Below are 132,771 nucleotides of genomic sequence, written 5' to 3' on the forward strand. Positions count from 1 at the left end.
TTACAAAATCACATACAGCTACTGTAGACCTGGGTAAAGAACTGGAAAATCCAAATCAACATCGACAAAACAGTGCCTGTCTTATTCAAAGGAAAAAAAAAAAAAGAAAATGAATAATAATAATAATAGTGAATAATAATAAATAATGAACAAGAATCATATTCGTTTCCTATTATTTCTTGTTAAGAAATTACGGAACTACTCTCTTATCTGGGATGATCCTCACAAACTCTATCTCATAGACCCCTCCACACATTATATTTATTATCTAGAAGTTTCGAGCGCGTAAAGCTGGAGCGCCTAGTTGCTCAAAGTAGCGTCCTATCTATTGATAATAAGTTACTCATTTATAAATTCATTCAACATCCCATGCTGTGTTATACCAGTCCACTATGAGTTTATACTTTCAAATCTAACAGCAATGACAGATTTCCTTTGGTATATTTATAATAAAAGGATACATGAAGAACTAAAAGTTGTCCAGCTAAGGACATATGTACTATCATCATCTATCTAAATGTTTTCATGTCACCGGTGAAGTCAACGGTGAATCTCAAATTCTTTAATAAAAGACTGTCATTACGATTTTAGTAATTCTAAATATAAAGCTCTAAATTATTCTTTTTTAATTTGGGTACTTCCCCTCTCTATTCTAAAACTAATAATAACTTTTTTTCTAAACTGCTTCACTGAAAATCTCCCCCCGCATTATGTCATCTGCATTGCCGCAAGATGTTGTCCAGTTGCCGTTCAAAATTTTAACAAAGCTTTGTTATCTCACATATAAACCCTTCTGAAGCGCGCATTCACTTTCTAATCGGTCCTTGCTGAACCAGCTTCGTTACATTGTTCATTGTTTCAAAATATACTAAGGGTACATACGAGTAGAATTGTGGAGTGCTTGTCGCCCCCATATGATATTAAAAGGACAATATGCGTCATAAGAAATTATTAATCAAGAAAATAAATTATGTGGTGAATATCCAGCTAATTGCGGTTTCCATTCATCTATTACGCATCCTATATGTGTGTGAGTTTTATGGCAACCCTACATTTCGCATCTCTCTACAACATCTCAGTGATTGACGACAACACTTGATGAAGTATCAAAACACAATTTATTTGCCAGTATTACTCAGCACAGTTCGCAAAACACGTTTACAATCATCAAAAAACTACGACAAACACTCTGAAACAATCAGGCTATAACGGTAAAGACATCTTCACGGCAAAGCACTAGAGTACAGCTCCCGACTCGGTTCAATTGTTCTCGGAACTCAACGTACTCTCGAAACTTTCCACGCTACAACTCGCGATGCACACTACGACACAATTAATAGCCTCAACGCCATACCAACTCTGATACAATTCTCACCAATTGATACACTGACGAGACACTTCGACACTAGACTACTACTTCGCGTACAAGCAGGGTTTATATAGCTTTTGGCCTGCCTTTGAGAATATTCTGGGCCAAACCAGTAATTCGTTTCAGAGTGTTCTCCATCCGGCTATGGCATATCGCCAGTTTTGTTCCCAAATGTCGCCAAATGGATGATTTCGAGCCAAATATGGCAACCCTGCCTTCCCTCGCCGTTTTCTGGTAACCTTAAACATGTAAATATATTTATATTCTTTTGGTGCGACCGATTGTAACCAAAAAGACAAGTGCAAAATTGCATGCTATAGAAGTCCTATATACAAAATTTCAACGTTCTGAGGCTACTCGTTTTTGAGTTATGCGAGATCGTATAGGCGCCACGAAAAAAATCTCTTCTGAATGCATTATCAGTTTTATAATTTGTTTGGGGAGAAAGAGTCCTTTATTCTGTCCTTACGTACACATGTTACGCAGAAACCTCGTTAAATTGTATTCGATAGAGGTCAAAGTGGATATTTTCGTTGAAAAAAAGACACGCGGAATTTTTCTTGATTCCGCGTGTACAAGGAGGTGATAAAATTGATTGCTAAAAAGCACGATCTCAATTTCAAATTATACTAATATTTGGACAGTAAAATTACTATTCGTTATAATAGGAGTCGCACTTAAGAGGAAAAATACTCGCATGTGTGTCTTCAACCTCAGTTTGATCATATCTGTTACAAAGAATGAATATCTTGCAATGTATTCGAAAATTTTAGAACAAATATAGTTACACAGCATAATAAAACTATGGCAGCATATTGAATCTTAAAAAACTCGCTGTCGAATATATTAAAAGAAATTTCGTATTTCTCTCATTTTTTGCATTTTTTTTTTTTTTTTTTTTTAATCAAAGGCTGTTAGTTAAAATTTTTATCATTTTTGTTTCGTGTTTCATTCTTTTTGTTATCAAAGGATGTCATTTAAGTTAACAATGCCTTCTTCATACGCAATTACCTTGACAGTAAAGAAAAAATGACGTGAAACTAAAATCATGTTTCTAATACCGTTAAAAATATCTAGATTTTCGGGGAATTATTTTTTTTTTAATGCGCAATAGTGGCCAAGTCAGTAAGATCACTGCCGTGAGCACTGAGAGCTCATTGGCTGGAAAACAAAGCATATAAATTAATATTATGATTCCTTTGGCACGCCACGAAGGCTAATGAAACAGGACCCTCAATCTGGCGCTGATAGAGTGGTCTATGTAATAAAGTTTTGCGGCTTAATTAACAACCTGAAATAAAAATTTATTACTATACTTTTCCCTGAAACGACACCTTTTCCGAGCAGACGCCCTAAAATTCTGGTAAACCGTGGGCTGCATGGGTGTTTTCTTATTCTTTTCTAACATAAATAAGAGCCAATTTTTCTTAGAAAGAGCTCCACGAAGATCCTCCTTTTAAACAGATCTTCCCTGATCTATTTTGATTTAATCAATTAACCAAACAAAACCGAAAACTTATTTAATTAAGTTAAATTTATTTAATAAATAAACTGTGACAGAAAATTCAACCTCTCATATTTTAGATGTTTTTCAGTTAGTTTATAAGGTATTTGTCCCACTTTCCTAGCGTGCCTTGATGGTGTAGGGTTCTGCACCCTGATCCGGTATCCCAGAGATCCGTGGTTCGATTCCCGGAGAAGGCGTTTGCTAATTTTTCATGTTGCCTGCTTCCAAAAAATCCTAATGTGTCTACAGTGGCGCCCGAATTAAAAGGGTGTTGGATGAAGTTTCTCCACATCCAGAATTTGGCGATTGGGTCCCCTAAAAACCCCAGTCGCCCTTTAAAAAGGGACGTATATAAGGTATTTCTCCCACTTTCCTAGCGTGCCTTCGTGGTGTAGTGGTTCTGCTCGCTGGGCTGATATTCCAGAGGTCCGTGGTTTGATTCCCGGCGAAAGCGGTTGCCGATTTTTCATTTTTCCTGCTTCCGAAAAATCCTAATTTCTCTACAAGTTATTATTACTGAACAGTTGTATTATTGCATCGAGTTTATATAAGACATTTATATATGAATTTATATAAAGACATTGAAATGATTAGTCTTTGTGATGGCAGAAAATGATAGTAATTTGAAGCAAATCAAATTTGTGCATATTATCTGCACTAAATATAATATTGAAAGCAAGAGAAAGCAAAGAAATTTCGCAGTCAAAAATTATAATTACATTGGTTTGGCAACTAAGTTCCCGCCGTATTTTTAAATTGGAAAAATCTGTATGACATTAAATACTTTCGGCACGAAGTTGTACATCATACGAAGGAGAATATATTGTTCTACCTAAATATACCCGACTAGTCTATGTAAGCCGTCCAGGTGTCCGAACCTGCTCTTACCTAAATATATGTTTCGTTGTTACTAAGATACATCTTCTTGTTATTTACCGATCATTAATATGAAATGTCAAGTTGAGAAGAAGGAGCATTTTAGAAACCTCCTTTTTTTTTTTTTGCATTTAATAAAGGTTCTAAGGCCGCAAAAGCTGCTCGCAACATTTGTGCTCTGTATGGAGTGGGTGCTAGAATGCCCGTGATCGGTATGCAAAGTTCAAAAAGGGAAATTTTAACTTCAAAGATGTACCTCGTTCTGGCCGTCCAGTTGAGTTCGATGAATTGCGATTGAACCACCTTTTGCACGAAAATCCGCGTCAAACAACAAAGGAACTCGCAGAGACAATGGATTGCTCCCACACTACTGTGAAGAAGCATCTTCACTCGATGAGCAGAGTTCAGAAATGTGGAGCATGGATGCCTCACACTTTAAGTGTCACCAACAAAATAATGTATAATCACTTTCGTTAATCATTTTCGTATGTATAATCACTTTCGTTTTACTTTTTATAAATGATAACATTTCACTGCTGTTAATGGGAATAAAAACTTCAACAAACTAAAATAAGAAAAAAATTATGTAAAATTTTCATTTAGTCAAGAAAAAGTTTCAAATATGGCTATGGAATATAAACTAAGAAATTAGGAAGTTTTTGAAAAAAATATTGATGATTTGATTTTGTGAAAAGAAAGAAGAATTAAATTTAAAAATATGATGTGGACACCACATGACTTCCTTTTATGGCCTATTAAATTATACACATTTTAATGCATTTCATTTAAACTTATTTCCTCAAATTTAATTGGAGATAAATTTCTCATTGAATTAATTCAGTTCTCACTTCGAGGTAAGACAAAAATACATAAAAAGTCAAAATAACTAAAAATTCAAAAATATAGAAAAAACATAAAACACCAAATACACTTAAAACAATTTTAAAAAAAAAATTACAATCAAAAATTTAAAAAATTGTTCAATTAAAATTAGAGTTTATAAGCCAAATCAAGCAATACGGCCATATTTATTAACAACCTAATTTTAATGCAAAAACTGAAAGTTTTCTTTTGGTCCCACTCGGCAAAAAGACACTGAAGGTGCAGAAACTGACTTAATTCAATATTCTGTAAGTTTCAAATGTAAACAAATATGACTGCTCCTTCCGGCCTTCTCTTCAAAATACAAAAAGCACTTCTCCGTATCAATCTCATCAAATTAATGTAGTTCTAATTAAAAAAAATCGTGTATTTCAAGTTCGAATTGGAAAGTCTCTCTCCAATAGAAAAGATCATCAAAAGTGGCGTCCCTCAAGAAAGCATTTTAGCGCCGATCCTATTTAACATCTTTATAAATGACATCCCGCAGCCATTAAATGCAAAAATCGCTAAATATGCTGATGATACTGTCATTCTTACGAAGTCTTTAAAACCGCAACTCGCTATTGACAAACTAAAGTTCGCAGTTAACATCACTGATCATTGGTTCAAGATGATAGAATTAAATTAAACCCAAATAAGTGTAACGTCACTATTTTTACAAGATACACTCATGTCCATAAATTAAGGATAATTCGGAGTCACGCGGAACTCGAACTCTAAAATAAATATATCACCTGTAAAATCACTATACACGTCTTCAAGAATCATATGTAAATTTCAGGAAGTAACCAGATGACACCGATGGTACGTCACAATGACGAGAGTGTAAGAGAGTGATATACAAGGAATACAGGCAAAGAAGTAAAATTGTTCGCAAGCGCTTTATAAGCATTTCAATGCAATAACTGGATAGTTATGACACAAAGGACGCATTTGGATGATTTTTTACGTGGTAGAATTATCGGCCGTCTGGAATGTGGGCGTACCCAACTGGAAGTATCAGACGAACTTGGAATTGCCCAGAGTGTCATCTCCAGGCTTTGGCAACGATTCCAAGATGATGGTAATGTGAGTAGACGTTACAGCACAGGTCGCCCCAGAGTTACAACGCCGAATGAGGACCGGTATTTGGCAGTTACTGCCAAAAGAAACAGGCGGAGCACAGTCTCAGACCTGTCTCGTCAGCTCTCTTCAGCCACCTGGTACGACAATTTCAAGGCAGACCGTGTACAGACGCTTAGAGCAGATTGGTCTATATGCTAGTAGACCTGTCAGATGCGTTCCACTTACTGCAACTCACTGTCACCTGCGGTTAGCCTGGAGTAGAGAGCATGTATTGTGGACACCGCAACAGTGGGCTTTTGTGATGTATTCTGACGAGTCCAGGTTTAGCTTGCAGTCTGATTCTCGCGGGACGTTCATATGGAGAGCTCCAGGTACCCGTTACCACCAAGTAAACATCATTGAATGACACCGTTACGGTGGTGCAGGAGTGCTCGTTTGGAGTGGAATTATTCTGGGTTCCAGAACTGACCTGCGTGTTCAAATTGGAACCATGACAAGACAAATCTATCGGGACGTCATTCTGGAACAACATGTACGTTTGTTTCGGGGCGCCATGGGCGCACAATTTGTGTTTATGGATGACAACGCCCGTCCTCACCGTGCAAACATCGTAAGCGAATGCCTTCAATGGGAGGATATCACCCGTATGGACTGGCCAGCATTCTCACCGGACTTGAATCCAGTAGAGCACGTGCGGGACATGCTTGGCCGACGAGTTGCAGCCCGTCAACCTCCTCTTACATGTCTACCGGAACTTCGGAGAGCATTGCTTTTAGAGTGGTGTAATATCCCCCAAGATCAGATCGATAATATGATACTCAGCATGCCTAGGCGTTGTACGGACTGTATTGCATCGTCTGGGAGACATACAATGTATTAACAATCATACCAACCATGTAATATTTTTTTTTTTTTGTAAATAGGTGTTTTTTGTAATTTGCTCCAGGGAGAAAAAATCGCTAATTTTTTTAATAATATCAAACATATAACATCTTTTTTTTGCTCTTTACCTTTTGTTTAGTAAATAAGCTTTAGAAATAAGTCAAGTTTGTTTTGCTTCTAACTCTTCTTTTGCCTGATTTTGCATTATGCTTAATTTATGGACATGAGTGTATAAAAAGAATACTTTTGTTAAGATTGATACTCAAATTAATAAGGTGAAAATACCAGTTAACAGCTCCATTAAATACCTAGGTGTGCTTTTGACGAACAACTATTGTTTAAAAACAAATTATAAATGCATTATGAAAAGCTAACGCAGGGGTTATTGTCCTTTATCCTTCCCTACGAAGAAACTCGAAACTTCACATAGCAACAAAACGTATACTATATCTCACTATGATTCGACCCATTTTATTATACGGTATGCCAGCCTGGAGCACAGTTGCTAAAATCCTATCGTAAAAAATGAGAACTTTTCCAAAATAAGTTATTAAGGATGATTTTGAACGCCCAGTGGTATGCTCGATACAAGCAAATACTTAAAGAAGTAAAGATCGATTCCATACATGATGTCACACTTTCTACTTGCCATAACCTTTTCCAGAAAACGCAAAATTCAGAATACCACCATTTAAGAGAATGTGTCAATTATGCCTCAACTATTGAACATATTTTCCAAAGGCGAATCACAATACAAAATGGTAAATTTTTAATTGTTTCTCAAGCTTAAATTTCAAGTTCCCCCTACAACTGTTAAAAAGAATCTTCTAGTGGCGGCACTCGCCCATGGAATTTGCCTTTTCGGCGTGAGCACTCCTGTACTCTTAAACATTTAAATAATGCCAGCGCTCTCGGGCAAAATCTTCAAATATAGGTAAAAGCATATTTTAAGTGCTAAATGTCTATTGTATCCTGATGACCAATGACCAATATTACTGCTCCATATTGGTCATTGGTCATCAGGCTCCAGCCGCACTTAAATAACTTTTAAATCACTGATAATTCTACAACTATTGCATGCAGATAAAGTGAAGACATAAAATTCTTAACCCGAACATAAGAACAACATATTTCAGTCAGTCTTAAAGCAAAAATGCACAATAACTTATGCAACACATAAGAATAAAAAACTGAGTTCACCGAGCCGAGCCGAGTGGGTGTATATATATATATATATATATATCTGTATATATATATATATATATATACACCCACCAAAGTCGCTGATTATAACCAAAAAGGCTGTGCACAACTATATGTTATAGCAGTCCTATGTACAGTTAGCAGCTTCGCAACTTGGCACCACTAACGAAGAAATTTTGGGCGACATACTTGAAGCTATCTTTCGCAATGACACACAGGAGACAGACTCAGCACGACAGGCGGACATCAGAGAACACTATGATAACTGTAATTGGACTACGACCGAAACTGACTCGAAGCTGCCAACGCCAAAAGAATTGCACAGAATAGTCAAGGCCCTAGTCAATAACAAGGTACCGGGCCCAGACGGCCTTGACAACATCTTAATCAAGGTTGTGCATCAAGCATGCCCAAAGCTGTTGATTAAATTATGCGGCACATGTTGGAGACTGGATCATTTCCCCAAAACTACGAAAATAGCCGAGATAGTTCTCTTTCTAAAGATCAGGAGAGGCCCCGATGATCCAAGATCCTACAGACCTGTCAGTCTGCTACCAGCCATTAGTAAAATAGTTGAACGAGTAATACTGAGCAGACTCAAAATATCTTAAAAGAAATATAATACACGAAGCTCAGTTTGGTTTTAAACAGGGTACTTCAATAGAGCATGCTCTGACCACTCTGTTGGACACAATTAATTAAGGAAAACCGAAATAACGATTTGTATCTGTACACAGCAGTCGTGTCGGTCGACATCAAAGGGGCATTCGATTCACTCTTGGTGACCAGATGTGATCGAATGTCTAGACTAAATTCAGTGCCCGATTGAAATCCTCAGGATTCTTCGCAGCAGTTTGTCTGATCGGCAAATACAGACAACAATGTCAAATGGTCAACTTCAACGACGATTGGTGTTTGGCTGTCCCCAGGGCTCATGCCTGGGCCCAGTCTTATGGGACCTGGTTGCCAACACGATATTTGATCTTTACAATGATGATGAGACTGTCAAAATCCAGGCATTTGCCGACGACTTTCTGCTTTTGGTCACTGGAAGACACAGACTGCAGGAAAATGTACAGCGGGCACTGAACCTCTTTGTACAATGGGCAGCCGATCACAAATTGAAAATTTCAGCGTCCAAAACTAACATATTACTCATAGGGAGTAAAGGTCCACTGAGACGGAATCCAACTATCAGATTATTAGGTCATCCAGTCAGGACTGTTTCCCAGTTGAAATATCTAGGTGTCATCATACACAACCGCGTCAACTGGATTCCACATTTGCATAATATACACCAAAAAGTAGTATCTCTCACCAATAACATGAGACTAACTACTGGCATGTATTGGGGCATTAAACCAGACATGTTGAAGACCTGGAATCGCACAATAACAGAGAAGGTGATTTTGTACGGATATTCAGTATAGGGTATTCATCTCAATGGATACCTGAGGAGGAAACTCAATTCTATTCAGCGTCTTCAACTCCTCATGATTACTAAAGCTTATAGGACCACCTCGACAGATTCATTGCAGGTGCTCGCTGGGTTGCCACCATTGGATCATGTCGTGGAGAGGGAGACTGGACAAGCACGGATCATACGCATAAAGGAAGATTTTATCTTGTGGGGCACCCATTACCGCGCTCGTGATTACGAGGATCATTCCCCTCGTTCCCTAGGACATCCGGCGGACATAAATTATGATGGCAAAGTCACCACATAGCCCTTAATTCCGGCTAGGCACGAAATTTGTCTTTATACGATGGTTCCAAAACGGAGCTTGGCACAGGTAGCGGCTTCTGCGTCATTCGAGGCAATACTATCAGCTACACCTGGTCACAGATGCTGTCAGATTACAATAGTGTATTTCAGGCGGAACTTGTAGCAATTAAGGCAGCGTTAGATTATATTAAGGAAAAGCTAACAGGACCAGTCAGAATACTGAATGATTCAGCAGCGAGCATACTGGCCATTAAAGAACTCAGCAGCAAAGCGGTTTCTGTCCACATTATTAGGGATACTCTACTTCAGATCCCCGAGTCCCAACGACCGTACCTGAGCTGGGTTCCAGCGCATGTAGGCATTGCTGGAAACGAGGAGGCCGATAGGCTTGCTGAGCTAGCAGCTAACAACTTGAATATGCCTGAAACACCTCTAAAAGCACCAGTTTCCTATTTAAAAAAGATTAATGAACTCAAAATGTTAAAATTTTGGCAACAGAGATGGAACAACTCCACCACAGGCCACAGAACCTTTCGTTTCTTCCTCAAAGTTGGTCTGAATCTGGTCACTAGTAGTGCTTATCTTGCACACATCTTTACTGGACACGACCATTTCCAACCTACTTACGGCGCTTCAGATTTGCTACTTCAGACAGTTATAGATGTGGAACACTAGGTGATCCGGATCACTTTGCTTTCGAATGCCCTCTTACGACACCATTTCATTTAAAAAACCCACTAAAGCATACTGATCCGGGTGGTCAGCCACCCTCAAGAGAAGTAAGCTCGCATTTAATCAGACTCATCGAGTGATGGACATTTGTGCTCGTGAATTCTGTTGAACAGAAGTGGCGTCAACAGCTGGTACAGCAGACATGTTGAAGATGTCAACCAACAACCACAGAAGATCAGTAGCTTTCATAATTCTTACTTTACGAATTTGGTATCATACTATATACGATAATGTTCAACTACTCAAATTAGGACAATTTCAGACACTCTAATGGCATGTCATTGTACCTATGTTACGTATATGCATGACAGCCATGTTTAGTGCAGTACATGAATAACTTTGCTGAAAAGGGTTACCTCCTAGATGCAGATTACCACAATCAGTGTATATCTATTTGTACTTCAGTGTAGCTTCTATTCATTATTAATCTTTAAATTTTATTGTGTTTACTTAATTTGTGTATTGTATTCTGTGTATTTCAATTTACATATTGTCTTAGTGTATTGATCTGTTAAGTAGTAAGTGCGTTGTATTATGTTTTCAAATAAGTTTGCAGTATAATACTAAATACATATATAGAAGTTCTCGGCTAGTACCATGAAATATTGTGTGCAAATGTTTTGTTACAGTTTCTAGTATTGTGCAAAATGTAACAGTTTCTAACAAATATTTGTAGCCGCAGAGCCAACTTTCTGATAAGCACATTGTATATTGATTGTTATTTTGTAATATTCGCCATTTCATTTCAGTGTATGTACAGTATTCCATTAAGTGTGTTGTATAATTTATTTTGTATTAATGGGGAGTAATTTCATTAATGTGGAGTTAGTTTAGTGTTGTATAATGGTAAGTGTGATGTATAATAGGAGTGTTGAACCAGACTTTCTTGGTTGTGTAGAACTTTATAAATACGTATTGAAATGTATTGTTGGTTTTAATGTTTTGAATTGACTCAGCGGTCTAGCTCTGTTACAATATATTATCTTCCTAATTTTCACTGTGACCGCTTCCAAAGTTGTTCCTAGTGTTCTTCCTTCCTAGTGTTCTTTTCATTAGTTACAGTACAGCGTCATGTACAGAATTGTCTACTTTTCTGATACGAGCAGTGTATATGATGTGTTTTACTTGTAGCATCAGCTTTACTATGTCAGTGTGTTGTTCAGTATTCTAGTAATATATTGCATAATATGTTTTTTTAGTAATGTGCGAAATTATAGTAAGTGTATAGTTGTATAATAGTAAGTCAGTGTGATGTATAACTGCAGGCTTGAAATTCCATTGTTTGTCTTGAATTTTATTGTTTTTGTTTTACCCTAAGCAGTTTTGTATCAATGCAGCTCTGTACTTCTAAGTATTTTTTTTAATCTATGCAATCAAGAATGTCATATGTATTCAAGGTAGTCCTTTGTATCCCCTATCTAGATGTGACTCTGTAATCTTTATTTTTTTTTTTTTAATTTAGACTTAATAAATACCTTTATGGCTTCTGCAGGGCGGACATCATACTGCAAAAACCCTTGTGCCTGGTCATTAGTCCTCCTCATCAGTGTAAAAAAAAAAAGAAAAAAAGTCCTACAAAATTTAAATGTTCTAAGGCTACTCGTTTTTGAGTTATGCGAGATACATGCATACGTACGTATGTACAGACGGTCACGAAAAAAATCTCTTCTGAATCCATTTTAGGAAAAAGAGTCCTTTATTCTGTCCTTACGTACAAATATAACTCAAAAACATCGTTAAATTACATTCGATAGCGGTCAAAATGGATATTTTCGTTGAAATAATGATACCCGAAATGTTTCGCGATTACGGTACTTCCTTTATTTCGCTACAATTAAGTAATTTTTCGTTTAATTACATTACTTTTGCATTTAATTATAGTATGCAGTTATGCTCATTATCTGATGTTTATTAAAAAAAGTATTCTTTTTAACTTAAAAAGTTTAAATCAAAGTTTGTACAATTTTTAATATATAAAGCTATAATTAAAATATTACAAGACTACAATGATTTAACAAACTTACTTTCGATGCATATAAAAGATACAGTAATTTATTTGGTTTTAAGTATCGACACGAACTTAATACTCTTAGCCTCAGGTGAAAAAACATCTAGGCAAGACTTTGATTAAAGCAGTATGTTTATTCTTTTTAAATCACTCAGTTGTATTAAGCATTTACAGGCTGATTAAATTTGAAAGAAAACGAAAGATCTTTACATTTCGAATGGCAACACTCTGAAGACTAGCTATGGGACAGTCCACAAGGGAAATACAGCAATTCTTGTCGAGACGAGTAGTTGATAAATGCATCATAGCGTAAACCAACGGTTGAAAATTTTTGGAAAGACTTCACTAAACACATTTCTAAATTCAAATTTGAAAATCTTTATAATATTTAAATTTTCACTCTAGAAAATTTTGCAAAGAAAGTACGATACTTTTATCCGTGTATATTGCAGTAACAGAATATTTTCCAAAATAGAAAAGAAAATTGATAGTCAGGTGCATGGTGTTGTGAGCATTTCAGACTATTTCCGGTGAAGATCCGAGTTTGAATCTATGAAAATTCACACACAAATTATTTTTAGAATATTTGAATAGCCTTGCGATGTGGCCACAGGAAGAATCTAAAATTTCACTCGAAAACATTTCTGTATGTATTTCAGTTGTTAAATTTAATACTTAATTTCCAGCAATTAATTAACAACAGTCAAATATTCATTTCTGAGTGATGACAGACAGCTTCTAGAAATCGTTCTAGCAAACATTATGGCAAAAAAACATGAAAAAAAAATTGGCTTACACCATTATTCTTGAGAAATGCTAAACTCGATCTTTGAGAGCTTGACTATTACTTTGAAAGCGAAAAAATATTCCTTTCCATCAGCTCCCCGTAATTCTTTCTAAAACGTTGCACTTCCGCTATAAAATTTCATGTTTTAAACATTTCCTACACAAATAACCTCTGTACCAAAAGAAGGATGGAATGAAAAAAGAAATAATGCAAAATATGAGGTAGAAGGAGCTCGTGATGAAATATGTATAAGGTAAGACATATACGTAAGGCACTGCCAAAAATTGAACTGCATACACTGATTTAGATTTTAATCTTATTTCCTATAACTGGTAGAACTTAGATGATAGTTGTTGAATTTCACTTGAACTCGGCTGCTAAAGAATACATCAGATCATGGTTTTCAATAGTGGGGCCATAATCATGCATTACATTTACGATATTAAGGTCAATGCTATTAATCGGTTATTAATAATGATAACCAAATAGACTGGTTAAGTGAATAATTTATGAGAATTTATCACATGAAGCTGTTGATATTAATAATTTAAAACACAGAACGGTAAATGTAATAATTTTCAGTTTGAGATTTGCATGTTTCCTCGCATCAGGGCCTCACTAATACAAAATATATGTGCGTCGAAATATATGATAACTGTTGTGAGCACGGGAATTTATTTTTATCTGTTGGCAAAAGATAGACAAAATCAGTTGATTATTTTGTTTAGATGGAGGCACCTGCACTTTACAGGAAGTTCACAAATATATTGTATTTGACACTTCGATTGTTATTCTGTATTGTGTCAGTTTGATGTTACTTTGTCAGTTTCTAGCGTAAGCATAGTTGTTTAGAAATGTCACAAATTTTACTGCATTTGTAAGCACAATGGATGATGATTTAGAAATCAAGAAGCCAATCTGATGATCATTTAAGCATGCTCAAATCGAAAAAATAGGGGCAAAAATCATCATTTATCTATAAAAGATATGTATAATTCGCACCCCCCTAAAAAAAGATAAAGATTAATGACTATCAAGATACGATATTACGAGAATAGGGTAGCGTTGAAAAACTCGTCGTTTCAGTTTGAATGAAAAGACCCATTATTCATGATACTTTTATGGAGGAGAATTTTCGGTAAAAGCTCAGAATACGCTGCATAAACAAAATTGCGAAGGTGGAGCTTAGTGAAGTCCAAAATGGATGGGACTAAGCTCATAAAATCACACTTTTTCTCGAATTTTATACTACGAGTAATTTAGTATTTTCTACTGAAAATAATAACAACAACATAAATGTGAAAAAGAGGCCACGTTCGAGAGAAACAACATTCGGTGTCACCGACAAAAGAGATGAGATCTAACGGATGGCAAGTTCCATAGCAGTTCCTTTATTCATAGCTTTAGGAATGTATAATATTCTTCAAATCATTTTTTAAAAAAAAATTATTACTTTCTTTGATATCGGATTTCTAACTTAGAAAGCTTTAATTGTCAAAAAATTACATTAAAAAATTTGACTTTTCCAATTATAAAATAACTTTTAAAAATGTATATAAAGTATAGATTCACGTTCCTTTTTTTTATTTTCTATTGTTTATTTGCATCTGGCATCTGTTTCGTTACTTAAATTTATTGAACAGCAACGCTTTTATAATTTGAAGCTGCTTACATTCATTTTGTGATATCAGACCTGCCGTATAACGGTGCTTAAGACACCCGGGTGCCTGGGCTGATGTCCTACCCCGTGTAGAACAATTATGCTATTGCGAATGATGTCAAAAATTAACTAGACAAAAATCTCGAACTTAGATACATTAAAAATTAAGTTAAAAAGGTTTAAGTAAGATTTAGGTAGACAGGCATCCTGTTTCCTGTTCCCTTGTAGCTTTCAGCATTTTATCAGCACCATACTTCCTTACCAGTTCAATAACTTCCTTCTCCGCGATGTCAGGAAACACAGTCTTGAACACTAGATCTTGAGAAAGTCTCTCAGTTTTTCCTTTTTACTTACTTGTACGAAGTAAAAAGGAAGTATTGTAATCGCGAAAAGTTTCAGGCAACATATTTCAACGAAAATATCCATTTTGACTGCTATGGAATGCAATTTAACGATGTTTTTGCGTAATATCTGTACGTAAAGACAGAATAAAATACTCTTTTCCTTCAAAAAAATTATAAAACTGCTTTAAAATTAATTCTGAAGAGAATTTTTCGTGGCGTCTGTACGAACGTATGTACGTACGTGCGTATCTCTCATAACTCAAAAACGAGTAGCCTCAGAACGTTGAAATTTTGTGTATGGGACTGCTATAGCATGTAGATGTGCATCTCGTATTTTGGTTGCAATCGGCCGCACCAAACGTATATAAATATATTTATATATATATCCACTATGTTACCCGGCTCAGTGATCTCAGTTTCTTTACTCTTATATGTTTGTAAATTATACATTGTTTGCTTTAAAAATGGTTGTATTATGTTGTTTTTATTTTCCGGTTAAGGTTTTTATGCCTTTAGTAAATCTGTATGCAATATTTTTAGAATTATCAATAATTTTAAAGTTGTCTAAGTGCCGCTAAGCCTTTTTTTTTTTTTTTTATATCGGCCATTGATGTTTACATTTGAAACAGGAGACTAGTGGATTTGTTGCCAATCTAGAGAAACTTAGCTTCCAACAACAAAGATAACGCCTTCATTTATTATTGCCAATTAAATCATGCTTAATCCTTTCTGGAATTTTTTCGAGGAAATAAGTGTTTAAGATTACTTCGTAATTTTTAATATAGAGATTTTGAGTTTTTATGTATTTTTGCCTTCTCGCGAAGTGAGAACTGAATTAATTAAATGAGGAATACTCAATCGTCTGTGAAAAACTGTTTCTTTTTTGTTTTGTTTCCTTAATTCCTTTTATACATCCTTCTAGCTTTATTATAGTATTTGAATAGAACATGTGGCAACGATTAGATAATTCTATTGTTTAAATGATATAAATTTTGTGCATTATGAGTTATAATATGAACGAAATATATAAGTTAACTGTTATATAATTATTGGATTATATAACAGTTAACTTAGTTTCCGTTATTTAATTATTATATAAGTTAACTGTTATATAATTATTAATACTATTAAGTGAATCTAGCGCCAGAGTGTCGCTATGGTAAACAAATACTAGAGTGAATTTTAAAGAAAGCATTTATTCTATTGTGGTTTATGCTCTGTCGATGAAATAGATTTAATTCAATCCAATAAGTTTAAATTAAATGCAAGAAAAAATGCGTATAATTTAATATTCCATACAAGGAAGTACACAGGAAGAATCTAAAATTTCACTCGAAAACATTTCTGTATGTATTTCAGTTGTTATATTTAATACTTAATTGCCAGCAATTAATTAACAACAGTCAAATTAACTGTACTAAATTAACTGTTATATAATCCAATAATTATATAACAGTTAACTTATATACTTCGTTCATATTATAACTCATAATGCACAAAATTTATATCATTTAAAGAATAGAATTATCTAATCGTTGCCACATGTTCTATTCAAATACTATAATAAAGCTAAAATGATGTATAAAAGAAATTAAGCAAACAAAACAAAAAAGAAACAGTTTTTCACAGACGATTGAATATTTCTCATTTAATTAATTCAGTTCTCACTTCGCGAGAAGGCAAAAATACATAAAAACTCAAAATATCTATATTAACAATTACGAAGTAATCTTAAACACTTATTTCCTCGAAAAAATTTCAGAAAGGATTAAGCACGATTTAATTGGCAATAATAAATGAAGGCGTTATCTTTGTTGTTGCGAAGCTAAGTTTCTCTAGATTGGCAACAAATCCACTAGTTTTCTGTTTCAAATGTAAACATCAATGGCCGCCATAAAAAAAAGGCTTAGCGGCACTTAGACAACTTTAAAATTGTTGACAATTCTAAAAATATTGCATACAGATTTACTAAAGGCATAAAAACCTTAACCAGAAGATAAAAACAACATAATACAATCATTTTTAAAGCAAACAATGTACAATTTACAATTATATAAGAGTAAAGAAACTGAGATCACTGAGCCGTGTAACAGAGTGGATATATATATAAATATATTTATATACGTTTGGTGCGGCCGATTGCAACCAAAATACGAGGTGCACATCTACATGTTATAGCAGTCCTATATACAAAATTTCAACATTCTGAGGCTACTCGTTTTTGAGTTATGCGAGATACATACGTACATACGTTCGTACAGACGCGACGAAAAATTCTCTTCAGAATTAATTTTAAAGCAGTTTTATAATTTTTTTGAAGGGAAAGAGTATTTTATTCTGTCCTTACGTACAGATATCAAGCAAAAACATCGTTAAATTGCATTCGATAGCGGTCAAAATGGATATTTTCGTTGAAATATTTCGCGTTTACAATACTTCCTTTTTTCTTCGTACAAGGAAGCAAAAAGAGCCGGTTCTGCACTCTACGTCTGCGTTAGCATTTCATTTCTTATAAACAGGTGTACTTTTGGCAAAGTTTATTAGCATCTGAATGACGTGAAAATCGACGATCGGTGCACAGCCATCTGTCGGTGACTTTGACAAATGCTCTTTATGGCTATTATTTTGTTTAACCTAGATAATAATGTAATTTTCTGAAGTTTTAAATGTGTTCCCTTTGTATACGCCTAATGATCTACCTTAATGCCAAATTTCAAGTATCTAAGTCATTTACAAGTGGCCTAAGTTTTTGAAGATTCAGTCAGTCAGTGAATGATAAAAATAACACTTTTCATAATTATAAGAGATAGATTAATGGAATGTGGGATTCTAGGTTTTCAAGGGAGATCTATTAGATATACAAAATTGCAAGTTTCTAGTTCTAATACACTGCTGGCCACCGTAAATGCAACACCCTGAAGGAAGCATGCAAATAACATGAAATTTACAACATGCATTAGCGGAGGTGAGCTATGCAAATGATTAGAATTTCAGCGCAGACGCACATCATGCGCGCCTGTGGTTCCACTTCAAAGCGCTATTTAAGTTTTGGACTTTTCGACGATTTCAAGTTTGGCAATTGTGTTTTTCTTGTGGTTTTTTTCAAAAAAAAAAAAAAAAAAAAAAAAAAAAAGATCAATTATGCCTTGTAGTAAACAGCGATCATCATTTGATCAAGTATCCGAGTTCGACGGAGGAAGGATAGTGACCTACCGAGAGTGTGGATTATCTCTCAGGGAAATCGGTAGTCGTGTTGGACAAAGCCAAACAACTGTAATGCGGATATGTGATCGTTGGATGCAGGAGGGTAAGACGGACCGACGTGTTCGATAGCATCCACTTCAGTGCACCCCTTCACGTGATGATAGGAACATTATGCGCATGGCAGTGGCGGATCTCTCAGTCACATCACGAACCGTAGCGCAGCACATTCAGTCTGTAACACACCATCCAGTGTCTGCGCGTACCATTCGACGCCGTTTACAGCAGAGTGGTCTGCCCGCAAGACGTCCATTGCTTCGTCTACCCTTGACGCAGAGCCACAGACGTCTCTGCCGCCAATGGTGCGATGAAAGAAGGATGTGGACGGCAGAATGGAATGAAATTGTCTTTACTGACGAGTCACGCTTCTGTCTGCAACACCATGATGGTCGGATTCAAGTCTGGAGACACCGTGGAGAGAGGATGCTGAACAGCTGCGTTATGTATACCGCCGCACTGTTCCTTCACCGAGTATTATGGTATGGGGCGGTATTAGATATTACTCTCGCACTCTTCTAATACGCATTGCCGGTACTTTAAACAGCCAGCGCTACATCTTAGAGGTGTTGGAGCCAGTTGTCGTTCCTTACCTTCAGGGTTTGCCCACAGCCATATTTTAACAGCATAATGTGCGACCACACGTGGCACGCATTTTCCACGGGTTCTTTGTCAGTCGCAGATTGAATTGCTTCCCTGGCCGGCTCGCTGTCCGGATCTTTCGCCAATAGAAAACATGTGGTCCATGGTTGCTGAACGATTGACCCAGATTACATCCCAAGCTGCCACAACAGATCAACTTTGGCAACATGTGGAAGCTGCTTGGTCTGCTGTACCCCAAGAACACATCCAAAGTCTCTTTTAATCAATGGCGAGGCGTGTGGCAGCGGTGATCTCCAACAATGGCGGCTACTCTGGCTACTAATTCTGGAAGGAACCACACTTCACAGAAGTCTCTAAAGTTAATCATTTGATACTTGGTCAACATGTTATCTACTAAATAAATTTTGTTTTGATATCTCTTGTCTTTCTTGGTGTTGCAATTTGGGTGGCCATTAGTGTAGTTTTTGAGTAATGGGGGGGGGGTCAAATGTAGCTCAAATTGGTTCGTTTAAGATACACATGGCCGACCATCGTGGTGTTGCAGACAGAAGCGTGGCTCGTCAGTAAAGACAATTTCATTCCATTCTGCCGTCCACATTCTTCTTTCCGTCTGTTCCGAACATGGCTTACAGCTTACATACTGCCATGCGTCTAAATAACCAATTGTTTATTACTCCAAATTAACATTAATTTTTTTTTTACTTTAAATTTAGATATTTAACAATGAAACTTTGGTTTTACTAAAAATGTGTATATTAAATTGTTTATTTTAAATTAACATGTCAGAATAATCAGTTCTACCATTTATTAAAATGACTGGACATCCCAGTCTCGCATACTTGAATTTCAGACAGCTTCAATATTTCCAAAGAATTTTAAGCTTCGGCATTAATACAATTAACAATTTTCTTAAATTTTAGTTTACATGTAAAGTTCTTTCATTCTACCGTTTACACAAATGATTTTATTGCTACCCAGCATCACAAACCCTTATACATTATTAAGCAGACAATATTCATTATTTTATAATTTAAATAAAAAAATGAATGTATTAATAAAAGAAAAAAAAAATTTTTTTACAGCAAATGAGCATAACATACAGCTTTTATTTCACTATTTCTTAAATACATAAATGACGTTATACTCTTTTTGTGCATATTTACAAAGTTAAAATCCACAAATTTGGAATAATATGCAGAATTTTAAACAAATATATTATCACGTGAAATTACAACGTCGAACACTGTGTATTAAAATAATAATGGAAAAGTTGCTTATCGGGTGTATGTTTGCATTTTCGCAGTTTGTTAAAGATCGTCAAATTATTGATATTTATTGCAAGTCGAAAAACATTGTCAACGTACGAAAAGAAAACAATGAAAAGTCCGATTTAAAGTTTGAACGTAATATACATTATTTTTGCTTTTCCCGTGTATGGTGCGGCCAATTGCAATCACAAAGAGGGATGCAGAACTACATGCTATAGCAGTCCTCCGATATAAAATATTTCACCGTTTGGTAAGGCTACTCGTTTTTGAGTTATGCGAGATACATACATATGTATATACAGACAAAAAGAATCTCTTCTGAATCTATTTTAAATCCCTTTTATAAAAAAAGGGTCTTTATTCTATCCGTACGTACATACGCAAAAATATCGTTCAGATGGAATCGAGAACTGTCAAAATAGAAATTTTCTGGAAATAGGATACTCGAAATTTTTCGCGATTATAATACTTCCTTTACTTCGTACAAGGAAGTAAAAATGTATATTAGAATTTTTATTTATACTGCCAGAAGCCGACCTCACACATACTGATTGCAAATGTATAAAATTGCATGCATGATTCGTGACTAAAGATTTCTTTTTTACATTTTGAGCAGTTATGGTTATAAATTTTAAAGCTATTCAGTACTTTAATAAATTTTAAATCTATTCAATTCAACATTGTTACGAATTTTGTATTTAGATATCTAATTTTAGTATAATCCAAATTAAAATTGTTGTGTTCCTACGTGCAATGCAGCGTCAGACAAATTTTAAGAGAAAGCTATACCGGAAAAGTAAAAATACAAGAGCACGTGCATTAAACATTGAGTAATTGGATATCTCGGGAATTTGTATTTAAGTTGAATAAAGGTAATTGACCACTATGTTAGCTGTAACCGTAATTCCATCCTCTTACTTCTTTCCAGTAGCAGAAATTACTAGAAATATCTCACGGGGCCGGTTGAAAACTATTTAAGGAAAAAAGAGAGAGCATCTGCTTTCTCCACTTCAGTCCAGTGGCGGCTCCTAATAAGCACTGTGGAACTGCAGCACCCCCTATTTCCAGTTATTATTATTTTTAATATTTAGTATAGTGTGCCCTTTAGTCTTTAATTCTTTCTTTATACTTTTACAATACATAATATTTAAGCTTAATGTCAGTAGCCATCCCCCACTTTGTGAGAAAGGTAGAAAAGTCTTTGGAACTGCGAACTTCACAGTTCCAGCTACGTGGTTTTTAGCTGTTCTGTGCATGCGCACACAGAAAGCAGCACGCAAGAATAGCACTGTCGCTCTTGCAGTGCCGAAATTCTGGCATATTGTTGGAAACGTGATTTCTTTTTACTCCACGCGTGTGGTATTCCTCCACAAGGTGGAACTTTATCATACGGATCATAAACAGAGTTCATGAAAATTTGGCACCTTTAAAAAATTGCCTTAACTGAAATTCAATCAACATCATATGCAAAACAGCGACAACAAATGAAATAATTGTTTCTATTGCAAAAGCAACAGGAATTTTAAAATATCTAAATGGTGATAATTTCACGTTTTGGTTAGAGCTTTTTTATCAGATGCCTCATGTTTAAATAACATACTTGCCAACCTATGACACTCAAAAATCAGATTTTTTTAAGTAATCGGGAGGTTTTTCACAATGTTAAAAAGACTTTTTAAATGATGAAAATATAGTTTTTAATAATGAATTAACTTTAAATAGTAACTAATTCTTAAATGCCAGCAACACAAAAATACCTTACACATAAAAAACATTTTTATTACTTGCATCTATTAAGAAAAAAGAAAACCACTTTAATTAGTTTTCGTACAAATGTTATAAACAGTGGCAGATTTTGCTTTCTTTAAGAAAGAAACTTCATAATTTTGTTCGTAGTAATTGCCACGTAGGCCTGCTTTTGCTAATAAAAGCTTTTCTAATGTGTCATCACTAATATTAGATCTAAATTTAGTCCTCGTTTTCGCAACAATACTGAAAATTTTCTCACACTCTGCATTATTATGGGGAACTGTCAAGATGGCCAACATAATTCTAGACAGCTCACTATTAAAATTCCATCAGCAGACATTCTGCATTAGCAACTTTTTGGTCCTCTGTTTCCGAAGAAAAATTTTATTTTTCGTTTTTTTCAACACAACTCATGTTGTTCTTGTGTTTTTGTGTACGCACATGTTTGAGAACATCCGCCCTTCCACCACGTGAAATCGAAAAATCGCAACGACAGGCAGTACACATCACAAATTTATTACATTTCCTTGAGGAAATAATGGAAAGTCAACTGTGTACGATTTTTGAAACCTACACGAGTATTTCACCTTTCTGGCAGACATAACAAAAGATGATAATTTCTAAAACTATTTCCCTAAGGCACGTATACTCAAACAACTCAGGACAAAATGACCGAAATAACTAAAGAACATCCAAATAACAGCTTGCTTTGTCCTCATTGGCTAATTAATATATGCCAGATGACACGTAGTGGAGCACGATGCCCCCATTGGAGAACTGGAGAACGACGTTTCTGGATACGTATATGCTCTGCTCTCACTTACAAAGCAGAAGTTATCTAATTCGCAAGGTTTTGTTTTAGATATAACCTAGAGAAAATTCAATTGCTTTCAGACTGCCAAAATCACCTTTTTTTTTTTGTTTTGTTTTGTTTTGTTTTGTTTATATAACAAAGTATTAAGCCAAGTTCCATAAAAATCGTGAGAAATTTTAAGAATAAGAAAAAGTCGGGAGAAATATATTGTAAATCGGGAGTCTCCCACCTAAATCGGGAGAGTTGGCAACTCTGAAATAATATACAACTAAACGCAATCCAGAGAAATTAGTGTGTTTAAAGTTAACGAATATACGAGTATAACAAATTTCAAAACTGCTACTTTAGAATTAAGAAACTCAAAGTACTGTGAGAATTTTTGAAAGACACTGATGGCAGAAGCTAAGGAAATATGTGACTTTATAACTATGTATTGATATAATGTGCAGATATTCTTCCACTAAACACTTAGCAGCTGCTAAATTGTTAAACAAGAAATGCTTCGCTAGTTTTATGAATGAACATTCTACAGAAGAAATAGTACTGGCCAGTGAAGCATATCTAATGATTGACAAAAAAAAGCTTGAAACTGAGCTAAAAGTATTCTCTTGTAGGTCTGATATCCACGAATACTGCAAATTAATTGAGCTACTGAAATTTATCATCGAAAATAATCTAGATGTTCTTAGAGAAATTACGAAACTGATAAAAATTCTCTTGAGAGTTCCCATGACTACATCAGAGGCAGAATGCTGCTTTTCAACATAGAAAAGAATGAAAACTTTTCTAAGAAGTACTAGGAATTCGGAAAGACTACATGCGTTTGCATGGCTTTCAATAAAGAAAAATTTCCTCAGTTGTCATCCAGAGATCAAGGAGAAAATTATTGATCTTTTCGAGCAAATTAAAACAAGAAGAATGGATTTCATTTTTAAATGAATAGACAAACATTGAACTGTAACAATTTTGGTTAAAGTAATTAAGAAATGTTTAATTTTTTTCTTGTAAGTTTTCATGACGTTTCAAAATAAATTTTCTTTTTATAAATGTTTGTTTCCTTTTAGACTATTTTAAAACAAAGGTTAAATTTTTTTGGAACAGCACCCCCACTAATTTTAGCCATGAGCCGCCACTGCTTCAGTCTCCAGTCTTTAATACTGAGAATTTATACTTGTGCTTTTCGACGCTTGTACTGGTAATCACGGTTTGATCAGCTACGTCTCTGTCGTGTATTACTACAATGCAGCATTTTACTATCAATTTACACTGCGGGGGGAGGGAAGAAAGAAAAAGAAATTGAACAGCTCTATATCTCCCGTTCTACTGGGCCGATTGACGAAATTCAACTTGTGTTTTTCATGTCTCGAAAGCGAGACTTAGGATATGTATTAGATTTACATATGCCATTGTTCTAATATATGTATTTTGACACAAAATCGGACTTTTTCAGAAATAACATACCAATTTTTTTTTTCATATTTCGATTCTACGACTCAACCTACGCCAAACTACCAAGTTTTGTAAAAATTGCAAGAGTAGTTTTTAAAAAAATAGCTCTCAAAATCTTAGCTCCTCCATGTTCATTGAATTTGATATATATTTATTGATATCTCTTTTTTATTAAACTTCCTTGATTCCATCTTCCAGAATTCAAAATTTCGGTTCATTCTAAATAAGATTCGCACATGTTTTATGACTATTTTTAAAATTTGTATTTTTAAATAATTTTATTGAAAAAATTTTGAACAATAACCTATAAAATTTTTACCCTCATCTTAAAGTAGATGTATTTCTAAGAATTCCTGCAATAATAGAGTTTTTTATTCAAAATTTCCTGGGATATACGTGAATTTACATATTGGCGCTCTTTGAAAATTTGAAAATTTATTATACGTGATTATAACAATAAATGTGGCTTACGCACTTTGTTAAAATTATTTGAAATTGATAAACGATGACTTTTCCCCACTCGTTTACAATAAAAAAAAAATCTGATGTGTACAGAAATAAGATACCAATTTCAATACCAAGGAAGTCACCATGTGATTTCCTTGTACGAAATATTAAATTATACGCATTTTTTTTTGCATTTCATTTAAACTTAATGGACTGAATTAAATTTACTTCGTCGATTGCACATAAACCACAATAGAATAAATGCACTCTTGAAAATTACTACATTTGTTTGCCATAGTGACACTCACTTAACAGCGTTTCATTTCCTTCATTTTTTAACTTAGAATGCACAAAATTTGTATTATCTTATAAGGTATTTCTCCCGCCTTCTTGGCGTGCCTTCATGGTGTGGTGGTCTACACGCTATGTGCGTATTCCAGAGGTCCACGGTTCAATTCACGGAAAAGGCGGTTGCTAATTTTTCATCTCTCTTGCTTTCAAAAAATGCCTAGTGTCTCTACAGTGGCGCCCGAACTAAAAGTGTGTTGGATGATGATTCTCATTACCCAGGATTAGGCGATTGGGTCCCCTAAACACTCCAGTCGCCCTTTAAAAGGGGAAGTATATAAGATATTTCTCCCACCTTATTGCTGTGGTGGTCTGCACTCTGGGTGCGTATTCCAGAGGTCCACGGTTCGATGCCTGGCGAAGGCAGTTCCTAATTTTTCATCTCTCTTGGTTTCAAAATTTATGTAATGTCTCTACAATCTTAAGAATTATCTAATCGTTGCCACATGTTCTATTAAATATATAACTATAATAAATATCTATAATAAATATATCTATAATAAATCTAAAACGATGTAAAATAAATAATGAAACAACAAGAAGAAAAAGAATTAGTTTTTCACAGACGATTCAGTATTTCTCATTCAATTAATTCAGTTTCACTTCGCAACAAGGCAAAAATACATAAAAACTCAAAATACCTGCATTGAAAATTATGAAGTAAATCTTAAACACTTATTTCCTTGAATATATTCCAGAATGGATTAAGAATGATTTAATTCGCAATAATAAAAAAAGGAGTTATCTTTGTTATTGCGAAGCTTACTTTTCCTAGAATGGCAACAAATCTACTATTCTACTGTTTCAAATGTAAACAAACACGGCCGCCATGGCAAAAATAATTAGGCTTAGAGGCACTTAAAATACTTTTAAATTGTTGATAATTCTAAAAATACTGCATGCTGATTTACTAAAGGCATAAAAAACCTTAACTGGAAGATAAGAACAAAATAATTCAATCATTTTTAAAGCAAAAAATACACAATTTACAAACATATAAGAATAAAGATTACTGAGATTACTGAACCGAGTAACAGAGTGCATATATATATATACATATATTTACATACTTTTTGTTGCTGTCAATTGCAACCAAAATATGAGGTACACATCTACATGTTATAGCAGTCCTACATACAAAATTTCAATGTTTTGAGGCTACTCATTTTTGAATTATGCGAGATACGTACATATGTACGCACAGACGCCACAAAAAATTCTCTTCAGAATTCATTTTAAATCAGTTTGATAATTTTTTTTTGGGGGGGGAAGAACCCTTTATTCTGTCTTTACTTGCAGATGTCACGCAAAAGCATCTTTAAACTGCAATGGATAGCAGTCAAAATCGATATTTTCGATGAAATACGATACCGAAAATTTTTCGCGATTACAAAACTTCCTTTTTATTTCGTACAAGGAAGTAAAAAGGAAAGGAAAATAGGTTGCTACAAATTAAGAAGCTGGCCAAATGAATTATTCTTGGCGAAAACTGAAAAAAAAATGCGCCAAGATAAATTTTTGAATTTCTCCGTGAATTTCGCACGAAATTTTACAAAATTTAATATTTAGGCATAATTTGAGTCGTAGAATCGAAATATGGAAAAACATTGACATGCCATTTCAGAAAATGACCAATTTTTGTCAAAATACTTATATTAGAACAATGCTATATATATAAATCTAAATTTTTTCACAAGAAAATAGTAAAGTTAAATTAAATTTAATTAATTCTCTTGCGCCATTGCTGCAAGGTATGAAATTTTAATTTAACAAATATTCTCTATTTGTATAAAGCAAATATAAAATTAAAATTAAAAATTTAATTAAGAAGTTTTAATTGCAAATAAATAAAAATAATTATTATTGCTGCGAACTAGTTTACAATATCATTTAAATTCTAAGAGTATATGCAGATTAATTGCATTTATCTAAAATTATGAAAAAATATATTGTTCCGAAAAATTGAAATTTATTATTCCTGAAAATTGCATAAGTGAATAATTGTTGAGCAGGCAGGAGTCAGACTTATCAAGAGGAAGTTTTTCCCAAACCTAACTCTTCAATTACTCAATTCATGTTTCGTCATCCGTAGAGACAAAGATAAAAGTAAAATTCAAAACCAAAAGTAAAATCAAATGTTGTGAATTACAAAAAAAGAAATTTAAACAGTGGAATTTTGAGAAAGATATAAAACTGTCCTTTTTTTTTTTTTTTTTTTTTTTTTATTCCAAAGGAACTTTGTCTTGAAGGATTATTGTTTTCATTTTGCGATGGTTCACTATACATGTCCGTTTCACTTTTGAAACTGTTGCCACCAAATTTTAGAGTCCTGCATTACATTTGAAGAAATTAAATAATAAAAAATCTTCATATATGTATGTATATTTCTCGCATAGTGATAAAACAACGGCACACAGGGCCATCGAATTTTGAATGACGTAATCCTACAGCGAATATGGCATGTGGAAGCCCAAATTTGAAATTTGTTTTATAATCGATTTCATATTTTGTAAAACTTTTAACGAATTTTTTATTAACAAACTCAAGGATTTCAAAGCGAGCAATGGCAACGTTGTACAGATAAAACATTTTTATCTCCAGCGCGCGAGACTCTGTATCAGAAATTTTAAAGGTATTCTCAATTTAAAACAATTTGGGATAACGCTCTTGAACTGAATTTTTTGTTGTTTAAGTGCGAAGAACGTAATATTTAATAAACAAAGGTAACAGACAAAATGTTAAAAAAACGCCCCTTTCGACATAATTTAAAATCTGAAATATTTCAGATTTCCTTTTTTTAGGGCTTTGTGCCTGAAAGACTATTGTTTTCGTTTTGCGTCGAATCATTATAAACGGAGTATCACTTTTCAAATTGTTGCCACCCAATGTTAGAGCCCTGCATTATATTTGAAGAATCTGCATAAATGTATTGTAATAAAACAGTGGTACCTAGAGCCATTCAATTTCGAATGACGTAATCCTACAGCGAATATGGGCATCTGATAGCCCAAATTTGAATTTGTTTTATTATCGATTTCATATTTTGTAAATCTTTGCCGAATTTTTTATAACAAACTCAACGATTTAAAAGCGAGCAATGGCAACAGTCTACAGAGAAAGAAAAACCTTTTCTCCAGTGCGCGGAACCGTGTATCAGAAATTCTAAAGATATGCTCATTTTAAAATTATCTTGCGACATTGCTGTTGAACTGAATTTTATGGTTTAAGTGCGAAAAACATGATATTTAATAAATAAAGGTAACACACAAAACGTTAAAAAAAAGTCCCTTTGGACGTAATGTAAAATATGAAACCTTTCAGAGTTATACAGATGCCAGTATTGCTACCACTAAATCTGATGCAGCTGGTTGTGTTACACCTTCCAAAGTCCTCAAGAAGTCACCGGTACAGAATCCACCGTCTGTGCCTGCTGAAATTTCTGTCAAGAATATTACCTCTCTATATGTAATTTCTACAAAAAATATTTCAAAGTCTTAGAAGCAGATACTGTTTCTGAAACTACGATATACAGTGAGCATCCTACTACCACCGAGGACAACCAATCAGAATTTAGTGCAGCCTGTATTGCTAACCATTCCGAAGTTGTCTATGTTGCAGTTGAAAAATGTAAAGAAAGAGTGCCAACGATCGTATATCCTCAACCGGAGGTTTTATGTTAAAACATTAAGAGCCTTTTTAAAATGCATGGTGTGAAACGATTTAGTAGTATCCTGACTAATGATAAAATTACCATTGTCTTCCATAATACTGCTAGCCACGAGCTTGCACTAGCAGTATTTCTTAGAAATGAGACCCAATTTAGCATATTCAGACTTGAAAAAACTCCCCAATTAAGCTATTCATTCACGGCTTATCCGAAGACTCAAATGTTCAAGATATTTAGAATGAACTTTGTAATGATGATCTTCCGATTATTAAAGTGACTCAGTTTATTCGAAAAACAAATGGACTTGACAAGAAACTGCCAGTATTTTTTGTGTATAATGAAGAATCTTTTATAAATGTATGTATGTTTCTCGCATTGTGATAAAACAGTACCTAGAGCCATCAAATTTTGAATAACATATGTTTCCATCCGAACATGGGCATCTAGAAGCCCAAATTTGGAATTTGTTTCATTATTAGCCCAGAAGGGTTATTAATTTCATTTTGGCATTTTGCGTTCGTTCACTATAAATGTCAGTTCATTTTTCAAATTATTGTCACCAAATACAGTGGAACCTTGAGATATGAGTTTAATTGGTTCCAGCACTGAGCTCGTAAAGCGAATTTCTTGTACCTAGAAACAAACTTTTCCATTGAAAATAATGGAAATCCAGTTAATCCGTTCCGCATCCTCAAAAATCTCATTTTCAGTCGATGCACTTGGTGTTTTTCAAAGAAGGTCCAAGTACAGATTCTTAGCCTTAGTGCAAATTATAGCTTCCGACATCGAATCGCTTTTTAATTGCTTCTCATTTATCCACACCAACAGCTTCTCAACATCATTTAGGAGTTTTGGATGGTGCTTGAAAGTAACGGTAACTCCTTTGGCCGCATGAAGTTTCTTATTTTTCTTCTTCAGAATAGTGTAGATAGTCTACGTCGAGCGACCATAAGTTTTTGCCAATTCCATCACTCTTACACAATGCTTATGTTTATCCATGATTTCTTTCTTAATTTCAACAGCCATGCCTTACTTCTTTTTCTTTCAGCACTACCTGAAGCAACAATATTCTTGGGAAGCATCGTGAAATAATCATTTTCACGTTAAATGTAAAAAACGATTAACTCACAGGTGCACAAACACGTAGATCACAGAATACTGAGTGAACTGACAAGGAGACTCCCTGTGTCGGGAAACGTGACACTCATACCCACAGCCTGGTTCCTTGCTTGTAACTTGAGTCAATGCTCGTATTTAGAGACAAATGTTTCACTCATACTTTCCTCGTATCTCAAATTTCTTATATGTAGAGGTGCTCGTATCTTGAGGTTCCACTGTATTAGAGTCTTGCATTATATTTATAGAAATTAAACAATGAAGAATCTGCATAAACGTATGTATGTTTGTCGCATTGCGATAAAACAACAGTACTTAAAAGCCATCAAATTTTGAAAAACTTAATCTTCCACCGAATATGGGCATCCGGAAGCCCTAATTTGGAATTTCCTTTATTATCTATTTCATATTTTATGAAACTTCAATGAATTTTTTATTAACAAACTCAATTATTTAAAAGCGAGCAATGGCAACACTGTATGGAAAAAAAAAAAAAAAAATTATCTCTAGCGCACGAGATTGTTATCAGAAATTCTAAAGATATGCTCATTTTAAAATTATTTTGTGATATTGCTGTTGAACTGAATTTTATGGTTTAAGTGCGGAAAACATGATATTTAATAAATAAAATTATCATGCAAAACATTTAAAAAAATGCCCCTTTGGGCATAATGTAAAATCTGTACCTGAGAGCTTTCAGAATTTTTTAGGATTTTATACATATATATAACCGCATCGTTTTCAGAAAGCGATATATGCTTACTGCACACTATATTACGCTGTACTACTTACTGTTCCTTTGTTCAAAAAATTCTAATGTTGGTATCTTTTTTTTTTTCTTCTAAATTTAGTCCCAAAAGGGTCATTAGTCTCCAAATGAGATTTGGCGTCGGTTCACTATAAATGGTGTATTCCCTTTCCGAATTATTGCCACCAAATATTATAGCCCTGCATTAATTTAAACAAATTAAATAATGAAGAATCTGCATGTATATATGTATGTTCCCCACATTGTGAATAAATAACAAAACTTAGAGCCATCAAATTTTGAATATTGTAGTCTTCAACTTCACCATGTGCACCTGGAAGCCCGAATTTTGATTTTTTAATTTCTTTTAGTATTTATTTCATATTTTGTAAAACAATGAATTTTTGATTAACAAACTCAAAGATCTGAAAGCAAGCAGTGGCAACACTGTTCAAAATAAAACATTTTTATTTCCAGCACACGAGACTGTCACCATTCGTAAAAATATAATCTTTCAATTTTTAAATAACAAACTTGGCTGTACGAAAGCAATGTGGTGCTGTGGCGAAAAATAAATTTTATCTGTTGTTGTTGGTAATGCTCACTGTTGTCGTTGCTAATGCTATGAGCTTTTAATATTTGCTTATTATTATTATTGATTATTATTTATTTTAATACAAAGCTTTTAATATTTGTTTAATTTTTTATGCAATTGATTTAAATAAAGATGAATTAAAATTATGAGATGTCTAATTAGAAATATCCCTTATTTTTATGAAAGGACACTACCTGGACTCATTGAAATCACTATTAGCCCAAAAGGGTGTTAGACTGAAAGGGCTATTAGTCTCAAAATGGCATTTTGTGTCATTTCACTTTCTGCATTGATTCACTTTTCAAACTGTTGTCACCAAATATTATCGCCATGTATTATATTTAAGGAAACTAAATAATGAAGAATCTGCATGAATGTTTCTCACATAGTGAAAAAACAACAGTAACTACAGTCATCAAATTTTGAATAACACAGTCCTCCATCCGAACATGGGCAGTTGGAAGCTCGAATTTTGTATTTTGAATTTGTTTATTACCTATTTCATTTGTACAACTTTAATGAATTTTTTATTATCAAACTCACAATGGCAACACTACACGGAAAAAACATTTTTATCTCCAGCGTGCGAGACTATGCATACGAAATTCTAAAGATATAATGTTTTTAAATATTTTATGATATTGCTGTTGAATTGAATTTTAGGTGGTTTAAGTGTGACAAAGATGATATTTAATAGAGATAACATATAAAATGTTAAAAAAATTTTTTGATTGTAATATAATATCCGAAAGCTTTCTAATCTTCTATTTTTTATATATTTTTCTTTTTTATCATAAATATATTAGGTGGCTAGTTGCACAAGTAGCTATTTTTTACAGAAATAATACAGCATATATAAAAATATGCATGCCAACCTCTAACACTCTGTTGGGAAATTTTCAATATTTTGGGATTTTGTTGTTGGATTGTGTGTGGCCTAAGTGCAAAGAAAATTATGCTTAATAATAAAGCTAAAAAGATAGAAAAAAAAAGGTTATTAGAAGTGAGTGCAAGAGCAGAATGGTAGACTGCAAGCTCAGCAAGAGTAAAAAACCTTAACAAACCCTTCTAGATGACTGCTAATCTGAAACCTGTCTGATTTGTTTTTCTCATTTTATTTTCAACATTTCTAATGAATTGCTGCTGCTATTGCTGAGCCAAAATCTTAAAGAAACCACAGAAAGGATTTTTTAGGATTGCTAGTTTTTTAATACCCTTCTAAGCTAGGGTGTCAGTGCTAGTTAGAAGAACTCTCAAATTCCATCGCTGATTTTATGGAAAGTACACCCCAGTATAGTGCGACGTTCAGAGGCTCACCTATGCTTTAATTTTTACTGTCATTCAGGAAACTGCAACTCCATAAAATAATCAGGGATCACACTGACAACTTTCTTTAATGATATACTCGCAGATGACGAATTTAGAAAAATACTATATTGTCACAATACCACACCTTGCCCTTCCCTCAACAGTCCAGAAATCATGATGCATAAATGAATCTCTAGAAAAACAACTTCTTATCTCCCCTGATCCTAGTTTACTTCACTCAAAACTTAAACAAGTACAAATACAAACAGCTGAAAGAGCATGGCACTTTGCTGAATACCAAGTCCACAACAAAACTGAATGCAGAGATGGAAAAATCAAAGAATTCGAAACAAAGATTAATGCACTCATCAAAGCTCAACAAGATTCTCCTTCAAAGAACAAAGAAAACAGCATTGCTGAAGATCAAGTAACTCCGACCAAATAACCACAGAACCTTCCATAAAAATTAACTATAGATTTAATGGACTTTAAAATAGAACAAATAATAAACATATGGATAAGGAAAACACAGAACTATGTAATCAACAAACTATTCAACCTCTCTACATTGCAAAAAAAAAAGGGGGGGAAAGCATCGCCAGCAGTTATGCAGTATCACCTACTGCAATCAATAAAACTACTAAGGTTGCTGAATTCTTGCAAATCCTTAGGATCCAAACTACATGTCAATAACCCGACTCACGTAGATTTATACGCAAGACAAATCTACAAAATAATCTTAATCATATGCACACCAACGTCCTGAAGAAAAAATTCTAAAAGTCATTATTTGCAGCCTGTTTGTCACCACAGATCACTATGCAAAGTCCAAGAACTCCACAATCAAGGTTTCACTTCCAACCTCAAGCAAAATGTGAAAATAAACCAATGCCACGTTTCCTGATCCACCATCCAAAAATGACTGCTAAAATAAGAGTTTTAAATATCAACGTATCAGTGACTCCATGGTCAATTATGTTTACACTGAACCGCTTCTGCGAGATATTGGCATCCGTTTTTCATGACAGTCATAATTTTTATAGTCAAGAGTATATTTATTTCAAGTGAATTAAATTGTGCTAAAATAAAGTACTTCTGCTTCAAAAAATTTATAGAAATTAATTCGGTTATTTTAATTATTTAGGATTTAATCAGAAAATTGCAATAATTATTATTCTTTTGTACTTTGAAGATGTAGATTGTTTTTATGGAATTAATAAAAAATTCAAATGTTATGTATGGTATTAGCAATTCTGTTTTCAATAATTATGTTCAATAAATTTTAGTAGCTTTCAAATTATGTCAAACATGCCAGTTATAGAAGTTTATTAAAATTTAATATATTAAAAATATTAATTTTGGATTGTTGTTAAAAACCTCTGAATTATTATGAAAATGTGGTAAATATGAAAAATGAATGAAATAATTTTGAATAGTAGTGAAAATATAAAACTTGTATTTCTGAGCACTAATATAGTAAATGTTAATGGTATGGAATAAAGGCGGCCCTGGAATTTTGCATATTTTTATAAATTAATTTTTTTTTTTTTTAGTTTTTATCAATATTGCAAAAGTTCCCATGCAGTAGCTGATGCTCACTTACACACTGCCTCCTTGAGCAACAGATTTCTCGAAATCGTTATGATGTCACTAAGTTTCCGATCTGCGATGCGGGCATCCTAGTGATGGAGGAACTGCAGCGTTGATATGAAAAGAATGAAATGAAGGATTCATAAACTTCACATGATCGGGACATAGTTGGAAATAATTACACATTCTGAAAATGATGAATCTTTTGTTTGTTGACTTTTCGTATGACATAAGCAGGTCTACAATTTGATCAGTTTTGGAAAAAAAGAGAATAAAATTAAGACCTATATTTAGAATTTTGGAAATAGAGCTTCAAAGACTGTTCCTAAAAGACATGCCATAATGATGAATGAAATGGAAAGATATTTGTCACCATAGATCAACATCAAAACAATGTCTAAGTCAAATCCGATTCTGCATAAAGATTGGAAGCCTACATCAAAAGATTTTATCGGGATGTTTCCAGTAAGTAACGGCTGGTTCAACAAACTTAAAATGATGTATTCTTCACTTAATATTAAATTCACTGGAGAATTGGCAAACACAGTTAAAAATGTTGCAAAAGAATTTATTTCCTCATTATCCAGAATTATTGTTGATAGAGAATATGGTCAAATGCTCCAATATAGATGAAATGTACTTTTTTTTGGAGGGAGGGATATCTAATCGTACATTCTTACTAAAGGAAGAATCACTCACCCCTGCACATAAACCCAGTAAAAAGCAACAACATTTCTGATGAAAATTTAGCAGGTGATTTAAAATTTAATCCAATGATAGTTTATCAAGCAGAAAATCTCACAGTGTTAAAAGGGAAAATAAAGAATTGCTTCCAATCATTTGGAAATTTAAAAATGGTGGAGAACCCTCGACTGGTGCTCCATGGTAAAGGTAATGGCACTTTTATGAAAGTCAGCCATCATTTGGCAGGATAGAAAATTCCACAAAGATGCCTTGACATGGATTGGATTATTCAATTATGGCAAAGCACACGAGGGCTATCTGCCGAAAAGGAGAGATGCCTTCGTGGAGGACTTTCTAAGGAAAAATGGCTTGTATACATGTTACACATGAGGAAAACCATGAAAATGCCCATGCAGCCAGCCCGTTCACGGTATTCGAACCTCAGACCGAACTACCAATGTTCAGTATCTTTACCGCTCGGCCGCCAATGGGCCCACCTCGACATGGAAGTGCCCGCACTTTTATACTGAGGCACTACTACACAAGTAAAATCTTCATTAGCTTTATTGATCAAGATGGCAAACTAAAAGTGCACCTGCATAGCAGTGTCCCAAGTGGCCTTTTGTGAAGTCTGTTTTTTTTTTTTTTTTTTTTTTTTGTGTGTGTGTGTGTGTGTGTGTGTGTGTGTGTGTGTCTGTCGTCAAATTAAAAAATTTATCTTCATAAGGACACACGCAGCTTTATGTCAATGCATTCTTGTACAAGTTTTATCAACAGACAGTGGGGAACTTTCATAAAAATACCAATGCAGCACTAATGAGATATCCAAATTTTCTAATTCACTATCAGGAACTTCAGATAAAGTTCTACTTTAACTGGAGACTCAAATAAGTTTGTAGTATATGAATTCTGAAAAACTGTTCTTAGAAAAAAACAATATAGAAGAAGAATTTAACATGACAATTACATAAAAAAAAAAAAAAAAAAAAAACTACTCGACCTCTGGGTAACATTTCCAAATGTATTTAAAAAAATACAATAATGTATCATACAACCAAAATAAAACTTTACAAATTTATTACAATTCTTGTTTAGGAATACATACAAATATAAATTAATGCCATGGCTCTTGTTTTAGATGACTAACTTGGCCAAGTTTGTAGTACCTAGCAGTAGGAACAGAAATACCTGAAGTATCCATTTTTGATAAAGTTTCAGATTCATTATTAATTTGCTTTTCAGCTACTTCAGTGGTGCCATCACCTTTTAAAGTTGCAAGACATTTCCATTTTTCTCCAAATGAAGCTAAAGGGGAAATAAATATAATTTTTACTACATGATTTAATATTCAAGACTTTGATTAACTGCGTTAAAAAATCTGGAAAAAGGAACATTCAGTTTTATATTTTGTAGGATTTTGTTTTAATGGTAAGAAAAAAAGGTTTAAAAAAAAAGCTTTTGCAATCTGATTTTTTAGTATTCAACTTATCACAGATGCATAATATCTTACACAAAAATAGCTATACATAGCTTTGTTTCTTGGATGGGAGATGCAGTAAAAACACAACAATTTTTCATTTTCAGTAACTTTTATTATTTGTAAATAAAAGCAGCTAAAAAGTGAAAAAAATACTGTTAGAAATATGTCCAAACGATTAGAACAAATGATTACAGTGAATGATTTGTTAGATAAATTTTCCTTACACATTACGAGTGCTCCATTCATGCCTCATTGACAAGTGTGGAATCAAGTTCAGTACCATTTCATTATTGAATGATGAGGACAGTAGCAGTGCATTCTTTAAGCTTTCTTAACTAGTATCATAAGCAGTAGGGATATGTACGAAAACATAGTTGTCAAGATACCCCAAAGGAAAGTAGTCATAAGGCATTAAATCAGGAGACCTGAGAAATCATACTACAGAATTTATGGATTTCACTACTACAGAATAGCTGTAGTAGATCATACTACAGAATAGCTGACTATCACTTAGACATCTGTTGTGTGACCAATGGGACACATGTAACATTTGTAATGAGTAGGAATAAAAAAATGAGTAGTTTTATTTATGTAGCTATTATTGCATATTTCAATACATTATACAGTCAAAAGTTGTTAATTCAGACACCCATAATCCGGAATGATCTATAATCCGGACCTACAAACTTTCTGCGCACGCGTCGCGTTGATAAGCGTTTACGCATGCGCTTAAGACCTTTACAGCTGCGCATATGCGTGTGCGCATGCGCGTTTAATGTATAACGGATGGTATAAGATAAAACTATCTAATTATCTATTTCAGTTAATGTTGCAGATTGCATTGTTCCTTAATCTTCGAACTGGGTCCGGCTTATTATTTTTTGCAGACTGTTAAAGCAATTTTATAAAAGTAAGCTTGAACTTTCGATTATGTCAAATAGAATTTCCGATGCTGGAGCTCCCAAAGGATCTACAAAGCGAAAGTATGTTTCGATGTCCATCAAACAAAAAGTGGAATTGCTGCAAAAAATGGATAAATGCATATTCTTTATTTATCTAACCATTCCGAAATCTGTTTATCAATTTCACGCTGCTCTGCAGGGGGGGAGGATGCGCTGTGGCGCGCAATTAATTGGAAGCTGATCTGTCAGCACTATCCTTATCTTCAGGGCAGATGTTTTTATTTTATTCGGCTTATAATTCCTTACTAAATGTAGTATTTCCTTACGATGTACTCCGTCTTTGATATGATTTAAATCAAATTCCTCCTAATTATAATTCGCTTCTGATAGTGAAGAAAGTGACACAGAGGTTATTGAAAACGAAAAAATTTCGATTGACGAATTAGTCGGTATTCTCGACACAGCAATTACAGGACTTGAACAGTGGAACCTTGTAACTAAACAAGAAATTATGTTTGTTTAATAGAATTAAAGAGAAAGTATTATCACATAAAACGAAGCAACTTAACTTACATTAAAAGAAATGTTTAATAAAGTAAATAAATAAATATTAAGCTTCCCCCCCCCCAAATTTTGATACCCTTTAGATCATAATTTTTCTTTATTTCATAAATTACGGTTTCATATTTTTAATTTTTTAATTTCTGCATGCCATCTTATCAGATTTAAACTGATGATTTATTATCCGGAAAAAACCCTTATCCGGAATCGCCGAAGTCCCGACGAGTACGGATTAACGACTTTTGACTGTAATTGCATATTTCCTATATGTATCACAGCATCATTACTGCAATTACTGCTGCATATTTCCTATATGTATCAATTATAATTTTATATTTACAGGATTTGTACAAATTTCTGCACATGGAAATTAAGTACTTTTAAGGACCTACAATGAATAAATTTAATCACATACGAATAATCAATGAATAAAATTAAAGACCTATCAGCAAACATGAACTGAATAAATTAAAGCAATTATCTACACCTGAACTTCACTTTTTTAATATCACTTTTGTAAGAATAAAATAAACCTGGAAGAAGGATGCATTATTATTAAACTTAATATTTAACTTTATTATAAAACAAATTCATGATTAAAATTAACTTCATGATTTTTCTCAAGTAATTAGCATTAAATTATAAAATTTCTTGAGATATTTATGTTTTACACTTATAAAAGTCCCATATACTTTAAAGAAGATTAGTGACTTTATTTAATTTTACTAACAGTTAACTTAATAGTGATTCTTTCTTAAGTTTCACTTCATCATGTACTCACTCAGTCCAAAGGCTTATGGAGACTTTATGTCTAGCATAAGTTAAATTGAGAAGTAAAGTAATAATCAACATGATTCATAACAGAAACGGTTAGTGTTGAAAGTTAGCTGCACTTAGCCTAATTCAGTTAGTGTCATAGCTTAGTGTAGATTCGCTGGAGTCATAATCCAATTAATATGATGTTCCAATAAGCTGTTGAAGCACCAGAGACGATAGGCTACTTTTTGTTATTTTAAATATCATTAGATGTAAGGAATAAAGTTTAATGTTAATTTTTACATTTTTGTGTTGTATCGTACATCCAAAATAAGGATTAAGGAAAGGAAATAAGTCACCTTAACATGGAGAGATAACTTTTAAGGGTAAGCAATTAGTTGCAAATGATTAAATTATTTAGCTGGCTATCCTTAATCATAATAGACCTACATGGTTACAATTATAATTTTTTATTTCTAAAAAATATCCATTAAAAAAGCACTAAGAACATTTTACAGCAGTTATAACTAATGATATTGATTGATTGGCACTGAGGTATGTATGATGCACTGGGACATACATGATTAATTTTTTAATAAATTGCTGCTTTTCAGTTTGCTTGCTTGCTTCAATGCTTGTGTCAGGAAGAAAGATAAGAAAATAAAGTGAGGAGGAGATTCAAAGAATTTTGTTTTCACAGTTCTTCCAAAAATTTTTCAAAAGCTAAGAAATTCATCACAAATTTCCTATGAAACACATCTATTATGTGTTAATACCATGAAGACATTTTTCCTTTCGTCACATTTTTCTAGAATTATAGGTCTATAAATCTTGCCATTAAATCCTTCTAAACCTTCCGAACCGCTAGGTCTAAAATCTCTATGAATTGTGTGAAGCAAAAAGCTAGATGATTTTGGGGGGAGTGGGAAGAATTTAGAAATGAAATGTGCAAAGTGAATTCTCAAGAAAACTGATAGAAATTTAAATATTTTGACAATATTACATGAGAAAAACTCTCATCATGAAAAAATATTAAAGGAAACAAATGAAATTAATTATTTATAGTAGCTTTTTTGTTTTATCCTCAAAAGCATTTCAGAAACTGTGCTTTATTATTTACAACAGTATTGTTTATTTTTCAAACTGAAAATATTCCTAAGTCACAAAAATGAAAAGTAATCTTACTTTACAGTAATACATGAAAAAATAAAAATATTTAATTTTAACATTATTTCTTAAATATAATTTTAAATTATCATTATTTTTATGACATTTATCAATGTTATTATATCTGTAAAAAAAACATCCAAAAATTTGCAAATCTCTGAATAAAAAATTTTGCATACTAATGACAAACTTTCAAAACAAAACATGAGTAAATTTTTCAATAAAAAACACATTCAAATCTTCCGAACATCCATTTTTATTTTATTTTAACAACTGCTACAGTAAAACAAAAAAACAAACAAACAAAAAACTTTTTTACGTAGTACTTTGCTATTGTGCAGATACTATACAGAGTGAGCTAACGATTATCACAGCACAAACACATAAATTTTTAAAATATTACAAACTGATCTTGAAATCATCAAATTTAGTGCCACAAAACAAAAGAACTCCTATTTCAAAAAATCTGAAACGAATTTACATATTTTCGAGTTTTGAAATTTGGCATTTTTTTTTAGCGATAATAATGCCAAATGTGGTTTATGGATTTTTGTTACAGTGAATTGCCACAGCTATTTTTAACCTTAAATTTCAAGTAAAATTTTACGGAGAATTAATTATATGAAATATTTTCCCTCAATGATGCATAATAAATATTTATTAATACTATATGAAAAGCTATTTTTTTTTAAATTACAGATATTATTCAAATTTTTAACTATTTTTTTTTAATTTCTCTCTTTCTTCCTTTTTTTTAAAAAAATAAGAGTAAATTTTCGTAAGAGTAAATTTTTACCTTCGGCGTTTTATCGTCTGCTACTTTACTTTAACTTTGTTTAAATTGAATTGTCTATAACTGAGAATTTTCGTTTGATGTTTATTTGAATTTTATGAAAATATTTTATGACATTAACTGCATAATTTATTTCTAAAGAAACTGTTGCTTATGAAGTGGCTGAAAGAGCTGCTGATACTATCATCCATATTTTTAAAGCATGGTATAATTTTATAGAAACATAAGATTTAGAATAATCATTTTTATAAAAGTCAAATTATGATATAAACATACAACCCTCTAGAGACTGAATTAATGGAAGTTCAATGGTTATGTAGAAATGATCTGCAGCTACTTAATGGCTGGATAAGTCAGAAGGTTCTGTGGACAAGCAAGAATAATTATATAAACGACACCCAAGATTCTGGATTCAATTAACAACGAGGATACGATGTTTATTAAATGAATTTAAGAAGTTTTAAAACATAAAAAATCAACTAATTTTTTATCCTAAAATGTATTTTTGTGTGTAGCGTATTTTCATTATATCCTTAAAATTCTAATTTAGAATGTAATTGTCAAGAACTGAATCCTAATCATAAGTAATATAATAAGTAATTATTACGGTTATTAATAAATCCTTCTTATAAAGAAATTGCAAATATTTCAAAAAACTTTCTGTTTGAATGAAAATATTTTTCTATGCAAATATTTTTAATTTTATATTAATCAAGATTGCACACGATATTATTTATTTACGCTTCAATTCTTAATGTCAGCTCTAGTAGAAGTTACAAATCAATTATATTTAATTAAGGATTGGATTGGATTGTTTAATTATGGCAAAGCACACGAGGGTTATCTGCCTAAAGGGAGGGATTCCTTTGTGGAGGACTTTCTAAGGAAAACTGGCTCGTATACACATTACACATTGGGAAAACCACGAAAACGCCCATGCAGCCAGCCACATTTGCAGGATTCGAACCTCAGACCAAACTACCAGTGTTCAGCATCTTAACCGCTCGGCTGCTGGTGGGCTATTTAATTAAGGAATGACCATCTAAGTTTAGAAACAGCGTACCGTAACAGCAATTCAATTATTGCCGCCGTATCTTTCATGTTACTCTTGATTGGCAAGCTACATGATTTTTAATAAGTATTCGGGTTTTGATAGTAACGTCACTTGGAAATCGTGCTTAAACTAGGTTAGTTGGTTATTTGAACATAGAAAGTACATGGGAGCTATTTGATTAAGATGCTTTCATAGAGAACCTTTGTAAAGAGAACCTAGAAAACTACGAAAACTAACCATGCAGCCTGGGGTAGACTTCGTAACAAACAATTAGTATTTAACAATCTTCAAATGCTAGGCAACTGGTGAGGTTCCAATTAAATCTCCAATTTAATATTTTATTTGTAAATATTTAAAATATTGTTGCATTCTTAGACACAAAAAGCAGAATTTTTGTTAACTCGTTAGTAAACTACCAAGCTGTAGTGCAAATGAATATTCAATTTCTTTTGCAATAATTGTATTCACTTAATATTCTTGGAATATTCAGTGAATCTTAATATTAAGTGAATATTAAGTGAGCTAAAGAAGGAACATTCTCGGAAGATTAAAGAAGTGTTTAAATCCAGTGATATTAGGTTTGTCTTACAAGCTCAGGATCAAAACGATTCTACAGTTGCCCGAGCAGTTGACTTGTAAATGGCTGTGAATTAAGCAGATGACTTTTAATCTTACGATTTCAGTCAGAAAACTTATTCCAAATGTTTTGTATTGCATGACAATGCACGTTTTCATTATTCAATAACCAGTCGGAGAACTGCTTGTGTTCCGAAAATAAGTATGTATATTCAATTGTCCTGCATGTTCTTCAAATTTGTCTTCCTGTGATTTTTTTCCTTTCCCAAAAACTAAAGTTGCCTCTGAAAGGAAAGTTTTTTGACATTGAAGAGACAAAAGGAGTATGACATCTACTTTTAGAGGCATGTCAAAAACAGACCTCTACAAGCCTTCTCTTCCATTACATGTTGTGCACTCAGACAAAAAGTTGCATCAGCGTAAATTCTATAACCTATTTTTACACTCTGATTATTTTATTAACATACAGTGAATATATACTAAATCTTTTACTTCAGTTTAAGTAATTCGGAATTGTTGTCGGAGCTAGAACTTAGAAGATAAGTCAAATTAAATATTTCGGTATTCCAATAAATTCAAGGTCAAAGCTTCAATATTTGATTTTCGGAGGGAGGAGAAATTTTTTCAGTTTTGGTCCATTATCCTAACTATATTTGCTTCGATTCTTTATTTTTCCATAAAAGCGAAAAATGTACGCATGGTATACATCAAATGCATAGCTTCAAATTAAAATTTAATAACATACAGAGTGGTTACAATTAAAGTTCCACATTGAAACGGTCATAAAAGGAAAACTACTGAATCAAATGTTATCAAGCTTGGTAATCGTGTAAAGGAGGTCATAGGAATTTATTTTCCAGGAAAAAAAGGAAGTTCGAAACCTCACCACCAAGGGAGAAATGGCGCTGTATGCAATATTGTTAAACGAAATATGGCTCGGAATCTACCTTAACCTTTTGTTACACGGGTTTAATATGTTGTATACACTTAAGAAACTTTGAAGTAAGCAAATTACCATTTAAAGGCATTCAATTCGATAAAAGTCAAGTGCGCCATCCGTGTAAGTGAGAAATTCGTCCGTGGAAACTACGAATTAGCGATTTGAAAATGTGACATCGCAAATATCACTTGCACAAGTGCGTACAATCTGGAAATCATTTTCCTACAGATCGCTAATTTGTAATTTTTGAAGCCTGAGTTCGGCCATAAAACATGAAGATACTGATTCAAAATGCTTTTAATCGATTTGGGCCAAAGAAATCTCTCATGTTATCTATCTAGTTCCATTGCATTCTCCTACTGCATTCGATTGCATAACAGTCATTCCACACCGTTTAGCGTTGAATGACAGCTAGTTTTATAACTGAACCATTTTTCTCTGAAGAGGAGTCGACAGGTGGACCACTGTGATTGCAGCTCACTTAGAGTCAATGTTAAAATGTTTCATGATACATGGAACTGCAGTAACGTGGCATTTTAGATACTACGATTTTTATGCAGGGCTGGGCCTCACCTCATGTGTGTCGCACAGTTACTTAGGTAACATTTAACGAATGAACGTCTTATAGGCCGACACTTCCCCTCTTCCCACCAGACCTCAACCTCTGTGACTTTTGGTTATGGGGTTATCTCAAAAGCACTGTTTATGGTGATAATCTAAACAATTTGGCAGAAATGAAAAATGTGATACACTGATATGTCCGTAACATTCCTCCTGATATGCTAAGAGCTGCTGTTGAGAATGCAGTAACAGGATTTAACTTGCTTTCAGAAAATGCTTGAAGCTACAGTGAACATGCTTTGTAACACAATTCGGAAACTATTAAACACATTTTAAACAGATGTTTTTCATGTCTTATTTCATTTAACAATATTGTATACAGCGCCATTTTTCCTCTGGCGGTGAGTTTTTAAACTCTTTTTTTTCTCGCGAAAAATAAATTCCCATAACCCCTTTACACGATTCCCAAGTTTGATAACATTTGGTCCGGTAGTTTTCCTTTTGTGACCATTTCAAATTGGAACTTTAATTATAACCACCATGTAAATTAAACTTTAAAAATTTGACAATTTGGTTCAAGTCCCAGCTTTAAAAAAATATATATATAAATATAATCTTTTACATTAATCCTCTTAGAAAAAATGTTTTAAGAAGCTAATTTTTCTCTCACGTTATAGATTGTATAAAAAAACATGATCTTAAATATGATTTAAATTATTTCAGCTGATATAAGAATTGGGTCACTTGGTGGTACAGAATAAATCCTGCTGGACTGTTTTATTTCTTTGTCATTTAGCAAAAATCTTTTAATTAAAATATTTATCCTTTGGACTTCGTTTTAAACTTTGTTTGTAGTTAAAATGTCTAGAAAATGAAAAGCTCTCTTCAGCTGAAACACAGTTGACGCAATTGATATTTTAAAAAATTGACAAGAATGCAAAATTTATGGAAATCTAGCAATCAAAAAAATCTTGTGTGAGCACTGAAAATAACTGTAGAAGGAAAGAAGAAAATTAGGGAGAAAAGTAAGTAAAAATTTGCAGGGAAATTTGGCTGTCAGACATACCAAGATGTTTCAAAAACTTGGACGCTTTTGAATAAACTTTCAGGATACTTCAAAGACATTAGATGTAGTGTACACCAGCAAATACCATCAATTGAGCTTGTGTTAACAGAAAAGACAAAAACGATATCATTGCATATTAAAGTGAAGAGTGACTGGTTTTAGACTATATGGTTGTATAAATTTAAATTACATTATAGAACATCATATCATATCATAAATGGAGAATCCCATGATTTTCTCAGTCGAATTATTTGAAGATTCATGGGTTTATCCAATGATGTATGTGGATGCCACCTAAAGATATTTTTTTTCCCCCTCCTGATGAGACAGTGGCTGGGCGGTAAAGTCGCTAAACACCGGTAGTTCGGTCCGAGGTTCGAATCCCGCGAACGGGCTGACTGCATGGGCGTTTTCCTGGTTTTCCCCATGTGTAACGTGTATGCGAGCCAGTTTCCCTTAGAAGGTCCTCCACGAAGGCATCCCTCCCCTTAAGCAGATAGCCCTAGTGTGCTTTGTCATAATTAAATAAACCAAAACCTCTTGAGGGTACCAAGCTTTCCTTTCATCTCATACCTTCAAAATGTTTAGCCTCTAACGACTGATAAAGGCTCTGACCAAATACTTCGTGAAGAACTTTCTAAGGGAAACCAGCTGGCATACACGGTACACATGAGAAAATCCATGAAAACGCCCATGCAACCAAGCCCGTTTACTGGGATTTGAACCCCGGAGTGAACCACCAGTGTTCAGCGACTTTACCGCTCGGCAGTTTGTGGGCCTTAATGAAATGGAAGGCGATAACTTTATTTAAAATGATTGTCAGAAATACCAAGATATTTCGAAAAGTTAGATGCTTTTTAATATACTTGCAGAATGCCTAAAGAAAAAGAGCAAAAATAAAGTAGAATGCCTGAAGAAAAAGAGAAGAAAAAATAAATTTTTGCGTAAAATTTAATATTTGTATTTTTTTAAAATTTAAAACCTTTTAATCTTATGATATTTGATTCTTGCAATTTCAAAAATAAAATATTTGACTAAAATAGAATAACATTTTAAGAAACCAAATGTAGGATAAAATTGTGTAAAGCAATGGGCACAATGATAAAACTGTTTAAAGCAGTGTATGCAAGACATCCTAAGTTAAAATGTCGGTTATACATCTCTCTTATTTATATATACCTTTTCTGAACAGAACATTGAAAGGTGTGTTAACTGTTCTTTACTGTATTTTCTCTTTTAATATATGCAGATTTCAAATGTATCGTAGTCTGGGTTGCAAAGTATTCTACCGAAAGAAATGCAATTCAAATAAATAAAATCAAATTCTGGAAAATTTATATTAATAATTATATTTAAAATGCTCAGTTCAAAGGAATAAATAGAAAATTTTAAAACAATTATCTAAAGAGTCAATGCGACACGAAAAATTAAAATAAAAGAATAAAAATTTAAAAATTACCTAAAATAATAACTATGACAAAAGTATATACATAAAGAAAACTATTTGAAAAAAAATAAACGCTGCACCTTTATTTACGCAGTTCGAATAGGTAAATAGAAATTTTTTAAAAAAAAGTTATTTGAAAAAAAACCATACAACTTAAACAATTAAAATGAAATTCGAAAAAGAAAAATCACTTAAAATAAAAACAGTTATAATTAAAAATATAATATAAAGAATATTATTTGGAAAAAAGGAACGATGGTGACTTTTTCCCTCCTACGGGAAAGGAAACTAGGTTGCCATATATTAAGAAGTTCGCCAAGTGAACTATTCTTGGCGCAAACTGAAAAAAAAGTGCCAACATAAATTTGTGAATTTCTCCGTAAATTTCGCTCCAAATTTTACAAAATTTCATATTTAGGTGTAATTTGAGTTGTAGAATCAAAATATGTAAAAAAAAATTGGTATGTTATTTCAGAAAAAGTCCGATTTTGTGTCAAAATACCTATGTTAGAATAGTTCTATATATAAATCTAATATATATCCTAAGTCACGGTTTCGAGACATGAAGAACGCAATTTGAATTTTGTCAATCAGCTTAGTAGAACGGGAGATATAGCACTGTCCCTTTTTTTGGGGGCGGGGAAGCAGTGTACATACGTAAAAATGAAATAAAATTTGAAAACACAATTTAAAAACTACTGTATTAAAAATGATTAAAAATCTGTTTTTACCTCATTTTTTTTCGTTATATACATTTACTTCAGCTTTGTTATATGCATTTACTTAATTTTATTTTGTTATATGCATCTGTTAGTCTTTTTGACAAATGTTTAGATTATTTGAGTATGACAAAGGAAACGAGATCTATTAGCCGAAGGAATTGGATGTCTCTTGTGGACGACTTTCTAAGTAAAATGTACTTATGTTCATGTTACACATAGGAAAAATCACAAAACCCAACCATGCAGCCAGTTCATTTGTTTGGGTTCGAATATGAGTCAGACTAGCAGTAATCAGAGATCTTAGCCAGGAGGCCAATGATTGGGTTTGACAGATTTGGAAACCTAATAAATAGTATTTAATAAATATAATATTATTAAACAAATCGGATTTATAAAAACAAAATAAAATTCTTATATCGAACATAACTAAATCTCGATATAACTTACACTGATAAACTGATGTGTAATAACACTGATAAATTCAAATACTAAATGGAATATACATTAATTCTACATAGATAAATTTTTGTAATATATTTTGCTGGGAATATCTGGCCGCAAAATCCTGATTTTATGTACCCTTATTTTAAGGTCATCACAAATCTAATGGTTTGACTTTTACCTCAAAACACAAAGAATCCACAAATTTCAATAAAATTAATAACTTTATTTCCCTGTTGAAAATTCTCTGGATCTTTTCAATTATGAAAGTACACACGGCAAGCAGTTTTCTTTAAATAAATATATGCAGCAACGAGAAGATGCGCTTTTGACAGCAACTCGTTTCAACAATCGAAAATTTTCTAAACGTAAAAAATTTGTTGCTTAAATTAATTTTTCATTAAACAAAAAACAAAATAGAATTGCATATTATTAAAAATATTTTATTGATAATTCAGAATCTGAAAACAAGATATTGTTATATAAAAAAAAGAAAAAATAAACAACATACTTCATTCAACGGAGGCCAACTTTGGCGCATGCACTTTTCAACAGAAAAATATTTGAAGCATGCTATGGATAATGGTTTATTTGATTATAGCAAAGTACTCAAGGCTTATTTACCTAATGTGAAGAATGCTTTTGCTGGAGAACTATATAGAAAACTAAAAAAACATCCTCGCAGCCAGCCCGTTTGCCGGGATTCAAACCCCGGACCCCAGTTGTTCCGTTAGACTCCGTTCAGCCACTGGTGGGCTGTCCGGTAACGAAAAAGCTCAGAATTTCATATTAGAGGGAAAATGGTAGCACAGGTATACTGAAATGGCATACGAAATTATTGCCATTTCAGTAATGTGAAGTGATTTCGAGAATGTTTTATTTATTAATTATTATTTTATTTAGCTTATGGCAAACTATACGAGGGCTATCTCTTAATATACTGGTAGTTTGACCCGCATGCAAATCCCTGTGAACAGGCTGATTGCATAGGCGTTTTCATGGTTTTAACTCTATGTAGTACAAGATTGTTTCCTTTAGAAAATCTGTCACGAAAGCATACCTCCTCTTAGGCAGATCGCCTTCGCGTGCTTAATTATCTAATAAGCCAAACCAAACACAATCCCAAGCGAAGAGTCGTAGTCAAGGCACATCATCATGAAACGCTAACTGACATTGGCTCATATTTTTTTCCCCCCACATTAAACATGGGCAGCAAAAATTCGCAAAAACTGGTATGCAGGTAATCCATTTGCCAGGATTTGAACCTGCTTCAAACTAGTAGTATTCAATGATTTTACTGCTACGTCGTTGGCGGCCTTTTGTTGTATCTATATGAAAAATAATCACAAAGACAAAATCATTGCGTACGGACGGATGAATTAAGTTCGAAACTTAAAGAATAACTTTCATTCGTGCTTTTGCTGTTAGCATTGACATTTGGAGAGATGCTAATTTATTTTCTCATTTATTTGAAATTCTTTTAATATAATTAATTTAATTCTTTAGGTAATTGTTCTTCTGACTGCAATTTTTGTGCGCAGTATATCTAACCCTTTCATACACTGTTTAACTTAACTTACACTCCATTAATTTTAAGCGATTTTATACCGATAGATTTCTTTAAAGAAAAGTTTCAAGGAATACGTATTTTTTTTCCCTTAGATTTTAAAACATTTTTGATTTAAAATCTTAATAATAAAATTTTTAAAACAAATATTTCTAGAAATTCCTTCGGCATATTGATTTATTCCATTTAATTAAGTTTTCGAGTAGAATATCTTCCTTTCAACATTCATAAAATTTTTATATGTCAGTTCGCCATTTCTACGGGACACAGAGCCACACATATGAGTACAAAACTCAGGCATGCTGAAAGCACATTTTTAACATTTCAGAAAGTAAAACAAAGAATATACCATTATAATAACGCGCATTTGAATAACGGGGTCAAACAAGAAAGCTGGTTGCAACATTTTATATTTTTTTCCTGATGAATCAGAAATTGTAATCAACTTTTAATACAAAAATAAAATATTTTATTGTATAACATATAAGTTAATCAAAAGGGAATTTTCTGTTACAATTTTTATTTTTTCCTGTTTCTACTAAAATTCGGTAATGTACTATAACAACGTCTGGTACTGTTTGACTTTCATTTGTATTAAGTACCACAAGGCAAACAGTTGTAAAACGATTTATCTTCATTCACAAACTTTTAGTCGGCACACAGATAACACATACCTGCTCTCTGACAATGATACTTCCCTCTCAGGACTCTTTCGTGCTCCTTTCAAAGAGACTTCACACCCTATTAAGCGTTTTGTGTCAACTGACAACCGCCAGCAGAAAGGTACGGGAAAGAACACCACAGCGCATCGTTTAAACACGTCTTAAGCATTTTTGGCAAAATTTGGGCTTCGAGTATACACGTCTTAAAAATTTTTTGAACGATTTTAAATTCGTATAAAGACGTCTAAAGCATTTTTAAAGGAAACCCTGAAAACGTTTACACACGTCTTAAGCAGTTAAGGGGTTAAGCTGCTATAGGGAGTTGAGAACATATTAAAAAATTTTTAGGGGTGTGTGATATGAAAAAGGTTGGGAACCTGTGATCCAAGCAATATAACTGATTTACAAGCTTGAACCCAGTTTTGAGGGGGGAAAAAGAGATTGCATGGAATAAAATCCAGTGGATTTATATTCTTTCCTCCTATTGCCAACTCCTAAAAGAATCTTCACGGATGTTCTGGAATAACAGTACATCAGTAAATATGTGCAAAAGATAAGAAAATTACTTTCAGTATCTAATAAAACACATCACAGTTAATTTTAAATACTAGATGCTCATGACTTTTTAATTAGCCATACACTGAAAAATAATTTTCAAAAGCCTTGTTTTTCTAAAACAGTTTGAAATATACATCTTATGAAAATAGATTTTTCTAATCATTAGATAACCTAAAAAATAACAGCTCTTGTTAAATGTGTATTAACTGCATTAAAAATTATGACTATTTTTTGCAAGTACATAATATAGTTTTACACGCCTAAGTAATAGGATAATTCACTGAGAAGAATAAATGCAAGCTATTTAATTAAAAGCTTTCATGGTAAATGCACTAGAATTAATCATAATTTTTACAAGTACAAAATGTAGTTTGGTAAAAGTATATTTATAGGTACCTCTTGGTGAATTTTGGTGGTACATGGATAATCGAGTTTGTGAAACTCTTTTGACTTATTATTTTGGCTTTGTGTAGCGGCGATTTTAGCGCCAAAAATCACCGCTACACAAAGACAAAATAACAAGTCAAAGAATTGCACAAACTTGGTATCCAATTACACACTTACCTATTTCACTTTAAAAAAAATCACAGAATTGCACAAACTAAGCATTGCACACTCCCTTGACTTTATCTATGTACACGTCGACCTATTTTCACTTCAAAAAAATCAGAGAATTGCACAAACTTGGCATTGTGCACTCCCTTGATTTTGTCCATGTACACATTGATATATTTTCACTTGAAAAATCAAAGGAGCACCCAGTTCTAAGTAAAAGTACATTTACGGAACATTCAACTACTCAGGAACAACTTGGCGATAAACAAAACAACAACATGGCGATAACTGAAACAACAACTTCAAGATAATACAAGGGTACCCTTCAGTCTACTCTAACTGTGCAGCTTCCACAAAGTAAAAGGATAATCCACTTTTTAAGCAGAATAAGTGCAAGTTACTTATTGCTCACACTAAAAGTGAATTACGAGTGCTCTGCTTTAAAGCTAAATTAACTCAGGAAATGGTAAATACACGAATTAGTAATTCATTATTTAATTTAGTACTATTTTAGCTCCTGAATCAGTTAATTAAAACTTTTAATTAGGCTAAGATATGAAAACTACATCAATACATTTAAAAATGTTCCTTTGCGTTACATGTAATAGCTAACTAAAGTATCTACCTTTCCACAATCGAACGCAACCATCATCACCAGATGATGCAAGAATTGTGCCAGTTATATTCCAGCTAACACGCCAAACCTAAAATTTAAATTCCATCCGTTAAAATATATTATTAAATTGTACATTTTAATCATTCATGCATTTTAAATAGTTAATATTATTATATATAGTTAGTTAAAGTGCAGTTAAAATCATTGAATAGTTTTATGTCATTAAAATGGTTAACAAATTTTACATAATTTCACTGACAGTTTATTTCTCAAAAAGTAATTAGTCTAAGTGTCCCAGAAAGACACACTATTATTTATAAAATCGAAAATATAATTAATGTAAATATAGATATTCCTCACTTAACATGGTTTGGCTTAGATTTGATTAACATTGTAAAATTGCCAAAATCCCTTTGTACATGCTACAAATACTGTAATTAATATAGCTTCAAATTTGGCACATTAAAATATGAAAACATCACGAAATGTTCTCTGAGCAGCATTGTGAAGAGCTTGTTGCAATTGGGAAGATATTCTTTTTGATCAGCTTGAGGCGGAAGATGATAAAAATAACTTTCGAGAGATCTGAGGGCAATGACCTTTCCAATACTGATCCATAAAGTGTACAAAGCCTAAATGAATGTGTAGACGACATTCTAAAGAAGATCACACTTGAAATAATGGATTAAATATTTCAGAATTGTTTAATGTGTATTTGGTTATATTTGCTGTTATTGGCATGGAGTGAAGGTGACAAACTAGCTGTAAATGTATGTGGTTTGGGATGACAAAGTTTCATTTCACGCAAAGATTTATACACGAACAACATTCTGAAATATACATTTTGCAATAATATCATTGTAACTATCTTGTAATAAATTCATTTGTAATACATATATTTCTTTGTATCAGCAAGCAATGGATCCAGATCAGGGTTAGCACTAGGTTTACTGCCGCCCAAAGTGACCTCACAGGATGCACTGACATTAGTGGCACCAGCACTGGTTCAGATGTTGATTAATATATTTGCTGCTCATCATGCACTGGCGCGTGACTGGTGTTATTGCTGAAGAGCCAATCATGCTCTTGCACTTGGTGTGGAGTGATGTCTCAGATGCCAGTCACATGCCGACGCGGGAAAAGCAAAACCTCATTGTTTATTTTCAAGTTCAATCAGCATTTTATTTTGGTTATATTTGCTGTTATTGGCATGGAGTGAAGGTGACAAACTAGCTGTAAATGTATGTGGTTTGGGATGACAAAGTTTCATTTCGAGCAAATATTAGACACAAATAACATTCTGAAACATATATTTTGCAATAATATCATTGTAACTATCTTGTAATAAATTCATTTGTAATATATATATTTAGATTCATACCAAAATAATGCATATTGTTACTTATTTTGATTTACTTTTAAATGGCACGCATAAAAGACAGCATTGCAGAAGTAATTTTACATTTAGTGGTGACAATGCGTGGGTGCATATGATAAAATTCTATGCTTAAATTACATATAATAATCTTTTAATACCTTTTTAAATCATATTTCTTAAAATAACTCAACATATGGGTACAATCTATTTCTATGACAGCATTAACTATCAATACAACCTCAACTAAGTGTTAAAGCTTGCTTGTTTGCAGAGATCTACAGCCGTTTTGCTTGTTAGCTAAGAAAAAATTAAAAATTTTTCAGTGACAGCCAATAAACCCTTAGCAAGAAAAAGTGCTATGATTAGTACAAGTCCAAGCACTTACATTAACCTTCCAAGTGGCCAAGCATTACATTAAAAAATATTTGTCATATAATTTTTAAGTACACAAACATGCATTTTGAAATGTGCCCACACAATTAAGTTAGTATATATATTGGAAGAAAAGAAGTTAAGGTACAAAGTGGGACGGCCATTTTGAAATTATAATCAAGAAACTATCACTAACTCATAGCCTTTTTTGAAACATTAGGGTTTGAGGCCAAGCCTTTGGCTGCTTGGAACATGCATTTACATTACCCTTCATGAATTTTTTCTTAATTATTCTTTATCTCTCTTAAAAAACAGCTCTACATAAAGTGAATTATTAACATAAAAACTGAACATGTTATTATGTTAATAATTCACTTTATGTAAGATGAATTTTAAATTTATCATTGACTATTATATTTTCTTAATTTTTAAGTATGCATTAACATCAAACAGAGTGACCACGCTTCCTGGAAAACTGGGAAAAGTCAGGGAATTCGAAAACTGACTAAAAAAGTCAGAGAATTTCACACGGTAATCTCCAAAAGAGGAATTTTCACACCAATATTAGAAGCGACCACTTTCTTGGTGAATAATGTATCACACGAACATCATTCGGGTAACTGGCATAGAGTCATTTTTCGCAAGACCAATCAGATTGTCTTTCAGAAAGGCAAAGCAGTAACCTCCAGAATATAAAGATTTGCATGCGCGAAAGAAGACTCCGTCTCCTAGTTCAGAGAGCTCATTTTTTTTTGTTTCCAATTAAAAAATCTGGTAAGTTAAACTTTGTAATCTTTTACACATTATTAAAAAAATTTTTTTTTTAATGTATGTTTACTTAACACTCTATTGCATTTGCTTGTTAAAATTACAAGAATTCATGCACTGCATTTTTAATGTTAAGAGAAGTCTATTGATGCTTTTTGAATAATACTATTGTGCAACATAAAAAAAATCAAATTGAACTGTCATTTAACAGTTGGTGGCGTTGATATATCATGATTATCGGACTTCGAAACTAAACAAGAAAATCTGACACTTCATAAATTACATTAAAAAAAAACTGACTTTGTCTGGTAAATGATAAAATACTGATTTATTTTTCGCTTGGATTTTTTTTTTTTTTTTTTTTTTTTTTTTTTGTGTGTGTGTGTGTGTGTGTGTGTGTTTGTTTGTTGTTTCAATTTTTTAAATAACTCGCATTTAAAATTTTATTTTCAAGTAATAAAAGGCAGCAGAACTCAGGCCGAATTTAAAAACAAATGCGTTAAATATAATAATGTGTGCTCCCCTAATCAGAAGTAAGGATTTTTTACATACTTCATGTATTTTTGTTGTTTGACTTCTGAATTAGTATTTATTCGGCGTGTTATTGTGTCTTAATTATACTTCATGTAGTAAAAATAAGTAATCAATTCTTCTTACCTTAAAATTTATGATTTTGCTCTATCCTCTCATTCTCACACAGAACATAATCTTTTAAACCATTTTAATAAATACCTTATTTGCCATTTTGCAGTAAAATAAAAAAATAATACTCTGGCATCTAGGTTAACCATTTAAGGACCTCATAGGATGCACTGACTTTGGCATCAGCACTGGTTCAGATGTTGATTAATATATTTGCTGCCGATCATGCAATGGTGCGTGACTGGTGTTGTTGCTGAAGAGCCAATCATGCTCTTGCACATGGTGTGGAGTGATGTCTCAGATGCCAATCATGTGCTGATGCAGGAAAAGCAAAGCCTCATTGTTTATTTTCAAGTTCAATCAGCATTATGTTTTGGTTATATTTGCTGATATTGGCATGGAGTGAAGGTGAGAAACTAGCTGTAAATGTATTCGCCAATAACACTGATTATTGTAACTCAATTTTTAATCTTTAAGTAATTTATTTTAATGCTATTCATATCATTTAATGTGGCTTCTTCCTTCTAAATTTACTTAATATTAGTTAATAATACTATCAAATTTCAGGCAATTTTCTCTGCCATACTCATGAAACTAATTCTAGTAGTATGATGACATACAATCATGAAATTTAGTGTACATATTTTTTACTTGCGTATGCTGATAAATAAATGAAAAATACTTTAATTTATTTAAAAATATCATCAAGTAGATTTCTTTCTTTCCTTTAGCTGTAAAACGTCTGCAAAAAAAGATACTTTTTTAATTCAGATTGGGCAGCTTCTAATCTCAGTGCAGTTTATTTTTACAACTTATTGAAGGAGTTCCTAACATGGAAAGATGCATGTTTTACCCAAAAATATTATGCTTAATAACATGGGAAGGAAAGGAATTCACAAGGCATGTAGACAGTGTAAAGCATAAGAAAATCATTTCTATGAAGATGGACTCAAAAAATTTTCTTAAACTTTATATACAGACAAAAACAGTTCTGAAGCACAGCAGTCTCTGGTACAAGTTGTTTAATCCTCAAATTTAAACTCCTTCAAAAATAAGGACAACATTTTGGCTGCAGAATTGCTATGGGCTATGAAACTTGTTTGTTCTCGTTTCTTATAATATGTTTAATGATGCAGCTGTTCTGTTCCAGAAAATATTTGATGACAGCAATAAAGGTACTTAAAGAAATGAGAATTCAGAACTCAGTGCAGTACTGTTTCGTTAAGCTATCACCAAAAATAGTTAAAAGAAGCCCATTTAAATATAGCTTGATCAAATACAGTTCTTGATTAAGCTCATTACATATAATGAATTTTTATGTGAGAAAAGGATGAAGATGTTACTGCATATACTGTATGAAAGTGAATGCATAACTTTCGTGGTTGCAGATAAATCAAAAGTGCACTTTAAAGAATTGTTAATCAGAAGTAAGGGTATTTGGAAAGACAATTTTGTTAACTATGTTGCAATGTGATTTAATCACTTTTATAAGGACTAGATTAACAATCAAGTTTTGAAGAGGTTTGGAGTGTTGTAAAACTAGTTCCAATTTTATCAGATGGCAATTCAAGTGCAGAAAATGGATTTTCAGTTAATAATATGTTGATAGAAAATCTTCAGGAAAATTCTTTAACAGCAATGCAGCTGCTCATGATGCCATAAAAGTTAATGGAGGTGTGATGAATATTAATATAACTCTTGATGTGTTACAATATGCCATACCTGTTTGTGGTGCATATCACCAAGTACTTTAAAAAAAAAAAAAAAGCTATGTGATAATAAAGATAAAGAAGTATTATTGGACAAAAGGAAAGCACAGATTAAAATTTTGGAGGGAAAAAAAAAGTGGGGTGGGGGTCTTCAATTCTAACAAAAAAATTACACTTAATTTGTATTACATATACTTAAAAGGCTGTTGACTGTATTATATATACTTAAAAAACTGCTTTTTTGACCTTTCAGAATTTAGCAAGTGTCATAATATTACTGAAGTGATTGCTCAGCAATTATATATTATTTACTAGGTTCTATCAAATAATATATAATTAATAATATATAATATATATTCACAAAATGATAGGTTGGTTTTTCAAAATCTTATGTATACAGCCAGCTACATCTTGTTTTGAAGTTCAAGTGTGTAAATTTCCATTAATTAATAACACAATAAAAATTTGAAAGAAAAATTACATATGCTACGCTGAATGATATAACACTGCCACATGGGAGTTAAAATATTTTAATTTATACATACATATACCATGTATCATACAGTAGCAACACATTACTTTTCCAAAGACAAATGTATTACGAGTGATAACACACATCTTTTATATCACCAAGTTTCCCGGTTACATTTGAAACATAAGTTATCTTATACTTTGAAAAATGGTAACATAAAGCTTTACTGTTGACACAGAAATATTTCATGTCAGACCATAATTAATTTACCCTCAGCACAGCCAACACACACTACACGGATAGATTGGAATTTTCTTAAAACATACCTGAAAAATTAGGAAAGCTAGGGAATATCGTTCTCCTGTTTGAGTGGCCCTGATCAAAGGATTAAATAACTATATTAATCAAGGGATACATATTCAAATATATACTCAAAATCTTAATATTTTTTATGATCTCAATTTTATGATAGTCTACTCTGGTTTGTCCAGAATAAAACTAAGAATCCAGGCTTTACACAGAATGAAGAAACTTCTTTTATGATGACGGGAATAGTTTTTTATTTTTTAATTTCAAGTAGACAGTGATTTTTCTTCTATTTTAGTTCAAGGTGAATTGTGCAAAATTTTACCAAGATTAAATAAAATTTTAGAACAGTGCAGAATTAACATGTTGTCATGTAACAGTTTTATTAACTGGTACTTCCTTTGTTACCAGTTATGTTGGAAAATCACCATGTACTTTGGCTAATTTCTTCAATTTCCAAATGTTTGTGAAAAATTGATACACTGCACCTACGCTATGTTTTAAAGGTTTTACATTTTTCTAACGAGTACACAAACAAGACATCATCTAATAATTTTGGTGAGAATTAATACCAAGAATGCAATACAGTACAGTCTTTAATCCGGACTCTTCGAGACTTCGGCGATTCCGAATTAGGGGTTTTTCTGGATTACAGATCATCAATTTAAATCTGGTAAGATGGCTTGCAGAAATAATAAAATTAAAAATATGAAACCGTAATTTACGAAATAAAGAGCAATTATGATTTAAAGGGTATCAAAATTTACAAAAAAAAGCTTAATATTTATTTGTTTACTTCAGGGATGTCAAACTCATAGGTACACTTGGGCCAAACAAACAAGGTTTAACTTTAGGCAGGCCGCAAAAAAAAAAAAAAAAAAAAAAAAAAAAAAAAAAAAAAAAATTCATAGAATCGTAGATTTATTTCAAATAATACAATAATAAACATATATATATATATATATATTTATATAGAAAAGAACAAGAAAAATTTAATGTTTACGTCCTGATACTTGACATCTCTTCTCTGCCATTATCTTTCCTATTTCGGGAGAAATTTTGTTTGCAGTGATAACTTTCAATGCTGACTCAAGGTGAGCAACATTAATACGGTTTCTAATAGGAGACTTATTACCTTTCATGACTGAAAATAACTGCTCGAAACCGATAAGTGCTACCAAACATGGAAATAATTTCATATGCGAATTTTCGAGTATTTTCAAACCTGGCTCATAAATATTTGTAAAATTCAGGCACGCCCACTTCAATGAATTTTGCTTTCAAATTTGAGTTGCATTGAATCTCGATCACCTCCATTTGCATATGGCTAGGTACTGAGTCAATACTTATTGAGAAAATCGAAGAAAACAAAAAACAAAAAAAAGTTGTCTTCGAGGGAACTAAAATCATTAAACCTCATTTCAAATTCAGTTGTTAAATTTGCAATTTTTTCTGCGTATTTTTGATACGAACAAGTATCATCTAAACTTGATTTGTTCATGCTGCACGTCGGGAAGTGCGTCAAATCTTCATTTTTAAGTTGTTTTTCCCAAAGAACTAGTTGACATTTGAATGCTTTAATTATGTCAAACATGTTCGTAATGATATGATCTTTTCCTTGTAACGATAAATTTAAATCGGTTAAGTGTTTAGTTATATCAACCAAGAAAGATAAATCTTGTATCCATATTGGATCATAAAACAAACTTACGTCTTGATTTTCCGTTTTTAAAAACTGACATATTTCTTCTTTAAAATCCCAGAATTGTTTGAGAATCTTGGAGCAAGATAACCAACGCACCTCGGTATAGTAGGACAAATCCGAATATTCACTATCTAACTCACTTAAGAAAGCAGTGAATTGAAGCTGATTTAAACCTCGAGATCTTATAAAATTTATAAATTTTTTTATATATGACAAAACATTCTCCATATTTATTACTTTCGTGTATAGAACTTCTTGATGTATAATACAATGCATATGATGAATGTTTGAACCGTGAATTTCACTAAGTTTTTTTGTACACTGTGAGTAATCTAACAACACTGAATAAATTATCGTTAATTACTTAGCAGTAAACATTTCATTTTTTTCTTCGTCAATATGTTATTTTATTATTATATATTATTATTTGCCGATATATTGGCCGGGCCGCAAAAATATTTGTTGTGGGCCGCGAGTTTGACATCCTTGGTTTACATTATTAAACATTTCTTTCAACGCGTGCATACGTAAAGCATACATTATGCATAGTCAAAATTAGAAAATTGCGATCAGAAAACTATTTGATGAGTATTTGTGATATATATAATGACGAGGAATTTGATTTAAATCATATCAAAGACTGAGTTCATAGAGATGAAATACTACATTTAGTAAGGAATTATAAGCCGAATAAAATAAAAACATCTGCCCTGAAGATGAGGATAGTGCTGACTGACAACTTCCAGTTCATTGCGCTTGCTTTGTCTTTCTAAAAGACAATCTAATTGGAGCTGCAAAAATTGACTTCAGGCCAGCTGGCCGATCGCTTTCAACATTGGTACAAACCTAGCTTTTTTGGGGGGGGGGGATCGCCATATGAAATTCCCCGACTTTTCCAGATTTTGACTAAAATATTTAAATTCCCTGAATTTTTTGGTCAATTTTCGAATTCCCTGACTTTTTCCAGTTTTCCAGGTAGCATGGCAACCCTGTACGAGGTAGAAACAGTATTTTGACATTCACAAATCTTGTGGGTGACATGCAGCATTATCTAATAGTAACAGTGCCTTGAAGCTGAAAATTTTCTGCCTTAAATAACATTCAATGTCTGGCACAAAACACTTTAAAAACCAACCGGTAAGGTGTTTTTATTTAAGCCTTTTTAGTGCATGAGGATTTAAAGGTATATAAACTAACAAGGCAAGGTCTCGGCACAAAGTCTGCGCTCTAGGTGGGGGTCCAAAACTTCCCAGCCAAAAAAGGCCAATGAAGCTCAGGTCTGAGCTGCGGTGCAAGGCCTTATACTGTCATGAAGTAGCAAAAATTCTCTCTGTCAGCCTGCTGCTCCTTTTGTTTCGAATCGCTCTGTGTAGCTTTCGCAGGGTTGGCAGTAGGTATACCGCATTTATGGTAGTTCCGCATTGCATGAAGTCGACTCACAAACACTGTGCCTATCCCAAAACATGGATGTGATAATCTTTCACTGGGATACAGTCTGTTTAGCCTTGACCCTTTACAGGAGAGTGTGTGTGTCTTCATTCCATGCTCTGTCGTTTCCATTCAGGCTTGACATCTGAAACCCATGTTTTGTCTCCCGTTACGATCCGACTCATCATGGCATCACCTTCTTCAAAAAATTCAGCGAACACTCGAATCTTTTGTTTTTGTGATCCTCTGTTAGGAGTTTAGGAACCCAATGGGAACATAGTTTCTTAAACCATAACTTTTCAGAAACAATCTTGTACAGCACTGACTTCAAACAATTCAGGAAATTCGTTTAAAAGAGTGCTTATGGTGAAGCATCAGTTCTCAAGAATTTTCATTTCAACTGAAGCCACCACATCGTCTATGATCACAAATGGGCGACCGGAGCAGGACTCATCACGAACGTTGTCGTGGCCAGCTTTAAAGTCTCCGGCCCACTTATACACTTTGGAAATTACTTTGCAAAAAACACTTATACACTTCGCTCATGGTAGTAGCTCCATAAATTTCATAAATCTGCCAGTGAATTTCTGCAGCAGACAGGTTTCCTGTCAACAAAAAACATATTACTGATGGTACCTCGCATGTGGCACGCAATTTGATAATCTTGAACATTTTAAAAGACACAGAACAGACCGTACAGGTTACGTATGCAGCTGCAACTGAGCACAGGTGTTTCCAAGGAATGCTGAGACACAACGCGAGTACTCATTGTCGCATGCATGCCACCTATCAGTGTATACAACAAAATGGCCCTTACTTAAAAAACACACTAGGTATACTAATGGTGAAAAATTCTTAAAAATTTACCAAGGTTGCAAATTACATAATAAGTACATGAATATATTAAAAATAACTCAAGTAGATAAATGAAACTGATTTTTAATTAAATTCCAAAGAGCTTGAAAATAAAATAGCTATGAGGAAAAAGATATACTTGCGTTATGCTATTTGTTAAGAAAAAAATGTTTTTGTTTTACTTGTTGGAACTTAATTAAAAATAAGCTTTCATATTATTAAAACATAAAAATTAGTAAAAAGTACACATGCTGTTTTTATGTTTCTCAGTCTTTTACACTAAACTAGTAGTAATTTTAGAAGTAAATTAAAGAATCAGCAAGGCCAGCAAAAGCGTTTAGACTTGGCAATTGGTCAATCTACATGAAATAATTTACAAAAAAGAAAAGGAAAATGTTAATAAAATTTAAAATAATAATAACCTGTGAATTATGATTATCAAATTGCCCTGCTTGCCTAATTTCATACTTTGAACTGACTTCCTGTACACCAGTTCCAGTTTGATCACTAGGACATAAAAACAACATATTATTCATACATACAATTTGTTGCAGATAAAGCATAAATTCTACACTTCTATTTAACTATTCTGAATACATTATAAAAGCTACAAACTACAAAAATAACTTATTTTTAATTCAATACTAAATTTGCTATGTGTATATTTATCCAAAAGCTGGTGTCAGATGGTTAGAACCCTCAATTTAATTCTAGAGCAAAATCTGATAGACAGTATCCATAATATCTACTAAAACACTTCACACCATACCCTGAAATATTTCTTTTCATCCACTCAGAGACTGAAACAAACTTAAATAAATTTCAGAGATTTTCAAAATTTAATCAGCAAGGACAAAACCTGGATACTTTTGAAATTAATGATGCTATTCTCACCATTTTGAACTACTTTTCATTTAATTACATGGGGAAAAAACAATAAGCTTAAAACACATATTTCTAGAATACTTGCCTTACCTACCAAAATGCTATTCATGATTTTACTGAATTTGTATCATGCATATTCCTTAAATAGCTAGTTCAGTTCTTTGCTTTACATAATTTGCAACATTCAGTACTTAATCTAAAATCAGGTTTAGTTTCTCAGGCACTGTTTTGGTTTTAAGTGTTCTTCAATGATGCAATTATATGCCTGATTTTTTTTCGCTCCCAATGAGTATCTTCACATCTGGCAAAGGATTAATATCAATAGATGAGGCAATCATATGCCTAACTGATTTGTTTCACTCCCAATGAGTATCTTCACATCTGGCAAAGGATTAATATCAATAAATGAATGCATCAGGAGTACTATGATATAACACAACCTTGCATATTAAAAAAGACTAACTGACATCCAAAGACTCACATGAAAAAATGTGCACTATTCTTGATGATATCTATAAGAATAAGATTAAAATTTATGCTTGCATACATCTGCTCTAATGAAAAGATTTGAAAATGAAGTTGTTTGCAGCTGCATTTGTCTGATTGGGGGGAAAAAAAGTCCAAACATAAGGCTTAGTAAATTTAAGAGGATGTGTTACCTCTCAGATACTTTATGAAATTCAGTTAAGAAATCAAGGGGTCTCTGTATTAAAATATGCTAAAAAATACAATTATGTATTTCAATTTTTAAAAAGATATTTTTGAAATACTGGTGTTTATCACTTAAAAGTCATCCCTGAATATATGATTTTATGAAATTCTAATGAGAATATGTGAAAAACTTTAGGGGGGGAATCTAACATACATTACAAAACTTTTCCGTAAATATTTGGATACACCTTTAAATTGCACAAATAACAGATCACTTTAAATAATACATTCTCAGAAATGACAGTATTACTCAAAATGAAGTATATAACTAATCCCCAACTATTGAAAAAAACTGATGTGGACACCACGACTTCCTTGTACGGAATATTAAATTATACGCATTTTTTGCTGCATTTCATTTAAACTTATTTCCTCGAAATTCATTAAAGATATTATTTCGCATTCAATTAATTCAGTTCTAACTTCATAGAAAAGGCAAAAATACATTAAATATCAAAATACCTTCATTAAAAATTGAAAAATATAGAAAAACATAAAGCACCAAATACAGTTAAAACAATTTAAAAAAATTTTAACAAATAAAATTAAGAGTTTCTATGCAAAAACACGCAATTCGGTCAGAGGGCAAGAACGCATATTTTTTTCGTGCACAAAACAAAGTTTATTTTTGGTCCCACTCGGCAAAAACACACTGAAGGTGCAGAAACTGACTTAATTCACTATTCTGCCAAGTTTCAAATGCAAACAAATATGGCTGCTGTGGTAAAAAAATTAGGCTTAGCTGCTCTTAAACAACTTTTAAATTAGACTAGAAGAGAAACACGCTAATGTGACAATCAAAATCGTAAAAAACAACCTTATATTTAGCGTAGGTATAATGAAACACTCAATCGATTTCGAGGGCAGCTAAAGGTCCCTCCTCATCAGGAGAAAGAAATACATAGAAAGAAGAAAATAGGAATCACAGAAACACGTAGTGCTTATCAAGCACTGCACGTGGTTATAACTAGATTTTTAATCAGAGTTGCACTGGCCGCCTACTTTTACTCAGCCAGGCTGTCTGATCAAGCATAAAGAAATATTAGCGAAGTTAAAATAGGGAGCGAGGGGCAAATGCACATTACGCTCAAAATCTGAACTTCAAATAATGGAAAGCAACCACTGAACGGATTTTTATACCCTCTGGTAGTACCAAGTGCGAGGAGGTAACGCCATCTATCGGCAAAAATAATTGAATTAAGACAGTAGAATTTTAAAGGCATTAGGAAGGACTGGATTGGACTTCAAATCATTAACTAAACTTTCTAAATCTTTGTGAATGTGAAAAGCCTCAAGAAAATCCAATTCGCCTATGGAAGAAGCCTTTTGGATGATTTTTGCAGACCCAAAATCAAAATTATGGTTAAAAGTCCAGCTATGATACGCTATTGAAGACTTGTTAATTTCCCCTTTTTTGACATAAGATTCATGTTCCTTGATACGAAACTTCAACGCTCTTTTTGTTTGGCCAATATATCTTAAACCACACTGACATGATCTACTATAAATTCCCCAAGAATTCAAGACAGAAACGCAATCTTTTAGAATCGAAGGGTGAATTTTATTAATAGCGGAGAAACCGACTTGAAAATTGAATTTCTGGAGAATCCGTGCAATTTTATGGCTAACAGAAGGATAAAATGGAAGCACGACAAGGTCATTGATATTATTTCTGACAGTAGAATGTCTTCTTTGATGGGAATCTGAAAATTTTTTGACGGCTTTATCAATAATCACGGGAGAAAATCCACGGTCAATCGCAACTGCTCTCAAATAATTAAGTTCATTGGTAAGCAAAGATTCAGAGGAACAAACTTTTAGCGTGCGGAAAACATAATAGTAAAAAGAAGCCATTTTTTGCTTAACAGGGTGGCATGACTTGGCATGGGGTGGTAAACAAACTGCAAAGGGTTTACGGTACACAGTGGTGCTAAAATCGGTTTCATTGCGGATTATAAGAATATCGAGGAAGGGGAGGGAATTGTTGGATTCAATTTCAAGAGTGAATTGGATGGCTGGATCAATTGATGTCATAATAGATAGAATCTCGGATAAATCCTCTTTATAACCGTCAAAAAGTGCGAAAGTGTCGTCAACATACCGAATCCAAAGACGAAAAGATAATTTATCAAATAATTTCATCTCAAAATAGTGCATATAAATGTCAGCAAGTACCGGACTGAGAGGATTACCCATTGCCAATCCTTCAACTTGACGAAAATATGCATTTTGGAAAACAAAGTGGGTTTGACTTAGAGAAACTTTAGTAAGCGAAACCAACTCATTAATTTCAGTATGTGTGAAGTGAAATTCCCGAAGCCTAGTTTCAAGACAATTTAGTGCTCCTTCGACCAGAACATTAGTAAATAATGATTTGACATCAAATGAAACCACAATGGAACGAAGTGGGGAAATATTTCTAAGTTTATCAATGACTTCAACAGAATTTTTTACAGTGTGAATATTGTTATCAAGTAGAGGAGAAAATCTGGAAACTAAATATTTGGCCAAAGGATATGAAGCAGTACCTATGTTGGAAACAATTGGTCAAAAAGGAATACCGGTTTTGTGGACTTTTGGAAGAGCATAAAGTCTAGCGCAATTAAGTAATAGGCGGAATAAGTGATTTCTTCAACTGAGTTGTCTTGAATTCTTGGGGAATTTATAGTATATCATGTCAGTGTGGTTTAAGATATATTGGCCAAACAAAAAGAGCGGTGAAGTTTCGTATCAAGGAACATGAACCTTATGTCAAAAAAAGGGAAATTAACAAGTCTTCAATAGCATATCATAGCTGGACTTTTAACCATAATTTTGATTTTGGGTCTGCAAAAATCATCCAAAATGCTTCTTCCATAGGCGAATTGGATTTTCTTGAGGCTTTTCACATTCACAAAGATTTAGAAAGTTTAGTTAACGATTTGAAGTCCAATCCAGTCCTTCCTAATGCCTTTAAAATTCTACTGTCTTAATTCAATTATTTTTGCCGATAGATGGCGTTACCTCCTCGCACTTGGTACTACCAGAGGGTATAAAAATCCGTTCAGTGGTTGCTTTCCATTATTTGAAGTTCAGATTTTGAGCGTAATGTGCATTTGCCCCTCGCTCCCTATTTTAACTTCGCTAATATTTCTTTATGCTTGATCAGACAGCCTGGCTCAGTAAAAGTAGGCGGCCAGTGCAACTCTGATTAAAAATCTAGTTATAACCACGTGCAGTGCTGATAAGCACCACGTGTTTCTGTGATTCCTATTTTCTTCTTTCTATGTATTTCTTTCTCCTGATGAGGAGGGACCTTTAGCTGCCCTCAAAATCGATTGAGTGTTTCATTATACCTACGCTAAATATAAAGTTGTTTTTTACGATTTTGATTGTCACATTAGCGTGTTTCTCTTCTAGTCTAGTTTGTGCTATCAACCGGCATTTTCGAGAATATTTTACTGTTTATTGTTTTACCACGTGCACCATTTTATTTACTTCTTTCCATGTGGCCATCATTTTTTTGGATTTGGTTTATGCTATCAACCGGCATTTTCGAGGTAATTCTATATTTTTTCGGTTTACCATGTGCACAATTTTGACTTTCGTTGCTTCTTTCCACGTGGCTATTGGTTTTCAGTATTGAATGTTTCTCTCCTTTTGGAATGTTTTTGTGATTTGTTGATGAAAATTGTCTTCATTATTTATTGGTGTTTTTTTCATGTTATAAGTAATTACTTGTTTGGACTTTTGGAATTACATTTCTTTTGTTCACTTGTTTCTTGCTTGTGCCCTTTTCACAATATGTCCACTGACAGGAACCGATTTTGTAAGTTACGCCTTAAGCGTACGAAATTCTTGAATCATCTACAGTTTCTACTTAAATGCAAACATCAAAATTTCATTCCCAAATTTATACATGTGAAATGTAGCCTTAAAGCTTCCGTTCACGTTTCAAAAATTTTGCATAAATTCAAATTGGCACTTCTTCGTCACATTATAAGGGACACACGCAAACGTTTATCTAAAATTGAATTTGAATTATATTACCTCCATTTAAAAATTGCTAATTCCACTGAAAATTTTTCCTCATTTGAACATACATCCTGGTCTAGAACCGATACCGTTTGTCAACGGCATAAAAATGTGCTCATTTCTAAATTCCAAAAACTCACACACCAGTCGGATAGTCCCAATTATCTAGCTGATCTTCCCACTGTAAACGTTAACTCCATTGTTAATATCTCCAATAGGAATCTTTCGGAGGATCAGTTAAGAGTATTAAAATATAATTTCAACTTTTCAAAGACATCCAAACCTTCAATTCCTCAAATCATCGCCCCTATAGAGAAAGCCTTTAAATTCTCGAAAATTTCGGAAACGCAGAAGGATAAAATCCGCCACCTAATTACTCATAACGTTAATTTTAACAATAAATCTTTGGGTTCTAATCTTAGCAAAAAGGAAAATGAGATCTTACATGAAATTCATTCTGATACTAATATCATTATCTCTAAAGCTGATAAGGGCGGACAGATCGTTGTTATGGACAAACACACATATATTACTGGAGTCTCTAAATTGATAAATGAAGGCCCATACTGCTCGATCCCTAAAGATCCTTCAACTTCGGACCTCATGAAAGTAAAAAGTGCTATTAAATCTTCCCACATTCTGCCAACTCAGTTGAAGAAATCACTTATTCCGCCTATTACTAATTGCGCTAGACTTTATGCTCTTCCAAAAGTCCACAAAACCGGTATTCCTTTTCGACCAATTGTTTCCAACATAGGTACTGGTTCATATCCTTTGGCCAAATATTTAGTTTCCAGATTTTCTCCTCTACTTGATAACAATATTCACACTGTAAAAAATTCTGTTGAAGTCATTGATAAACTTAGAAATATTTCCCCACTTCGTTCCATTGTGGTTTCATTTGATGTCAAATCATTGTTTACTAATGTTCCGGTCGAAGGAGCACTAAATTGTCTTGAAACTAGGCTTCGGGAATTTCACTTCACACATACTGAAATTAATGAGTTGGTTTCGCTTACTAAAGTTTCTCTAAGTCAAACCCACTTTGTTTTCCAAAATGCATATTTTCGTCAAGTTGAAGGATTGGCAATGGGTAATCCTCTCAGTCCGGTACTTGCTGACATTTATATGCACTATTTTGAGATGAAATTATTTGATAAATTATCTTTTCGTCTTTGGATTCGGTATGTTGACGACACTTTCGCACTTTTTGACGGTTATAAAGAGGATTTATCTGAGATTCTATCTATTATGAATTCAATTGATCCAGCCATCCAATTCACTCTTGAAATTGAATCCAACAATTCCCTCCCCTTCCTCGATATTCTTATAATCCGCAATGAAACCGATTTTAGCACCACTGTGTACCGTAAACCCTTTGCAGTTTGTTTACCACCCCATGCCAAGTCATGCCACCCTGTTAAGCAAAAAATGGCTTCTTTTTACTATTATGTTTTCCGCGCGCTAAAAGTTTGTTCCTCTGAATCTTTGCTTACCAATGAACTTAATTATTTGAGAGCAGTTGCGATTGACCGTGGATTTTCTCCCGTGATTATTGATAAAGCCGTCAAAAAATTTTCAGATTCCCATCAAAGAAGACATTCTACTGTCAGAAATAATATCAATGACCTTGTCGTGCTTCCATTTTATCCTTCTGTTAGCTATAAAATTGCACGGATTCTCCAGAAATTCAATTTTCAAGTCGGTTTCTCCCCTATTAATAAAATTCACCCTTCGATTCTAAAAGATTACATTTCTGTCTTGAATTCTTGGGGAATTTATAGTATATCATGTCAGTGTGGTTTAAGATATATTGGCCAAACAAAAAGAGCGTTGAAGTTTCGTATCAAGGAACATGAATCTTATGTCAAAAAAGGGGAAATTAACAAGTCTTCAATAGCGTATCATAGCTGGACTTTTAACCATAATTTTGATTTTGGGTCTGCAAAAATCATCCAAAAGGCTTCATCCAATAGGCGAATTGGATTTTCTTGAGGCTTTTCACATTCACAAAGATTTAGAAAGTTTAGTTAATGATTTGAAGTCCAATCCAGTCCTTCCTAATGCCTTTAAAATTCTACTGTCTTAATTCAATTATTTTTGCCGATAGATGGCATTACCTCCTCGCACTTGGTACTACCAGAGGGTATAAAAATCCGTTCAGTGGTTGCTTTCCATTATTTGAAGTTCAGATTTTGAGCGTAATGTGCATTTGCCCCTCGCTCCCTATTTTAACTTCGCTAATATTTCTTTATGCTTGATCAGACAGCCTGGCTCAGTAAAAGTAGGCGGCCAGTGCAACTCTGATTAAAAATCTAGTTATAACCACGTGCAGTGCTGATAAGCACCACGTGTTTCTGTGATTCCTATTTTCTTCTTTCTATGTATTTCTTTCTCCTGATGAGGAGGGACCTTTAGCTGCTCTCGAAATCGATTGAGTGTTTCATTATACCTACGCTAAATATAAGGTTGTTTTTTACGATTTTGAACTTTTAAATTGTTGATCATGCTACAACTATTACCTGCAGATTAACTAAAGGCATAAAAACCTTAACCGGAAAATAAGAACAATATAATTCAATCATTTTGAAAGCAAAAAAAAAAAAAAAAAACTGCACAATTTAGTAATACATAAGAATAAAAAAAAAAAAAAAAAAAAAAGAGCTCACAGAGCCGAGTAATAGAGTGGGTACATATATATATATATATATATATAATAATAATAGTAGTAGGTAACAAATTTCTTCTTAGTTTTTATTGTTGTAATACTACGTTAAAATATTTCGTGGAGGTACAGCTCCTGGTAACTTTTTAGCAAGATCGCTGCAATGTTTCTACCTACTACTATTATTTCATATCTTTTTGCAGCATTATGCGCAAAATTTTTAAGACCAAATAGGTCTTTCATCTACGCAATTGCTATAAAATGTTATATTATTAAATGAAGTACTGTTACCAAGCTTCATTAACAATTATAGTAGGAAGTATTAGTATTATAGAAGAAGTAACTAATAACAATTATAGTTAGAAGTATAGTCATTTTAATTGAATTTCAAAGAAATTTTAAATAATGCTTTAATTTAACGTATAAATGGATGCTGGAAGTGTTTAAAAAAATTTACTTACTCTACAGGCTTTACAATAAATATCTGTAAGTTTTTTGTTGCTACTGCTAAAAGGTTGTATGATCGTCCTAGGTTTGGAGCAAAGGCTATATCATACACAGGATCATTGACTGGTAATGTTTCAACACGAAGCCAGCGCCTACTGTTTTCATTATATTCACAAAGAACTACTTTGCCACCAGCAGTTTGCTGAGACTCATCAATCCCAACTGCAATCATTGGGGGATGCATCCTACAAAAAATAAATAAATAAATAAATAAAAATAAAAAAATCAACTTGCTCAATATTTTAGAAAATTCTAAATAATAAACTAAAGTAAATTTTTTCATACATCATCATAAAAATAGACTTAGCAAATTTAAACAGCCAAGTAATAAATGACCATATCTTTCGGTAAATCCTGAACATCTTATCACAAATATACTATCTAAAAATTTCCTCAAATTTCCAGAATAAGATAAATGCTTCTCCTCTTCATTTAGAGTTGTTAATATTCTTTCAGAACAATGGCTGAAAATATGTACTCAGTAATACAAATAGGCACATAATCAGTATTCAAAATAAATGATCTTACTACTATGGTCAGAATAAATGTTCTTATTACTATCATCAGATTCAGTTTAGTATTATTGTGAAGATACATGCTTATATTACATGAACTAAAAAACTTGGAGTATTTAAAAAATCCTGATATATTTCCTTCAAAATACTGAAGACATTGTTTTTCTTGCCTGTAATGGGAATCATGCTGACAAATAAAAATTTGTTTTAGTCTGGAGTCAGGAGTAAATTAAAACCCAGAATAAGTTTCAGCAGAAATTCCACAAAGCAGGTATAACAGAAGCCAGCATCAATTTATTTCTCTTCCATTTGTTATTGTTACTGGTCAACAGATTTTGAACAAAATATGTGCTGGATAATATTATTCAGAAATAAAATAAGACAGAAGTTCTAACACAAAGACATAAACTAGAATTTGATGCAACTCAAACAATTATTTTGAGAACTCAGCATTATTCCATTAAGAAAGTTACCTGCCACATTCAGGTTTTTCATGCACTTCTTGTAGAGGACTTTGTATTGCGCTCGTTCATTTCACGGAAGATGTTAATGGATGCCCCCCCCCCAACTGGAAGCCAGAAACAGAGAAATGGCTGTAATCCTTTTTTTTAATAGATTAACATTATTACCATTTTAATATTACAATTTTAATAGATAAACATTATATATGTTTATCTATTAAAATTGTTATATTATGCTATGATATATTATGCTATGATATTCTTGACAACAATTTTGATATTTTTTAATTTTAAAGTGATGCAATGCTTTATTACTCTGCTACTGAATGTTCAGAAACGTTCATGCATCCTCGAAAATTTTCCATTATCTGATATTATTTTAAATGGAGCTCTATATTTTAATATAAATTTATTTCAAAATGTATCTGCAACAATGTTAGTGGACGCTCTTTCGACGGGAACTATTTCTACCCACTTTACGACATGATCAGTGATTACGAGCAATTTTATTTTTTTTCACGATGTGGGTAGGAACTTAACAGGTCAATTCCTATTAATTAATCAGGGAAAGTAGCTTTTATGCTATTTAGGTACTAGGTGACCTTAAATAAATATTGTTAACTAATTGACAAATAAATGTTACAGGAGTTGATATATTCAGTTATATATTTTTGTAGCTGTGGAAAACAAAACAGCCTCCCTTACTCTCTAAAATGTTTTTCTTATTCTGAAATGGCTTAAAATTTGCACATCATGCAGTTCCTGCAAAATACTTAATCTGATACTCAATGGGATAACTGGTTTAATGTAATATTATTTTTGTAATAAAATAAAAGATCTTCAATAATTTCATAATTTGCAGCTCTGTTGCTAATATCTGTCATTATCATGGTGTTCAAAGTGGTCAGGATCTTTCAAATATGCATAAATTTTAAACTCTGGGTCTGCCTGTGGTTCTTCAATAAATGCTTCTTGAAAATTTAAAACTTTTTAAGTTAACAGTGCACATTTCACTTTGTTCTCCTCACCATCTAGTTTAATTCTTGATAGAGAATCCACTATAGCATTTTCTTTCCCGGGAGTATGTCTAAATATTAAAAATTATACTCTTGCAATTTAAGGATGCACTGTATCAGTCTGGGAGATAAATTCTTACAAAAACTAAATACTTACTAAACAAAAATGAACAATAGCTGCATGGTCTATAAACACAGCAATTGCAACCTTCCCAAAACCCACTCAAAGTTTCTGTACTAAAAGGACTGCTAATGTTGCTAATGTTTTCCCTCAGTAGTGGTATAATTCCTTGAGTTGGGTTAAATGTTTTTCTGAAATATGCAGCTGCCTGTCTGTCTTGCATAAGCTTGGCTCCTACCACAATATCCAATGTATCTGCAAAGATTTTAAATGTACTGTTTGCTTCAGAAAATTTCAAGATGGGAGCTTGAATTAATGGTGCTTTCAAATGCCATGTTTGTTTCTGCCAACCAGGTGAACAGGAACTTTTTTTAAAGTTTAATAGTGTATCTGTTATAAATATTTCATCTTAATGATAAGTCCTATAACTAAAGCACAAGCCCCAAAATGAGGTCGACTTCTTTCCTGTATTAGGTAAGAGATAGTTTCTGATAGCTAAGATTTTAGAAGCTTCCATTTTAATTCCCCTTTGAGATATCTTACAGCCCAGGTAATTTAGGTACATAAGTTCTTTGGCTGCATTAATTTTTTTTCACTGCTTTTTGTAGAACCAAAAACACTTTGTGTAAATCCTGAATATGTCCATCAGTTTTCTAGTTAGTAACTATTACATACTCTATGTAAACAAATGCTGATTTTCAAAAACATGCCTTAGAATAATATCCATAGCTCTTTGAAATGTGACAAGTACTCCATGTAAGCCAAACAGCATTCTAAAAAAAGCATAAACTCTTGATTTGGCAACAAAAGTGGTTTTTGGCATATCCTCTGGTTTCGCACATATCTGAAAGTACCCAAAGGCGAGGTCTAGTGTTATCCAGCATTTTAAGGATTTGATTGTTTAAAATTATTTCCTCAATTATTGGTAAGAGGTAAACAAGATTTCTTTATGCTATTTAATTTCTTATAATCAATAACAAAACGCTATGCTTTAAAATCAGTAGGTGGGAGATTATTTTTCTTTTGGAGCTATAGAGCTAGCGTAAGGGCTACTTATGGGGACTATAATTGTTTTCTTTAGTATTTCTGCAATATGTTGTTTGATTATTTCTTCCTTGACCTTATCAGAGCAGTAGGGTTTAGCTTGGCAGATTTCCAGTTTTTGTTGTGTGATTTACCACCTGAGTCAACCTTGAGGCCTCATCAAATAAGTGTGAAAATTTTTATAGCAACCGCTCCAAAACAACAACAGAGAACGAAACTGCTCCAGTTCGCTCTTTGTTTCTAAGAGTGGTTTCTAGAAGGTGAGATTATGTTTTCCGATCCAGCCCCCAAATAACAAACTAAGTGGTGGTATACCATTTTTTTCAAATACTTTGCAAATACGGCTCATAAGCATAATGAGCCAATCTTTTGAGGGATTCTTCATGTCTTCCCTAGACTTAAATATGGGAATAACAACAGCTTTCTTCAATACACTGGGAAAGATGCGCTCATTCCATAGTCTTTAGAGAGTGAAGAGAGTGAGAAGGGTAACCAATGACTTATAGGAAAGATGGTTCAGTATTGACACTATTTAGAGCCAGGTATCAGTAATAAAGGTCTTTGTAACCAATGCCTTAACGTAAACTGTTGGACTAACTGTGACAACAAGGATGCCCTCTGGTGAGTAGCCAGAGAAGTACTTGAGTAAAAGCCAAGGCTCCCACTTGATAGGTTGTACCAGACTGTTGCTCTGGAATTTTTTCTTAAAGTTAAACGTAATGTCCGTGTGTAACTTAAACCTGTTAATAAATATTTGTTGCACTATACCGGACTCTTCTATGACCCTATCTAAAAAGTGACGCCCAATGTTAATGTTTAGCTTTGGGAATTTTCCTTGGCTTTTGCTCACTTTCTTTTTCAGAAGCGGTACTTGCAGCCACATCCACTGGATCTAATACCTAAAACTTTAGGAAAGGAGATACCTCGCCCGTCAGTTTCCCCCCCCCCTGTGTGCCATTCTGATGGCCTATCAGCAACAAATAGTTGTCATTAATGATATGACTTGTTTTGCATTTAAACACTAAGGTTTTATAATGTGTTAACCCTTAATGTTGAAAACGTGAAAATACTTAAATATGAAAATGTAAAAATACTTTACTGTGTTCTTAAAGTATATATGTGTATCTTTCATGAATATTTTATCATTTTGAAGTGATTAAGAAATTCTTTCATTCTATTTACACATGAGTGCTCTAGAACTGCATAATCATAATATTCAGTTTTGTTTCGAAATGATAAATGTGGTAAAACATAAAAAGGTATAATATATTCAAAGCGAGGCATTTTATGAGTAAAATTCAGTATTACAAATTGTTAATGCTGAATGTATTCAATCTTATAAATGTAGTTTCTATTTGAGCTTCACTTGACGAACCAGTGACGCAGTGACATGTTTATTACCCTTGCGCCTCCATAACGGTTTTATTTATTGATATTTTTTTCTTCCATTTCCGCTTACATCTACATCACTGAAAATTGTTTATATTTGATGATTTAAGGAAGCGTATGATTCTTCCTGATAAAATGTTATTTTTTTTATACTGATTGATATACGTTTCAGATGTGCGTAATTCTTTTAGTTTCATATGTGTATAGCTATTCATGAATATTTTATTCTGTTCTTTGAGAATAGAAATAATTAACGGAAAAGTATTTTATCGATGTTTTTTAAACTGTGCTATTTCTAAACCCTGTAAAATGTTTTATTTTAAGGATGAGAGTCCTTTCTTATATATTATTTTGACTGTCACTTTTGATACAACTAACTTTACTATAGTGCTATTCTATGGTAAAATTACTAAAAATAGTTTCTGAGTAAGGTGACCTCATTACAACTTTCTAGTTAGTGCCACAATAAAATTTTTTTTTCATCAAAGAATTCATTTTAAGTGGAAACACGTCATCATGTCGTTTTTTGCTAAAGGACGTAAACAAGATATGTGTGTTCTAGCAAAGGAACTTGGTGTGAATGTTACGGAACAAATGACAATAGTTGATATTACGGATGCCATTTTAATGAGTAAGGGATATAATGAAGAGTTCACTAAAGATCTATTTTTTAGCATTATTGCGGAAAGAAAAGAAGTAGAAGAACATGAATTTAACCAAAGAAAACAGCGCGAGGAACGCGAATATAATGGAAGAAAACAGCGTGAGGAACATGAATATAACGAAAGGAAAGAGATAGAAGAACGCAAGCACGAGCTTGAGAAATTGAAAATACAAGTAGCTAGTTTAAGTGCTAGTCAGGATTCCGTACCTGCTTTGAAACTCACTGATACAGATATCCCTAAGTTACAATTACAAACTTTAATTCCTCACTTTAATCCAAAAAGTTATGGCATGAGCCTTTTTCTAACTTTATTTGAAAGGGAACTAACAATTTTGAACATACCTCAAGGGAAATGGGTAGTGCATCTCTTAGGTTTGTTACCTAATGACGTTGCAAAACTGATTGCAAAGGAATCTGCTGGTGATGCACAAGGTTATGACAATATTAAACAAATTCTCTGAAAGCATTTTAAATTGAGTGCTGAAAAGTTTCAACAGTTATTTTCGCAACATCGCAAAAGTCCTTATAGTACTTGGCGAGATTTTTACTTCGATTTGAGAAATTTCTTTGATGGCTGGATTGGCGAATTAAAAGTCAATACTTTTTGAGAAGTTAAAGGATTTGATGATATCAGACCAAATTAAAAGACGATCCCCTTCTGAGTATAGAGAACATTTTGTGGATCATTGGTCCAAGTGGACTGATCCGCTTCAACTGGCTGATAAATTAGATTTATATGAAGAAGCTAAAAACATCAGGAGTAGAAACATCAGTAATAACACTCCAAAGCCGTCTCAACATAGCGGTTCTAAAAATTATAAATATAACCCTCAAATTGTTACAAATTCAGCGACAAGGAATTCTGGCACGAGAGAAGATCGACCAACTGTTAGTTGTTATGGTTGTGGAAAATCAGGCGTCGTTAAGACTAAGTGTCCAACCTGCTCTTCTTCTTTAAGTAAAGAATCAGCCGACTTCAAAGCAATAACCTTACATACAGTGTCTGTAGAGACACCTCACATGACTTTTTAAGAGTAAAAATCAACGGATTTATGGGAATTGTCTGTGCTGATACTGGCGCTACTCACACTATAGCGGGAGAAACATTATACAATCTCCTTGAAAGAACAAGGATCAGAATTTAAGAAAAAAACTATGAAGGTCACTCTTGCGGGCGGTATTCAAAGGGACGAAGAGGTCGACATGACCCAGGTAGACATTCACATTGAAGGAAGATCATTCCACATAACTTTATTTGCGCTTCCCTCAGCAAAGGGTAATAGGACACTTTTAGAATCGGACTTTCTTAGAAGCACTGGAATTGTTTTAGATCTACAAAATCATTGGGGGTTTTACCACAATAATCCGCAACAAAAGTTTATTGATAATGATTCTAAATTCAATGATCGAACCGAATGTACGTCGGAAGTTGACACTGTACTGTTAAGAGAATGTGAAGGACAACATCTGTTGCCTCATCAAAGATCACAATGAAATTAACTAGAGTCAATATTCAACTATCTTCCAACCAGCGGGAGAAGCAACACCTTTCATAGAACATCGAATTAAAACTGGAAACTAGTAGCTGTACCACCATACAGAATGAACCTTGCTAAGAAAGAAATCTTAAAGCAAGAAATTGACAAGCTCTTATCTGAAGGAATAATTGAAGAATGCGAATCCCCTTATGCATCCCCAGTTGTTTTAATAACGAAACCTAATGGAACAGTACGCCTCTGCATAGATTACCGGAAATTGAACACGATTATAGTTCCAGATTCCTACCCACTTCCGAGAATGGATGACCTGTTACATGAGGGAAAACCTACTTCTTTCATGTTGACCCTTGATCTTCGTGCAGATTATCACCAAGTGAAGATTCATACTGATGATCAAGACAAGACAGCATTTGTGTGTCCCTTCGGAAAATATCGTTTCTTACGAATGCCCTTTGGTCTTCGGAATGCCCCAGCAACATTCCAAAGATTGATAGACCATTTTCGCAATGGACTTGAGAACATCCTAACTCTCACCTATCTGGACGATATAATCGTGCTGTCCGAATTGTTCGAGAAACACTTTTCCGATCTCAAAGCTGTTTTCGAAAGGCTTTTGCTCTTCAAACTGCAAGCAAACAGAGAGAAGTGCCATTTGGCTTCTTCTCGTGTGAAATATTTGGGATTTTGGATCACACAAAAAAGAATCGAAGTTGATCCAGAAAAAGTTTCCTCTATCTAGATAATTCCACCTCCCAAAAACATCAAGGAACTCCAATCCTTCCTTCAAACATGTTCTTGGTTTACACGATGTATACAAAACTTCGCGGAAATATCACAACCTCTTACTGATTTGACGAAGAAGAAAGTCCAATGGGAATGGGGTTTCAACCAGCAAAAAGCATTTGAAACTCTAAAAACCTGCCTCATAACACCTCCTGTGAAGCAAGCAAATAGAACTCAACCGTATGTTCTACGAACAGATGCAAGCAATTATGCTCTTGGAGCCGTTTCACTTCAAGGGAAAGGGTCTAAAGAGCACCTTATCAAATATGCCAGTCGACTGCTTTCTCCGGCTGAGCGAAACTATTTGACGACTGAACGAGAAGCCCTTGCTGTAGTCTGGGCCCTGAAAAAATTCCGCGGTTACGTTGAAGGATCGGAAGTAATGATAGCATCCGATCATCAACCTTTAAAATATCTTTTGAACCTCAAGTCTCCGACCGGAAGACTTGCTAGATGGGCGCTTGAAATTCAGTCTTTCAACCTGAAAGTACAATACATTCCTGGAAAGGCAAACGTCATCGCTGACAAGCTGTCCCGTCCAAGCTCCAAACATAAAGTTTCACCTTGCGAGATTTCAAATATATCTGTAGTGGACATGCCCACAAGAAGTCCTAAAGACATGCGGGAATCTCAACTTAAAGATGAAGACTTAAAAAAGATTATAGAAAGTTTCAAATCCACTCAGAAAACTGAAGAATGTGCCAACTGGACTGAATGGGGATTCTTAATGAATCAAGGTGTTCTCTACTGATATGTCCCTGACTCAGATTCAGAAGAGGCCCAATTAGTAATTCCAACTGCCGAGTATGAATCAATCATGCGAAAGCACCATGATGATCCAATGGCTGGACATTATGGAGAGGAACGAACATTCCAAAGAATTGCCAGACGCTATTATTGGACTGGTATGAAAACGTACATATCAGACTATGTGAAAAGCTGTCCTGAATGCAACCACTACAAGGCTACCAACCAAAAGCCAGCTGGACTGCTAAGAACTCCTGTCTATTCTCAACGTTTTGAGATAATATCTATTGATTTGTTTGGGCCACTGCCAAAAACTGACACTGGAAAACAATGGATCTTCATTGTCGAAGACTGTGCTACGTGATGGATTGAATTATTTCCTCTTGCTCAAGCTACAGCATGCGACTGTGCTGTATCTTCTGTATCTGTATGTGACAAATGAATATAAAACTGATAGTTTCTGACTTCTTGGTATAATTAAAAAATTTTTCATCTTCTAAAAAAGAATTTGGAAAACTATCTGTTAATTTCATCAAAGCAGCTTTCATTTCATCAAACTATCTGTTAATTTCATCAAAGCATCAAATTGCTTCATCATGCAGAACAGCATCAATCTACAATAAACAAATAAATATTAATTAAATTCGATGAAAAGAGGTCTTTCTTTAGAGATAACATTTTTTGCATATAATCTAAATTCTATAAATGCATCTTTCAGAATGATTTAGATTCTTTTCTTAATGGATTAACTTTTCCAGAATTCCTAAAAATTTTTGTCACTTCTGCATTTTAATTAATCATTGACTTCTTCAACATTACTGTCCACAAAGATTACATATCTATAATATGACATGTCACATATAATTTTGATTACAATATTACCAGAATATTATATATAGGAAATATAAACATCTTAAATCCAGAACTCCAGCTATATTTGGACCAAAATCATCTCTGTATGCATAAAATAAAGCAAAATATAATATTTTATTAACAATTTTAAAACATTTTGATTAAAAAGCAATTTGTATCTATCTAGCTTTCCTTCAATAAATAATACAAGTAAACAGAGTAAGTGATGAACACACATACATAAAATCCCAATTTTATTTAAATTTCTATGCTCTAATAAAGCATTTAAAAATGGGGTGAATATGATATGAAGCTCTACTAGTTACCAAGATAATAAAAATTTAATAAAGTTTGCAGTTTGCACTGCCTAAAGTTTTATGGAGAGAAAACAGGTTTATCTAAATAAGCTTTACTACTTGTATTGAAAATGTCTTTCACTTTTTGTAATCACTACTGTTTATTTTTCACTCACAATAAGTATTAATTAAAGTATGACATTATCCCAAAGATAAACCTACCTCCATTTCAGAACACAAAGAACAAAAGTCTTCAATAAATCATTAATAACTTTCAAATAACAATTTATTTGAAGAGATTTTTCTTCACTATGTTTCATCTATTTCTATCACTATTTATTTTAAATAACTATAAAATCATAATTAATGAGAAAAAATGCATTAACATTTTTCTAGTACTATACAAATAACTTTACATTGTTTGTTATTGTAAATATTCTGTAAGCTTGGTCAACAATACTATTATTAATAGAAAATAAATTTTGATTAATTACATAACTAATTACAATAAAAAAATAAATACAGTCAAAAGTCGTTAATTCGGACACCCATAATTGGGAATGATCTATAATCCGGACCTCAAAGCTAAAAACTTTCTGCGCATGCGCATAGGCGTTTACGCGTGCGCGTAAGACCTCTTAGTACTGCGCATTTGCATGTGCGCAAGTGCAGAATACGTTTTCGTGTGCGCGTTTTATGTATAACGGACGGTGTAAGCTAAAATTATCTAATTATCTATTTCAGTTAATGTTGATGATTGCGTTGTTCCCTAATTTTCGAATTGGATCCGGCTTATTATTTTTTGCAGACTGTAAGAGCAATACTATAAAAGTAAATTTGAACTTTCGATTATGTCAAATAGAATTTTTGATTCTGGAGCTCCCAAAGGATCGTACAAAACGAAAGTATGTTTCGATGTCCATCAAACAAAAAGTGGAATTGCTGCAAAAAATGGATAAAGACATGAAGAATGTGACAGAGAGGTTAGTGAAAACGAAAAAATTTCGATTGACAAGTTAGTCAGTATTCTCGGCACAGCAATTAACAGGACTTGAACAGCGGAACTTTGAAAGTGAACAAAAAATTATGTCTGCTTATAGAATTAAAGAGAAAGTATTATCACATAAAACGAAGCAACTTAAACAACTTACATTGAAAGAAATGTTTAATAAAGTAAACAAATAAATATTAAGCTTTTTTTGTAAATTTTGATACCCTTTAGATCATAATTGTTCTTTATTTCATAAATTACGGTTTCATATTTTTAATTTTAGAATTTCTGCATGTCATCTTACGCGATTTAAACTGATGATCTATAATCCGGAAAAATCGATAATCCGGAATCGCCGAAGTCCCGATTAACGACTGTTGACTGAGTTATATTATTATTATAACTGAGTCCGGATTAACGACTGTTGACTGTATTATAGTATTATAACATCAATAAATTTATACATTTAATTAAAATAATCTTGTATTATTAAGAATATTAATTTAAATAAAGTATTTTAGTTATACATGGTTAGTTATCTAATAACAGCTCGAAATATAATTAATTAAATATGAATATACATATAATTAATGAAAAAAATGCATTAATTTTTTTCCAGTAGTATACAAATAACTTTACATTGTTTGATATCATAAATATTTTGCGAGCGTGGTCAACCATACTATTACAATAAACAAATAAATATTATCGTATTATAACATCAATAAATTGATACATTTAATTAAAATAATCCTATATTATTAAAAAACCAGAAACTTTAATAAAGTATTTTATTGTCATACATAGTTATTTAATAACAGATTTTGACATAATTAACTAAATATGAAATTACATGTAAGATACTAACTGTACCTGCTAAGATTCCAAGAGATTGAACTACAAGGATGTTTGCACGGAATTTCATGATGCAAAGACCACTGACTTAAATTCATTACATCTGGTGCTTCATATATTCGAACTACACCATCAGCTGAGCAAGTGGCCATTTGCAAACCAAGATGTTTTGGAGCAAACTTAACATCAGTAACAGGTGTCCTACTATCTACTAAGCTTATTTTTTTTACCCATTGTGACTGGGATTTCTCGCCTACTGAACCTTCGGGACCTACATAATAATAAAACATACGAATATTTTATTAAAAAATACATGATAAACAAAATAATCATTTTGAAATTTTACAATGATTTTACATCTTCTATTCAAATATAAAGCTCGATTATAAAAATGAGAAAATAACAAATACTACTGGCCTCATGTAAAACTTCATATAACACTTCAATGGAATTTAATTATGCTAAACAAAAGGAAAGCTAACAAAATATATTTGCATTTGATATACTGGATGCAAATAACAGAACCCATTTCTATTTTTATTATGTAAAATAGTGTTGAGATGGGTGACAGAAAAAGAGGAATAGGAAACTCTTCAGCCTGCTTAAAAATACAGGCAAATTGTTAATAATATTTTTCTATTAATTGTAATATGAATTAATTTTCTTCCCTATTATTTTTAACTGCTGCCGGATTAACCATGATTTGGAGTAAAGCATAGATGTCACTACCATAAAACAATATTCAGATCTTAAAATCAACTTTTTGAAATTTAGCAATTCTGTAAATGGAAATTTGAAACTCATAATAATACTACAAAAAATTTTTTTTAAAATTTACATTCAAAAGTTTAAATACATTGACATTAAATGCATTGATACTTTTAACAACTTTTATATATGATATTTAATTATGCAAAGGAAACTTTAATTCACAATCGTTTCTTTACTAACATAGCTGAGAAAAACAGTTTTTTCCTTGCAGTTTCTTTCTGAAAGACATGTACAAAAATTTTAATTTTGTACAATTCTACTAAAGGTATTATGTAAGCAAAACTGTCATAGCCTGAAGTTCTTTCATATCTGACTTATACCTTAAACATGAATCATGGGTCTTGAGCCATTTATTCAAAAAGCTGAGAGGTTTAGTGTACTGGTTCTCAAATTCTAACTTTTTCTGTTATGCTTAGGTTTCATTTAGAGAATAAGTTATATTTATTATCATAGGTGGCTGTGCAATTTATGATTATAAATGTTAATTACATAGAAATGAGAATTTTCATTTGCTTTTATTTTTAAAGCAAATAAATGTACCATTTTGCATAAAAATTCATTTAAAATGATACAGGAGAATCTTGATATCCAGTTATACTATATAAGTAAATAATTTAGAACAATGGTTTCCAATCTGTGTTCCCAGGTTTCACTTAAATTTCATAAGGGCTCTGTGGCTGCTCCAAAAAAAATAATAATAATATAACTAAAATTGATGAAATTATAAGTAACAAAATGTACAATAAAAATTTTAAAAAAAGAAATAGAAATTACATTCTGAGCTGAAATTTGCAAGTTCAATTTCGCACCTAATTTAGCAAACGACGTCAGATTAGTTTATCAATTTCAATCAGACATGATTTAATTTTTTGAGTGATTGATGAGAAGGTACGTAACTCTATTACTGACACTTAATCTATACAGGAATGCTGCATTTGCAGTGAAAAAATAAAAGAATTTAAATTCTATTGATAGAATGATAAACAGAAAAATGCTTATAATTTGGAATATCAGTATTACATGGATGAATATATTTTTTTTTAATGCCTGCTTACACATTGCCAATAAATCTCCAATTTAAAAAAAAAATGAGCAATCCCAAGGACACGATGTAGAAGTAGTTGGGGGGAGGGGTGGAATTCAAAAGCTGTTTAAAGTAAAATCTGGTTTAATCATGGACAGACTTGACATGGTTTTGGCAATTCAGATTAACAGAAACAGCAGGATCTTCCTCACCCTCATCTTAATGAGGTAAGTAATTTTATTTTGAAAATGCCTATAAAACAGTTATATCATAAAATGTGACATTGTTAAATTCAGAAAATATGCTCATACTACTGTTAGATATTTTATAGTACTATATTCTAGCCACATTATTCCCATTCGTCAAATAATAATTTTGCTTCATGAATCAGCAATATGACTGATGTTATCAGTTGCATCAAGTGTACCAAATTTGCACTGCAAATAGGTGAATTGACAAAACACCAGGTTGGTAGTTTTAAAGATTTGCTAGGCTTACTTGCAAAGCAATTCTTCTTTGCAACTACTGCCAATTAGTAAGCATATCAGGAATAAAAATATTAAATATTTTGAATGTATTCTTGTGAAATGAAATACTGTGGAAAACCTGAGCAGATACATGAACTTATAATGCATATGCAATGCTAGGTCATAATGCTGAAGCCATTTCTAAATTTGAAGGCAAAGAAATGTAGCCGCAACCATTGCTTCTTCATTGATGCTGTTACATGTATCACAGAGACTCCAATCACACACACACAGTATCACACAGTATCTCTGTTCACAGTATCACACAGACTCCAATCAGTAGTTACACTTCAAACTACTAGCAACATTAAACACAACTCAATGTAAAGAGCACCTAAAGAGAAAGCTGGAGCTATCTCAGTTCACACTGAATTAACTCACAACAACAATAACTAAACAACTGAGAGCAGATGGTCTCTCTCTGGCCTTATACAGTTTTCAACTTGCTGAGATATTTCTAGTACTTTCGGCTTATTAAAAATTATTAGAAAACAATATGAGGGTTGAATTAAATTACAGCTAACACAGTGGTCGGTTACATGCAAAAACATTGTGACAAACACATTGCAGGCAAAAATGTCGTGAAGAAAACAATGCAAGGCAAAAATGTGTAGTACAAAACATCGTGGGAGAAAAGAAAGCCAAGAGGAAACATCACAGTTCTAAACATGTGGTAAAAAAATAAGTGGTTGAAAATAAAGGGGTTAAAAAACTTCGCAATTTAAAAACATTGTCGTCGAAAATATTGTCGTAAAAAATAAAGTACCTACAAATCACCGAATGATGATAACATTGCACACACACATTTTACTGTTTTTAAAAGTTGTAAATGCATTTTTGCATAATGATTTTAAAATGAAAGAGGGTGAAAATATTAACAACACTTTAAGAATAAACGGAAACAAAACAAGATATAATTTTCTCTAAAACAATAACTGATTAACAAACATGACAGAAAATAATTTGATAATTAACTAAGCAATTAATTTTTATACAGGTAACCTCATGCAGTTAATCATCTTCCTTTTTCTAAACATTTTTAGACTATTTTTCATGAAAAATTATCAGTAAAACTTTATATAAAAAAAGATTAATTTCATTAATAATAACAGAAAAAGATTAATTTATTAATAACCTTTCTTAATTAACTATGCAAATTTAAAATTAAGTGCTATAGAGTTGAATTAATTTTCTACCCATTTTCAATTTTTAAATGATTAAGTTTCCTTCTTAGTTTTTCAGCAAAATTTATTAGTTTATTCAAAAGTACGAGATATAGAAGTAAAAAATCCTTCTTTCCTCCTGCGTCCCAGATCATTATTCGAAAATGCACTTACTTTTAAAACCTGAAAAATGCATCTGTGTAATGTTATCGTCATATGATGCTTTGTAGGTATTTTATTTTTTATCATGATAGTTCCAACAACGATGTTTTTAAACTGCAAAGTTTTTTAACCACTTCATTTTCGACCACGATATTTTAGAACTGTGATGTCTTCTCTTTGCTTTCTTTAATCCCATGACATTTTTGCCTTGCGTTGTTTTCGTCCACAATGTTTTCGGCGGACACCCAGTGGTCAATTACATTTACCCAATAATAATACTTATTATGGTAATAACAGGGAGCAGACAAAAATGTCACCAAGTTTGGTGACTTTTGGCGATTTCTTGCCAAATTTGGCGACAAAATAAGTTGCGATAACCATTGTTAGCTTGGTGTTATCTCACCAAATTACTTAGATACCAATTTACTTAATGTTAAATGCACTTGCCCCTGTATTCCTACTGTTCTGGCATAGCTTGTCTCTTTTAGATTTTTCTTATATTACATTGCACCGAAAAATACAATTTCACATATAAATGGACTAAAATTACCTATCTAAGTACAAAATTTGTAAAAATATCAAGTATACTTGAGAAAAATGCCTTCAGAGCTTTTGATAGCATTGAATGACACTATAAAAATCATAAACTAAATAAAATCATGACCTCTTAAAAACAGGCTCTTCAAACTATAGTGTATAGACTGGAAAGACACCATGAGTCTCCTTAGTGCTGAATAAGCTGCTTGTCTTGAAGCATTGGCATGTTTGATTGAACTGTGAGCAGAGACATTTCTGATAAAGCCTGGGTATGTGAACTGTAATATTTAGTCAACAGTATTAGCAAAATGAACAAAATCAATCTATGATTGTAAAGAAAAGATGTCACAGTTTTTATGCAAATGCCTGAGTGTCTTCTTTTAAGAGGAACGTTTTCATGCACTGGTTGGAGTGCATGAAAAAGGAAGATACTGATTGCTTTCCTCTTACAAAAGGCTTCGTGAATGAAAATAACATCAAAATTTAAGAAAAATTACAGAAAAATATTCATAAGCATCTTGACACTTTGAAAGACTTGCTCGAATAGTATTTTCCAACAGCTCTGAAAGCTTTAAATGAGTTGAAGTGTTTGGCATTGAACTAAAAACTGTGTTTGAAAACCACAGCGAAGTAAAACCTGTATTTCAAAACTAAGGTTTACACGAGTTTTGACTGTACTGAAAAGATTAAGTCAATAATTTGTCTGAGAAAGCAAAACATATTGCTGCCTTTCTCGAATACACACCTCTGTGCAACAAGATTCTCCATTTATACAAGTACATTCATCTGCAATCACAAAGAGAAAACTATGCCAAAAATTACAATCACATGCGTGTCTTTAAAAAGGTTTCTATGTTATTTTTATATTGCTTTTAATTTAGGCCTATTATTGTAATACAGTGCACTCTGATTCTAAAATTATACTGAAATTGTTCTCTGTAAAGAATAATAAAAATTTTTATTCACAAACAATGGTTGAATATACATTTTAATTAAATTTGATATAATGATTAAATTAAAAGAGCTGTATTTATTGCATGTATCTGATTTATTGTTGTTCTCACCAATAATCTGTTGCATTGCAAATCGTTTGATTTATTAAACTCTGAATTTTTTTTTTTTTTTTTTTTTTTTGGCTTAATTTTGACAAAATAACCATGGGTATTGGTTGGTAGCTGAGAATAAACCAAGATATTACTGTAAATTTCAAAGTTTTTAAAATAATTTCATTGCATATATATCATACTACTGTTTAGGTATCTTTTTGCTTCACAATTCCATTACTATCTACCCCTCTTCCCAATATAACATTATTAACTTGTAAGACACAAAGTACACTTAAAAGGTTGTGCTGTAAATTAACTCTAAAAGGGATGCCATGAGTTAAAAAGTTTGTGAACTATTCATTTAGATTCTTTATTTTCTATTATTATACAACGGTTGGGAATTAGAAACTCCTTAAAACAAAAATTTCAATCTCTTTTATAAAAAACACAGATAATAAGAGAAATGAGATGCTAATTGTTCAGATAGTGAATTATTTAAGCAACTCTTTATCTTTGCCATTCTAAGATAATATTACACAAAACTATTGCAGTTAATAAATAGCAGTAGTTTATTCTTAAATATGATTTTCTGTAACTAAGGGGAAGGGAGATTAGAAGTACACAACCGCATAAATTATGAATTTTTCTAAAATCATTGCCCAAATTAATAATTTTTAAATGTCCCTAAAATCAAAGAAAAAATTAATAATAAAAATTCAATATGCAGAATGAAATACTAGACTGTAATAGAACAACTCTACTAATAATAAGAGTTATGCTTAAAAGAATGAGTAAATTATAGTTTTTACAGTAGATGCCCATTAATGTGATTGTGGTTAATGTTATCATTTGGATGTTATAATCAAATTACTGAAATCCTGCCTGCCCATTTGCATACAAAAACATGGAAATTACTTTGCTAATTGTGATCAACAATCCAAGTTAATATGATCAAAATAGTATAGAATAAATTTTTTGAACTGAAGTAAAGTCCCAAATAAGGTCAGAACCGATTTTAAAGATGGTATTTGCATGTTATCGCAACCACCTAAGTAAAAATTGCCAAATTTTCAGTAGTCACCAAACTCTAGCATGTGAATAAAACATCCTAGGGTGTGTATAAATATGCATGTGTATAAACATGCTGTGCATAAAAATTTTTTAGGTAATCACATCCATATGCATTGTAAATTCATTGAATCTTTTTTTTCTGTAAAAAACCACCAAACTGTGCCAGAGACCAAGGATCAAGGCATTCTGATTACAGAGTATTTCTGCAAGATAACTGCAATTATCTCCACATCGTTGTTAATAAAAATAAACAAAAAAAGAGAAAGCATTCACTAAAATGAAAGGGATTATGGGAACCATTGTGGTTTGAAGAAAGGAGCTGGTTAAGAGGTTCCTCAGGGACAAGAGTGATAACAGTCTGTACTTAATCTAAAAAAAGAGGCAATTAATCCACTTGCAGTGTAACACACGAGCAGAAGTCAGGAGAGGGAACTGCAGGCACACAGCATGTGCAAGGTTGCCATGGAAATGAGCAGCACAACTGCATGTGTGAACAACTCAACAAAGCTAGTCTTTGAGAAAGGTAAGAAGAGTGTAAACAAAGAGAATTTACTAAAAACCTTGAAAGTGGTCAGGGAAGGGTGGAGAGGTTATGGATCGAAAATGAAAGGAAGAGGAATGAGAGGAGAAAGGAAGAGAGTGGGGAGGTGTCGGCATGTTATTCTGCAGATAAAGCGTTAAGTTGAATAAAACATTAAGTGAATTAAATTTAGAATAACAAATTAAGACTGCAAAACAAATTAAGGAAAAATTAAACCCAAGGTGGTTGTGCTAATATGTAAGTACCATAAAAATTGTCAAGTGACAGAAAAATGTCACCATGTAAAGAATTATTATGTCACCAGAGAGCTTGGTTTTGATTTTAATCAATCATTTAAAACTAAGCACCTTTAGTTTGATATCAATTTTGAGGGCAGTCTGGCACGGTTCCTTTCCTTCAGGAGAAAAAAAAAATTTTTTTTTCAGAAGAATGCCTCTTTTTTCCTTGCTCTTGGACAGGGAAAAAAAAAAACAACATGAAAACATCTACTGAGGTTGCATTTTGTGTCCAATTTCTAATTTTACATTACCATGCTCTCTTTCAATGAGAGATGCCACATTAGAGGTTAAGCATGGGTCAAATAATTCCAGAAACATTATGAACAGTACATAAACAAATTTTTGCCTTTTTACTTCCTTGTACGAAGTAAAAAGGAAGTATTCTAATCGTGGAAAACTTCAGGCAGCATATTTCAACGAAAATATCCATTTTGACTGCTATCGAATACAATTTAATGATATTTTTGCTTGACATCTGTACGTAAGGACTGAATAAAGGACTCTTTTCCCCTAAAAAAATTATAAAACTGATTTTAAATGAATTCTGAAGAGAAATTTTCGTGGTGTCTGTGCGTATGTACGTATCTTGCATAACTCAAAGACGAGTAGCCTCAGAACATTGAAATTTGTATATAGGATTGCTATACCATGCAGATGTGCACCTCGTATTTTGGTTGCAATCGGCCACACCAAAAGTATATAAATATATGTATATATGTCATAATAAAAGCACAAGGAAAAGACGGAACACTGAAAATGCGTGATTAGATCCATATTGAAGACGAATTTTGATTGCGTAGTATGCTAGGAATGCTAACTTGGTAATATCTAAAGAACTTGGCAGTCGAGGCAGTTTTAATTCCATTTTTATTTGCAACTGATATTTGTGGCCACAATCACTTGGCACTCTAGTCGTTATAAATATGTAATGATTTTTAAAGCGTAGATGAAAGCAGTAGACCTCCCAACAGCTTACGATACTGCGTAGATGATCGAGAAGACCGTAGTGGCTTGAAGGTGCCAGAGTGGAAAGCATGATGACGCAGTTTAGCACAACATATCTTGAAAAATCACAATCTTTATTTTTTCCATGCATATCAAATAATCCTTTTTCAGACAAGATACTTCTTAATAATATTTGAATAGATAAATTGCAGTTTGTATTAGAACGTCATCTTAAGTAAGTAAGCAGCAGCAGCATGGTTTAAAAGCATCTTGCCAGCAGGAAAGCTATGCGGTAAAAAGGGAAAGGTTATAGTACTTTGATAGGAAAAAGGCTGGGAGTGGGAAGTTTCAGTTCACAGTTTTGGTTTAGATTTAATTTGATTGGACAAGAGGTATCTCCATTAAAACATTACGTAAGATAGAAAACTCTGGAACTTGTGAGAAGAGATGAATTTAGGGGTAGATCATCAAATTTAGAACGTTAATTTTGAGGTCGTCAATTATTTTTTTTTGAAACAGCTATCATATTTTGTTATATCTTACATATATATATATATATATATCCACTATGTTACTCGGCTCAGTAATCTCAATTTCTTTATCCTTATATGTTTGTAAATTGGGCACTTTTTGCTTTAAAAGTTATTGAATTATGTTGTGCTTATCTTCTGGTTAAGATTTTTATGCCTTTAGTAAATCTGCATGCGATATTTTTAGAATTATTAACAATTTAAAAGTTGTTCAAGTGCCGCTAGGCCTTTTGCAATGGCGGCAATGTTTACATTAAAAACAGCAGAATAGTAGATTTGTTGCCAATCATGCTTTATCCTTTCTGGAATTTTTTCGAGGAAATAAGTGTTTAAGATTTACTTCGTAATTTTTAATATAGAGATTTTGAGTTTTTATGTATTTTTGTCTTGTCGCGAAGTGAGAACTGAATTAATTAATTTAGAAATACTAAATCATCTGTGAAATTTTTTTCTTAAGTTCTTTTATACATCATTTTAGATTTATTATAGTATTTCAATAGAATATATGACAATGATTAGATAATTCTTAAGATGATATAAATTTTGTGCATTCTGAGTTAAAAAATAAATGAAATTTAACGCTGTTAAGTGAACCTAGGGCCAGAGTGTAGCTATGGTAAACAAATATAGTGAATTTTAAAGAGTGCATTTATTCTATTGTTGTTTATGCGCTAATGACGAAATAAATTTAATTCAATCCAATAAGTTTAGATGAAATGCAAAAAAAAAATGCATATAATTTAATATTCCGTACAAGGAAGTCGTGGTGTACACATCAGATTTTTTTAAATTAAAATCCTGTGAAAGTACCCATTTTTATATTCCTAGTTATATTTATATTAAAATAGTTAAATTCTGTTCTGTTTAGAAGGGTGTTTTTTTTTTTTTTTTTTTTTTTTTCTTTCTTATTGTGAAATGCTATCATTCAATTAATGTATCAAAAACAGCAATGGACAGATGTGATCGCATTAAGCAGCACCTTATGTATAATCAAGTACATCATTATAAGTCATTTTAGCAAAAAAATTCTTACCATATAACGATCATTCATTAAAATAAGTAGGAAAAAAAATAGTGTGAAAGTAACTTGAAATAAAATAATGATTTGTTTTCATTTTAACCCTCCGAACATGGGATCCATAAATAATGTGCTCACCTGTTACATGGGGAATGTTTTCATCGTATCAGAAAAAAATGAAGTGATCAGTTTCACAAGATAAAGGGGTAAGAATTTTTTTATACTATTACGAATGTTGTACCCATGGTCAGAAGGCTAATTTAGTAAGTAACAACATCCCCTTCCCCCACTTCTCTGCAAAAGGATACCTCACAAGGCTCATAACGAGGCCTCACAGTGTACTTCATAACTCAATATTAAATACACAATACACATTCAAAAAAATGTTTAATAAAGTAAACAAATAAATATTAAGTTTTTTTTGTAAATTTTGATACCCTTCAGATCATAATTGCTCTTTATTTCATAAATTATGGTTTCATATTTTTTACTGTATAATTTCTGTATGCCATCTTACCAGATTTAAATTGATGATCTATAATCCGGAATCACCGAAGTCCCGACAAGTCTGGATTAAAGACTTTTAACTGTATTAGTAATCTGATAAAATTCTTTACGCAGCACTTTCTCCCCACTTGTTATTATTACGCACTTTGTACTGTATATGAAATTTCGAACAAGTATCTGTTTAAACATTTTGTTTTCCCAAAATGATCTTTCATTGCAGCACAAGAAGAGTGTTCCAATGGTAGTAAAAACCAACATCATATTATGGTTTTCTGACAAAAGTTTTCTAATATGATGATAACTTTGTCTTCGAGAAATCTAATCACAATTTTTCTTCATCATTTGACAGTTACAAATTGCTTAATTAACAAAAAAGCAGTTGAAATTGCTGAAAGGAAAATTACAGGACTGATGATCGATGCTCCTTTTTTCCAATTATTCATACTGATTGCATAACTATTCAAAAAGTTAAATAAACAAGTTACCACATTAAGAATTTTGGTGCATACTTACTGATGCCACATAAATTTAAAAGCATCAAAAAGAATATATTGGAACTAGCATCTCCATTATATCTTCAACATGGACATTAATTTTAAATATGATAATCTTTTTAGAAAAATGAATATGCCATTTACCTAAATTTAAACTATTGCATATCAGAAAAATTCACTGCTATATATATTCTAATATTAATAATAAAGAAAAAGAGAGAATTACTATACTTTCATACCTAATTCTTCCCATACTGCTACAGTTCTGTCGAAGGAACATGTGGCAATAATTTGTCCGAACTCGGGATGTGCCCAAGTTACTTTCCAAACAGATCCACAATGAGTCTACAGTAAAAGATACAACATAGGCTTTCAAATTTCTAAATAATTAATATAGAAAATTAAATTTTATTCTAAACAAAATTATTTTATTTGAGTTCAAAAATAAGAAGATTAAACAGAAAAGTACTTTTTGATTATTCACACCCTGCACGTAAAATTCACAAACTCATTGCTCCATTTGGAGAGAATTCATGAAATCATTCACAATCTTGGAGAAAAATATTAATTTGAGTTATCCATTTCAAAGATGCATCCAGTAACACCCTTTATTTATGTTCTTTTCTGCAGATAACATGCATACTTCTCGGAGGCATTATACCAATCGTCATATTTGGGAATAATGTAGTAAATGAGTTACAGTTATCTTCAACCTAGTTTCTAACTTGTATTCTAATACTTTGCTCGGAAGTTTTCACATTGTATTTTCATAAAAATTTGGTCGTTTAAAAAGTACACCTTCAAATTTTTACATTTTCTATTCTTGGACATAATGGCATATTTCTGAAGAAATGCAGTGCTTTCTTTTTTCTCAGCCAGCAAACTCTACAATCTGTCCCAGCAAAAACAATGTAATAATAATTTTAACAATGTAATTAAAATTAATGAAAAAATACTACTAAAAAAAAGACTTGAATACTTTTTACCAATTCTGTAGGTTGCCACATAAAATACTTTTTGGCAACATGCTGCTCTGCTTCATTAATTGCCTCATTTTTGTAATATTTTGGTAAGACTGTGGACAATCAATCAGAAAGTACCAAAAGAATAGATATTTTCATTGGAAAAGATGGTTAAGATAAAACTATAGATTTACCTAACATTCATGAATACTTCCTTACTATTACAGTACAAAGTCTATAATCCGGACGTCCATAGTCCGGAATGATCTATAATCCGGACCTCAAAGTTACAAACTTTATGCACATACGTAAATGCATTATGCATTTACGCATGTGCATAATGTGTTTACACATGCATGTTCAATGTATAACAGATGGTATAAGCTAGGCTAAAATTATCTAAGGCATTTCAGTTAATGTTGCAGATTGCCCTGTTCCTTAATCTTCTAATTGGATCCGGCTTATTATTTTTTGCAGACTGTTAGATCAATTTTATAAAAATTAACCTTGAACTTTCGATTATGTCAAAAAGAGTTTCCAATTCTGGAGCTGCCAATGGAACTACAAAGCGAAAGCATGTTTCGATGTCCAATAAACAAAAAGTGGAATTGCTGCAAAAAATGGATAAAGGCTTATCCGTCTAAAAATTATGCGAGAAGTACGGCATTGGAAAGTCTACTACATATAACACACGAAAAAGGAACTTTTTGAATTTTTTGTGGAACCATCTTAAACAACTTACATTGAAAGAAATGTTTAATAAAGTAAACAAATAAATATTAAGCTTTTTTTTTTTTTGTAAATTTTGATACCCTTTAGATCATAATTGTTCTTTATTTCATAAATTATGGTTTCATATTTTTAATTGTATAATTTCTGCATGCCATCTTATCAGATTGAAATTGATGATCTATAATCCGGAAAAAACCCTTATCCGGAATCGCCAAAGTCCCGACGAGTCCGGATTACGGACTTTGTACTGTATATGGCCCATTTTTAAACGACGAAAAGATTATCAATAAATCACAAAATTATGTCATAATCATGATCACTTAGAGTTTTCTCACGGTGCGAAGAGCACAAACTAAGTCATGTGTTATCTTATTTTCTTTTTTCATGTACATGTTAACAATTCATGATCACTTATAACTTGCTCACTCAGCTGAATATTCTGTAGGTTAACATATTTCTCTTTTTCCAAAATATTTTTACTTACTGACTGACAAAGATGCTAGACGTTTCTTTGAAGAAAGACAGCTCATATGGGGAAAAAAAAAAAAAAAAAAAAAGTTGGCATATTTCTTCCACAATACTTGATATAGGCAGATTATGCTGCCAAACTGGAAATTTTTTTCTCATTCAGGTTTCATCTATTAGAAAACACATTCTCTGCAAAAACAGTGAATTATGTACAAAAGATGATTCATTCAGACTGTTAGCAAGCATTTCACACAGAAAGTGAAAGAAACTGATTAGACACATTTTACTGGGAATTTAAATTTCATTTTCTAGATAAGACCTGCTCATACACAAATGTTGAAAGACTGTTGGGCAGCAGAATAAAAAGCAACAAGATTCGGCTCACCATACAGCATCTTGAGTCCTACATCATAGAGTTCATGTCATAGAAGTCCTTGGAATGTGAAAAATGCTTTTGATGCCATATTAAAAGCAGTAACTTGTCCAAAAATATGACACACACAAAATACATATTAGAAGTAAATATGAACTTGGTGATACTTTCGACTCTATTTAAATAATAATATATTAAATAATGCTAATAAGAAAGGACTTGTTCATTTATTATGAAAAAATGATACAATAAACATAATTTATTGAACTCATTAATTTTAAGTGGTCCTTTTCTATTGTCAGGACTGGATACAAAAATGTATGCATGCACATACATGTATATGCGTGTGTACAAACACACATATACATACATACATATATTTCTGAATGCGATACTAATAACAGGTAAGTACCTAACAGCATATCTATTGTCAAAATATGTAACAGCGTTTATTTATAAAATATTACACAAGATTTATTCCATTAAATTAACAAAATTTGTATCTTCCAAAATTTTATTTTGCAATGGAAAGGAGCAGCAATTTTTTAAAGTAAGGCAGACTAAGAATTCCATACAAGAGCAATCATTCAAAAAAATTGGAAACTTTAGTACTAAAACTGGCCTAGGTTGCCACATAAATATCTTTTAGTACCATCATGAGTAGCCTTATAACTATTTTAGCAACATACTTCTTTGCCTCAGGAATACATTTCCATGACTGTTTGGCAGGAGGCATGGAAAATCGGAGAGTACTAAAATTTTTATTAATTAAAATACTGCAGCTAATGCTCATAAAATTTCGAAAAACCTAGAATGAGAGGAAAGGGTTTATATCGAAATGTAACAGTAAATCGAAACAGTAAAATTTATGAAGAATTCTCACAAGTTTACATTAAATATTGTATCAGTTATTAAAAAATAAAGAAAATTAATTTTAAAGAAAAGCATTTATTATTTTTAACTTTCTGTATTAAGCACTGACAGTGGATTAAATTTAAAAGATAAACAATAAATCTCTTTGTGCAAAAAATAGTAGAACTTCAAGGCTTCATTCAAAATAAATTAAAAACCTCATTTTTTTTTCATAAAATGACCAAACCTGCCAAAGATAATGGATGATATATCCTTGGTAGCATATTATAATGTGAAGAACATAATGTAAAACATTCTTAAAAGACTCTGTCCTATGGATAGTTTTAATATCAAAATTATACTTTTGAGTTTAACTAATTTTTTGCATTATTTTCATCTTTCCCTGAATAATTTGCAGGTGAATGGCACTATATATTATGTAATATTTTATTATGTGAGTCTACAACTAGCTAAATCGCATGGAAATCTTTAACTGTTGCTGATGCCCTTACTAATAAATTTCCTGAAATATGGCCTTTTTCTCCCTCTTTCCAGCACGGCTTTGTGGTGTAACAGTAGCACACTTGGTATATATTTGAGAGGTCCAACTCCCGAAGAGGACTTTGCTCATTTTTTGTCTCCTGCTTCAAAATAGCCTAATGACTCTACAACCAAATTAAATATCAGAAGGTTACATTTAAAATTATATAAGATTTTGAAAAACAAAAGTACATTTTAGCCATAAAAAGCAATCTGTTTCAATTGCTATGATATCCTGCTACACATGAAAGTTATCATCATTCATGCTTAAGACACAATAACACGCCGAATAAATACTAATTCAGAAGTCAAACAACAAAAATCAGCGTTAATTTGCAAAATTTTCACAGGACTAGTTTCGATGGTTTTACCGAACCATCATCTTCAGCTGCAAAACCGCAAATGAACAAGATAGGAAATAATGTTTAGATAAGATAAGAAAGCCTGGACAAGAATAAGCAAGTGGCGCCATCTGTTGGCGAAACCAGAACTAAAACATAATTTCTCTAAAAGCCGAAGGCAAATTTGGATTGGAATTAGGATCGTTAACTAGAACAGAAAGATTTTTATGAATGTGAAATGCCTCTAGAAAATCCAGTTCTCCAATGGAAGATGTTTTTTGAATAATTTTGGCAGCAGAAAAATTGAAAGTGTGATTTTCGGACCAACAATGTTGAGCAACAGAAGACTTCTGTGTTTCCTTTTTTCTAACATATGCTTCATGTTCTTTGACACGAAATTTTAAGGCTCTCTTAGTTTGGCCAATGTAAATTAAACCGCACTGGCAAGGAATCCTATAAATACCCCAGGAATTCATATCCGGAATGGGGTCCTTGAGTATAGAAGTTGGAATTTTATTGATGGGAGAGTAAACAACCCGAAAGTTAAATTTCTGCAAAATATGTGCAACTTTATAGCTAATTGATGGAAAGAAGGGAATGACAACAGAATTTTTATAATCTCCTAAAATAAGAGTGTGGCTTTTGGTGTGTTGAGATGAGAATTTTTTAACTGCTTGATTAATAATGTTGGGTGAAAAGCCCCTGTCAATAGCTATTGCTTTTAAATAATTTAGTTCTTCATCAAGGGCCAGTTTGGAGGAGCAAACTTGAAGAGCACGGAAAACATAGGAATAAAATGAAGCTAACTTTTGTTTAGTCGGATGACATGATTTAAAGTGTGGTGGAAGGCAAACTGATGAAGGTTTACGGTAAACTGTAGTACTGAAGTTGGATGTGTTACGTGTGACCAGAATGTCGAGAAACGGAAGAGAATTGCAAGTCTCAAGTTCAAAAGTGAACTGAATAGCAGGATCAATAGAATTCATTGTTGAAAGAACTCTATTTAAATCATCTTTATTAGCTTCAAACAGGGTAAAAGTATCGTCTACGTAGCGGAACCATGCTGGGAAGTTTAAAGTTTCAAACAATTTTGATTCATAATAATGCATGTAGATATCAGCCAGGATGGGACTGAGGGGGCTTCCCATGGCTAATCCCTCAGTTTGCTTGTAATATTTATTTTGGAAAACAAAATGTGTTTGTTTCAAACAGAGTTGAGTGAGAGAAATTAGCTCATCAATTTCGATGCAAGAGAAATGAAATTCGCGAAGTCTGGTTTCTAGATATCTTAATGCACCCTCCACTGGGACATTGGTGAATAATGATTTTACATCAAAAGAAACCATGAGTAAATTACGAGGAGAAATGTTTTTAACCTTTTTTACAAACTCTATTGAATTTTTTATGGTGTAAATGTTATTGTCTAATAGAGTGGAAAATCTAGAAACTAAATATTTAGCTAATGGATACGAGGCAGTACCTAAATTTGATACAACAGGGGGGAAAGGAATACCACTTTTATGAATTTTGGGAAGAGCATATAATCTGGCACAATTCGCAACAGATGGGATAAGCGAATGTTTTAAGTTGCTTGAAATGATTTGCGAAGATTTGATCGCAGTTTTTATTTTGGATAAGTCCGAAGGTGAAGGATCTTTAGGGATCGGATTATATGGTCCTTCGTTTAAGAGTTTAGTGACACCATCGATGTAAGTGTTCTTATCCATGACGACTATCTGGCCACCTTTGTCGGCCTTTGAAATGACAATATCCGGGTTAGAATGAATCTCGCGCATTGTAGCTCTTTCTCTCGCAGTTAGATTTGGTTTCAAAGGTTTATTATTGAATTTCACATTATGAGCGATAAGAAATGATTAGGCATCTTATCGCTCATAATGTGAAATTCAATAATAAACCTTTGAAACCAAATCTAACTGCGAGAGAAAGAGCTACAATGCGCGAGATTCATTCTAACCCGGATATTGTCATTTCAAAGGCCGACAAAGGTGGCCAGATAGTCGTCATGGATAAGAACACTTACATCGATGGTGTCACTAAACTCTTAAACGAAGGACCATATAATCCGATCCCTAAAGATCCTTCACCTTCGGACTTATCCAAAATAAAAACTGCAATCAAATCTTCGCAAATCATTTCAAGCAACTTAAAACATTCGCTTATCCCATCTGTTGCGAATTGTGCCAGATTATATGCTCTTCCCAAAATTCATAAAAGTGGTATTCCTTTCCGCCCTATTGTATCAAATTTAGGTACTGCCTCGTATCCATTAGCTAAATATTTAGTTTCTAGATTTTCCACTCTATTAGACAATAACATTTACACCATAAAAAATTCAATAGAGTTTGTAAAAAAGGTTAAAAACATTTCTCCTCGTAATTTACTCATGGTTTCTTTTGATGTAAAATCATTATTCACCAATGTCCCAGTGGAGGGTGCATTAAGATGTCTAGAAACCAGACTTCGCGAATTTCATTTCTCTTGCATCGAAATTGATGAGCTAATTTCTCTCACTCAACTCTGTTTGAAACAAACACATTTTGTTTTCCAAAATAAATATTACAAGCAAACTGAGGGATTAGCCATGGGAAGCCCCCTCAGTCCCATCCTGGCTGATATCTACATGCATTATTATGAATCAAAATTGTTTGAAACTTTAAACTTCCCGGCATGGTTCCGCTACGTAGACGATACTTTTACCCTGTTTGAAGCTAATAAAGATGATTTAAATAGAGTTCTTTCAACAATGAATTCTGTTGATCCTGCTATTCAGTTCACTTTTGAACTTGAGACTTGCAATTCTCTTCCGTTTCTCGACATTCTGGTCACACGTAACACATCCAACTTCAGTACTACAGTTTACCGTAAACCTTCATCGGTTTGCCTTCCACCACACTTTAAATCATGTCATCCGACTAAACAAAAGTTAGCTTCATTTTATTCCTATGTTTTCCGTGCTCTTCAAGTTTGCTCCTCCAAACTAGCCCTTGATGAAGAACTAAATTATTTAAAAGCAATAGCTATTGACAGGGGCTTTTCACCCAACATTATTAATCAAGCAGTTAAAAAATTCTCATCTCAACACACTAAAAGCCACACTCTTATTTTAGGAGATTATAAAAATTCTGTTGTCATTCCCTTCTTTCCATCAATTAGCTATAAAGTTGCACATATTTTGCAGAAATTTAACTTTCGGGTAGTTTACTCTCCCATCAATAAAATTCCAACTTCTATATTCAAGGACCCCATTCCGGATATGAATTCCTGGGGTATTTATAGGATTCCTTGCCAGTGCGGTTTAATTTACATTGGCCAAACTAAGAGAGCCCTAAAATTTCGTGTCAAAGAACATGAAGCATATGTTAGAAAAAAGGAAACACAGAAGTCTTCTGTTGCTCAACATTGTTGGTCCGAAAATCACATTTTCAATTTTTCTGCTGCCAAAATTATTCAAAAAACATCTTCCATTGGAGAACTGGATTTTCTAGAGGCATTTCACATTCATAAAAATCTTTCTGTTCTAGTTAACGATCCTAATTCCAATCCAAATTTGCCTTCGGCTTTTAGAGAAATTATGTTTTAGTTCTGGTTTCGCCAACAGATGGCGCCACTTGCTTATTCTTGTCCAGGCTTTCTTATCTTATCTAAACATTATTTCCTATCTTGTTCATTTGCGGTTTTGCAGCTGAAGATGATGGTTCGGTAAAACCATCGAAACTAGTCCTGTGAAAATTTTGCAAATTAACGCTGATTTTTGTTGTTTGACTTCTGAATTAGTATCATTCATGCTGTTAGAAGTTTAAATGAACGGAACAATTTAGTTAGATAATAAAGAGTGATAAATTATTGATATAGCATATAAAAGCTTAAATGAACTTATCGTAATTTTTTATGTTGCATTGCCACTGTTTATCCACTTTCAAAGTTGTGTATTGTGGTTTTTTTTTATGCCCAGATCCTGTAAATTTGAAAATACTCCACTTATTGCAGTCCCAAATATTAATCTCTTTTTTCCCCTTCCCCCCAAAATGCAAGGGAAAAAATAGAACTTATTTCTTTACAAAAATTAACCCAACTTATCAAAAGTTAATCAAGTTTATATTTAAACCAAAATGAACTCCTTATTGATTGTATTGGGATGGCATGCTTATAGACTAATCACATCATTTGGTGACAACAAAAACGTATTAATAGTATTACAAGCTCTATAATGGTATTACAAATCTCTCATGTAGGGAAATTTTTTTCCTAAAATTATAAAGTATTTCAGGCACATGAGCCTTCTGGCTCATTGAATGCCAGTTAGACTTTTACTATACTACACAGATACTTTTACTATACTACACTATTCAAGAAAGAGAGCTATAAATTTGCAATAATCTCATCTATTCCATTATTTCAGCAAACACCACAAGCCTGCATCATCTTTATAAACAATTTAAAATGTATTTAAATGCTTATAAAAATATAAAATCAGTATATCAAAATATTTTTGCTCTTGAAGACTAGAGATCTATATACAATAAACTAATAGTTATAAATATAAACTGATATTTTTATTTAAAACATGCATTATTCCAAAACTGCTTTCTTGCCTAATTCTAAATTTTATATTAGTGTAGTTTTCTTCCAATTAGAAATTTAGTGATTAGCTATTTTTTCATAACTGACTGAAATACATGTACAAAGAAAACAGTTGAACATAGAAGTACTGAAAATTGTAAAAAACATTAGCTATATATTACCTTCCATGATGCAGTACAATGCCATTGCTTATCTTCTCCTAGATCCCAGATCTGTAATGATATATTTCGTAATGATATATTTGATAAAGTTAAGTAATATTTATGAAGACTAATGTTGAGAATTTCTGTCCAATAACAAATGATATATTTGAAGGTTACATAATGTCATTTATAAATTTTTTTGTCCAGTAGCAAACACACTGAAGCACATTAGAACCAATTGGTTTTAAAAGATGCCATAGATTTTATTGAAATGCTCAATACAAGTTTATTGTCAAACTAACTTATTTCTACAAGTTTGTTATCAGACTAAATTTTCATTTTATACAATTAAAAATAATTATCACTATACATATATTTAATTTTAAAATTCTTACTTTAATCAATTTCTAAAAAATGAAACTGCGACAAATTGAAATTTTAATATGCAGTTTAAAATTTATACTTCTTGTTACATATATTTTAATAACATCTTGAGAGATTTCCATACCTCAGAAATGTGCCAACTCATGATTAGCAATGTTGCATTCCCAATTATGCACTTAAATTGGGTTATACTGTACTCATTTGCTTACAGCAAAAACAGTCAAATGTGCATAGTGTTACAAATTTGGTATTTAAAAAAGCTAGTGTTAGTTCAATTATAAATTAAATGGTTTTATTTCTCGCGCAGTGCAGCGCGTGACGAATATTAAAAGAAAGCTAAGCCGGAAAAATTAAAAATACAAGAGCGCGTGCGTTAAATAAATAAATATCTCTTTTTGATTTCGAGAAAGTACTGGAAAATTCTAGCGCGTGATTTTAAAATCTTATAAAAGGAGGAAAACATCTCAGTTTGTAGTAGTTGCTTAGTTTGTTGTTGTTTAGAAAACTGCCGTTGTTGATCATAGCGAATTCGCGGATTAGCGTTCTTTAGCTGTTTTGAATTACGTTCTATTGTACATTTAAGTAGTTAAAAGATAACTACTGTGAGATATTGTGATACTGCATGATAATTTGAGAAAATTTAAGCATTTGTGTTGTGATAATAATAAATTTTTGTTCATTTTTCATCGGACTTGTGCATTCATTTCATAACGAACCCGTACGCACACAACAATATTTATTTGTTCATTTGGCTGCAAGAAAGAATTATAAAAATTTGGATTTGCTGAGAAAACTAGATGATATATATTATTTTCAACAATCATTGTAAGACCTATGCAAAAATGAATCTAATATACTGTTGTATCCGAGATCAGATAAGCAATGCTGATATACAACATACCTAACTGAAAATTTTAAAATTAATATTATGATAGTTAATTACAAAAAGCCATCCTAATCATATGGATATAAAATCAAAATGCAGCAATAATCAGGTATGTGAGTAAATATTTGACAGCAAAAAATAGTTGTAAAAGAAATCAAGCAACTGATATAGCAATTAAGATGCATAGTCAGGAGCTCCAAGAACAGTATCTATCACTTATGGCATTTCTTCTAAAATGAAGCATCATCTGATGGCATTTCTTCTAAACTGAGAGATAGAGGAAAGATGCCATATTCTTGACCAATGATGCAATATACGTAGGTAAGTTGAAAAAAAAGTTTCCCCTGTCGACTGTGGTCAGAGTTGTGTATGAAAGTCAAAAAATAGAATGAGACATTAAAGATATAACATACCTTTATTTTTCCACATAGGTACCAAGTACATTGAGACATTTGTCATATCGCTTGATAAGCTTCAAAAAGCCCTCCAGGAAAAAATCAGGGCTTTGCATATGGAAGAAGCGTTGAACGGCTTGTTTCACTTCAGTATTGCTTCCAAAGCGCCTTCCCCAGAGATTTTTCTTCAAAGGCGGAAACAGATGGAAGTCGCTTGGTGCGAGATCAGGACTGTATGGCGGATGGTGTAGGCGCTCCCAACCAAGAGTTGCAATATGGTTTTGCGTTGCCGTCGCCGAATGTGGTCTGGCATTGTCATCCAACAGCAGAACGCCAGATGTGAGAAGGCCAGGCCGCTTTTTCGGAATCGCCTCTTTCAATTTCGACAGGATGTCACAGTAGCACGTAGCATTGATGGTTCCAACCTCCAAAAAGTCCACCAACAAAACTCCTTGGGCGTCCCAGAAAACTGTGAGGAGCACTTTACCTGCAGAGGGAGTTGTCTTGAACTTCTTTCGGACAGGTGATGACGGATGTTTCCACTCCATAGATGCGGCCTTCGATTCTGGCGTGAAATGGTGGACCCACGTTTCATCCCCCGTCACAATCCGAAACAGAAAGTCATTGCCATCTTCATGGTAACGCACGAGATGTTCCAGGCTGACCCCCATGCGTTGTTCCTTGTGTGTCGAGGTCAACTGTCGGGGCACCCATCGTGCTGACACTTTTCTGTATCGAAGAATGTCATGGATGATGTTTTGAGCTTGCTCATGTGAGATTCCAAGTTCTTCCGCTACTTCATCGATGGTGATACGCCGGTTCGCTCTAATCATGTCATCCACCTTCCTGACATTTGCATCTGTAGTGGCCATGTGCGTCCGTCCAGCTCTCGGTATGTCCTCGACTTGCTGAAGTCCATCACTGAATGTGCGACACCATCTCCGCACCATTTGCTTCGACATCACACCTGGCCCATAGACTTCCACGAGGCGGTTATGAATTTCTGTTCCTGATACTTCACGTGCCCATTCATAGCAGATAACCGCTCTCACTTCCTCCTTTGACCACGAATTCAAAACGCACCTTCTCTCCATACCTACCGGGGCTCAAATGAGAGGCTGGTCTCCGCTTTGCGCAGGCACTGCAACAGCGCCATCTGCTTGATTTGCAGCGACCTCTACCCAATGGTGTATCGGTGACTTGCGCGTTTTCCTGCTGTGTCGCCTTTCGCCCATAGCCGTTCAACGCTTCTTCCATATGCAAAGCCCTGATTTTTTCCTGGAGGGCTTTTTGAAGCTTATCAAGCGATATGACAAATGTCTCAATGTACTTGGTACCTATGTGGAAAAATAAAGGTATGTCATATCTTTAATGTCTCATTCTATTTTTTGACTTTCATACACAACTCTGACCACAGTCGACAGGGACAACTTATTTTTCAACTTACCCTCGTAGTTGCTTTGCCTTTGAAGAGTGCCGAGTCATAGACAGGGAGTCTTGAAGTACACAATTAGTCAATCTGTTCGATTCTAAAAAATAAATTTTAACTATTTTTTTATAAATTAAAATGTCAATTGGTTTAATGTAAGGTCCAAACAAATCACATCACTATAGATGTACTACGCTGCATTTAGAACTAACCAGAGAGTTTTACTTTAAAAAGCTTGAAGTTTAGTGCAGTCTTTGCAGCTGCATTTAGAACTAACCAGAGAGTTTTACTTTAAAAAGCTTGAAGTTTAGTGCAGTCTTTGCAGCAATATCCTATATGGTATATGTATACATGCTAGCTGATGTATACAAAAGAGCTTTGTTTTTAATTGGCACATTCCTCTTTCAGGCTAATAATGATATAATTGGGTTTTGACCCTATTTCTTTTTTAAGAATAGATTCAGTGTGAAGAAGCCAGAGTGAATTTAAACCTAGGATAACTCTACTACACCACAGGATGCAACCATCAAAATTTTTTTAATTAATTGTAGGGTACAAGAATACAGATATTAAAAGATCATGATAGCACATTCGGTATCATAAATTTTGATTTTCCATCAAATGAACTAGAATTAGAGACTGAAGAGATTTGAGTATTTGATACCAGATAACCCAATCATGAACAGAGCTAAGATGGTTGTGTCACCTGCATAAAGGATTAGAGTGACACTAGGTGAACTTAGTATGTTATTAACACAAATATTGAATAGTAAGCCCTACAAGTGACCCTTGAAATATACCTGCAAGTATTGGATAGGAAGTTGAGATGACAGTATTAGCTCATACAGAAAAAAGATCTTTTATTGAGGTACAAGTACATAATGTGAAAAAATCAAGCTAAAAAATTAGTATGAACTTGATTATGATTCCTATATGCTAGTCCTCTCATTGTTTTGGCTATAAAGACAAACGGCACTAGTTGGGTTGGACAAATTATAACGTCAATACTGGTGATGACAAATTTAAGTCACCAGCATTAATAACACTGAGCAGCTCGTTAAAATTTTCCTCTGGAAAATTAACACTTTACCCATGTAGAGAAAGAAGATTGGCAGAGATCACGATTAAGAAGAGTGAGTTTGAAATAAAAGTTTTAATAACTGTCGCCTCATGTTTGTTCAGACATGATGTGTTGATTCTTCAAATGTGGTACATTATTTTTAATGTAGGCCCCTATGCCATCGTAAAGCATTTCAAGAAGACCAGAATGTGTCTCTCATTAGGGTAAAATTGCAGTCCGCAAGCTTGAGAATTCTTCCTGGATGGAGTTTGGTCTCCTGGACAAGTAAAATATCAAAGGCCCTTCTCAGACACATTCTTCAAGTTTGTGGAGTTTTAGCATAGTGCCACTAACATTCCAGAATTAAGAGTTTGAAGAAAAAGCCTCTAAAAGTATTGAATTTTAATGAATGAGGGAATCAGAAAACCAAGGCATTTGAATGTTACTAAAGACAAGCCTCTATTTTAAGTATTGGAACAGGCAACCATATTTAATTGATTGCTGGTTTTATAATGATCACCAAATAAATATTTTACCAGAAGTCAGCAATTACATCCCCAAATGTATGAAGAATGCTAAAATACATACACAGAAAAACAGTTATGCTGTGATCTATAATAAAAGATCATTTTGTATTAGTATAGTCACAAAAATGCAAGGTGAAAAAGTCTGTGTAAAATTTTTCAAGGGAAGAATTGGAACTAATGCGATGTCTCTCAGTCTGTGGACCATAAGTGGTTCTTAACCGCTTCAGGGCAGGTGTATCATATATGCATCAGCACCTAATCCTCTTACGAGATTACCTTTTAAATTATTGCACCAGTGCAACGCAGCGTGCCATGCACCAGTGCTAGCAACATTTGGGACTGATGCATATATGACACACCCGTCTGCAGAGTGTTTACATGCCGTTGTGAATGGGTTAAAGCCTGCTTTTGTGCTCCTCCTAGATTTCCAAAAAGACAAAAAATAAAATGCAAATTAACTGTGTATACCACTTATAGTTAAAAATCTGAGTTTGGAAATTACACATAGCAATTATCTATTACTTTTTCACTGATGATGGACATATTATGAAATTTATTACCAGTTATCCCACCTACAGCCATCACATTCTAATCTTAACAACAAAGGAGAAATTAAAGTACTATGACTATAGCACTTCTTACCAGTACACAACCAAATACTGATCAGCTACCCAAGAATCACCAAGTTCATCCATCTCATTCATATGAATACTAACGTTTATTTAATTTTTAGTTAATAAGATAAAGATTGTCCAAACTTTAATAGCTTAATTATTAAACCGATTTTTTACCAAAAATTACCCAGGATGAAACTGTCTTTTTTTTAATGTCATTCAGCTGAAACTTATGAAACAATTCTAAAAAAAATTGCATGCTTATATATATTACATATAACACACATATTATATAACATACAACATCTCGTATTACTATGTTACCGGCAAAGTTTGAAATCCGGCATTCTATAGAATGCCTAGACATTGCATATAATGCCTAAACCTAGCCGGCAATGTATGAAACAATTCATATTTCACATATTTCCTAGGCATTATGTAGAATGCCAAATGACAAACCGGCAAAGTATGAAATACATTTTTGATTCGTTTCGAAGACCCAACTACTTACCAGAAGTTAAATGATGTAAAAAGGCCAAAATGACTACTAAGAAGGAATTACGTAACTACTGCTAAATCGCTTGGATGTAGTGTTAGTGGGAAACAAAATTACATTAATTTATCCTGTTAAAGAAAGCATCAGTACTATACAGTATTACATCACGGACACTGAGTTATTTCTCGTACTTCATGAAAAATCATTTGAGTACTGGACGCAGACAACATGACAGAATGTTTAAGGAACTTTCAACCAAATAAAAAAACGCTGTACGTAATGATATTGAACTGTACAACTACTTTTGTGAGCCCTGCCAGAAAAAAAACAGTATTAAAAAGGACACTATTGTGAAACTTATGATTGCTTCTGAATTTAATTTTCAATGTCAGGTAGAGCTTACTGATTCCCTATCTCAGCCAAATAGAAAATACAAAATTATTATATTGTATCAAGATCATCTCGCAATACTTTTTTTTTTTTTACATATTTCGAATAAATGTTTTTTAATGGCACCATTTCAGTAGTTTTTCAAAATTACATTTGTATTTTTGAAGAAAGAACGTCTTTTAAATTATTTATCCTTATTAGTCCAAAAGGGCTTTGTCCCTGAAGGACTATTGTTTTTGTTTCGTGATTTTGTGTTGAATCACTATAAATGTCCGTTTCACTTTTTAAACTGTTGCCACCAAATGCTAAAGCCATGCATTATATTTGAAGAAATTAAATAATGAAAAATCTGCATAAATGTATGTATATTTCTCCATTGTGATAAAACAAAAGTACATAGAGCCATCGAATTTTGAATGATGTAATTAATCCTCCTTTGAATATGGGCATGTGGAAGACCAAATTTGAAATTTGTTTTACAGGGTTCGTACACATTTCTGCACACGGAAATTAAGTACTTTTAAGAACTTTTAAGGACCATTAATGAAAAAAAATTAAGAACCTATGAGCAAATGAGAACTGAATAAATTCAATTAAAAATATTATCTATGCCTGAATTTCCCTTTTGTAATACCATCCTAAAAATAAAATCGATCCCTAAGTAGTATACATTATTACTAAACATGAATTAATTAACATAATTATTAATAAGTTTCAGAATACAATAAACTTTACAGAGAGACCTGCTGATTTGAACAAACCTGAAAGGCCTGATGTAGGCACGGTTGGCAAGTGTTGAAAGTCAGTCAGGCTCTTTTTGATGCAGTTAGTGTCATAGTTTCATGTAGAGTTCCAGGGATTGTAACCCAGTTAATATACTTTAGGTTTCCAATAAGCCATTACAGCACCACAGGTCATAAGTTGTTTTGTATTATTTTAAGTCTGACTAGATGCAAAGAGAAAGTTTTACTTGAATTTTTACATTTTTGTAGTTTATCTTGTGACCACTGTGAGTGTTAGTGAAAGGCTTTTTAAGGGTAAACAGTTAGTTATAAATAATTAAATTAAGTAGTTTAATAAACTTAGTAATTACAGATTTGCATGGCCACTATTAAATTTTATTTTTTAACAATATTTATTGTGTCTTAATTAACAATATTTGTTAAAATCAAAATCTAATAAAATTTCACACACGGAAATTAAGTACTATTATGACATTCTTAGGATAATTCCACATTAAAAGCTACAAAACATTTATGTTTTGTAACAACAACATTCAACAAAATACTTATCCGTCATTTTAATTTGAAGCCTTTCCAGACATTTTGGCTAGTTTATATTGATTTCCTTCTCTTTAAGCTTCTTTTCTAACAATTAGAGATTTGTTTCAATATGCAAACCAATGCTCTTGCTAGTTTCTGCATGCTTTATCTCCTAACTTGTCAACCTCTCCACAATATACTTATGAGAGTTTACTTGATCTGGTAAAAGTTAAATAGTCCAAAACCCCCGACAGACGTGAAGCATGTTATTGCTATGTGTGAAAGTAACTACAGTATCAGACAAAGGTTTAAATAAGCCTCTTTTTAAAAAAGAAATTAAAAGATAAAGGCATGTTCTGATGCTAACAAAATCAATTACAGCTCACAGTGACATAATTAAACAAGAACAGTCAAATTCAAACTAAAAATGTGAACTAGTGGTCAAAGATTATACAATTTAGTTTTAATTTAATCTGGCTCAGTAACTCTATCATATGAGGAAATAGAAATGAGAAATTATAGTAAGGGCTGAAATCATAAATAATTGGGTAATTTACATAGTAATAAGTGCACATATCTTTGAAGAATAATTTTCTTTATGTATTCAGTTTCTTTCTTCAACAACCTCTCCACAATATACTTATGAGAGTTTACTTGATCTGGTAAAAGTTAAATAGTCCAAAACCCCCGACAGACGTGAAGCATGTTATTGCTATGTGTGAAAGTAACTACAGTATCAGACAAAGGTTTAAATAAGCCTCTTTTTAAAAAAGAAATTAAAAGATAAAGGCATGTTCTGATGCTAACAAAATCAATTACAGCTCACAGTGACATAATTAAACAAGAACAGTCAAATTCAAACTAAAAATGTGAACTAGTGGTCAAAGATTATACAATTTAGTTTTAATTTAATCTGGCTCAGTAACTCTATCATATGAGGAAATAGAAATGAGAAATTATAGTAAGGGCTGAAATCATAAATAATTGGGTAATTTACATAGTAATAAGTGCACATATCTTTGAAGAATAATTTTCTTTATGTATTCAGTTTCTTTCTTCAACACGTTTCCTTTTCATTTTAGAATTTTTGGATTTAATTAAGGATTTTTGTTATTCTAAAAAACACTAAATGCATTTAGAATGTACAGAAAAAGTGGCTAGTTTTATTTCTTTAGTAATATGAATATTCAGAAGAAATATGAAATATATATGCCAGTTACAGAGCTGATGTGGCAAAATTTTTAGAATTGAATGACACACCGAACAACAAAATCTAGAAATGGCAAAACTTTTATAATTTAGAGCTGGCATTGGAAGCATTTAGAAAGGCACTAGGCAATAGCATTTAGGATCCACAGAGATTGCATCAAGTGGGAAAATGCCTAGTGCCAGCTATGTGTATGGTGTATTAAGACATATTAGATTAATCTTTTAAATTGTAAATTTTCAATTTCTTTATTAATAAAAAATCTCTTTCTACAATGCCTGCCCATGTGATAAGATTAGATGCATTTTTGATATTTTCCATGCTTGTGTTTATTGAAAAGTAGAGAAAATAAAGGGAAGACAAACATGTTAAGATTCTAGCATCAGAAGTAAAACATTCAAATATTATGTTTTCATTGTTCTTCCAGATGTTCTCCAAAAAGGAAGAAATTCATTGCAAACTTTCTGTAAAATACATCCATTACGTGTTGATACCATGGAAACATTTCTCATTTTGTCACATATTTCATGAATATTCTAGAATCGTGGCTCTATAAATCTTGCCTTCAAATCCTTCTAAACTTTCCAAGCTGCAATGTCTAAAATCCTAAAGAAAAATTATCCCTACCAATTCTGTAACAGCAAAAAGCCAGAAATAGTTTGGAAAAAAAAAGGGGGGAGAGAAAAAATGTAAAATTAATTTTATAGAGAAAACTGATGCATATTCTGAGAATTCTAAATGCTCTGAGACGAATACTCTAATAGATGGGAAAAACTCTTACTATGAAAAAAATAAAAAGAAGACATTTTTAATTAATTACATAGATAATTTTGCTTTTGCTAAGAGCTGTTTCGTAAATTGTGCATTATACCTTGTTTTTTTTTTTTTTTTTTTTTTTTTTTTTTTTTTATCCAGATTCAAAATATTGTATAATAAGTTGCCAAAATGAAACTTTATAATACGACAGTGGAAAATAAAATGTTTATTTAATATAAATAAAATGCTTATTTAATAAATTTAATATTTATTTAATATAATTTCAATATATTACCATTTTTTTAACAAAATTTATCAATGTTATGATGTTTTAAAAAAAAACGTCGAAAAATTCTGTCTCGTAATTAAAAATTTTCTATAGAAACTGATTTTAAAATTGCCAAAATTTTGATAAGTCGCCAAATTTAGAACCATTTAATAAAAGAATTCCCATCACCAAAAGCGAAAAGTTGTTTAAGGGCTCTTTATTAGAAAAATTTAATTTCGTTATGCTTATGTTTCACTTCTTGCTCAGAACCACGAGTATCCCATCATTTATATTAGAAATAGAAACAAATTATAACCCATTTACCCATTCAAAAGATATGTCAGTGAATTGCCAAAAATATTCCTTCAAAATGCTAATGTACACTCAAAATGGCAGTCATAAAAACAGACAGAAATTTCAAATGATTAAAATTAAGGACCTTTAGCTGATTTTGGGCAAAATTAAGGACTTTAAAGGACCAAAAATCGATTCCAAAAAATCTAAGGACTTTAAAGGACCAAAAATCGATTCCAAAAAAATCTAATGGGGAAAAAAACTTTTTTATCTCCAGCGGGCGCGAAACTGTATATCAGATATTATAAAGATATGCTCATTTTAAAATTATTTTGCGACATTGCTATTGAACTGAATTTCATGGTTTAAGTGCAAAGAACATGATATTTAATAAATAAAGGTAACACACAAATTGTTAAAAAAAAATGCTGTTTTGTATGTAATTTAAAATCTGAAACCTTTCAAATTTTTTTAGAAGTCTTTTTTTTTATACTTTGCCTAAAGAGAATTTGTCATTCTACAGAATGCGTAGGTATTCTATACAATGCCTAGGGAAAGTATATAATAATTCTCATATTTCATAATTTGCCTAAAATGGTCTGGCATTATATAGAGTGCCGGCACTTCATACTTTGCCGGTAACATATATAGCTCCGGCATTTCGTACTTTGCCAATAACATATATAGCTCCGGCATTTCATACTTTGCCGGTAACATATATCAAAATTGGCTTTTGTTTAGCGGCAACCTTGAAATTGTGCTTTCCTGGCACTGATCTTGGCATAAAAAAAAAAGAATCGCAAAAAAACAACCCAATAGTAAACTTTTACTAAGCGGCTTACCGAGAATCAATTGAGCTTACACTAAATGAAAGCATAGATATTATGAGTACGCAGGCCCGCGCCGACAATAGGTGCACGATAGCGTCGAGTCAAAAAAGCACCAGGCAATCATTAAAAAAGCAGTTTGTCTCGCTGCCTGCCTGAACAGGAAAATTCTTGTCTTATTTGAATGCCCCTCTCAGGTAAAACCTGGGAAGCTTTTGATTAGGATCTGTACCTAGGCAGTCTCGGCCACGGTGTTTAAAATCAGTCTTTACAGGACTGGAGTCATCGCTGGCGATGTCTGCTTTAGGCTAGTTAGGGTTCATGACAGTAACATGACTAGTTTTTTAATGGCATTCAAAAAATTCACGTCTAGGAGAGGCAATTGTCGAGTAATTTATTCGGACAACACAAAAACTTTTAAAAAGGGAAAAAAGGAACTCAAAAATTTCTCCGAACTATTGTCGAATGAGAAATTCCAAGATTTTCTGTCGAATGAAAGAATTAGTTGGAAGTGTATAATAGAATGAAGGGCTTGGTGGGGAGGCTTTTATGAGAGATTAGTAAAATCAGTGAAAGAGTGCTTAAGAAAATTCTTGGTAAATCTTTAACGTTTGAAGAATTGTCAACAGTTTTAGCACAAGTGGAAGCTGTTTTGAATTCTCGTCCTTTGACATATGTATACAATGACCACAAGGAACTGTTGCTACTGAAGCCAGTCAATTTCTTGATTTTTTGGAACAAAGATTCTACATTACCTATTAACTTTAACTCCATTGTTAAAGATGGCTCTACAAAGTCCTCTCTGACCAAAAGAAAGATTTACCAAGATTTATTGGTTAGACCAGGGGTCGGCAACCTGTTTGTCCTTAAGGGTGCAATACTAAATTTGAAAATCACCGAGAGCGGATATTGTACAGATAATCAACAGGTATAAATAGGCAATAAAAAAACAGATTTTTTATAACTTTATTTTGTTGGTGTCATACATAATGATACATATAATTCAGTGTGAAACTTGGGTGCCCATATTTTCAGCTAATTTCTTGTAATTGGGGATATATTTAGAGTTCCCGGTCCTTAAACAATTATCTAAATGTGAGTCATTAAGCTTTGTTCGGTATTTTGATTTCAAATATTTCATATTTGAGAACAAAGACTCGCAATTGTATGTTGTTGCACAATATGAATAAATTTTTAGCGCACATTTCCTTAAAATAGGATACTTATTTTCATCGACTAAGTTCCAAAACATTTTATTATTACTATGCGCTTTTAAAATAATATCACTTTGCAAGTTTATTATTTCTAATTCTAGGTCTTCGATATTATGAAGCTCGAAATACACTGAAACTATTTCAAGGACATCATCTTCAGTAACACTGAATGGATTTATGAAAAATCTTAGAATGGGTTCTAATGCTGCAAAATTTTCAAATCTGGAAGAAAACTCTTCTATTAGCTTATCTATAACTTCTAAATATGATGTAGCAGTAAAATTTTCATTATTCAAATTTAAACTCTCAACAGTGTATTTTATATTTGGGAAACGTGATAATGATTTTTTCAATAGATGGGATTTCAACAACACTAACTTGCATTTGAATGAATTTACTGCACTAATCATGTCAGCGATATGCTGATTTTTCCCTTGTATTTTTTCATTTAATTCATTCAACTTTGCCGTTATATCTGTCAGAAATCCGAGGTCGATTAGCCAATCCTTATTTTCTAATTGCTCGTAAAATTCGCCTCTTGATGCAATAAATTCCTTTATTTGTGGCAAAAGCATGATAAACCGCTCAAATATTTTACCTCTGCTCAGCCACCTCACTTCAGTATGTAAAAGAAGATCTGTGAACTGAACATCATCATCTTCTAAAAGTAATTTAAACAATCTGTGTTGCATAGCTCCCGATCTTATGGAATTAATAATTTTTGTTACTATCGTAAATACGTGTTGAAAACCGATTGTTTTTGCGCATGAGGCAATGATAAGAAATAAATTTTGGGAATAAGGAATCCTGTCTACATAAGGCAATAAATCCTTTTTTCTTACCAGTCATTGCTGGTGCCCGTCTGTTGTAATTGACGATAACTTTTGTACAGGTAATTTTACATCTGTTATATACTTTTTAAAAGTAGAAAAGATATCTTCTCCTCTGGTGCTTCCCTTTAATGACAGAACTTTAAGGAATTATTCTTTTGTTGTAAAATCAGAAAATACCATCTTCACGCAAATTGCTAATTGTGATATATTTGTCACGTCTACCGATTCATCCATCTGTAGCGAAAAGAAAATACAATTTTCCATATCATTTGCTAATTCTGCCTCCAAATTCTCCGCAATTACTCCAATTCTTCTACTAACATTTCGTGCTGATAACTGCAACGTGTTTATAGCCGAAACTATTTCCTTTTTATTTTTAATTCTTCAAAAAATGAATCAGCAGCTTCTGACGTGGCTTCTTTCACTAATTCTCCATCTATAAATGGTTTTTTTATTCTTAGCTAGCAAATGCGATATTTTATATGATGCAATCGTTGCTGCTTAAAGTTGTTGCAGTGGTTAAGTAAAAAAACTTTGCTGGTTAGTTATTGAAGATTTTAAAGAAAAATTTTTTTTTCTTCTAATTTCAGAGTTCATTGGATAGTCACTATCAAAATTGGTATGAACGGTCTTAAAATGTCGTTCAATATTACTTTTCTTGGGAATCACAACACTATTATTACACAACAAACAAATACACTTCCCTTTGTAATCAACGAAACAATATAGATGTTCCCATTCATCGTTAAAATAATATGTTCTTTTTCTTTTACATGAAGGGTTTTGAAAGAAAAGAATTATTTTGGATTACTTGGTAGTTTTAAATGCACGGTCTATGCGTGGTCTATTTGAAATACGATCACACACTAACAAAAAATACGTGCGTGTTATTAGATACGCTCAAGGTTAGCAAACTGCTAATCTCTGCACAATCCTAAACTCAACTGATTACTGTCTAACCATGCTAGCGAGAGCAGTTTGGCTGAGGGCCAAGATGGGTCAGTTTAATTGAAGGAGTGTGTGGGCGAAAAGCACGGATATTTTTCCCTCTTGAAGGTCTAAGGGGTGTGGGTGAAATCAAAGGTCAGGGGACATTTAGTGTCTACCGGGCTACTGCACTCACCCCTACATAACTGATAGATGTGCCCACTTCCGCCCCAAACCGGATGTTTACATAGATCTGGAATACGTGGTCAGACAGTACTTGCTGTATATCGCCGTTTGACAAGAATAAGTAAATCGCTCTGGCTATCATACATTTACATTAGTCCAGCGAGGGCACATTAAAAATCGATCGGGGGCGCCATGGCGCCGCGTTGCCCTGGGTTAGACAATTGTGGACTAAATGGAAAAAACAATATTTGATGGATCTTCGGACAGTACATCAATTAAAAAATCCTAATGCTTATTATGATGTAAAAGTTGATGATCTTGTTATTAATCGAAGGCAACCATAAGTGCAAACTTTTGTGGAACTGTGGCAGAGTGATAAACATTTTTCATGGTCGTGACAACAAAGTTCGTTCTTGTGAACTAACAACTACTGATGAAACAATAATAAAACGACTAGTTCAATTATTATATCCTTTAGAACTTTAAAAAAAAAAAAAAAAAAAAATATTGTTTAATAATATGAATAAGATTGAATATGTTTTATGCAATTGTTTATTTTGCTAATTTAGTTTCATATGATTAGATTAAGAATAGTTTAGATTTACTGAAGTAGTGTCAAATTGTATTTGATGATTAACATACATTTTTTTAGAATTTAGTATAATGATTAGTTTGAATATATTTTCTATTCATTTAATATACTTATTAATTGTTTTATAATTATATGTTAAAATACTTATTGATATAAATTTGATTGTTGTTAGATTAATGTGAACTCTTGGCAGAGTTCAGGTGGGGAATGTGTGGAAATTATTTTAATTGACAGATGGAGCTAGCGTTGCGTGTTAAACGCGACGTGCCTTCTGAATTTCCATAGACTCTCCACCGGCAGCTCGATAGATGGATGTTTAGATGCTTCGCACACTTAAGGAACACTTCAGTTCCTATTTAAAGGATTTCAATTTTCGAAGCATATAGATTTGTTAGATAAGTGAACCACCATGTTTTGATTAATGATCTGCAAATATTGTACAATTAAAAGTTACATTTTAAGAGTGATTGATGTTCATTAATAGCAATCTTAGAATATTTTGAAACACTCCTAGCACACAGTCTTATTTGACCAAAAGTTATAACCAGGGCAGGAGTTCGTCTCTTGTGTTCTCTTCTGTCTTATTTTGAACATGAAAGTACTTGATGCCGATGTGTATGCAAGGGTACACGCATTCGACAAACTGCTTAATCCTTATTTTGTGTCTACCGTTGCAATCGTAGTAACTTGTACAACATTTATCTTTTTTGAGATTGCTTGTTGTTATTGTTTTTCTACATAAAAAAAGGTAAGTGTACATAGTATGTTAAAACTTAGGTTAACTTTTTGATTTGGAAAAGCAACGATTTAAACATAATTACTCGAAAACTGTTTACCTGTCATGTTTGAGCAATTGCCGTATCTGTTGCAATACAAAATACTAAAAACCTTTCTTCAATAATCATGTCTGTATTTTATAAATTAAGATACCTCATACAAATTGATATCTGCTCTTGATGGCTGGCATCAGTAGAACAATCAAGTAAAATAGAAAACTGCTTTGCCTGTTTGACCTTATTTATAATAATTTGCTTTATATTATCCCCTAATAAGCTAATTGTTTTATTTTGAATTTTATCTCCAAGATAATGAAGCATATATTTTTAAGTTGGAATTTTATTAATATATACAGACATGATAGTGTCAAATTTTGTGGTCATTTCTATGCATTTTGAAAAATTGTTATTTCTTTCGAATAATTTATTACTGGAACCACGGAAGGCTAAGTTTTGTTTGGCCAAAAACTGGAATGGCATAGATAATTCTTTCAATAACATAGCACCAATGCTCAGTCTCTATTTTTAATAAATTTCGAAATTCCGAATTAACAGGTTTATTCTTTCGTAATCTTTCTAAGAAATCGGATTAACTCTTTCGTTGTCTGGCAAGATTCGACAAAAGTACATATAAAAAAATGTACGTTCATTTTTGTCTTTTGGGAAACTGAAACTCGAAACCAGGTTTTGGTATTATCCAGGACCACTTTTTTATTAAGGCTTGAACTTGAGATGGCAGTAATGGACTTTAACATAATCTGGAATCATCAGATACAGGCAAATGCATACCTACTGCAGAAATTGTAGATTTCAACATTATTTCTTCTAATTTTTTTCAACCGGCTGACTTGAAGTTAAAGATAATTCCCAGGTGAAAACATTTTCTTTCCGATTATTAGGTTCTTTTGGTAGTTTCAATGGTAGCTGAGACATTGATAGACAACTAGTGCTAGTAGCATTAGCTTGGGTATTCTTTGGGTTTGGGAAAAATCCGAGTAATTTTAAAGTTCTGGTTTATTAAGTCTTTCTTTCACTTTCTTTTTCTTCATTACATTCTAATACTCAGACAGCTTTTTCTGTTTTTCTTCCGACATCTAGGGAAAAGTGAAAAACAGAAAAAGTGGAAGTAAAAACAGAAGTAGAAAAAACTATTATAAGAACTCTTGCATAAAACATTTGTTCTTAAAAACACTCAGAAAGTCACTATTTGAAATATTTTACCTTACTTCTGAAAAAGTGAGTATATCTTAAACCATTGCTTGGAAGATATATGAACTATTAGATCAATACCACATAATTCAAGGAGGTGGTAGTACTCTTTTGTTTATTATAGCAAATAAATCAAATTTAAAACATGTATTTAAGACATAATGAAATAACGAAACATTTTCTTTCGGTTTTCCACATAGCTAAAAATCGAAAAATGGACAGTTTTTGATTTCAGAATACTTTGTATGTTTTTGCTTCACTTCAAATCTCAAACAGGTATATTTTAAATTCAGTGGTACTCCGTGAATATGTCAATCCTTTCTTCTCGAAAGATAATAATTTTTAGTTTAATACCTGAATTACCTTTTTCTATGCAGAATAACACTGCGTTTGGAGCTTCAAGATTGCTGGGAATTACTGGAGTTCCAACAAGGCAGAGGTTCTTTCAGTTGCGCTTCTGAATCTGCTGTATTCTGTCGGCATTTTTCAGCCAACGTTATGTTTGAAAAATCAATAAAAGGATTTGGTCAAGATTATCACTCTGAAGTTTCTTAAATTTAGCTGAGAAAATTGCAGGTTACCTTACAGTTCACTTTTAATGAACAACAGAATACACAAATATGATATACATAATTATGATTATCTTTGATTTACCCTTGTAATAACATTAAATTCCACTTTATCATCTTCTATATCTACCTCATATCCATAATTTTTTCCTGTATAATTTATGCATTTTCCTTTGTATATTTCAAACCTTTATTTTTTATATTTCCCCTTTATATTTAGTGTATAAAATTACTTTTTTTCTCAAAAAAAGTTGCTCTTTTTCTATGTTCTTTCCTTTCTAAGTTATATTTGACTTTTCTCCCTGAAGGCAGAGACTTAAGGGTGCAAAAGAAGACATCTCTGTCTTGCTGACTCAACAACATAGCGATGTGCAGAAAATAATTTTGAATATATCTCCAGATATCAGCCCTAGAGCACTTTTTTGTGCCCTGTTATAACAACAGTTTGAACCTTGTCATAAACTACACTGTGAATAGCAATTTATCCAATACGTTTAGTATATTATTTCGCTTCGCTTGCAGTGTTACTTGTTTACGACATATTGTTGTTGTTGAGTAATGCTCACTTTTCTGACCCATAGTCAGCCCAAGCCCACAAAATTCTTCGTGGCAAGGAGTGAAAGATATGACTGTCATATACCTTACAGGTGACACTGCGATTTAGCTTCAGTTCCGCCCGCACTTTTGATAAAAAGCACGCTGGGGGAACAGGTCTGAGCGTCTCTTACCCCTCTTTCCCTACCACCAACCTTTCAAGAGGACTTTTGCCTCACATATGTAGAGTGTCCCCATGCCGCACAGACACTATACATTCACAAACATCCATGTCTATTCCGGGATTCGAACCCGGGCCCTTCGACACAGCAGTCAGCAACGCTAACCACTATACCGGTTGGATGGCTTTTTATAACATAAATGTACGTATACTCTTTTAATAAATATATTTGAGTGCGGGTTTTAACAAAGTACAAAATGTTTGCAAACTTAGACAAAAGATAAAACGTAAGTTTTTTTTTTTTTTTTTTTTTGGTTTTTCATATTATTATGTTACTAATGCTTTATTTTAAATGTTAACCATAAGAAATGTCCCTTTAATATCGTCACTACATAAAGGCACTAGCTCGCTAGACATTTGCACGACAGCACCGATTAGGCTTGGCGCGGGCCTGTGAGTACGCTCTTACATCCCATAAATATACCCATAACTGGCACGAAATTGCACTGCATCATGACAGATTTTGCAGACCACAGAATCTTACGTAAGCACCAAAAAAAATTCCTACTAAAACCAAGTTATTCAATTCATATAAATAATATAAATCAAATAATAACTCATTTGCCTCTGCAGAAGTGTCATACCAAAAAAAAAAAAAACTTAAAATCAATCAATCGGTTTCAGCTTGTCAATTTTACTCAATTTGTATAAAAAATGTCTCCTCAAATATACAGCCTTTTCAAATAACAGAAAAATCAAGTTTCGTTCAACTTAGCAATTATTAAGCTTACTTTGGTGTGTCAAGTTTTCACACAAACGTTTGTTAAGTTCAATTTTATTGCCAAGTGAATCATTAAAAAATTTAACTTGCCCATAATACTTTTGGTATTAATATTTTATAAACTTATTTATACTGCCGTGTAAAATTTCGAAGATTTCGTACCTAAACTTTATTAAACTGTAAAATAAAAATCAAAAGAACAGTTTTAAAATACCAAATTTGTCAGGAAAAAGCATTCAAAACATCAATCGGTAGAGCTATATGATTAACATGCACTTTAAAAACCTATAGTATTTATTTCCATTCGAATAATTTTGAACATTACCTTAACTGTCTGATCGCTAGAACATGTAGCCAACCTTTCGCCATAGAAATCATATGCAACATCATGTATGAGATCTTTATGATCAGCTTGAATACTTCGAGCAACAAACATTCTCCTCTTCACAGCCGAGATAAGTAATTACCAAATTCCTTCTATACAAATCCGCTTTCTGTAATTTCTGTAGCAATCCTGCTTTTGAGCAAGAAGAAAGGAGGTGAGGACTTTGGTGTCTGTAATTTCAAAATCGAAAACATTGGATTTAAACCGAATGCCAGATTCGATAGAAACTTGCTTTATCGCTTTTTTTTTTTTTTTTTAACCCGAAATATTATTACATTGTACAAAATAGTACTGTATAGCTATTTTATAAATAAATTGTGTTTTTCTATTTTCTAGTGCGTTAGGGCTTAAGCTTGATGTAATTAGTTTAAATAATTGATAACTAGCTAAGAAGGAAATTATGAATATTTGGAATTGAAATAAGTAGCATTTCTTATACAGTGAACTATTTGCATATTTTTTACATATTAAATTACTTTTGATGTTTAATAAAATTCGTTTAAATAGCTGATTACTTACTAAGAATAAAAATATCAACCAAAATTGCAGTAGGTAGTGTGTTTTATATCGTTTCTTATTTAGGTAAATTTTATGCTTTAAATTACTCCTGTTTATAAATACATATTTAAATTTTAATTTTAAAATGCAAGTAATAATGTATTAAATCAACGTATTAACTGAAAACCGTCACCTTTATTTACAAAACAGCGAAAAGGTGATTTATTGTATGTAGTGCATTATAATGCCTCCACCGAAAGAAAGTATACTTTCAAAAGCCTTCTACCCTGTAGGTTGTGCTCTTGGAGGTATTTCACTCCCAATAGCTCAAAATTATTACATTAAACGACCTTTTTATACTGGAATTCATCGACACATTGCACTCGGATTAATTGGTGCTGTGTTTGGTTATTATGTTGATCGGTTTTTGGACAGAAAATGGATGGAAAGAGATGCTGTCATAAGACATTATGTAGAATTACATCCGGAAGATTTCGTGCAGAATAAACGAAAATATAAAGAAATCTTTGATGAATGGATTCCAGTCAGATGAACAACAAGTTAATCAGATTTTCTATGTCTAGATTGCTCTTCGATTACTTTTAGTTTGCTGCTGTTTCCTTCTCTGCTGTCTGATATTTTTACTGTTTTGTTATACAAATCTGTTGTATGACATAAAAACATTTCCTTCATATTATTATTTTCAGTAAACTGGTTTTGTTTTAAATATTGTACTAACTATTTCTTGATGCTGCAATCTAGAATGTTCATATTTTTGAAGTAATTTTATTTAGAATTTTGTAAACCTAGGCACAATTAATTGTAATCCTTAATGTTATGGTATATATGGGAAATATAATAAAGCAATAAAAAATATGCTGCTCTAGTTCTTTTAAAACATTATAATGACTGAATATTTTCATTTCAGGTGGGAGACATTTAATAAGAATATAAGAAAAAAAAAGTTTTAGAACTTTTATTTAATTTGCATATGAGTCCAAAGTTATGTTCTTCGCATTATCTCTCTTCTTTAGTGCAAAATGCAAACATGAAATGAAAATCACAAAATAGTGAAAGGAAGTGATATTTTGACAACTTTGAGCCAACTCATTTTTTAGGAATGTTAATCAAAGCAAGTTAATATATAGCAATAAACAGGCAGTATAAAGCAAATTATTAATTAAAGCATTTCAACATATTTGATTTCATACTTTGTGGGTTTGGTTTATGAAATAGAAAAGGGGTAAAATTTAGGTGAGGGGCATTCAGTATTACCACTAGAAGTTGTTATGGTGGCGTGTATTTGTGTATGGTAGTCTGAAATTACATCATGTATTAAAAGCTAGAACTATGAGAGAACTTGAAATTTTGCATAAAAATGGACAAACTGGCCAAAAGACATCGAAATATGTATTGGCAAGCTAACTTTAATGAGATAGTGTTTTCAGTGGCACAGGTATTCAGAGACAGGGGAATGTCTTTTGAAATTGACCAATCGAGAATATCTTCTATAAGCATCACCCCTGAAAATGTGAAACAAATTCAGAAACTTGTGCATGTGGTTGATGAAAGGAAGCGGCACTCCACTAAAGATCAGTAAAAATAATTCGGTCATTGAAATTAAATGTAGGACATCTTGCTGCCACATTTAGCATCTGATTGCTGACCCCTGAACAAACAGAACATCACATTGCAATGTGTCAAAACATTCATTTGCGCTTTGGCAGCTGAGGATGCCGGTTCGGTAAAACCATCGAAACTAGTCCTGTGAAAATTTGCAAATATAACGCTGATTTTTGTTGTTTGAATTCTAAATTAATACTTGTTTGCGTGTTATTTTATCTTAATTCATGAGCATGTTGTGGCTAATCTATTTTCCGCATCCAAGATCATCATTAGTGACCAGATTGGGTGTGAATTATAAAAGCTTGTATACTAGTTATGCAAAATCACTTCTTGGTCATATTCAGAAATGCTAGAACCAGTGTATTGTTATGTAAGGTGACTATTTGAAAAAGATAGTGTTCTAACTTACGTAATGCAGTTTTTTTTTCAACGGAGCTAGTCTTTGAACTTTTTGATATAATCACATACTTTTTTATAATTAGATTAATTTATGTGTACTTTAAAAAATTGTTTTTTGTTTATTGTTAAAAATTACAAAAAATAAAAATGGCCTCTTTGTTAAATATATATTAAAAAAAATTCACATGTATGAAATTTAAATTTCATATTGGTATTACAAAAAAAATTTGTATAGTTTGTAAATATATAATGAATGAGGTTGATCTTTACAATATGGTAACTGGTAGTTTGGCGACATTTTGGAGGCGATAAAGGTTACTACCCGGCACTTTGGTAATAATGTGAGCAGTACTCAGTTCCGATTACGCATTATTTTGTGTGAGGGAAACGAGAGATCATGGGATATGTCATGTGATATTAATGGACGAATTACGGTTCTTTAATCGGAGAAAAGGGGGGAAAACGGGAAAAAATCTGGAAATTTTGTATTTGGCTTTATTCTGTGTTGTGTGAAACAGTGTTCGTGAATTTTTGGATCCCATGGCCGTAACTAAAGTGAATTCGAAATGGGTATTTATGTATGTATTAATTTAATGTATGTGCTCATTTATATTTTAAGTAGTGTTTTTGAATTTAATTATATTTTAATTAAATGATAGTTATTTTGTGAATTTTATGTTTGTAGGAATTTGGTATACGTTTTAGTTGAAGTAAACGTGCATGGAAATAATTTAAATATCTGACACTAAGTATTTGTAATGGTTGTGGTATGAATTCATTGGTGACGTGTATAATGTAATAGATGATTTAGAGGTAAAAGTTTTTGGATATTTTATTTATTTTATAAGTGGAAATGTTCATTACTTTTTCGCGATTAGGTAATTTCACATATGTTCTTTTTACCAGGTTTAAAGATTGAGAAAATTGTCATGTATTTTCATGAAATTTTTCTAATTTATGAGAAAAAAGCAGTGTACATGGATATAGTGAAGAGTGTGCGCAATGCCATTTTTGTGCAATTCTGGGATGTTTTTTTAAGTAAAAATAAGTCAACGTGTACATGGTTTAGTGATATTTTAATTAAATGATAGTTATTTTGTGAATTTTATGTTTGTAGGAATTTGGTACACGTTTAAGTTGAAGTAAACATGCATGGAAATAATTTAAATATTTGATACTAAGTATTTGTAATGCTTGCGGTATGAATTTGTTGGTGACGTGTATAACGTAATAGATGATTTAGAGGTAAAAGTTTTTGGATATTTTATTTATTTTATATGTGGAAATGTTCATATTTGGAAAGGGTAAATACTTTTTCACGATCAGGTAATTTCATATATGTTCTTTTTACCGGGTTTAAAGATTGAGAAAATTGTCATGTATTTTCGTGAAATTTTTCTAATTTATGAGAAAAAAGCAGTGTACATGGATATAGTGAAGAGTGTGCGCAATGCCATTTTTGTGCAATTCTGGGATGTTTTTTTAAGTAAAAATAAGTCGGCGTGTACATGGTTTATGTGTATGTGTTATTTTGAAAAACGCGTAAGGAGTATGGTATTGTGCACTTTTTCCCAATTTTGCAGTGAATATTTGTCATGATTAAGCAGTTTTGTTAGATAAAATTTCTAGCATAAGTGTAATTCGGCTAGTAGATTGTTGGAAGAAGTGTTCAGTAGATAAAAAGAAAAGAAACATGTCTTTACTTCGTGAAGACAAAATGGCGACGGGAAAAAAAAATAGAGGGTTGCTGTAGGAGAGTTGGTCGCCAAATTTTCGCCAAAAAAAATGCCAAGTTACCATAATGTAAAGATCAACCATGAATGATTTAGGAACAGCTCATGTAATTAAATTTTGAAAAATCGTGAACTAGAATTATAAAAGTTTAATCTCACCTCGAAAAGATATATACCAAAACTGTACTTATCAAATCTTATTTGTGATTAATATATATTTTTGAGTATGATACTGTAATATTACAGATCATTTCATGTAGTAATGGAATTCAGCCAGTTCACATCACTTTAACAGTGCTGCTTTCTAAACTATTTTTAGTTCAGCAGCTTGTTTGTTGAGATTAAATTATTAATATCTCTTTTTTTAATAATTTATATCATTATTTAGACAGTATAATTACCATTACTTTAAACAGCAAACATGTTAAATAATTTAATCACATCACTAATTCTGTGTGTTATTTTGTATTTCAAATGAATGGGGAATGAAGAATGAAATGGGAATTTTGATGAAGTCAAACTGTTTCTAAAACGTTCTTCTATTTTATGCAATTTATGTATCTAAAGGTATCATATCTTGAAATGTAAAATGAAAACAGCATACTAATCAGATACCTCCAAATTGTAAATACCATCATACAGATGCAAATTCACAGAATGAACAACAGTCTTTTATATCGAAACAGTTGAAATGGATGTTTATTATGCTGTATATTTTGATAGAACTTTCTTAAATTTGACTATGCACAATGAAGTACAGTACAAAGTCGGAGATTCAAACACGGACTTCGGCGATTTCGGATTTGGGATTTTTCAAATATTAGGTCACTAGTGAGATGGCATGCAGAAGTTATAAAATTAAAACTATGAAATCATGATTTATGAAATAATGAAGCATCTGTGATGTAAGGGGTATCAAAATTTACACACACACAAAAAAAAAAAAAAAAAAAAAAAGATTATTATTTATCTGTTTACTTTATTAAACATTTCTTTGAATGTAAATTGCTTAAGTTGCTTCATTTTTTGTGCTTATACTTTTTGTAGACAGACATAATTTCTTGTTCAGTTACAAAGTTCCACTGTTCAAGTCCTGTAATTGCTGCATCAAGAATTCCATCTAACTTGTCAGTCGAAAGTTTTTCATTTCAATAACCTCTCGTCACTTTCTTCATTATCAGTAATAGTATTTTCTGGATCTAGAACCATACTACAGATTTCGCCGTCCGTTAATAGATTGATAATTGGAACATTGCCATCGCTGAAAAACTTCTGTTATATCATCTTTATTTATTACCGCTTCTCCACATTTCTTTACAAAATCCATTGATTGGAAAAGCAGATATGTAGCTATGGTGCCAAATTATTAGTCACACAAATTTATGCTAAAATGATTGTTTCTTCAATAACGAGGTATTTTATTCAGTACCAAAGTGAAATTAAGAATCGAGATTATCCACATGATTTCTTACAGGAGAAAAAAATCAAATGTGCATGCATAAAGCATTAAAAAAATGTTTCTAAAAAAATTTTGTTGGTGGCTTTAAGGTCCGGATTTTAGATCATTATGTGATCGACATAACACTTCTAACATCTGATGAGATCTAGACATAACACTTGTACTGTATATAAAAACTGAATGAAATTTCACTCATTTAAATTCAGATACAAGGTAACTTAACTTCATTTAATGAATTTCTCTATTGATTAGATTTTCTTCAAAATATTAGAATGTTTTAGTAAAGAAATTCATTGGATTTTTCTCTAAAAATTAGAATGTTTGTTGCACATTTCAGTTGAGTCACTGAATGTCAGAAGTTTGAATTCACAAGAACTAGTCCTTTCACTGATTAAAAAAAAAAATAGTCTTTTAAATTAATTGTGGGCAGGAATGCCCCCCTCCCAAATTCATTTTTTGTGAAATGGCACTGATTTAGTTTCTTTGTACATAGTTGAAATTTTTTGAAGCTTCAGAATCAATTAACATGTTCACTGGCATCAGTAGCAATTCTTGTGTTTCATGTATTTTAAGTAATCATTCAGTACATTTTCAAAAATGCTTATTATTTACATTATGCTTATTATTATTCAGTACATTTTCAAAAATGCTTATTATCTTAGCTGTTTTTAAAAGCTTTACATTTTTAAAAATTATTCTTCTTCTTGATAATCCTTCTGATCTGAATCAGATCAGATATATATGTTCATTTGCCTTCATGTTTTTTCTTTTAACAAATAGTGGGCACTTGCCTATAACAGCATTGGCCACTACTAAGGCCAGAAGCGGTGACCATTGTATTGTGGAGGCACCAATAGGCAGCCACCGTTACCTCCTATGAAGGAACAGATAATTTTACATCCATGCCTTCTCTGGGATTCGAACCCGGGCCCTTTGGTATTACAGGGTCAGGCTCCCCTAACCATTAATACCATCTGGTCGACTTTGCCTTCATGGTTTCCAACATCAAATTAGGTCTCTTCAACAGGTCTTCACACACCAAGGAAATACAACTAAGCAGATATTGTACAGTAGCTTCATGATTTTTACACTTTGTACAAGTTGAGAATATTTTAGTACCCTGGGAAAATCTGCAGGTCTTTAAATGTCCTGAAATCAACTGAGCCAGAATCATTTGGTCCTTCCTGTCACCCTCGAAATCAGTAGCAGTGACAGGACCTGCACTATAATACTATGAATGTGTCGGTGGTTGTTTCCAAGAAATGTTGATTAAAGCCTTTCTTCTCAATTATAGCTCAAGATGGGTCAAAGGTTTAGCATAAAACTGAGGCATGGAAGTACCCTCCTTTGCTAATCTGTAAGCTATATTATTATATTTTAGATTTATATGAGATGGTATCTATTGAAGATGGAGGGTAGAAGAATTGGATAAGGACTTGAGTTTTGCAATAACTTTAATTCCTCTCAGGTCTAATATTTCTCCAATTATCTAGGTACTGGATAACACTATGGCTGTCCATAAGAATCCAGATTGCCCTAGATAATTGTCACCCTAAAAACATACGCCATATCAATAGCAATCAATTCACTGCTGAAAACTGAACAGAAGTTCATATTTCTACACTTGAGAGATATTTCCTTTATGCCAAATTTAACAAAAGCTCTACTGTCCATGTTCATTCTTACTGCCATCTGTTTATATATCAGAAGTGCTTCAACAGGTATACTGTTAATCACCTCCAGAGCAGCCTGTCTTAAGTATTCATGATGTTGAGAGATATTAGTAGTCAATAACTCTGCATGTAAAAAACAGATAAGGCAGTTAGTCCATATGAAATGTGATGGGTTTTAAAGAATTAAATTCAACAGTATACCTGTTGATAGAGATTGATTCGTGAGATGTCAAAACATCCAATTTCTTCACATATCTAAGGGGATTATTCCTTTTTAATCTTTGATTACTTTGCCAACTACTCAGAAGGATTACAGTACAATGTTATTCACAAAAACTTAAGAGTTTGCTAAAGTTTTTAGTAAGATCAGAGATACTTCTCAGCCGCATGGGTTGTAAATCAGCCTCATAGAGAACGATATCAGCTGGAGTACTGTTGCGAAGTCCTGTAGTAAGGCATGCTGCACTCAGTTGTGCTCTTTCCAGTTTTTGAAGATTTGCAACTGAGGTGACATGATAGATTTGATATTCAAGAATGGGTCTTATAAAACAGATACAAGTTGTCCTTGGGTTCTTGACGTCAGCTGCCCAGTTGCAGTCAGAGATAAATTTCAAAATGTTCAGTCTCTACCTCTAAATACCAGTAAATTGAGGTGCTTATTATATGTGATTTCAGAGTCGAGGACAAAACCTAGATATTTGGAATTCCTCTTGCACTGTAAGAGGTGACTACTTAAGGAAATTTTAAGACTATTACTATGCAACTGTTCGTTTTTATGAAGAATCCAATTACAGATTTAATAGGATTAAAACAAAGTTTGTGATTCCAAGTTAAGTCCTGAATTTTCTGAATTTTGTAAGAATTAAATTGAATTTCTGGATATTAACATCCATTCTGAAAATTCTTTGATGTGGATATGATGATATTCAGAAAAGCGATCTGGGTTATCCTGATTTTAGCTGTATAATTAACCCAAAGCAATGGAATAACAATCAAAGATATGTATTTCTAAACAACAGAATAGTGATAAAAAAGATATATTTTAATCAGTTTTGGTGAGGACATCACGATTATGTCTACTGTAAAAAAACCAGCTCTGCATTTTAAATTGCTTGAGATATAAAACAAACTTTTAATTTCTGGCAAGAAAGATTATTGTTTAAATCCAGTCCACGTTGAATTCAGTGAGTAGATTATGCTTATTTCTTTATTAAAATAATATTGCAAAATGTGCTTCTTAGACAAAAAATTGGAACTTTGCACCCCTTTATTGGTATAAATAATGTTTATGCATAAATAATACTGAGTCATGTTTATTCTTTACACATTCGTATTTCATGTTTTATACATGATAGTATTTGTTACATTAGCAAATGTCAATAATCAGCATGTACAGATGGTGAATTCTGAATAAAAGCATATTATGATACTATATGTCAAATTAAGAGAGTTTACATAACAGAAAATATACTAAATAAATTGTTGAACCAAAAATTAACAGTACATTCTAAATCAAAAAAAAAAAAATAATAATAATACCAATAATAAACTTATCATAAACACATAAATTATATGTTTAATGTTGTGCAATCTTATTTATTGCAACAGCTTAAACTGACACTTTTAATTGCTCAAAAGTCTCTTGCTTTCACAACTGCATTTAGTCATAGAATACTTCTTTTTGCTGCAAAGTGTATTAATTTGCCCTGTACTTCTTGAATTAGTTAAAGCTGCTTCTCTCAGTGACATTTCTTTAGAAAAAAATCTTAGGTATGGAAAGTAGCTTTTCTTTACTAATTATGAACTGACTACAGGTATTGATTAGCCCTGTACTTCTTGAATTAGTTAAAGCTGCTTCTCTCAGTGACATTTCTTTAGAAGAAATCTTAGGTATTAAAAGTAGCTTTTCTTTACTAATTATGAACTGACTACAGGTATAAAGGTGTTTGAGGGTACAATTTTTGTTTGCTAATTTATAAAAACCGCAGTCTCCGTTGCAACAACAACAATCAACACAGTTTGTGCATCTGGTACAACCACAGTTGATATCAAAGACTTGTATTCATATGGTATCACCACTTTGAGCTGCAAGAAATTTCCCTTTTTTTTTTTTTTTTTTTTTTTAGAAGATTCTATTTTATAACTCTCATTTTTATAGAAATAAACTTGTGTTATTGACTCAGTGCTTGATATGAAGGCATGGTAGGTTGCAGATTTCTTCAGTGTATTTTTCTTATGATTATGGTATATATCATAATCATAAGACAAATACACTGAAGCTGAAACAAAACTCTGAAAAATAGAAAATGGATGCAATATAGAATATGATTATGGTCACTGTTCAGATTTTCTTCAAAAGTATTAACAATTTCTTCAAGCTGTTCTTCAGTTTCATTATTTATGATTTGCTCACTGTGTAATGATAATGATGCTGTGCATCCTTTTGATTTAACACCAAAGAAGGCTCCATGAAGACTTTGGCATATTCCTTCATGGCAGGTTGTGTTCTTGGCAATTTATCTAACCATTTATCTGTATCATTATCATTCGTCTATGCAGCTAACATATTCTATATATCTTGATTAACCCTTTCAAATGAGCTTTGCATTTGATTATGGCGAGACTTTCTGTGAACTATCTTAATATCCTTCCATGTAGTGCATATTTTGAATATCACTTGGTTACTGAATTCCCTACCATTATCTGAATGCAATATAGCTAAGCACCAAATGTGAAAAATATTTGAAGAAGGTGGCATGCTGCTACTTCAGGTATATAGTCAAAACCTCATTATGGGAAGTGCTTAATGAATGCTCTCCCATGAGTGATGCGTATAATGAGCAAAACAAAATGTAAATAGTAACTCCTTTGATGAGAATGTTTCACAGAATGAGTGACATGCAGATGTCACATGTAGGATTGTGCCTGAACCTTGGCTATCAGTCTATATTTAGCACTCATTCAGCAAATATCTTACTGTTGCTTGTGAAAATTGTTTTCCGACACATCATTGTCTATCTTTTTAATGCAAAGTTTAGGCATGCTTACATACTTGTTCCCAAAGAAAACGCCACAAAGCCAAATCATCGAGTCAAATGTCAAAGCCTTGAGAAGCAAGAACAATGTATGAGCTTGGCTTACACATTATATAGTTAGTCTACATCAATGATTTGCACTGTTCTAATAAACAAGGACAAGATGAAAGAGATTGATGCTTCAAAGGGTGTTACAAGAATTTCTATGCAATAGCCATGTCCTCTCGGCAATTTTGAAATACTGCTTCTCATATGGATCAAGAAGCAAATGCAAAGTGACACTATTAACAAAAACATAATTCGTGAGAAGTCAAAACTAATTTTTGCTACTGTCATTAAGAACAAGGCAAAGTCACCAACATACAGAAAAGTAGCATTCAAGGCAAGCCATTGGTAGTTTTAGAGAATGGCACCTACAGTACTGTGACATATGAAAAGCAGCAAGCTCAGACAAAAAGGCAGTCGAGAACTTCATCAACATATTCAAGAAGCTTGTGAATTCTTAAGGTTATCTGCCACAACATTTTTTAATTATGATGAGAGTCTTTTCTCGGAAAGTTGTCAAAGCAAACTTATATTACAGCAGAAGAGAAGGAATTGCTGCCCCAAAAGCTAATAAAGGACTGTCTCATACTGTTGAGTTGTGCAAATTTAAGTGGTGGTTTGAAAATTAAATTGCCGCTTGTTTATTATTCAGGCAATCTCTGAGCCTTCACAAAATATAAAGTCCAGAAAAGCAGACTAAATGTCTTATGGAGATCCATCAACAAGGCTTGGTGACAATGGCCTTTTTATGGACTGCGTCATTGATGTGTTTGGTCCACCTGTAAAAAAAATATGTGCTTAAGATCAGTTTGCCACTCTGTACCTTGACTGTTATGGAAAACACTCCTGCACATACTCCAGGGCTAGTAGATGAACTCCTTGAAGAATTTAAACTAATCAAAATCCAGTTTCTGCCTCTCAACACCAGTGCTTTACTTAAGCCCGTGAACTATAAGGTCATTTCAAATTAAAAAAGTTCTAAAGCATTCTTTAATTATTGTTTTAAGGTAACTGGAGAGACCAATCTCATTCTTAGAGAGTTTTGGGAAATTCTTAAGAGAGTTTTTTCCATAGTGCAAAACTCTGAAAAATAGAAAATGGATGCAATTGAAGCTAACAAATAATACATATTTAATGATTTTGACTGGCAGCTGATGATATATATGAGGTTATCATTTCTCCTCAATTTCACTTATGAAATTAAGAAAGAATTTTCAGAATCGATGTTAATATCCAGAAATTCAATTTAATTCTTGCAAAATTCAGAAAATTCAGGACTTTACCAGGGATCACAAACTTTGTTTTAATCCTATTAAATCTGTAATTGGATTCTTCATAAACAAGCAGTTGCATAGTTATAGTTCTAAAATTTCCTTAAGTACATTAAGTTTTCCTTAAGTACATTAAGTTCCTTAAGTCATTAAGTTTCCTCTTACAGTGCAAGAGGAATTCCAAATATCTTGGTTTTGTCCTCAACTCTGAAATCACGTATAATAAGCACATCAATCTACTGGTATTTAAAGGTAGAAAGAGACTGAACATTTTGAAATGTTCAAAAAAGTTAAAGTGAGATTATACTGTATTAGTTTTTAGAGGTCGTAATAGGACAAACTTTGTTCAATGGATTTGGTATACCATTGTGAACTTACATTCATCATCCCTGTATGACTGCAGTTTTATCATATCAACCTGACATCTTGTGTTTAACTCCGATCTGAACATTGTTTCACATAAATACCTTTTTAAGTGTATTATATTTCATGTTTCATTTCCCATTATTCACATAAGTTTGAATCCAACATTTCAACTTCTTATGTAATATTTAAATTCCTACTATTAGTTCACACTCTCCCTATATCTAGTTCAAATTTTCAATAGTTAATAAAATACTTTTTATTCATCTACTCAAGTTCAAATACACTTTTTTACACTTGTAGTGGATGACAGTTGATGTTAATATGTTTTTTCACAAAAAATTTTAATGTGAGATTTAAATTTTTAATTAAAAAATTTTAATCATATATTAAAAACTCACTTTTAAATTTTTAATTTAAAAAAATTTGTATTTAAATTTTTTTTGTATTTTTAAAATTTTTCTTTGTTGATTTAGTAGGAATTAAATTTTTTTTATATAACTTGTTTTGTATTTGTCTTGCAATTTTTAAGCATGCGTGTTCTTTTTATGGCCTATTCTGATGTGAGTTTTGAGTATACTGAACAATTCATTACTGGTTACAAAATACTATATATTCATTTTTCTTGGCTTTAATGCTGTAATTAGTCATTATGTTTGTAAGTATTTTAGAGTACTTTTCTTAAACAATTGTCTTTTGTTTACCGTATATACCTGCGCATAAGTCAAGATATTTTGGACCAAAAAAAAGACTTCAAAGTGGGGGGGTCAACTTATACATGGGGCCATAAAAAATTAAAAGAATTGGAAGTTCAAAAATTTCTTTATATAATGCAGTTGTTTTCTTCCCGCACTCAAATTGGACGACTTATCAAAAAGTCACTTACTTGAAGTAATTTCATGACTTAAATTATGTGACGAACTAATCACAGAGTTTCATACTTTAACTAGAGTAAGTTTTGATTAAACCAAAGAATTTTCGGCCCCTGAACAACCAATCAATATCGAGCAATAAAAAAGTTTCGCCAACACGCCAAGAAAAGAGAAATGCAGATAGTTTTTACGTACGTATAAGTCTTTATAATAGTTATTGTTCATTCGTGAAATACTTTTGTTAACAGGTGTACACGTCAAAACTTAAAAAAATACTGATTCAGAAGTCAAACAACAAAAATCAGCGTTAATTCACAAAATTTTCACAGGACTAGTTTCGATGGTTTTACCGAACCATCATCTTCAGCTGCAAAACCGCAAATGAACAAGATAGGAAATAATGTTTAGATAAGATAAGAAAGCCTGGAC

The 132,771-nt window shown here is 32.6% G+C and overlaps 2 protein-coding genes across 4 annotated transcripts; one reads left to right on the plus strand and one right to left on the minus strand.

Moving 5' to 3' along the window:
• Nucleotides 1–35,745: 35,745 nt before the first annotated feature.
• Nup44A (nuclear pore complex protein Nup44A) lies at nucleotides 35,746–119,927 on the minus strand. 3 transcript variants are annotated; one of them, XM_085807385.1, is made up of 8 exons: nucleotides 119,309–119,568; nucleotides 100,405–100,455; nucleotides 91,613–91,718; nucleotides 80,778–81,030; nucleotides 69,481–69,711; nucleotides 61,167–61,251; nucleotides 51,119–51,197; nucleotides 35,746–35,990 (listed from the first exon to the last, which is right to left on the minus strand). In XM_085807385.1, the coding sequence occupies exons 1-8, from the start codon at nucleotides 119,417–119,419 to the stop codon at nucleotides 35,800–35,802; spliced, it is 1,107 nt and encodes a 368-aa protein (XP_085663511.1). In that variant the 5' UTR covers nucleotides 119,420–119,568; the 3' UTR covers nucleotides 35,746–35,799. The 3 variants fall into 3 exon arrangements, with proteins under 3 accessions (XP_085663511.1, XP_085663517.1, XP_085663525.1); XM_085807391.1 differs by lacking the exon at nucleotides 100,405–100,455 and having other exon boundaries at nucleotides 119,309–119,569; XM_085807399.1 differs by lacking the exons at nucleotides 35,746–35,990; nucleotides 51,119–51,197; nucleotides 61,167–61,251; ... (2 more) ...; nucleotides 91,613–91,718; nucleotides 100,405–100,455 and adding an exon at nucleotides 112,136–116,803 and having other exon boundaries at nucleotides 119,309–119,927.
• Nucleotides 119,928–120,044: 117 nt separating this feature from the next.
• Nucleotides 120,045–120,742, plus strand: ND-B14.5B (NADH dehydrogenase (ubiquinone) B14.5 B subunit). The gene has a single exon (XM_035369923.2). The coding sequence runs from the start codon at nucleotides 120,111–120,113 to the stop codon at nucleotides 120,417–120,419; it is 309 nt and encodes a 102-aa protein (XP_035225814.1). The 5' UTR covers nucleotides 120,045–120,110; the 3' UTR covers nucleotides 120,420–120,742.
• The last annotated feature ends 12,029 nt before the right edge of the window (nucleotides 120,743–132,771 follow it).

The sequence above is a fragment of the Stegodyphus dumicola genome, chromosome 1, assembly GCF_044657685.1.
Source record: "Stegodyphus dumicola isolate Sdum_Otavi_A_Nest chromosome 1, ASM4465768v1".
Lineage (NCBI taxonomy): Eukaryota > Metazoa > Arthropoda > Arachnida > Araneae > Eresidae > Stegodyphus > Stegodyphus dumicola.

Excerpts from the sequence above, each read along its gene's own strand:
- Nup44A (XM_085807385.1), bottom strand. The coding sequence starts at position 119,419 with ATGTTTGTTGCTCGAAGTATTCAAGCTGATCATAAAGATCTCATACAT. Across the intron at positions 69,712-80,777 it reads ATCTCTTGGAATCTTAGCAG|GATGCATCCCCCAATGATTG; the intron begins GTACAGTTAGTA and ends TATTTTTTGTAG. Across the intron at positions 61,252-69,480 it reads TTTATTGTAAAGCCTGTAGA|TGATCAAACTGGAACTGGTG; the intron begins GTAAGTAAATTT and ends TTTATGTCCTAG.
- ND-B14.5B (XM_035369923.2), top strand. The coding sequence starts at position 120,111 with ATGCCTCCACCGAAAGAAAGTATACTTTCAAAAGCCTTCTACCCTGTA.